Source organism: Euleptes europaea, chromosome 3 (assembly GCF_029931775.1).
Source record: "Euleptes europaea isolate rEulEur1 chromosome 3, rEulEur1.hap1, whole genome shotgun sequence".
NCBI lineage: Eukaryota > Metazoa > Chordata > Lepidosauria > Squamata > Sphaerodactylidae > Euleptes > Euleptes europaea.
In genome coordinates this window covers 32,571,206-32,705,983 of record NC_079314.1, presented here as the reverse complement: position 1 = coordinate 32,705,983, position 134,778 = coordinate 32,571,206, and the positions used below count along the sequence as shown (strand labels likewise).

The following is a 134,778-nucleotide window of genomic DNA, read 5'->3' as shown; positions in this document are numbered from 1 at the left end:
AACTGATCTCCAGCCGATAGAAATCAGTTCACCTGGAGAAAATGTCCTCTTTGGCAATTGGACTCTATGGCATTGAAGTCCCTCTCCAAACCCAGCCCTCCTCAGGCTCCGCCCCCAACATCTCCAGGTATTTCCCAATCAGGAGCTGGCAACCCTAGAGATCTCACAGTACAACCTTCAAATGAAGGTGATGCAGTATCAGATAAGGGTGAAAGATCCAGAGCAGATCATTGTGGGTATTGGAGATTTGGCTTACATAATTAAAGCACGGAATATTTATTTATTTTTGCTTTACAAAATGTATACCCCTTTCTGCTCTCATAAGGGCCACCGAGGCGGATATTGTTTCATTGTACCATCAAAATTTGACATCTTCGTTCTCTTTCTTCCAAGCCCCATATTTTGAGCCAACATGTGAATCTTAATGGTACTTTGGTCCAGTGCCTACTTGCCGGGCTGGGGATTACTGCAAGCTAGCAAATACCCTCTTATCTTACTCACCTGTGGTGAGCAAACAATACTCCAGGCAACTGTGCCAGGGACTTCTGGTAAATTTGAGATAGTTGTATCTTTTAATTTTGTTTCCTTCCAGGACTTCCACATGTCACAGATGCCTAATATAGGCAGGCTGGCAACTTGCGTATTTGCAAAGACTCATTTGGCCCCTGTTCAAAATGCAGTCCCTGCAGAGGTCAGTTGTTAACACCGCTCAAATCTCCGTTTCCCATGCTTCATCGCCCTTGAGAGTGAGAGGAGAGAGAGAGAGAGGGAACGGGAAGGATCTGGGTGATGAACCGCCGACACTTTCCGAAGAAGGTACCAGGAATCCTTGCAGTTTCCTCTCGGCTTCTGCACTGCCTCAAATCAAAGGCCAGAGTTGTTTAGGAGTGACGGAAGGAGCAGATGGTGTGGACAGATGGGAGGAAGAGGCATCCGTTGCTCTAAATTACACAAATAAACATTGATAGAGTGATTAAAATTACAGCCCCATTTTCAGTTCTGGGTGAAACCAGAAACATTTGAGGGGAAGTTTACCGCTGGGGCTGGTGAGCTCTCAGGACGTCTGCAAAAGGATCCCTGGAGAAATTTTTACAAAAAATTACCCAGCACAGACTTTGTTCTCCTGAACTCAATCCTTCTATGCATTTTAGCCGTACACACAAGTGTGGAAGTGGGCTGGGGAAATTGAATCTGTGATAACCATACTGCTGTCGTACACCTACGTGGTGCTTGAGAGTGTTCAAAGTGTTGCCCATTAATTGTCTCCGCAATCTTTTGCACAACTTTATCACCTCTACATTGCAGGTGGGTGTGTCCATATGACAGCCTAACATCCCCCTTGTGAGTTCATAGCAGAGACCACATTTCAACATAGGACTACTCAGTTCCCAGTGAATATACCATCCGCCTCCTTAGCAACTTTGAGCACTGAAGATTTAGACTGTTTTGACGTATTGGGTTGCCAGTTCCGGGTTGGGAAATTCCTGGGGATTTGGATGTGAAGCCCGGGAAGGGCAGGATTTGGGGAACAGAGTGATCCTCAGTGCAGGATAATGCCCTCCACCCTCCAAATCACCCTATTTTCTCTAGGGAAGTGATCACCACACTCTAGAGATCAGTTTTATTTTCAGGAGATCTCCTGGCCCTACCTGGATGTTGGCAACCCTAATCGAAAGCAGGCACTATTTTTAGAAGCACCGATAAAAGGGCACAAAGCAGGGTTGCCAACGTTCAGGTGGCAGCTGGAGATCTGGTAGAGACAGAGATTAGTTCATCTGGAGAAAATGGCCGATTTGGAAGGTGGACTCAAAGGCATTATACCCTGTTGAACAAGAAGAGTTGGTTTTTATATGCTGATTTTCTCTGCCTTTAAGGAGCATCAAACCGGCTTACAATCGCCTTCCCTTCCTCTCTCCACGACAGGCACCTTGTAAGGTAGGTAAAGCTGAGAGAGTTTGGAGAGAACTATGACTGGCCCAAGGTCACCCAGCTGGCTTCATGCAGAGGAGTGGGGAAACCAACCCGGTTCTTCAGATTAGAGTCCACTGCACTTCACCACGACACCACACTGGCTCTCTCTTGAGGCTCCTCCCCTCCCCAAACCCTGTCCTCCCCAGGCTCCACCCCCAAAATCTCCAGGTATTTCTCCACCCATAGCTGGCAACCCTAGCGCAAGGTCTGAGAGAGACAAAGAGACCAGGATCCCCACACAGTACACCAGAAGGAGCTGGGCTAGGGTTGCTAGGTCCCTCTTTGCTCCCGGCAGGAGGTTTTTGGGGGCGGAGCCTGAGGAGGGTGGAGTTTGGGGAGGGGAGGGGCTTCAATGCCATAGAGTCCAATTACCAAAGCGGCCATTTTCTCTAGGTGAACTGCTCCCTATCGGCTGTCGATCAGTTGTAATAGCAGGAGATCTCCACCTAGTACCTGGTAGTTACTACGAAGAAACAGTACTTGTGGTCTAATGAATACTAAATTATACCAATTCTATAAGTTCTAATCAGAATTATTTATCAGATTGATTTTAGTTACAGGGATACAAGATCCAATAACAGGATACAAAATACACAGTTAGCAATGAAATTACCAATTGCAGCATTTGCAATATTTAAAAAGGTAAAGGTCCCCTGTGCAAGCACCGGGTCATTCCCAACCCATGGGGTGACGTCACATCCCGATGTTTACAAGCCAGACTTTGTTTACGGGGTGGTTTGTCAGTGCCTTCCCCAGTCATCTTCCCTTTACCCCCAGCAAGCTGGGGACTCATTTTACCAACCTCGGAAGGATGGAAGGCTGAGTCAACCTTGAGCCGGCTACCTGAAACCGACTTCTGTTGGGATTGAACTCAGGTCGTGAGCAGAGCTTTTGACTACAGTACTGCAGCTTACCACTCTGCACCACGGGGCTCCTTCAATATTTACAAAGTAATTAAACAATTGTATTAAAGTTCCAAATATGCATATTGTAGCTCATTGCATATAAGTTGCCACTGGATTCCAAAAAAGAAGGGTTTCCGGTATTTTTCTACCCATTTCGCCTATTCAGGCTTCATCAATCCAAGAAATCCTTGGGTGGCTGCAGGACAAGGTGTTTATCCAGAAATTGAATGTGCACTTCACAGATTTAAATGGAAGTCATAGTAAGTCATCTCAGTACCTGGTAGTTGGCAACCCTAAGCTGGGCATATCACTGTCCAGCATATTTTTTTATCTTGCCCTTCCTACAAGGAGCTCATGGAGGCATCCACAGTTTCGCCTTCCTCAATTGTATCCTCACAACAATTTTGTGAAGGAGTCTAAGCTAAGAGGAAGTATTTTCGTAGCTGAGACAAGATCTGGGTGTGTGTTTGTGCAGTTTCAAAGGATGCTGGGGCACAGCTATGTAGGGCAACTGTTTGGGTTGGCAAAATATCTTGGGCCAGCTGTCCTGAACATAAGAAACAAGAAAAGGCAGTATTAGTCCCAAGGTAAAACTAGCATATGGATCCCAGAACACAACAGCTCCTGGTCGCAAATCAGGTTGCTTCTCTCAAGCATGGAAAGTGCTGTCAAGTTGCAGCCAACTTATGGTGACCCTCCAGAGTTTTCATGGCAAGAGACGAACAGAGAAGGTTTGCCACTGCCTGTTTCTGCGTAGCAACCCTGTACTTCCTTGGTGGTTCCCATCCAAGTACTAACCAGGACCAACTAAGATTGCCAACCTCCATGTACTAGCTGGAGATCTCCTGCTATTAAAACTGATGTCCAGCCAATAGAGATCAGTTCACCTGGAGAAAATGGCCGCTTTGGCCATTGGACTCTATGGCATTAAAGTCTGTCCCCTCCCCAAACCCTGCCCTCTTTTGGCTCCACCCCCAAAAACCTCCCGCCAGTTGCGAAGAGGGACCTGGCAACCCTAGGATCAACCCTGCTTAGGTTCTGAGACAAGATTGGGCAAGCCTGGGACATTCAGGTGCAGACCAAGAATATATATCGCACGCATGCTGTAGTGGTTAAGAGTGGTGGTTTGGAGCGATGGAGTCTGATCAGGAGAACCGGGTTTGATTCCCCACTCCTCCACATGAGCGGCAGAGGCTAATCTGGTGAACCAGGTTGGTTTCCCCACTCCTATACATGAAGCCAGCTGGGTGACCTTGGGCAAGTTACAGCTCTGTTAGGGCTCTCTCAGCCCCACCTACCTCACAGGGTGTCGGTTGTGGGGAGAGGAAGGGAAGGTGATTGTAAACTGGTATGAGTCTCCCTTAAGTGGTAGAGAAAGTCAGCATATAAAAACCAATTCTTCTTCTTCTGTTAAAAGAACATCCCCTTAAATTCTGAAACCAACCACTTGTATTCCATATGGCCTATCAGAAGGACACAATGAGAACAAAGTGTATCAGTGTACCTATGTGAGAGAGGCAAACTACAAATGAAGGAAATAAGTAAGTACTGCTCACATTCAACGACCCTGCCCATTGCCCAGGAGTTACCATATAATAGTCATGATAGGTATAGCTTGGTCATCATCTCAAAAGTGATGAACACCTGGTTGTCCCATCCTTCTGCCATAAAATAAAATATAATTCAGCTTTAATTTTGTTGGCCTTGGTTGTAAACATCTACTCTGTATGGACATCTACTCTGTATGGTCAGTTTGTTTTATCGGGCATACCTGCCTCAAATAAAATTTAAAATTTTATTTATTTATTTATAATTCAGCTGTTCTCACAGCAGTTCTAAGAGCAGTGGTTATCTTAGTGTTTTTAGAAAAATGTTCCCGAACCCATAAAGATATATCTAAAAGTTAATTTTCACATGTGTGTTTCGAAAGAACTGAGCCTTTGGGGGGAAAGATTAGAACGACTCTTGCCTTAGGATATTTGGGAAGCTAGAAAAATACAGTTTGTCACTGATCTTAGACCTTGTAGCAACCTTGATGAAATGCCTTCATTGTCGGCCGCAGAATTCCCTGTGTTGTCTGAGCTGGGCAGAGAAAGCTTAATTCCCTTTCTTCTCAAGCAGGTGAATCCCCACCCCCAGATAATTATTTTCATAGCTATTTTAATCCTCTGCAGCATGAGTGACAGCAAAATGATTGACGCAGAGCGATTTGAAAGCATTCCCATTTCCGATTTCAAAAACCTTTCCCTAAAACCATGCTAATCCCTCAGGCTGGCCTGGATTCTAGGAGGCAGAGGGAGCTTTCAGCCCGGACACATGGTCAGCCCGCAAAGCCCTCCAGAGAGAGGGAGCAAGACGCGCCAGACGTGATTATTTTACTAGAACAATTAGTAGAGCAGATGCCCTAGGGGTGGGATGGGTGGGGGAGGACCAAGTCCCAGGCCCCATGGGAATATGGGGTGGCCCTAGAGATTGCACACTCAAAAAGGGGATGACCGGGGAACAGCAAACCCTCTACGAAGGGCAGTGAAAAAGTGAAACCTGAACCTATAGGTACTCATTTAGAAGCAAATTCCACTGAGTTCAATGGGGTTTACTCTCAAACAGATGTACGGCAGCCATAGAAAAGGTCCAGACGATACCTTTGAGACACGGGGGGGGGGAGCACAATGGAGCAAAGCCCCCCCCCCTTTGCTTGACTGTGAGCTTCCTGGGGAGTGCTTATTGACCACTGGTAGGCAATGGTGTAGTGGTTAAGAGCGGTGGTTTGGGATAGTGGACTCTAATCTGGAGAACTGGGTTTGATTCCCCACTCCTCCACATGAGTGGTGGATGCTAATCTGGTGAACCATGTTGGTTTCCCCACTCCTACACACGAAGCCAGCTGGGTGACCTTGAGCTAGTCACAGTTCTCTCGGAGCTCTCTCAGCCACACCTACCTCACCAGGTTGTGGGGAGGGGAGGGGAAGGTGATTGTAAGCCGGTTTGATTCTCCCTTAAGTGGTAGAGAAAGTTGGCATATAAAAACCAACTCTTCTTCTTCATCGAGCAAGGTTGCTTTGGGGTTGTTCTTATTTTTTTAGTTTGTGTGTGAGGACTTCCTTGTGACAGTGGCATCTTCCTGATGAAGGAAAACTGGAACAGTTTGGGGTTTCAGGAAGACAGAGACTGAGGAAGAGCATGCTGTGATGGCTTTTAAAATTATGGAGACAGTGAAATTTAGAAAGGAATCCTTCCCTCTCAGAACATGAACCTACTTGGGTATATCTGCCCAGTTAAATTAATTTAGCAGCAAGTTCAGGACAGAAAAAAGCGAGGTAAAGCTTCATGCTATGGGGCAGTTTAGCTGATGGAACTCCTTGCTATAAGATTTTGCAATGGCCACTAATATCAACCTGTTAGTTGAGAAACAGTATTTGATTAATTCAAGGAAAATAGCTCTGTTCTCCTTTGCTGTTGGTAAACCGAAGTCAAAACCTGCTTACTTTTTTACCTGCCCTGACTCCTTTACCTACAGTTGCCAACCTCCAGGTACTAGCTGGAGATCTCCTGCTATTACAACTGATCTCCAGCCAACAGAGACCAGTCCACCTGGAGAAAATGGCCACTTTGGCAATTGGACTCTATGGCATTGAAGTCCCTCCCCAAACCCTGCCCTCCTCAGGCTCCGCCCCAAAAACCTCCTGCTGGTGGTGAAGTTGGCAACCCTACCTTTAACAGACATTCAGACAAACATAAGATTGAGGTAATCGTTGTCTCTTCATTCAGAGGATCACCATAAGTCGGAAAAGACAATGGTACATACATAACACACACAGTGATGATCTCTAGTAGCCTGAATAGCTCAGACTAGCCCAAGTGGATCAGAACTTTGAAGCCACACATGGTTGGCCATTGTTGGAATTTGGATGGGAGACCACCAAGGAAGTCCAGGGTCGCCACGCAGGCAAGCAAAGGCAAACCACCTCTGCTCATCTTTTGCCTTGAAAACCCCAAGAGGAGTCATCATAAGTGAGCTGTGACTTGACAGCACTTAATTATTATTATTATTAATGTTTATCTTTATGCCATGAGACATGTCTCCAGGTGTTAAAGGCAGGAGGCTAGGCTAGTTCCCCCCTCCCCCAATCAGTTAGCAACCTTAGGGATGAAGTTTGCTCCACTGACTGAGGCCTAAATTGTCAGCACTGTGGGGAGGGGCTGCTTCCCTCTCTTTAGGGAGATCAAGAAAGCCTCACAAACACCAGGCAGCCAGAAGACGCTTGTCTCTCTGGTGCCTAGATTTTGTCTGCTTGGCTGTTTTCTTCCCAGCTGCCTCTCAAGGGAATCATTTCCCTCTGGTTTCTCATGCTCCGAAATTACTAGGGATGGACAAGAACCCTCTCGGGACCCCTTTGGCAGATGCAACGCTTTCTCCCTTTGGAGGGGAGTCTGCAGGTATTCCCTCAAGTTGCCATGGCAGCCACAGAAGAATCTCTCCCGACCTTGGCAGGGCGAATTTTCAAGAGAGTTGGCCTCAGGCATCATTTGCCGTTGGAAAATCCCTCTGGCAAACTCTGTAACATGTAAATCGACTGCAAGCCCTGCAGATGAATCAGCTAAAGCCTTAACTGATTAATGGGGGTGCGGTGGGTTTTAGCAGGTGGCAGAGGGAAATTGAGTTCAATTTTTAAAGTGGTTTGGGTTAGGGAGTGATAATGCAAAAGAGAAAGTAAAGTATAAATATGAAAGTTGACCCTTTGTCTCCCCCCCCCCGCCAACAAGAAGTGATAACTTTTGTTGATTAAATTGTAGGAAACAGAAGCAAATGTGAGATCACCAAAACCGCTTTGCTGATACGCAGATTTATTTAAATGGAATAAAGGAATGAAAAAGTAACATACAGAACTGGCACATTTGCAGTGGGGTGTACCAGGCAATGGGGAAACGTGGTCATTGAGGGCCACAGGAGAGAGCCCCCTAAGCAGGGGGTTCCACTGCTTAGGAACCAGGGCCAGGCCAGGCTGACCTTCTCTTGCCTGGTGTGCAGAACTCAGGAGTGGAAGCTCTTTGCAGCTTGAACACATGAAGCTTCCTTATACTAAATCTGACCCTAGGTCCATCAAAGTCAGTATGGTCTCTGAGTAGACTGGCGGCAGCTCCCTCCAGGGTCTCAGGCAAAGGTCTTCCACATTCCCTACTGATTGGTCCTTTTATTTGGAGATGCCAGGGACTGAACGAGGCAGAGCCAGATCTTGGGGGATTCTGGCGGGGGCACTTGCCCCTGGCGCAAGGAGAGGGAGGGTGCCAGCACAGCTGCCCACCCACAGCCCGGCTGGTACACACGCCACCTGCCCACCACTCGAACCAACTGCTGCTCTCCCTGTTTTTTTTCTGTGGGCGCGCGCAAAGCGTTACTCTTCGCCCCTCGGGCTACCAGTGCCTGGCTCCAGCACGCACGCGGTACACCCTAGGACTGGGGAGAATGCTAGAGCATCCCCATCACAATGCTTCCAAGGTAAACCGGGGAGTGACGTCATCATGCCGCATGCGCAGATCGCCTCACCCTTTCATGGGCCTGCTTCCGCCCACTGACCAGCTGAGGGGCGGCAGGCAGCCTGGTTAATTGGCGGGCAATCGCCTGCCATGTCCGGGCACTTGGGAACCCTAGCTGAGGGAGTTCGGAGAGAACTGTGACTGGCCCAAGGGTCACCCAGCTGGCTTCATGTGGAGGAGCGGGGAACTGAAACCAATTCTCCAGATTAGAGTCCCACTGCCCTTAGCCACCACACCACACCGGCTCTCAAACTGGGAGTAGCTCTGCTGAATGTTTGGCTGTTGTTGCTGTTAATAACGAAAAGGAATGTGTCCGTGATTTAATTTAGTACCGCTAGTATTGGCTTAGGATAAGTCCCCCAACCCCTCTATTGTACCAAATCCCTCAATAAAACTCTACATTCCTTTTAAATTAGGTCTCTGTCATCCTTTTCCTACTGAAAACTTACTACTTACAGCCACCTCTTTGGGTAGAAGATCCCGGTTTTCTGTGCCCTGCACAAACACGCAAACTAATTCCCCCTGTTAATCTGAATGCACGTTCACCTGTTTGTGTGTGTGTGTGTGTGTGTGTGTATGGGGTGGTGGTGGTAACAGAGATTTCCAGACAACAGAGATCAGTTCCCCTGGAGAAAATGGCTGTCTTGAAGGGGGAAGTTCGTTGCATCACATCCCCGTCAAAGTCCCTCCCCACCCCAAACACTGCCTTCCCCAGGCTTCACCCCCAAAGCTCCAGGAATTTCCCAACCCGGAGTTGGCAGTTCTAGTGCCAGGGCCTTAGGGACTTGCTTAGTAGATAAGCCCCCCACCCCAGACCATCTCATTCCAATGCATTATGCTGTGCATGCCTCCCCCCCGCACTTAGGGTTACCAACTGCCAGGTAGTAGCAGGAGATCTCCTGCTAATTCAACTGATCTCCAACTGATAGAGATCCGATCACTTGGAGAAAAATGGCCCCTTTGGCAATTTGACTCTATGGCATTGAAGTCCCTCCCCTCCCTAAACCCCGCCCTCTTCAGGCTCCGCCCCCCAAAATCTCCCGCCGGTTGCGAAGAGGGACCTGGCAACCCTATCCCCACTAAACACAAAAACACAGTCAAGGTAAAGGAGACTTGGCTGCTGCAGGTCCAAAACAACCGGGGGGTGGGGGGAGAGTTGGGGGGGCAAGGGGGAAAGTGAGGGATTAATTGCCAAAGCCCAGATAATGAGGATCTCTGCTGCTCAAAAGCCCATTCGTATAATTTAAACCTCTAACCAGGTTTCCTGGAATACAAAGCCCTTTGTGATGTCCCTGCGCGCTCGCTAAATCTAGACTTAGGCAGGTAGGGGAGGGGGGGGCGGCAGAGGGTGAATTCATTTCATAATGAAGGGTGCGTTCTCACACATGCACATGCTCCTCTATCTCTGAACGCCTTAGGGAGGTCAAGGTCAGAGCGGAGGCGGGAGGGGAGTCAGTTTCCTGAGATGCAATGCCGTTGTTCTGCCTCATCCGTAGAACTGTGACGGTGACTGTCCTGTTTGTTTCTATATTCGTCTCTCCTAAAAGTCACTTTTAGGGACGTGGAATGATATGGTAGATCCCAATCTCAAAAGCTAAGCAGGGAGGCTGACCACCAAGGAAGGCTCTGCACAGGAAGGGTGAGGGCAAACCACCTTGGCATCTCGCTTGCCTTGAAAGTAGGGTTGCCAACCTCCAGGAGGTGGCTGGAGATCTCCCATAATACAACTGATCTCCCAGTGACAGAGATCAGTTCCTCTGGAGAAAATGGCTGCTTTGGAAGGCGGGCTCTATGGCATTAAACCCCACTGAAGTCCCTCCCCTCCCCAAACCCCACACTCCCCAGTCTCCACCCCCAAAATCTCCAGGTATTCTCCAAGCCGGAGCTGGCCACCCTACTTGGAAGCCCCTTACTCGGGTCGCCGTACATTGGTTGCGACTTAACAGCACATAAAAGCCACTTTTATTGTTCTGATTCTCCTCTGTATCCTGCCCTACCTCGAAGGAGAAGTGCATACATGGGATACCAGGGATAGGTTATCACATGAATACATGAAGCTTATACTGAATCAGACCCTTGGTGCATCAAAGTCAATATTGTCTACTCAGACCGGCAGCGGCTCTCCAGGGTCTCAGGCGGAGGTCTTTCACATCACCTACTTGCCTAGTCCCTTTAACTGGAGATGCCGGGGATTGAACCTGGGACCTTCTGCATGCCAAGCAGGTGTTCTACCACGGAGCCACAGCCCCTCTCAATATCGATCATATTTTTGCCCTGGCTCTTGTGTGTGTGTGTGTGTGTGTGGGGGGGCTCCTGATGCTCTTCCATGTTAGGGCCCAATTCAATCCCTCTACTCTTTGCCTGTTTGGCCTCAGAGATGCTGCTGGAACAGGTTACCCCCCCCCCAGACCATTCACTGGGCCCCCTAAAAGGACTGTCCCTCCCAAATGAAGGAGTCAAATGGCTAGCTGAAATGCCCAAGCAGCTAAAATGAACACTGGGCCCTGCCTGCAGGCCCACAACCTCAATGGCTGCAGCAAGCCCCCTTCGTCTTCTGCGTCTGCTTTGAAGTGAATCTCAGGTCAACCACCAGGTACCATTAAGCAAGCCCCTGCCCCACCCACCCCTCTGCATATGGAGATAAAGGGGACTGCCCTACTTTACAGGAGAGTTGTAAAGATAGGTGTATGCACAGCTAGGATTGCCAACCTCCAGGTACTAGCTGGAGATCTCCTGCTATTACAACTGATCTCCAGCCGAAAAAGATCAGTTCCCCTGGAAAAAACGGCTGCTTTGGCAATTGGACTCTATGGCACTGAAGTCCCTCCCCTCCCCAAACCCCATCCTCCTCAGGCTCCACCCCAAAAACCTCACGCCGGTGGCGAAGAGGGACCTGGAAACCCTATGCACAGCACATAGGAGAAAAGAGTCAATTCAATCAATCAATCAATCAATTCTTTGTGAGACAGGCTATCGGAAATAAGTCATGAGATCCAACACCCTCAGACTGCAAAATCTGCATTGGGCGCAACGTGAAAATGGGAACCTTCAACATTATATTGAGCAGAAGGTAAAAATGCACGTAGAACATACATTTCAAGCATCTGCAAAGTTCCTCACATGTGCCTGAGCATTCAGACTTCCTCTTCCTCCCTGCGCTGCTTAGCTTGCGGTCACTGTTAAGTCCGCGTGGGAAGGGTTCACGAGATCAGAGACGGAGTTCAACAACACAGCTTTATTTGATTTCAGCACAGAACTTACACAATGAACGTGCCCTGCTTATATGCCCCCCTGGCCGCCTGCGGCCACTCCCCCCCGATCCGTGATTGGGGGGAATACCCTCTCGGTGACCAATGGGACATGCTGGCTTAGGGCCAATAGGATCAGTTTGCTTAGCCAATAGGGCGAGCAGGGTTTAGGATCCTTCGTGTGGAACTCAAGCTCCTAAATCTCCCCTTGCTTACTACCCTACTAAATACATACACAACACCCCTCCCCCCTAAGTCCGAGCGATCCTAGCGGTGCACTAGGAGCACACAAAGTCTTGGAGGTAGCTCCAAGGGCCGTTGGACAGTCCGTTGGCGCCGGATCAATCTCACTCTCAGTTGCTGGGTCGTCGGTGTTATCCGTCGCAGGCAGTGGCAACAGTGGCTCCGGGCGCTCCGGCTGTTCCGGCTCTCTGGTGACGGGGATTGGTAGTGGCGCTGGAACCGTAGCTGCTTCTGGCAAGTCGGTGGGGTGGCGGCGTGACTGATCGATGTGGCGCCGCAGAACGCGCCCCTCCGGGGTGGCTACCTGATAGGATACCGGGCCGGTGGTGTCCTGGACCGTGGCTGGGATCCAGGCGGGGCCCGCTCCGTAGTTCCGGGTGAACACAGGGTCGTCCTGCTCAATGACCCTCGGTGTGGTGGTTGAGTCCTTGTGGCCCGGGTACTCAGGCGCCAGGTCAGGGTGCAGCCGGTCGAGCAGCGTTTTCGGCCGCCGACCAATGAAGAGTTCCGCAGGGCCCTTGCCGGTCGCGGAGTTGGGTGTGGTGTGCTGAGCTAAGAGGAAGTCCACCAGCTTCCTGTCCCAGTCATGGCAGTCGATGCGCCGTAATGCATCCTTTGTCGTTCGGACCATCCGTTTCACCTGCCCGATGGTGGTGGGGTGGAACGGGGCCGAGGTTGCGTGGCGGATCAAGTTCTTGGCCATGAAGTCTTTGAATTCGGAGGACGTAAATTGGGCCCCGTTGTCGGAGATGGTGTCGGGCAAGCCGTGGGTTGCAAAGACCTTGCGCAGCTCACGGATGACCACACTCGAGGTCATGGAACCCACGTCGACCACCTCCAGCCACTTGGAGTAGGAGTCCACGATAATCAAGAATGTCTTACCCTGAAACGGCCCCGCAAATTCTATGTGGATGTGGGACCAGGGTGTGTGGGTAGACTCCCAGTACTGGGTCGGGGCCCGTGGCACCTCCGGGCATGACTCCTGGCAGGGTTGGCAATGGCTCACCCACTCCTCGACAGCAGCGTCGATGCCCGGCCTCCACACATAGCTTCTTGCCAGGGCCTTCATGCGCACGACCCCTGGGTGGCTAATGTGTAGAGCCTCCAGAACTTTCGTGCGTAGTTTGGCCAGAATCACGACGCGGCTCCCCCACAGCAGGCACCCCTTGTTCAGGGATAGTTCAGTCTGGCGGGAGGCGAATGGTTTGAATTCCCCGTCTGGCCGGGTAGCCGGCCACCCCTTCCCCACCCAGTTAAGGACCTGGGCGAGGGTGAGATCCTTCACAGTGTGAGAGGCGATTTCCGATGCATGGATGGGAAGCTCGGGCAGCGACTCTAGGAGCATCACCTCGCAGGCTTCATGATGTTGTTGAAGGACGAGGCGCACAGCTTCACCAGGGCCAGAAGGGTCTTGGCCAACTGGAACGTTCGGGGACCGCAAGCACTGAGGAAGGCGTTGCACTTCTTCTTGGCGTCCGTCACGGAGTTGACAGACAGGAAGAAAGTAATGTGGTCGGCATAACTCTCCCACTCGCAGAGGCGGGAGATGTCGAAGGCTTCTACGGAGCCGATGGTGGCCATCGTGCGGCGTGTGTCGTCTCTCCCGAGAATCCAGCGAATCAGCAATCAGGCCGGCCGCCTGGACACAGTGAGGTCGCGTAGCGAGGCGGAAGCTGCGGGTCAGCCGGCGTGTGATTCAGCGTTGCGGACCGGGCTGCCTACCGGTCACTGTGAACGGCGGAACAAGAGTGAGTCAGCAGGTCAGTCGGGCCATTCCCCAGTCTTCGTCGCCACTGTTAAGTCAGCGTGGGAAGGATTCATGAGATCAGAGACGGAGTTCACCAACACAGCTTTATTTGATTTCAGCACAGAACTAACTTACACACTGAACGTGCCCTGCTTATATGCCCCCCTGGCCTCCTGCGGCCACTCCCCCCCCGATCCGTGATGGGGGGGGAATACCCTCTCGGTGACCAATGGGACATGCTGGCTTAGGGCCAATAGGATCCGTTTGCTTAGCCAATAGGGCGAGCAGGGTTTAGGATCCTTCGTGCGGAACTCAAGCTCCTAAATCTCCCCTTGCTTACTACCCCACTAAATACATACACAACAGTCACAAAATTTTTTTGCAGGGTTCTCGAAGCAGAGGGAAAGGCTCATTAAGCCAGCTGAGACCAGAGGAACATATGTGTGCCACTCAGGGTGTTTTGCAGCCCTCTCCTGCTATGAAAAACAGGAAAACGCCATCCGAAATGGATTTGCATCTGATCTTCTTTGGTGACCCTGCAGGAAGGCTGTTTTTTAGAAGAAGAAGTAGAGAAGAAGAGTTGGTTTTTATATGCCGACTTTCTTTACCACTTAAGGAAGAATCAAACCGGCTTATAGTCACCTTCCCTTCCCCTCCCCACAACAGACACCCTGTGAGGTAGGTGGGGCTGAGAGAGTGTGACTAGCCCAAGATCACCCAGCTGGCTTCATGGGTAGGAGTGAGGAAACAAGTCCAGTTCACCAGATTAGTGTCCGCTGCTCACGTGGAGGAGTGGGGAATCAAACCCGGTTCTCCAGATCAGAGCCCACCGCTCCAAACCGCTACACCATGCTGGCTCTCTAGTTGCCATACAGCCTTGTCCTGAGGGATGATTTTGGTCACGGGTGTAAAACCCCCTTTAATATCTGTGCGTTTGCTGTCAATACGAAAAAGTGTTAAGGTGCTTTATTCCCTCGGTGCTCTTTTTGCCAGGCCAGAAAGCTGAAGCCCCTGGCAGGCAGACAGGCAAACACCAGCCTCCAAAGATTCACATGCATCAACTTTTTGAATGGGAATGCTAACCTGAGCAGGGCTCTTTTATTGCTTTCTGAAGTGTGTGCCTCATGCTCCATTCCAGTAGGCAGGCAAGGAAGCCCAGCCCAGACAATTTGAACGGAATCTCAAAGCAAAGTAGAAGGTCACCTGGCAAACCGGCGTCTCACCGAAACCAGAGAGGAAAGGACAATTAACTCTGGCAGAGAAAGGAAGCTTCTGTCTTGCGCCTGGAGCACCGGCTGGCAGGGGGGAGCTCACAGGTTCTGCTTTATTCATGCACGGCGTGAAGCTGCCACGGCGCTTCTTGCGCTGGCATCAGTCACTACGGATAGGTCACGATCAAGATTTCCTCCAGAGAGGAACGATCACGTTTCGGCACAGCAACGAGCCTCGCTGTGACATCCGAGCGCCAGCAAAACGCGGAGAGCCGGGAACAGAGGCCACCGGCAAGTTCCTAGCAGAAGGCAGGCGTGGGATGCCAACTTGGATGGAAGCAGCCGTCTCCCTGCCAGGTTTCGTTCTGGAGAGGAATTGTCTTGGGAGCAGATTTGGAGGCCTTCTTGTAGACGCAGACAAACAAGAGCAGGAGGGGGACGAACTCGGAAAAGGCTTCTGACTCTGCCTGAAGGCCGCTGGCTTCCGTCTGGCCTTTGTTGCCAGGGCAGACTGGTCATTAAGGCCACTGAGGGAAATCCTGGCGGGCTGATGGCATGGGGGGGAGCTGCCTCCCCCCACCAGGACAACCCTGGCCCCTCACTCCATGCAGGGCAGCACCTGTAATCGCTGGCAGCTCGCCTGCTCCGCATGGGGTCAAGGCAGCCAGCTCGCTTGTCAGGGCAGTGAAAGAGAGATCTTCAGCTCCTTTGTCCACCATGTTGGGGGGCAGGCAATGGGGAGGGGCCCTTTCCTGGGCCGGTTTTACTTCCCAGTCCCTGCATGCTGCTGCTGTCCAAAGTAGGATTGCCAGCCTGAAGGTGGAGCCTGGAGATCTCCCATGGAGGAGAGGTATGTCAGCTAAATGGAACTTCCATGCTCAGGAGCAATGTATCTTTGAGGTGCTGGGAATCAAGGCCAGTTCAAGCTATTTGACAGCTCCAAGAGCCCTCCCATCAGTCTGTCCAGGTACAACTTCCTCCACAATTCACCTTGGAACCCTGGTGGAAACCGCAGGGGAGGAAGCCACAGGACTGTTGAATCAGAGAGAGCAGGAAAGAACAGCTGTCCCCTCAGCAATATCAGCACAGTACTGTGGGTAAGGCTCACAGCTTAGGGGTGCTTTAGGTCCAGCTTTAACCATGGGTGCCCACCTTGATTTTTAAGGGGATTTGTTCGTAATGTTTACTGTGGCAGGTTCTGCAGACACCTCGGTCTACCTTGGGGGACATGGGATTAATCGAGGTGGCCCAGGTCTCAAACTGATAGATCTCCCTGAGGAGATCACCCCTCCGGTTTTATTCGGTGCTCCACCTAGGGTTGCCAGTCTTCTGGCAGGGCCTGGACTCCTGTAATTATAACATATCTCAGGGTAGACTCCACGGCATCACATCACTTGAACACATGAAGCTGCCTTATCCTGAATCAGACCCTTGGTCCATCAAAGTCAGTATTGTCTACTCAGACTGGCAGCGGCTCCCCAGGGTCTCAGGCAGAGGTCTTTCACATCACCTACTTGCCTGGTCCCTTTAACTGGAGATGCTGGCCGGGGATTGAACCTGGGACCTTCTGCATGCCAACCAGATGCTCTACCACTGAGCCACAGCCCCTTCCATCACTGCGGAACTCCCTTCCCAGACTTTGCCCTCCCCAGGCTCCACCCCCAAATCTCCAAGAATTTCCCAACCTGGAGTTGGCACTTTAATTTCACCACCCACAGACACACCATGTATTCTTTTCCACTGTTGGCCACAGGATAAGAGCTATAGACCCACTTGTTTAATAACCTGTAACCAAGACACTAGTTGTCTCTTAATTTGAATAAGCATCTCCAAGGGACAGGAACAGAAGAGGGGGTCTGGACTGCAGGTTGCCAGACAAGCAGACTTTCAACTCTCACCCTGCCGGCGGCAGCAGAAAGGACGATTCATCCTCCTACTCCCAACCGCCAGACATGCTGTGAAAACCTTGAAAAATCTCACTTTGGATGAAAACAGTCCAGAGCCCGACAGGCCTCTATCTGTCTTCTGGTTACGTCTTGGAAAGTGTGAGCCAAGTCAGGCTTTTGTGTGGGTGCCGATCAATCGCCGTAACACCAGTTTCAGAAAATGAAAAATGTAACTTGACTTGCATAAGCTGTCACTGCTTGCAAAAAAGAGGACGCCAGGGAGGGAGTGGGGAAAATCCTGCTAGCTAGCTGGCAAGCAGTTGCTGAATACTGTGTCTCTGAGTTTGCTCTCCTCTGCTCGCTGGTCCTGACAGCTGTTTAAGCAGAGGGTCGTGGTCTAGAGAGAGCCAGCATGGTGTAGTGGTTAAGAGCAGCGGACTCTTATCTGAAAACCGGGTTGGATTCCCCACTCCTACACATGAAACCTGCTGGGCAACATTGGGCCAATCACAGTTCTCTCAGCCCACAGGAGACAGGATATGGCCAACCACCTCTGAACGTCTCTTGCCTTGAAAACCCTACAGGGTCTCCATAAGTCAGCTGTGACTTGAGGGCACTTCCCACCACCACGTGGTCTAGAGCTGGGCGATCAGCTGGCAGAGGAGGACCAACTGCTTGATGGGCCAGCGTGGTGTAGTGGTTAAGAGCGGTGGTTTGGAGCAGTGGACTCTGATCTGGAGAACAGGGTTTGATTCCCCACTCCTCCACATGAGCGGCGGAGGCTAATCTGGTGAACCGGATTTGTTTCTCCACTCCTACACATAAGGCCAGCTGGGTGACCTTGGGCTAGTCACACTCTCTCAGCCCCACCTACCTCACAGGGTGTCTGTTGTGGGGAGGGGAAGGGAAGGCAACTATAAGCCGGTTTGATTCTTTCTTAAGTGGTAGAGAAAGTCGGCATATAAAAAACAACTCTTCTTCTTCTTGATACTCCTCCTTCACTTTTCCTATTAGTTTCTCTTGTACCTTCTGCCCTGTAGTCTAAGTAGGGTTGCCACTAGGTTGGAAAATTCCTGGAGATTTGGGGGGTGGAGCCTGAGGAGGGACCTCAGTGGTGATGTGATGCCATAGAGTCCTTGCTGCAACGCAGCTATTTTCTCCAGGGAAACGGATCTGTCACCTGGAGTTTAGCTGCAATTCAGGGAGATCGCCAGGCCCCACCAGGAGGTTGGCAACACTAACTCTAGAGTGATTTAGCTCCCCCTTGGGGAGGAAAGTGGGATATAACTTAAGGACATAAATAGTTGAGGGGGGAAATCCTGACCCAGAACATGGGAACAAAGGAAAATAAAATGAATGATCCATGTATCCCCTCACTGTAGGTCTGACACTCCTGTAGACAGAATCATCTTTAAGACATTTAGGACAGGTATTTTTCTTTGCTATTTTTCCTTGACTTCACTCTCCACTCCCAAAAAACCTCCCTAGTTTTCCTCCTCCCTCTACCAAGGGAGCCTTGAAACTCCTCCCACCCTACCTAATGGACCATTAGCAGCTAGCTCTGAGAAGGTCTCCTGCAGTGTTATTTATTTTCCTGCAGGAAAACATCTTTGTTCTTCTGGCTGCTTCCAACAACACATGAACTGGTCCGCTTCCTTCTGTGAAGGTGTGTGTGTGTAAAGTGCCCTCAAGTGGCAGCCGGCTCATGGCAACCCGGTAGGGTTTTCAGGGCAAGAGACTAACAGAGGTGGTTTGCCATTGCCTTCTTCTGCATAGCGACCCTGGTATTCCTTAGTGGTCTCTCCCAACCAAGTACTAGCCAGGGCCAGCCCTGATCAGCTTCTGAGATCTGATGAGATCAGGCTAGCCTGGGCCATCTGGGTCAGGGCTCTGAAAAGGAAGGATTAGCTTAACCTCTGAGCATGCAGCGTTTATCTTGCAGTATTGTAATTCTAGCATGGTGCAGTGGCTTGGAGCGGTGGACTCTGATCTGGAGAACCGGGTTTGATTCCCCACTCTTCCACATGAGCGGCGGAGGCTAATCTGGTGAACTGGATTTATTTCCCCACTCCTCCACATGAAGCCAGCTGGGTGACCTTGGGCTAGTCACAACTCTCTTCAAGCTCTCTCAGCCCCACCTACCTCACAGGGTGTCTGTTGTGGGGAGGGGAAGGGAATTGTAAGCCCGTTTGAGTCTCCCTTAAGTAGTAAAGTCAGCATATAAAAACCAACTCCTCCTCTTCTTCCTCCTCCTCTTCTTCTTGAACACATGTAATTTTTAAAAATAACCCTTGAACACATAAAGCTGCCTTATACCGAATCAGACACTCGGTCCATCAAAGTCAGTATTGTCTACTCAGACCGGCAGCGGCTCTCCAAGGTCTCAGGCAGAGGCCTTTCACATCACCTACTCGCCTAGTCCCTTTAACTGGAGATGCCGGGGGTTAAACCTGGGACCTTCTGCATGCCAAGCAGACGCTCTGCCACTGAGCCACAGCCCCTCCTCCTCTTCTTCCTCCTCCTCCTCTTCTTCTTCCTCCTCTTCCTCTTCTTCCTCCTCCTCCTCTTCTTCCTACCCCCCATATTCCTGGGGTGAAAATAGTAAGCAGAGTAGCAGGCAGAGCCATTCCCAAAACACTAGTAACAAATGCATAGTCTGTGAACCGCAAGATTCGAGTCCAGTAGCACCTTAATGACTAATAAGATTTCCCGGGTTTAAGGTTTCCAGAGTCAAAGCTCCTTTTGACCCTCGAATGCTTATACTCACAAAAGCTTGCATGCTAGAAATCTTGTGGGTCTTTGCCGTGCTACTGGACTTGAATCTTGCTGTTCTACTGGCGACCAACATGGCTACCCATAGGGTTGCCAGCTCCAGGTTGGGAAATACCTGGAGATTTTGGAATTGGACCTGGAGGAGGGCGGGGTTTGGGGAGGGACCTCAGCTGGAAATAATGCCATAGAGTCCACCTTACAAATCGCCCATTTCCAGGCAAACTGATCTCTGTTGCCTATGGCTTCTCTGGGCAGTCCCCTGCCCTGTGGCATCCTTCCTGGTGGCACCTCAAGTTTCTGGCAGGAGGCAAGGTGCCCAGAGTGAGACAGGAACCAAAGGATTCCTCCTCAGTGCGCCCATCCTTTCTTGCCAGTTGAGAAGGAGCAACAGAAGGTTCCCTTGGAGTTAGAGTTGCCAGGTCCTTCTTCGCCACTGACGGGAGGTTTTTGGGGTGGAGCCTGAGGAGGGAGAGATTTGGGGAGAGGAGGGACTTCAATGCCATAGAGTCCAATTGCCAAAGCGGTCATTGTCTCCAGGGGAACCTGATCTCTGTCAGCTGGAGATCAGTTTTAATAGCAGGAGATCTCCAGCTAGTACCTGGAGGTTGGCAACCCTACTTGGAGTGGGAATTTGGGGAGGTGCCATTTGATATGCATGGCAAAGAAAAGCTGTGCATGCCCATATAATTGTTCTGGTTCTTTGGTCACCTTGTCCCCCACCCCAAACTTAAAGAATACCTGGAGGGTGGGGTGGGGGATCAGGAACTCCAGTCTTGGCTGGCTGGCTCCACTTTTGCTAAGGAAAGAGCAGCTGCTCTGTGTGAAATGGAAAGGCCCCTTCAGGTTTCTTGATGATAAATGATGGGCAGGGAGAGGATTGCCATGGCAACAGCCTCTGATCGGGAAGGATGTGCAGCCATCAATGGGCCGCCAACTCGTTTCGTGGTTCTGCTGCCTGCCGGACAGAAATTCAGCTGGCGACCCCCAACCCCCCTTAATCTCCACAGGCAAAAACTTCACTTGCATTTCAGGCCGCTGTTCATGGCAAGATCCTCAAAGAAAGGAGGACTCTACCTGGACCCCAGATGACGGTGCTCCGCGCGAAGGGTTAAACAGCAGCCACACCCTCCTTTGACGCGATGTTGGGGCTCCCTCTTCTGGCCACACAGGGAATAACCAAAAGGGTGGGTTTAAACACGCGCGGTCAAACCAGACGTGACGCCGGGTGTCCCTCACCGTACAGATTCAAATCTGTTCTCTTCTCCAAACTGAATTGCCTTTGGCAACCCCCCCCATGCACTATGGATAGCGTTGCCAACCTCCAGGGAGCACCTGGAGACCTCCCACTATTGCTATTGATCTCCGGACAACCAAGATTAGTTTCCCTGGGGGAAAAAAGGCTGCTTTGGAGGGTGGAGTCTATGGCATTATACCCCTTGGAGGTCCATTCTCTCCCCCAAACCGCTCCCTCCGCAAGCTCCACCTCCCAAATCTCCAGGCGTTTCCCAAGCCAGAGCTGGAAACCCTAAAATATGGATGATAACAGTAACCTGCCTCAAAGGTGAACTGTAAGGATAACAACTAGATAATGTCCTAGCTGATTGCCCAGTGGCTGGCTGCTGGTGGAAGGAGGGAGGGAGGCCGAAATGGGGTGGTGGTGGCTGGTTCAGGCAGACCATAGGGTAGGGAACGCTACCTCTTCCACTCCCTCCTGCGAGAGATTACACATGAAGCTGCCTTATACTGAATCGGACCTTTGGTCCATCAGAGTCAGTATTGTCTACCCAGACCGGCAGTGGCTCTCCAGGGTTCTCAGGTAGGGGTTTTTCACATCACCTCTTTGCCTAGTCCCTTTAACTGATGCTGCCGGGGATTGAACCTGGGACCTTCTGCATGCCAAGCAGATGCTCTCCCACTGAGCCACAGCCCCTCACCTGACTTACTCTGACAGCTTGCCAGTGCTTTGTATTTAAAAAGTAAAATGCCACGCCTTATGAAATTGGGGCACTTCAACCACTGAGAGCTTTTTAACCGATAGTTTACTAAAAACCTTCCAGCTTGATTTGTATTGGGATGACTGTGAACACAATATTTCATTTATACCTCTTCTTTCTCCCCAGTGGGGACCTAAATCAGCTTGCCTCAGCCTCTGCTCCTTGATTTCATCCCCATGACAACCCTGTGAGGTAGGTCAGGCTGAAAACATGCGGCTGGCCCAAGGTCACCCAACAGGCTTCTGTGGCAGAGCAGGGATTCCAGTCTGGGTCTCCTAGATCCTTGCCTGCCCTTCTATAGGGTTGCCAACAGACCTGGAGAAAAATTGTCTGGTCCCTTTAACAAAGCCTTTGTGAGTGGAAATGGGCAACTGGAACTTTTCCTAGCATGGAGGTGACATCACCAGTAAACAACATTTCTTTATTAAAGGCATGGGGTATTCCCCCCACTCCAAGCAACTATTTTTTCTTAGTTGAAAAGTCTAGACCCCTCCCCCAAAAGTGAGGCTGGGAAAGGAACAGGTGTGTTGTATGGCACTTCAGAGAGCTTGAAGCATAAAAGCAAAATACAGTTGTTTGTTTTTGAAACAATTTTAAAAAACCCTAAACTTTGCCGCTTTTTGAGTTCTTAAATTTCCTAACACGAGTGCACTCGATACTCTTAAAGAAAGGGTTCCATCTAAGTTTGAAAGGATAATTCCTCTCCTAACAATGGCAGATTAAAAACAAAACCTGGGTGTATAACCATCCAAAAAAATTAGTATAACCAGGTACGGTTTTACAATCTGTAAATAATCAAAGTAAACAAACAAACATGTACAATGGAAACATCTAATTCCTTTTCTAGGTCTACTTTCAATGCAAACTTACCTCATTCCATGCATATTTACTGAGAAGTAAGTCTCACTGAAAGATAACTATGCACAGGATTACAGTCATATGGATGAAGCGCTGCATAGCTGATTAAAAGCAAACACAGGAATTGCTTATAGGTGGGCAAGGCCGGAAGTCCTACACCTTTCCTTCCCAAGTGGTTCTCCTGGAGCAGGAGTCCCCAACCTTTCTGAGCCTGGTGGCCCCTTTGGAATTTGGACACAATGCAGTGGGTGCAGCTGCAAAATGGCTGCTGCTGAAGGCGGGGCCAGCCCCAAAATGGCTCCCACCGCGTACCCTCAGTCACACAGTGAAAATCCTTGTGCTGTGATGGCAGCTGCTGCTGCTGCCAAGGCAATATTTTAAAAAGACTGCACAGCCAATCAAATCTCCATTGGCCAATCAGAAGTCTTGCTGGACAAAAGCGCCATCTGTCCCCTCCCACTTTCTAAAAACACTTGGCAGGCACCAGGAGGACCCCTGTCCTAGACACACACACAGGTGTTTCTTAGTGCAGCCTCTGGAGAAATGTTCATCAACTGTTTAACTAGCAACAAGGCTAACTTGTAGGTAAAAAAAAAAAAAGCCAACTGGTTGGAACAAATCACCTGTGGGTCCTGCCAGTATTTATTCACCTCCTGCAAGATTATACAAATGTTGAGGATTCTGTTCTTCTGATCTTCCTGCAATCCGCGGGCGTTGCCCCAAGGCTGCTGTTTCACTAAGTGCCAGCAGGTGGCAGCAAATCCCTTTCGCTTATGCTTTCGAGGGCACGGTGCCAGGGCTTTACCCGCCAGCCTCAGGGTCACCTCGTGGGCAGGTAAGCTACCTGGCAGGTGGCTGCCATAATTAGGCTGCACTAGGTGTTGCCTGCACGGTTGCCACTACGATCCATCCCTCATAGGTGTACGTCGTTTTTCTTTCTTCTACACCTGGCAGGCAGATCAGATGGGGGGGCGGGATTTCACTCTTAAAATCGCGGTGTGTTTTAAGGACATTTCTTGCCACGCTTCGTAATAAACGGTAGCGATTGTTTCCTGATGAAGGTCAAACCGTTTCCATTTCGAAATCAAAATCTAGCTGTAGGGCGGCATTCTGGCTGAGTCATTTGAGAGGGAACTCTGAAGCGTGGAGTGCCGGGTTTGCCTCGGTCTCGCCACTTGGCGTTAGACAAGCTGGCCTTTCTCAGCTTTCTTTCTGTAATATGGGAACAACAGGGCTGATCTACCTTACAGGGTCGTTGTAATAATTGCAACAGAATAACGTAGGTGAAGCTCTTTGAATGCTTGAAGGGTCTATTCAAACGAGCACTATTAAAGCGAAGTCCTTTTTTTTCTTTTTAAAGAAGCCGCAGAAGGTGGAGGACTCTGCTATTGGCTCTGGTACTCAAGGCAAAAGAGATGTAGAGAGCAGGTCTAGTCAGAAGTAAGTCCCATGTTAGTTATTTGGACTTATTTCCAGGAAAGTGTTCTCAGGATTGCAGCCGTAGGGTCTGCTTCACTTCAGCAAAAAACAGCATAAGCCCCAAAGGTGCAATGTATGTATATATCAAAAAGTATCACAACCACAAAGTATATGGAATGCAATAGCGATATGACGTTGACTATACGATGAACCTATAAGAATATTCTGTTGGAGAACTGAAAAAGCTTAGCTCATTCTGAGCAATGCAAAACTTTAAAAGAGGCAGGTGGGCCGTCTTCTCTTCTCTTCTTTGATGTTTTCTCCTTTGGAAAAGAATAAAATACACTCTTCACGCCATATGGACTACTATTCTTCCACTTACCTTTCTTCTGTGATGTATCCATTGTTCATACCCCCCACAAGAGATTAAGAAATACCTTGTCGGTCTTAATATTTCTATATGTGATGTATTTTTGTGTATTGCTTGGTCTGTGAATATGTGTTATTGACATATACTTTGCGGTTGTGATACTTTTTGATATATACATGCATTGCACCTTTTGGGCTTATGTTGTTTATTTGTAGTTTTCTGCTTCACTTCAGGCATTTTAAGCTCCCGCAGCTGCAGAGGGGTCCTACCTCTCGGATGACCTGAGCACCAGCTTACTTGGCGCGCGAATGAGTGACCGTCCGTTGTTGCTTCTGAACTGGGTTATGAGTTGCCAGGCGGTGGTGCTTGAGAAGGGAGGACTCCCCCAGGAATGGCTTTGCTCTTCTTAGCCGTGTGCGTGTGATGGGCTATCAAGGCTTGTGGTAGCCCTATGGATCGATGACCTCCCAAATGTCCTACCAATTAAACAACCTCGTTCCGGTCTTGCCAGCTGAAGGCCGCGGCTTCTTTTATTGAGTCATCAACCCATCTCATGTTGGGTCTTTCCGTTTTCCAGCTGCCTTCGACTTTTCCTAGCGTCATTGTCTTTCCCAGTGAGTCATGTCTTCTCATGGTGGGACCAAAGTGCAACAGCCTCTGTAGTCATGTTAAGCTTCTAGGGAGAATTTGGGCTTGATTCTTAGCCAGTGGCGGACTGGGGCTAAAAATATTGGTTGCCAGGAGACAAAGGGGGCCCACCCACAATTATAAGGCTAGCATTTAATTTTCATTAATTTTTATTTTTAACATATTGTCTAATGTTTAAGGAGCCCTGTGGCGCAGAGTGGTAAGCTGCAGAAGTGCAATCCAAGCTCTGCTCACGACCTGAGTTCGATCCCAACGGAAGTCGGTTTCTGGTCACCGGCTCAAGGTTGACTCAGCCTTCCATCCTTCTGAGGTCAGTAAAATGACTACCCAGCTTGCTGGGGGTAAAGAGAAGATGACTGGGGAAGGCACTCACAAACCACCCCGTAAACAAAGTCTGCCTAGTAAACGTTGGGATGTGACGTCACCACATGGGTCAGGAATGACCCGGTGCTTGCACAGGGGACCTTTACCTTTTACCTAATGTTTAAGGGGACCCACATCATCAGGGGCCCACAGGGCCCACTTGCCATCGGGCAAGCTAACACAATGGCCAGCCCTCCACTGTTCTTAGCTTTGCCACAAGAAAAGTAGCCGTGGCTGGTGCAATTCCCTTTTCGACACAATCGTTAAAGTTGCCTTCCAGGGCTGAGCCAAGCAACTCTCGTCGTTCGATCCATGCCCACAGCTCCTCTGGATGTTGATTTTTTTTCCTCCTGCTCTCTGCCTGCCTTAATATCCTGTAGCCAATACAAGGAAGGTTCCCTTGTGCATGTTTGCCAGAGGCAGCAGCTGGCTCAGTTAATGGCTTCTTAGAGCCAGTTCTGCCCATTTGCTATTAACTGGCCTCTACCCCTAGTAAGCAACAGTCCCAAGGACTTCAGCATCTCTCTCTCTCTCCCTCCCCCCTCCCTCCCCCCCATCACCTATAGGGAAAAGGATCTGCCTCACTCACTGATAGGAAGAAAGTAGATTCCTTTGAAATGTGGTGTTGGAGGAGAGGGTTACAGATTCCGTGGACTGCCAAAAAGACAAATCAATGGTTTATAGATGAAATCAAGCCTGAACTGTCCCTAGAAGCTAAAATGACTAAACTGAGGCTGTCGTATTTTGGTCACGTTATGAGAAGACAAGAGTCACTGGAAAAGACAATCATGCTAGGAAAAGTTGAGGGCAGCAGGAAAAAAGGAAGACCCAACAAGAGATGGATTGACTCAATAAAGGAAGCCACGGCCCTCAGTTTGCAAGATCTGAGCAAGGCTGTCAAAGATAGGACATTTTGGAGGACTTTGATTCAGAGGGTCGCCATGAGTCAGAAGCAACTTGATGGCACTTAACACACACACACACACACACACACACACACACACACACTGTCAGGGTGGGCATTCGAGCACCCCGAGCACCGAGCCAGCCCTTTTTTGCACAAGCCTACCTCTTCATTTGCATAGCCATCTCCAGGTGTCTGTTTCCCAGTCATGTTAGAATGAGATACAGAGGCATTTTTGGAGACCAAGGTCTTTTATGTATGGCTGTTTCCCTCGCCGTCACCCCTCCGATGACTTTTGTCATTTCCCCCATCACAACAACCCTGTGAGGTAGATGTGGTTGAGAGGGAGACTGACCCAGTGTAGCCCAGGGGGCCACATGGGTGAGCAGGGGTTGGAAGCCAGGTCTCCCCAGCCTTAGTTGGACACTCTCATCCCTCCACTCCACTCTTTCAGCTTCCCACTGCTGCTGGTTTTTGCCTAGAAGCGAATGAAGGCCGTCTTCTCTCATTCCCATCCCATGCAAAGCAGCCTCCCAGACAAGCCTCTGTTGCTAGACTGGGGCTGGAGGGAGCCCAGCAAAGGGAAAAGCAGCTGCAACCCTGGATCGAGTTACCAACTGAGCCCCACCCCGGTGGCCCTTTCTTTGAAGTAGAGCTGATGTCACTTTCCATTCCGAAGGGAGATGTGGGAGGGAGGGAGGGAGGGAGGGCGGGGGTCCCTTCTTCAGGGGTTGAGCCTCCAGGAAATGCTGAGAGCACAAGGGGAAGGAGAGGGAGAAGGCTGGCTGGCCTTGAAGACTACTGAGAAGTCGGTGAGTCTCCAGAAGGAACCAGGGCTTTCTGATGCAGTGCTGATGCTGTTGACGTAGGGTTGCCAGGTCCCTCTTCATCACCGATGGGAGGTTTTTGGGGCAGAGCCTAAGAAGGGCAGGGTTTGGGGAGGGACTTCAATGCCGTAGAGTCCAATTGCCAAAGTGGCCATTTTCTCCAAGTGAGCTTATCTCTATCAGCTGGAGATCAGTTGTAATAGCGGGTCTCCAGCTAGTACCTGGAGGTTGGCAACCCTATGTTGATGCCAGGCCTGATTCTCCGCATTGGCACATGCGGAGCCTGATCTCAAACAGCAAGGGGTGCTTTGATACTATTGGCATGAGCTGTTTGGGGGGGTTGCTTGAGGCGGTGCTCATGCCGGACCCACAAAGACGAAGACCGAGAGCCCTTTGTAATAAACTCTTTGTTTCTACGTGTACAGGGTGAGCGGGAGGGAAGGCGGCATGGTCTAGCCTGATCTTGTCAGACCTCTGAAGCTAAGCAGGGTCAGTCCTTGGATGATGAGACCACCAAGGAAGGCTCTGCAGAGGAAGGCAATGGCACACCACCTCTGCTTTTCACTTGCCTTGAAAGCCCCTTGCTGGGGTCACCATAAATCAGGTTGCAACTTGCTGGCACTTCCATAGGTATACAGGGTGAAGCAGGAGAGCAGGAGCAGCCAAATAGCCTGCAATAGGCAATAGCATCAGCCTTTGAGTGGTAAGCTGCAGCACTGCAGTCAAAAGCTCTGCTTACAATCTGAGTTCGATCCCGACAGAAGTCGGTTTCAGGTAGCTGGCTCAAGGTTGACTCAGCCTTCCATCCCTCCAAAGTCGGTGAAATGAGTACCCAGCTTGCTGGGGGTAAAGGGAAGATGACTGGGGAAGGCACTGGCAAACCACCCCGTAAACAAATTCTGCCTTGGAAACGTTGGGATGTGACGTTACCCCATGGGTCAGGAATGACAGGGACTCCCTTTACCTCTTTCAGTATCCAGAGCTCCCCCTCCCATGCCTGAATCTCCTTCTTTCTTTGGCTCCTGGATCCCCCTCCCTGCTGGCTTCAGGCACCTTCCACAGCTAGTCTTATGACCCATCAGTGACCCTTGACTCGCAGGCTGTGTTATCTGATGGTCAGGAAGAGCTGGGCTCTCCCTCCCTCTCAGTGTCACTGGGTCCAAGACAACATTATCTAGTCCAGCCATTTTTAAGGGCAGGTTGGTCAGCCGCTGGCCAGCTAGCTCCTTTTTCTAGTAAGAGAGCCAGCGTGGTGTAGTGGTTAAGAGCAGTGGTTTGGAGTGGTGGCGTCTGATCTGGAGAACCGGGTTTGATTCCCCACCCCTACACCTGAAGCCAGCTGGGTGACCTTGGGCTAGTCACAGCTCTCTCAGCCTCACCTACCTCCCAGGGTGTCTGTTGTGGTGAGGGGAAGGAAAGGTGATTGTAAGTTGGTTTGATTCTGCCTTAAGTGGTAGAGAAAGTCGGCATATAAAAACCAACTCTTCCTCTTCTTCTAGTGCCGATTGGCAGCTTTTCACAGGGGCTGTATTTTCAAGAGTGGAACTGGCTGCATGTCACTTCTGCTGTTTGCCTGCTTACCCCCTATCTGGCCCCACGTCTCCCCTTAACCAGTCTTGTTTCTCTGATCACTGAGCAGGAATTGCCAGTTGCCGGCTCCCTTTTGTTTCCTCCATGGAAGCATTCTTGGAGTAAGGAGGGGAGGTTTTTTAACTGACAGGCGGCGTCTGCCTTGGCAGCTGGGGATGGGAGACAGAAGGGGGATATGAGGGAGGGAGAGCTGTGAGTCTTCTGGCTTTTGTCCAAAGAGCCTTCCCCGCTGGGAGGCTGCCCATGAATGAGTTGGAACATGAATTTTCATCAGGGCTTTCAGTCTGCATCTAGACTTCCGTCAACGTGGGGAAAGGGGGCCACGTATTTCTTCTCTGTGAAGAAGATTATGTGCCTTCAAGTCACAACCGACTCATGGTGACCCCATTCGCGGGGCTTTCCAGGCAAGGGATGAGCAGAGGCGGTTTGCCAGTTGCCTTCCTCTGCAAGCCCGGCCTTCCTTGCTGGTCACCCATCCAAGTACTAACTGAGGCCAACCCTGCTTAGCTTCAAAGTTCTGGCAAGCCCAAGTTCATTTGGGCTATTTGGGCTGCTTCTCTGTGATTGGACCAAATTCCAGAGTCGTCCTTTTCCTTAGGCATGAAGTGGGCTGCAAAGACGGGTTTCAAAACAGTTTAAAAACTCAGGCTTTCTAGCCTCTTCTTCAAGGGTGCAAAGACCATGTCCAAGGGGCTCATTGTGCAGTTTTCTGTGGGATGTAAAACTGCTACCTGTTGGGGGGCTCTAGCCACTGGACTTAGGGTTGCCAACCTCCAGGTACTAGCTGGAGATCTCCTGCTATTACAACTGATCTCCAGCCGATAGAGATCAGTTCCTCTGGAGAAAACGGCCGCTTTGGCAATTGGACTCTATGGGATTGAAGTCCCTTCCCTCCCCAAACCCCGCCCTCCTCAGGCTCTGCCCCAAAAACCTCCGGCCGGTGGCAAAGAGGGACCGGGCAACCCTAGGCCTGGGTCAAGCATTGTAGTGACCCAGATGTCCCAGGCTAGCCTAATCTCATCAGATCTTGGACGTTAACCAGGGTCGGCCCTGTTTAGTGCTTGGGTGGGGGACCACCAAGGGAGTCCGGGGTTGTTATGCTGTTAGGCAACAGCAAACCACCTCTGTTTGTCTCATGCCTTGAAAATCCTATGGGGTCACCGTAGTTTGATGGCTCTTTCCACCACCACTTTTCAGGATGGCCACTTCACAAGGGACCCAACTTCAGTACAGTCTAATCCCAAATAAAAACATGTGTTATCCTCCTGCCATTCTCCAAAAGGTAGCCAGGATCCCCTCCCAGCTCGGAGCAGGTCTTCCTGCATGCTGCTACAAGTCTTTCTTGCTTTGGGTTTCCAGGGCTTTCCTCCCATGGAGGCACCCTCTAGCAGAAACATATCTCCCAGCCCTGATCTCTAGCGTGCTTGGTTCCCTTTGCTCCATCACTATGTCCTCCTGCTTTGGACTTGGAACTGCTGTGATGTGGGGCCACCTAAATTATTCTGGATCTTGCATGGAGACCACCAAAAAAGGCCTCCTGCAGCGGACGCCGTGACCTCTGCTCCCTTAACAGATGAATCACTGGATCTTCATTTGTGGGCAGGCAAACCCTCTCCATGCTGGCCAAACCATATGCCCAGCAGCTGTTACCTCTTGGTTTGTTTTCGAGACCTTGCCTTCCCACCATTTAGGCCATTCAGGCAGCTGTGAAATACAGCTCATTCTCCTTACGGTGGTGCTTCCACACATAGAGCTTCCCTGCTAGAACAAGCAAACAGGCTCCCTTACCATATGCCAAGAGCTGCCCCCACAAAGGCTTCCTCTGGAATGACCCAGATCCAGTCCAAACACCATATGAAAATCTTCTAGCAGCCTGAAGATATTGGATCTGGAATTCTTGGCCCCTAGTCTCCCCCCTGCAGCAGCCCAGGCCTTACTCCTAGGCAAACCCAGGCAGTTGCCTAGGGCACCATGTATTTAAAAAGGTAAAGGCAGTCCCCAGTGCCAGCACCGGGTCATTCCTGACCCATGGGGTGACGTCACATTACGACGTTTTCTAGGCAGACTTTGTTTTATGGGGTGGTTTGCCAGTGCCTTCCCCAGTCATCTTCCCTTTAACCCCAGCAAGCTGGGTACTCAATTGACCAACCTCGGAAGGATGGAAGGCTGAGTCAACCTTGAGCCGACTACCTGAAACTGACTTCTGTTGGGATCGGATTTTTAGGGGTGCCAAAATGGCAAGGGGGGGGCTCCTCTATTGGCTTGAAGGGAAGCTTGCTGGTAACTGGCTTCTAGACTGTCTGGTCTTCTATAGCTGCCCTAATGGTTCATGGAGGCCTTGTAAAGAGATTAACTATGTTATTTTCCTCTTGTTCATTTTGAATGCTCAATAAGTAAAATGTTCATTCTTGACTTCTCTCTATTGAATTGCGGTATGTATGTGCCAAAGTCATAGTTTGCCTAGGGCACAAAAAACCTTGGGCCATTCCTATGGGGCCAATATGCCAGTAGGGCAGTAGTTGCCGTGGGTCAAGTCATAATTTCTCCCTAGAAGCACCCTGCTAAGGCCAATCCAAGGCTGGAGCAGAGGACACTTTCTGAGCCTTTTGAAAGCCACAAGATTCAAAGCAGCCTTCAGGCACCTGACATTCCAGCCCAGTCGTGACACCATCCTGGGTAGTTCTTTGTTTTGCTTTCGTTTGAGGCACGTAACTTGGCTTGCTTGCTTGAGCAACCTGCCCGTCATTTGTCTTGCTGGCTCGTTATCTATGTGGCGCATTGTGTCAGCTCTGTCCCCTCTCTGCATATTCTGGAGCCTTCTTTCTTCTTCAGTGCTAGCAAAACACAAAAGTGCTAAAAATGTGGCACTGCTCTGCTTCCATACAAAAGCTCTGCTTGACAATCACTAAGGCTCTAATGACGCATCTTGCAATTAATATTGGATTTATAATTCCTCCGGAAGAAAAGCGGTGGGCAGGCCACAAGAGGATTCCCATCAGAGGCCTTGACAATGTGTCTCACTTGGCAGCCTAAATTGGCTTTAAAGCTTAATTCTCTGCTCTACCTGGGGGTGGGGGGAGTTGATTTGTTTTTGGGTCTGCTCTGGGATGGTGTTCTGACCGTATGCTCAAGATGAGTTACCCCTTTAAAAGGGGATTGTCCCTCTCTCTACTTACAGTTGAAAGTTTGCGTCAATTTAATCAGTGGATTAACCAGCCACAACTTTAGTTCACTAATCTATGGAGTCAATTTATTGGTGGAGTTATGATTGAAAGGAAAATCTTGTTGAGGTTTTTTATAAGACTTTTTTTTTTGTTCCGCTGTATCATAAGGAATAAAAAAGCCAATGTTAATATTTTATTTATTTCAAAATTATGGGTTGCTTTTGTTTCTTCTACAGTAAACTTCCTATAGTAAACTTGCTTTAGCAGATCGAAATGCCACCTTCATTGAGGATGGGTGATGTGCAAATATACTGAATGCAACTTATTAATGGTATAAAAAGCTGAGCATCGATCAGCTGAAAAATTATTTCTTGGGTTGACAGCTTCATCTTTGATATATATTTATAGGTCATTTTGGGGCACTAATCTGTATTCAGTGTTTGTGAATGAAGAAGCAGAGGGAGGTAATTAGTATAGTCTGAATGTGGACTAGAAGGGGTGGACTTTTGGGTAGGGAGTGTTAGAGGAGGGTAGCTTCACTACTATGAAGTCATAAGAATGAGAAACAGGGAGGAGGGAGGAGGTTGTGGACATTCCGATAAGACATCTTAAGATGCTTCCACTGGGCAGCAGATCTCCCCCCTGTGGCTCTTGCTTCTGCTGCAAACTCAGGGGCCATTGGAGCGGTGATGGAGCATCCCCTTGGCAGTTTCCCCTCCACTTTGGGAGCCAGCGTGGTGTAGTGGTTAAGAGCCACTTAAGGCAGAATCAAATCGGCTTACAATCACCTTCCCTTCCACTCCCCACAACAGACACCCTGGGAGGTAGGTGGGGCTGAGAGAGAGAGAGTGACTTGCCTGAGGTCACCCAGCTGGCTTCGTGTGTAGGAGTGGGGAAACAAATCCAGTTCACCAGATTAGCCTCCGCCGCCCATGTGGAGGAGTGGGGAATCAAACGCGGTTCTCCAGATCAGACTCCACCGCTCCAAACCGCCGTTCTTACTACACCACGTTGAATTTAGATTTGAGTCCAGTAGCACCTTAGAGACCAACAAGATTTTTTTGGGGGGATAAGCTTTCGAGAATCAAAATCCCCTTCATCAGGTCAATTAAGACCAATCTTCTTGGCCTCTATGGTGCTGCTAGACTTGGATCTAGCTTTTCTACTGTAGAGCAACATGGCTACACACTGAAACTATCAAGATGAATTTACTTACCCAGTAGACCCAGGCATTTTGAATGGGTCTTATGAGCGTCTCCGGCATCCTGAAAAATCTACAAAATTTGGGCTGAACCAAGAGGTGTTACTTTAGTTTGGGCGACTGGCAAGATTGTGATGGGGCCTGGTGGTAGAAAGTGCCATCAGGTTGCAAACAACTTATGGTGACCCGTATGGTTTTCAAGGCAAGAGACAAATGGTTTTTTTTTCCATTGTCTGTCTCTGCATAGCAACCCTGGACTTCCTTGGTGGTCTCCCATACACGTACTAATCAGGGCCGACTCTTACCTTCAGAGATCTGACAAGATCGGGCTAGCCTGGGCCATCCAGGTCAGGATGGAGTAGGGGCCTCAGGAAGGACAACATTTGTGCAAGATGAGGCATTGGCTGTGGTCTGGTTTGGCTGCCCTCTGCAACAAATTCCTTTGCAATACAGCCTCAACCTGGCTGGTGCCTGCAGCAGGCCAACAGGAGCAAGCTAAGCCATATGGTCCCAGCTGAGTGCTTCTGCCTCTGGATTCTTGTAGGTAGTGTTAGTAGTCAGTGGACTCCTTGGTACATATCCTTTTGCATTGTCCTTGCGTGCACCAACTTAGGCTAAAATGGATTATGCCATGTTTTAACAAATGGTCCCCATTTTCCCAAGCAACTTTGGAGCAAAAGGTTCAGTTCCTCTTAGAGGACTCTGACCCTCAGGCCATTTATGCAGGGTCAATTTTGATGCTCGCTCAAAGCTCTTTTTCTAAATGCGACCTTTAAAATGCTTATTCGCAGTCCCAATGCAAAAGGAGAAATTCCACACACACACCCCACTCGCCTGCTCCTTTCTTTCCTTCCATTAGCAGCCTCCACGGCTGTTAATTTTGCATGCTTCCTTGAGGGGATTCTTCGCGACGGGGGCAAAGCAAACACAAAAGGCCACGTTAAAGGGGCTCTTAGAAGCATGAAGCAGGTATGTGCCAGCTTCGCAGTCACTTCCTGAATGACGGTTCTGCGTGAAAAACTCAAAAAAAGCTGCTGCTAATTACCAAGCATAAATGGCCTCAGTGTACTTATTTTGTTGCTTGTTTTTTGGAGGCTGCAGAGAAGAGTCAAAGGTAGGTGTTCTTAGAGAAGGGTCTTATTTAAGTTTTATTGTTCAAGACCCTCAGTCTAAGAACAGGGGGAAACAGAGAAAGTAGTCTCTCATCTATGTTACTTTCTCCCATTTTATTTATTTAAAATATTTATACCCTGCTTGGTGGAGGAACGTGCTGTCAAGTTGCAGTTGACTTATGATAACTCTGCTTGGGTTTTCAAGGCAATGGATTAACAGGGAAGGTTTGCTCTTGCCTGCCTCTGTGTAGCGACCCTGGACTTCCTTGGTGGCTTCCCATCCAAGTAATAACCAGGGCTGATCCTGCTTAGCTTTTGAGATCTGGTGAGACTGGGCTAGCCTGAGCCATCCAGGTCAGGACTTAGTGAGGCTTAAAGATAAAGGTAGTCAGTCCCCTGTGCAAGCACCAGGTAATTAGTGTCCCATCATGGGGTAAAGTCATATCATAACATTTGCTAAGCAGAACATGTTTATAGAGTGGTTTGCCATTGCCTTTCCCAGTCTACACTTTACCCCTAGCAAGCTGGGTATTCATTTGACCGACCTCGGAAGGATGGCTGTGTCAGTCTTGAGCTGGGTACCTGAAACTGACTTCTGTTGGGATCGAACTCAGGTTGTGAACAGAGCTTTTGACTGCATTACTGCAGCTTATCGCTCTGAGCCATGGGGCCCCTTTGGTAAGGCTTACAACACCATAAAAACACATCAGTAGAAATGATATTACAGCAGCTCCTATATAATAAAAAGAGAGCAAAGACAACCTAGAAACAGTGTCTCAAAATTAACATAACCAGGAGCCAGAAATACAGGCAGTAATAAAATCAAAATCAAACCACCACCACCCCGCACACAAACAAATGCACGGAAATGTCTTCAAAATGACTTTTTTAAACAAGTTTTTTTCTTTCCACCTGAAGCTTAACAATCTTGGCACTAGATGAATCACTGTGGGCGGTGAATTTTGTAGTTGAGGTGCCACAACAGAAGAGACACTGTCTCTGGTTGCCACCCACCTTTCCATGGAAAGCATGGCTGTTTTTGAAGGTCTTAAGTTTCAGGCCATTATGGGAGGGAGCATAGCAGAGTAGTAGCACATCTGCTTGGTGGAACATCTGCTTGGCATGCAGAAGATCCCAGGTTCAATCCCTGACATCTCCAGTTAAAGGGACTAGGCAAGTAGGTGATGTGAAAGACCCTCTCTGCCTGAGTCCCTGGAGAGCCGCTGCCGGTCTGAGTAGACAATACTGACTTTAATGGACAAAGGGTCTGATTCAGTATAAAGCAGCTTCATAGGTTCATAGGTTCATGTGAGAGCAGGTCAGACACACCTGTCCCAGGCTATTTACAGCTTTAAAGGCAGCAAGAGCCAGCACTTAGAAACAAATTGATAGCTCTTTAAAAAAAACTGGCAAGAGATACTCTGCATTATAGCTGACACCAGCTAGCAATCTTGGTGCAGCATTTGAAAGAAGAAGAAGAGTTGGTTTTTATATGCTGACTCTCTCTACCACTTAAGGAGGACTCAAACTGGCTTACAATCACCTTCTCTTCCCCTCCCCACAACAGACACCCTGGGAGGTAGGTGAGGCTAAGACAGCTGTGACTAGCCCAAGGTCACCTAGCTGGCTTCATGTGGAGGAGTGGGGAATCAAACCCGGTTCTCCAGATCAGAGTCCACTGCTCCAAACCACCGCTCTTAACCACTACACCACTATGACTGGAATGTCTAAATATTCTTCAGAGGCAGCCCCAGATTGTGTGTGTCTGTCTATTCTGGATGTGAGCAAAGCATGGATAGTCAAGGGCCAAATCCTGCCCCTCTCAAGGAAAGGCCATAGTTGACCCACCACTTGAAGTTAGCTAAAGGTGCAACATGCCACAGAGGAAGTCTAAGCCTCTCTTTGGAGATGCGGGTTCGACTGCATCACAAGGCTAGGAGCCACAACTCCCCCCCCCCCCGCTAAACAAACTGACTCCTCAATTGCAGGTTGGCTACATTGTCAACCAAGAGCACACAGATGAATGCAGATGAAGCTGCCTTACATGGAATCAGACCCTTGGTCCGTCAAGGACAGTGTTGCCCTATTCAGACTAGCAACAGCTCTTTGGAGCCTCAGGCAGAGGTCTTTCACATCACCGACTGACAGATCCTTTCGACTGGAGGTGCCGGGGATTGAACCTGGGACCTTCTGCATTCAAAGCAGAGACTCTTCCACTGAGCCACAGCCCCTCCCCAAAACAGCTCACTTATGTCTACATTTATGCAGAGGGCACAGGAGCAAGGCAATGAAACAAGATGGCAACCCTCATGGGAAGCCACAACCGAAGCCAGTGAGGTCAAAGGCAGAGTACGCACAGGAACACATGAAGCTGCCTTATACTTACTGAGACTCAGTGTCGCCTTAGGTGAAGCTCCAGTTTATTGGGCCTCATCCCCCAAAATGTCTGCATGTGTGCAGAGATGTTCAAGAGAAAGGGGGACATGTAAATATTTTAAATAATTTTTAAAAAATCCTTGTTGAGGACATTCCACTCATCTTACCTGACTTGGTCACAAAGGAGAAATATAAGATGCTTCTCTTCAAGTCCCTATACAGCCCTCCATAGCAATTTCAATGCTAAATGGCACGGGGTGGGGGGATAGAAGCCTGCAGGACTCTATAGTGGAATGCCAAGGAACAGCATGACTGGTTCCCAGCAGTTTCCTGGTGCCAGACAGCCTGCACTTGGGTGCAGTGCCCCTTGACACCCATCTTGGGCAGCTGGTCCAGAAAGGGACCATGGCTGATGTTGGCAGGGGTTCCAGGAGAACTACCAGTGCCACACTCCCCTGGTTGTCTCTCGCTTCCTGTCTCCCAGTGAAGGTCACCAGATCAGGGTGAGGAAGATGGTCCCAAGACTAGGCTATCAGGCTGGATTGAAATGGGTCCCTCACCCAAGACAGCTTTCAGTTTCCTGGCCACCACCCTTCTGAGCACCTTGGCCTTGTTAGGCCCCCATCAGCTTGTGCTTTTAGAGGACTGGGGGGGGGTCATATTTGTAGGGAGTCTTTCGCCTCTTCTTCCTTTGTGGCTGGCTGAAGAGGGCAAACGAAACGGGATGCTTTAGATTTTCTCCACAAATTCCTTCACATAGTTGGAGTGGCCAGCCCACCTCCTTGGGGGGAAAACAGGTAAGGCCAAGTTTGGAGCATCGCAGGCAAGGAATGCCTAAGGAAACCTGCCCGGCCTGTGGTCCACTTTTTGCTTGCCTGTTATTACGTAACCCAACCCAACCTCCCCTTGTGTTTTGCTAAACCTGGTAGCGGTTCCCCCTCCCCTCGCCTGGCACAGTTACCCCCTTGGCTTTGTTACGTTCTTCCCAAAGGGTGGCAGGTGACTTTCTTCCAGCTGGGGAGGGAGGGAGGGAGGGGCTGGAGTCTCCGCTGCCCCCCCCCCCAGCCTGGGCCTCTTCAGCCAATCAAGGCGCAGACAGGGGAAGGGAGCATCTCCCAGGGAGGGCGGCTGAGCGCAAGGATCGCGGGTCTGGCGTGTGCGTACGGAGGCGCCAGGCAAGGCGGCCGGCTGGCCGGATCGGAGCCCGAGCGGCCCCTTCTCCCTCCTCGCAAGAGCATCGTGTTCACATCAAGGTTCATGGCCGAGGGGAGGAAGGGCTGAAGACCCCCCCCCCGTCGGATCTCCGTGCGAGGGGGAGGGCGGCGGGAGAGGGGCCGGGAGGGGGGGCATAATGTGGACAGCCGAGAAAGGCTCTCGTTGAAGGGAGGGGGGAGGAGGCGGTTCGGGGGGCTCCTCTCCCCCCCTCGCTGCCCCCCCCCAGCCCCTTCCCGCGCTTCCTTTCCATGAATGGAGCTGCCCGCCTGATGGTGGAGACGGTCCTCGAGCGGCACGTTTGCATTTTGCAGGGACCCCGCCGCTCCTCCGGCCGCCGCCGCCAGCAGCAGCAGCTCTGCCTCTCGCCGCCTTCGCCTCCCCGGAGCCCAGCCGCCTCCCTTCGCCGCCGCCGAGGAGAAACTTTCTCCGGGCTCGGGCGGGGGGACCGAGCCGGCCTGCCGGGGCCGCCGGAGGCGCCGCAGGAGGCGGCAGAAGCGGCGCCCCTTCCTCCGGCCGGAGAAGCCGCGGAGCCGGCGGGGAGCTCTCCGTGGTGCTGAAATGCGCTCGCCCAGGCCGGCCCTGCGGGGAGGGCCGCCCGGCTCCTTCCCGGCCCTCTGATCTGCCGCCGCCGGCTCGCCTCTCCCCTCCTTCCTCCATGCTGGATCGGGACCGCCGGGGCTGAAAGAAGCCATTCCCATGTGGATGCAGGATGGACCGTCGCTGGAGGATGGATCAACTGCTTCTTTACATCAATGCAGCCCTCCTGGTGTATTTCAACTGTGCCAGCTTGAGCCTGGTGGATGCAGGTAAAGGGGGGAGAACTGGTGTGTGTGTGTGTGGGGGGGTAAGTGGGAATGAGTGCTGGCGGTAGTCGCTGTTTCCCCCCTGGCTCCCTCTGCCTGTTGGTGCTGCTGGGAATGGGTCTCAGTCATTTCTCCATGAAGAAATTCTCCTGAACTTCCCAGACCTGTTGTATTCTCTGGCAGCATTTGAATACCCCTACCCCCCACCACCAAGTAAATAGCTTTCCTCAGTGGCCTGTCCTGTGCTCATGAGGCTTGAGGAGGTTCTACAAGGGAAGGGGGAAATGTGCATTTTAATCTGTCAAACTCCCTGCTGCATGACTCGGAAAGGACAAAATGGTACCTTAGGAACATTTTTAAAAGGGATTGGACAAATTTGTACAGGATAGTTTTTATTAATCCATGACTGCTAGCCACACTTAGTTTCAAGGGAAGCTTTAGGAGTAGTATCCCACCTGCTAGAATAACTCTGCCTTTGTTTTCCTCTTATTCAACTGGGTTTGAGGACAGAAGTCAATAAATGGCCCGCTGACCCTTCCTTCTACACTTTAAGCGATTCGTTGATGTAATCAAATGCCAGGGAAGACATCTGGTTTGTTACTTGCAGAGGTGAAGTGTTGGACTAAATAGGCCAAAGTCTTAGCCAGCAGGACTCTTCTTGTGAAGACACCAGTTCTGTTTGGGGTTCCTGGAACTTGGAGGAGTCCTAAGAATTCCACGTGAGATCTAGTTCAATTAAAAATTGCTCTCCCGTGAAGTATTTTATATAGGTCAGTGTTCAGAATAGCACGCTCAACAGGGCAACTTAAAGGATTGGCAGCTGGAAACCCCAGTGCTAACTCTGGCCCCAAATATCAGCAGTGGTCTCCCCTATCGTTGGTCCAGAGGAAAAGAAGGTTTATGGCTAGACTTGCTGTGGGAACAGGACTTACTGGCATGCAACAGCCGAGTAATGAGCCCTGGCCCACCAACCTCCATCCCCTCCTCCAAGTGACCATCCCATAATGCTAACTACTGTCTAGAATGGGAAGTAAACCATTAAACTAACACCATATGGCAAATCTTACAAACATCCCAGGTCTGGCATATCACTCCATTGCAGCCTTACCCAGGAATCCTTGGTGGATCTAGCTAATTCTGTTATGGCAATTTAGAAGGACTAGAGGGAGGCAGTCACAGCAGACAGATTAATTTTAACAGATTTATATCAGATTGACTGGATGTAGTGAAATAATTGGGTTTTGGTCTCCTGACTATGTCAGCCTGTGGGTGCAGGTGACATTTGATAGCTGTAGACCATAAAGTCCAGCTCTGGTATTTCTCAGGAAAAGGAAAGATGCATAAAATGTTCAAAGGTGAGGTGTGATTCGCAGTATGCAACCTGGGACACCTCTTGAAAGAAGAGTACCTTAGGCCTTAGTCAGACACATTAGTGAGTAAACCCTTTGAGTAATAGAGACTCAATCATCAGACTGTATGAAGGTCTAAAGAAATGCTCAGGGATGGTCAGCTGGTGGCCCTGAGCAATTTTATCTGGCCCTGATCAAGCTACAGCAAAACTTTGCCCCAAGTTTCATTCATAAGAAATCATGCCAATTTCTCTCTCTCTCTCCCTCTCCCTCTCCCTCTCCCTCTCCCTCTCTCCCTCTCTCCCTCTCTCTCATTTTGTATGTCTGGTATCTATATTATTATAAAGCCAGACCAGTTTGTGCAGCAAAATATAACTCCAGCACTTGGGACTCTTGTCAAAAGAATTCAGTGGGTTCTACAGATAGAGAAATTGGCAATTCTTGCTGTAGCACATGAATTCTTCAGCAGGGAGTTCTGACAGAACTCAACAGCAAGCCCCCTTTTCTCCCAGATAAAGGGTCCTTCTCATTACCTGTCTCAATATTTCAAGAAAAGGGGTGCAGGCCGGTCCATGTACTTTATGACATTTTAGCATCTTGATCTTTCCTGAGATGTTTTGGTGGCTGCGCATCTTGTAGGTTTCAATGGATGAGAACAGGGGACCCAGGCTACCTGGGGCTTTTCTGGGCTTTGGTGAGGCATTTGTCAGCCTGTTGGTTATAGTCATCCATACCACAAACAGAAGTTTCAGGCCTGCTTGTGAATTCAAATCACAGGCTGGCACATTTCTAGAAAGGATTTCTGCAAGAGGCCCTCTGAACATTCTCCTGGTTCTTTTCTGGTTTTCAGAAGCTGTATTAATGAAGTCAGTTTCAAACCAGTTCAGATTTATAAGAAGTGCCTTAAGCCAAATGTATTCAAATGCCACAAGAAATCTAGACTTTGACAGAAGGAGTTTTGTTTCCTGAAAAATCTTGAGCATTCACCTTTGAACATTTTCTAGCTGTTATGGCTACAGTGGAAACAATCAGGGTATGTTTTGCCAGGAGAGGATTAGCCATTTAATTTACAGGGAAAGTTCTGGGTGGGCTGCTGGCAGGCAGGAACAAACAGAATCAATCCCCAGCACGTCTGCTTGTGGGGCAGGGACCTCTCAGCTCAGACTTGGCCAGTGGTACCAATGATGGCAGGCAGCAGTCCAAGAGAAGGTAATGGGTGAGTTGGCACCCATAGTTGGCACTGTGGGCCAGGTCTGAGCTGAGTGGCCTGTGCCCCGCTGTCTTGTAGCACTGCAGGGGCGACTCAGCCGGGCCATTTTGACTTCCCACTCCGCCCCTGCATTTGGCAATCGCAGTGGTGAAGCAAACTCATACAGTTTCGCAACAATGAATATTCAAGCTAGTCACACATACAACACCAGCTTTCTTTTAAGTGCAGAGTTTAGGTTTCTTTGGCATGGCTGGAAAGAGAGGAAGGTGGTTGTACCCTACCGTGGATTATTTGACCTGAATATAGTTTCACAGACATATTGCAAAAGACAAAGGGCGAAAACGCATGGTCCCTTTAGCCTCCTTTATTCCCTGTTTCAGTCAGGATTCATCCAGGATCGAACGCATGCGTTTTGCCGAACGTGCGTTCGATCCTGGCTGAATCCTGGTTGAAACAGGGAATAAAGGAGGCTAAAGCAATCATGCGTTTTTGCCCCATGTGCCTTTGTGCAGCCGGAACTTATTTGGCGCTGGATGACATGATAGGAGATGTAGTTTCCTTCCTGGAGTAGTGTTTCATGTGTGTTGTGTATGTATGTTTTATTTATATTGAGAACCAGCATAGTGTAGTGGTTGGAGTGTCAGATTAGGATCTGGGAGGTGCAAACCCCCACTCTGCTATGGAAGCTTGCTGGCTAGCCTTGGGTCAGTCTCTCTCTGTGTGTGTGCCAAACCTACAGGGTTGTTGTGAGGATAAAAGGGAGAAGGCTGTAAGCAGCTTTGGGTCCCTATGGGGAGAAAGTCAGGCTATAAATGAAGTAAATAATAATTTCCCTCTGTGTGGTGACCAGAATTTAATTCCTAAATGAGCAGATTTCAGGACTTGCTACTGTTTCGCTATATATTCTCTCACAGATGCCCGTCCTTCTGATTCCAGATCTGTAGGGTATGGTCAAGGGAAGACACTCTGTGCATGTTCAGTGGCACTTTGTTCTGTGCTGCTGCTTTGCAGGCCGTAGACCCAAGAAAGTTCAGGAGCCAAGCAACGGCTGGCTCCTGGCTCCAGTTTCAGCCCTGCTTGTGACACGTGCCATCCCACTGACCAGCAATTTCATTCAGACTGCCACCATGAGCTTTGCCTACTCCCACAAAAGCATTTCTCTTTCTCACTTCCTAAAAGGAAGAGTAGCTTTTAAGATACTAGGTTAAGAGCTGGCTCTGACACGTAAAACAAAACTAGGTTGCTAGGATGTCTTGCGCTGCCGGACACTGCCCCTCAGCTGAACGGGGTGACACGCTCTGTCTAGGCACGGCAGATTTTTTCTATTTAGGGTCCATCTGCTTCTTGCAGCATGTGCTAGGACAGATGTCTCTCTCACACACACAAACGTTAAAGGTGACTTTGGGTTTGACATGGTTACCCTTGACAGAGCTTGATGCGAAGGAACGTGGGACTCCGGAAGTGCTGGTGTCTGGGAGACACCATTGAAGATTTATGAAAGTGTCCTTAAAAGGTGGGTGGGAGGGAGAGAATATTACACACCCGCCAAAGGCCTTTGCAATTCTAATCACTGTCCATTTCTCCTCTGCCATATCTCACTTTATCCTTAGCTCACCTCAGATGTGATGCTAAACAAGTAAACGGAATGAAACAAAGGACAGATTTAGCTGGGGCCCCTCGCAGGTTCACACATCTGCATGTTCCTTAACCATGTATGCATTGTGAATTTGGATGTTGTCTGGAACTGACCCAAACCATTTTGGGGGGTTCCTGGGGAAATTTTATATGGCACCCTCCCCCCCCACATACACACGCTATAAAGCACTGGGCACAATCCCTTGGAATGTTCTCTTGCTTCACGGTAGGACTACCTCTGGGAAAAGTAAGCCTTTAGACTGGGAGAGAGAGCCATGTAGCTAGGGCTTTCCAGTGATGATGATGTGGGGGGGGGAGTCTCTTGCAGTCCTCTTTGGTCTAAGGTCTTGTCATTCCTCCTTCCCTTTAAGCACTCCAGAGCCAGCGTGGTGTCGTGGTTAAGAGTGGTGGTTTGGAGCGGTGGACTCTGAGCTGGAGAACAGGGTTTGATTCCCCACTTCTCCACATGAGTGGCGGAGGCTAATCTGGTGAACTGGGATTGTTTCCCCACTCCTACACATGAAGCCAGCTGGGTGACCTTGGGCTAGTCACAAAAGACCTCTCAGCCCCACCTACCTCTCAGGGTGTCTGTTATGGGGAGGGGAAGAGAAGGTGGTTGTAAGTCAGTTTGATTCTTCCTTAAGTGGTAGAGAAAGTCATCATATAAAAACCAACTCTTCTCCTTCTCCCCATTCATTCCCAGGCCTGACCTAGATGGCCCATGCTGACCTGAGCTCATCAGATATTGGATGCTAAGGAGGGTTAGTGCTTATGGTGGGAGACCCTGCCCCATCCAAGGAAGCCCAGGGTCACTACGCAGAGTCAGGCAATGGCAAACCACCTCTGTTGGTCTCTTGCCTTCAAAACCTTACGGGGTCACTGTAAGTCAGCTGCCACTTGATGGCCCTTTCCATTACCACCACCATTCATTCCCATGTCCCTTCCTCAAAGAAACAGATAGGAAGTAAATATTGCATATTAAAGATGTCTCTGGGAATATACAGCATGCAGTTTCCTCACATGCAGGCTCAGAATTAAGTGGCACTTTTCTGTTATGACATGAGATGTAAAAACAATGTAGAAATATAAAAAATCAAAATGTAAGAAAAATTAGAATGAAACAGCTGAATCAACAGCTGCCGCTGAAATAATAATTCAAAACAGCAGCCAACACCAAAGCTGAAGGAGCAGTAAAAGGGGAAAAAACCCTTTATCAATAGTTTGTCACCATTAACACAACCCCAAGAGAGATTAAAATGACAACAAAATTAGATCAAACAATAAGACCATTAAAAGTCACCTGAACAGAAGAGCTCTTGGAAGGCTAGATATGGAAGGCAAAAGCAAGTTTTCTGAGGAAGGAATTCCGTGTGTGTGTGTGTGTGTGTGTTTGTAGGGGGAGAGACATTGTTGAGATGCCCCGGATAAAAGTAGCTACTGTTACTTCCCGTCTGAGCGTGTGCAGAGTGTCTGGGTTGAGGTAGGCCGAGAGACACGCTGGGGCCTCAGGCAGAGATTCCCTCTGTCCTTCCATGTTACTCACACCATGTTACTCACACATCACATGACTTTCCTGGCTCCACCTGCCTCCAAGGCTGGCCAGGGCCCCTGGGATCTGGTCTCCCTAACCCATCCCTCTTGGCAGCCCTGCCTGGGAGGAAAGGTCAGGCTCCAAAGTTGGCAGGGAGTGTGGCTTTCAGGCTGGCTTTCTTTCTGTTTTTATGAACGATCCGAGGACCGTCATTTCTAACGACAATGTTGTGTTTAGATCATGATGGGTAGCCATGTTAGTCTGTCAATAGCAGCAGAGAAGAGCAAGAGTCCAGTAGCACCTTAAAGACAAACAACATTTCTGGCAGGGTATGAGCTTTCGTGAGCCACAGCTCACTTTCTCGCTTCTTCAGAAAGCTCATACCCTGCCAGAAAATTTGTTAGTCTTTAAGGTGCTACTGGACTCTTGCTCTTTTCTAATGTTGTGTTTGTGTGACGATACACTAGGCTGCCATTCCTTGGTAATGAAGCATGTTCGCTCAGAGGCAAGTCCCACTGAGTTCAATTGGGAGTTATTACCAAGTAACGGTGCACAAGATTGTCACTTTATAGACTGTTATGAGCGGTTATTCCATAGTTGCCTCCCATCCATCACTAGGAGCCAAGAGGGGAGATCGCTGAACCTCTCTGACCCTTTTAACTAAGTGGACGAAGCCACAGCAAAGGAGGGCTGCTTATAGAAATGCTGGATGTTGCAGATTTCCAGCTGAGAGCAAGTGCTGCAGCCAACATTGTGAACATGCGAGGCTGGGCTCTCCTTGGTCCAACTGCTTAGGATTCAGCCATGGTGTCATATGAGAAACTTGGCTGGGGAGTATCTGCCTCCCCGGGCTCAAAACACTACCGTCATCTGCAGTCTCCTGCCCCTTCCCCATTCTGTCCCTCCAAAATCCGTTGTCAAAAGCTATTTCAGAGTCGTTGAAAGCCTGCCTCCTAGCAACAGAATAAGATGCAGATCTGTATCACATGTCCATCTCAGAATCTGGGCTCTCACAGGATACGACGCGACAGGACCGGACTCACATTGCTTTCCCTGTGGCATGTCTGCATGACTTGTGACTCCCCCCTCCCCCAGACGCAGCCCATCAGCCATCTGTTGTGGTTAGTCCCACGCTTGACAACGCCGCTGTCTTGCAGGCCCAAGCAGAAAGCAACATTGAAGCACATATCGGGACCCTAATGGCCCAACGCATGTGGCTAGTGGACTATGTTCGGGGCCGTGTCTCACAAGTTGTGCAGCCCTGCTTCCAATGCCAAACGGCTGGGCTGTGTGTACTGGAAACCGGTGCTGAGTGCGGCTTTGTGTGCAGAAAGCACCCCTTGAGGTATATCGGCAAAGGAGTTCCTAGCTCTTATGGTTGCAAAGACTGGCCTAAAAATGGTGGCATCGACATGTGTCGAAATCTAGGAGGCAGAAGAAGAGGAGGCAGGGGAAGAGCTTCACCACTTTACATCTCTGCCCCTGCCCATCAGTGTGGGTTCCAGGCTTTGGGAGGCCCTGGGCAGACAATGCCCACCTTCTGCCTACCTCCCCATGACTCCCTTACCATCTACCTGTGAGTGTTCCCACCTGACTGTGAATCCTGCCCTTTCTCATGAGCCCTCCCACCACCTGTGCTCACAGCCACCTGCACCGTAGTCATGCCCTTTCCCTGACAGCACTGGCTGATGCTTGCAGCAGCTGCTGTGGCCGTCGGAAGTGCTGCCACTGCGCACCACCTGCATGCAACCCCTCCATCAATTCTGGGAAGCTGAGCAGCAGCTCCGGGAAACGCAGGGAAAATGCGTGGAAACGTGCAGGGAGAGTAAGGCAATCTCTGACAGTCAGAAAATGCATACATAATCAAAGCAAAGCCCTGAAGTAGTTGGCGGGGCAACCGTGAGGAAACAGCCATGCATAAATGGCCTAAGTGTCCACATTAGGGTTGCCAGGTCCCTCTTTGCCAATGGCGGGAGGTTTTTGGGGTGGAGCCTGAGGAGGGCGGGGTTTAGGGAGGGGAGGGACTTCAATGCCATACAGTCTAATTGCCAAAGCAGCCATTTTCTCCAGGGGAACTGATCTCTATCAGCTGGAGATCACTTGTAATAGCAGGAGATCTCCAGCTACTACCTGGAGGTTGGCAGCCCTAGTCCACACAGACAATGAGATGCGATTCACAAATGCTACAGAGTGCATTTCCTGTGATGGCAACAATCCAAGATTGACACACAGCAGCCTTAACCTGGACACACACACACACACAAATACAGATACATACACACAGTGAGACTTGGGTGTACGTCTTTTGACAAATGTCACAGGGTTAATTAGAGCCTTGTTGTTGGTCTGGCTTGTTAACTAAAGCCGAAAGAAAAACCCGGGGATTATTGGGAGTGGGCAGTCAGCCCCGGGGAGTAAGAAAGCGAATCTGGCGCTTTGCGGCAATTACATTAGCAAAGTTTCCTCTCCCCACACCCCCATTGCCACGTTTCCCACTAATTTGTACTGCTGTCTGCTCATGGCAATTGCCAAGGAAATCTTTAAGTCATTTTTAAAGCTTGCTAATATGATTTAGCGCAGTAATAACACCAGGCCTCAGGCCCGTGCGGTCGTTTCTGGCCTGGTCCCTTGTGCCGCTGCAGAACGGCTGCCCATTATTCAGAGGTTAATGGAAGAGGGAAGTGAACTGTGCAGAATTTGTTTTTAAAAATCAAGTCAAAAGGCTGCAGAGTTCTAGAGCGCTCAGTGGGACCTTGGGGCACATAAAGAAGGAACCAGGAAATCAGCCTAGGCAGATGTATCTTTGCAGTACAAGACTGGTGCTTTTGTAAAGGGCAGTCTTCGAGGTTTAAAGATTGGGTTATCTTCACAGAGAGTTTGCATTTTGCAGAGAGGCAAGGAATCGGGATTCTAGAAAGCTGGCCTTTAGCATGAAGAGAGACTGCTAGTTCCATGAGAGCCAGCGTGGTGTAGTGGTTAAGAGTGCTGGTTTGGAGCGGTGGACTCTGATCCGGAGAACCGGGTTTGATTCCCCACTCCTCCACATCAGCAGCGGAGGCTTATCTGCAGAGCCGGATTTGTTTCCCCACTCCTACACACAAAGCCAGCTGGGTGACCTTGGGCTAGTCACAGCTCTCTCAGCCTCCCCCACCTCACAGGGTGTCTGTTATGGGGAGGGGAAGGGAAGGTGACTGTAAGCCGGTTTGAGTCTCCCTTAAGTGGCAGAGAAAGTCGGCATAGAAAAACCAACTCTTCTTCTTCTTCAAACTCCCAATGCTTCTGTGCCCAGAGGTAGGTTTGCTAGGTCTCTCTTCACCACCTGCAGGAGGTTTTTAGGGCGGAGCCAGAGGAGGGCAGGGTTTGGGGAAGGGAGGGACTTCAATGCCATAGAGTCCAATTGCCAAAGCGGCCATTTTCTCCAGGTGAACTGATCTCTATCGGCTGGAGATCAGTGAAATAGCAGGAGATCCCCAGCTATTATATATATGTTCCCCCCCCCCCATTTCAAAAAATGTAGCTCCAGTCCTGGGTGGGGCCTGGAGGTCTCCTGGAATTACTACTCATCTCCAGACTGAAGAGATCAGTTCCCCTGGAGAAAAAGGCTGCTGTGGTGGGTGGACTCCATGGCATTCTACCCCACTCCCATCTCCAAACCGCACCCTCCCCAGACTCTGCTCCCAAATCTCCAGGAATTTCCCAATCTGGAGCTGGCAACCCTGGACTGGCAACCAGCGACAGGGCTTTTTCAGTAGTGGCGCCTTGCCTATGGAATGCCCTTCCCCTTGATGCTCTCCTAGCACCTACATTGCTGTCTTTCAGGTGCCAAGCCAAAGCATTTCTATTTAGAAAGGCTTTGAATTGAGGAGTTGATCCTTTACCGCCATGTGCATAGTGTGTTTTACTTTGCCAACTGGTATTCATTGAAAGCTGCTTAATTACCTATGTTCTTATGCTCTGTTTGGTTGTTCTGTGCTGGGTTTTAATGAATAATTTTTTACGTTTTATATTTTTACCATGTTTTATTTTGTAAACCACTTCAGGCAGGTTCCCTGGAGAGGCGACGTAAAAACTCTCTACATAAATAAATAAATAGTGGCTGAGGGTGTGAGTCATGAAGCCGTCACTTTGAGTCCCGCCTCAGCCAAGAGCTAAGTGTCCATCAGAAGATGGCCATTGTCTGCTCTCTTTCCAGTAATTTCCTCTTGCCTGTGGAAAGGATGTATATATAGTCCTTGACGGATATTTAATTGATGCCTGAGGAAGACAATAGTGCTGTCCTAAGCAAAGATAAGACCCTTGATGCCAAAGAGCTTGGAAGGGGATAACTCTCCTTAGGATGTCACCAAAGACGAGCTTTGCAAGAGTTTCTGTGCAAGACCAAACCAGAGATCCATTGCCCTTTTGCATGAATAAGCATAGTATACAAGAGGTCAACTGCCAGCCATTAAGGCGGGAGCTTGCAGCAGTGGATTATTTATTTCATTTATTTACACACCACGTTTCTCCCCCATGGGGACCCAAAGCGGCTTACATCATTCACCTCTCTTCCATCAAAACAACTCAGTGAGGGAGGTTAGGCTGAGTGTGTGTGTGTGTGTGTGTTAAGTGCCATCAAGTCGCTTCTGACTCATGGTGACCCTATGAATCAACGTCCCCCAAAACGTCCTATCTTTGACAGCCTTGCTCATGTCTTGCAAACTGAGGGCCGTGGCTTCTTTTATAGAGTCAATCCATCTCTTGTTGGGTCTTCCTTTTTTCCTGCTGCCTTCCGCTTTTCCTAGCATGATTGTCTTTTCCAGTGACTCTTGTCTTCTCATAATGTGACCAAAATACGACAGCCTCAGTTTAGTCATTTTAGCTTCTAGGGACAGTTCAGGCTTGATTTGATCTATAAACCACTGATTTGTCTTTTTTGGCAGTCCACGGTATCTGTAACACTCTCCTCCAACACCACATTTCAAAGGAATCTACTTTCTTCCTGAGTGAGGCAGGCCCTTTTCCCTATAGGTGATGTGGGGGGGGGGGGGGCGGGGAGAGAGGGAGAGAGAGAGAGAAAGATAAATGCTGAAGTCCTTGAGACTGTTGCTTACTAGGGGTAGAGGCCAGTTAATAGCAAATGGGCAGAACTGGCTCTAAGAAGCCATTAACTGAGCCAGCTGCTGCCTCTAGCAAACATGCACAAGGGAACCTTCCTTGTATTGGCTACAGGATATTAAGGCAGGCAGAGAGCAGGAGAAAAAAAATCAACATCCAGAGAAGCTGTGGGCATGGATCGAACGACGAGAGTTGCTTGGCTCAGCCCTGGAAGGCAACTTTAACGATTTGTGGAAAAGGGAATTGAGTCAATCCATCTCTTGTTGGGTCTTCCTTTTTTCCTGCAGCCTTCCACTTTTCCTAGCATGATTGTCTTTTCCAGTGACTCTTGTCTTCTCATAATGTGACCAAAGTACGATAGCCTCAGTTTAGTCATTTTAGCTTCTAGGGTCAGTGCAGGCCTGATTTGATCTATAACCCACTGATTTGTTTTTTTGGCAGTCCACGGTATCCGAAACACTCTCCTCCAACACCACATTTCAAAGGAATCTACTTTCTTCCTATCAGCTTTCTTCATAGTCCAGCTTTCACACCCATACATAATAATAGGGAATACAATGGCATAATCTTGGTTGCCAGTGACACATCCTTACACTTAAAAATCTTTTCTAGCTCCTTCATGGCTGCCCTTCCCAGTAGCCTCCTTCTGATTTCTTGGCTGCAGTCTCCCCTTTTATTGATGATGGAGCCAAGGAATAGAAAGTCTTGAAGAATTTCAATTTCCTCATTGTCAACCTTAAAGTTGAGTAATTCTCTACAGCTGAACATCAAGAAGGCAAAAGTAATGACTATAGGTCATTACTTTTGCCTTCTTGATGTTCAGCTGTAGTCCTGCTTTGGCACTTTGTCTTTTAACTTTCAGCAGTAGTTATTTCAAATTTTTCAAGAGTGTGTGACTTCCATGGCAGAGCGGGGATTCAAACCTGGGTCTCCCAGATCCCAGTCCAATGCTCTAACCACTATACCACACTGGCTGTCAATTAATAGAGGCTCTCTGGGCAAGGAATTCGGATGATTTTTTAAAAAGAGGAAGAGATGGGGGTTGTCTTCCAGTGGCTGTGTAACGGACTTCCTCTCATCCTTTCCCCTCTGAGCTCTGTGGGTGACTTCTTTATTAATTCCTAGGCCAGAGAGGACACAGTCCAGTCACCGTACCCGTTGTCTAAGCACACTTAACTGCTTTTACCAAATGCGTTGTTAGAAGCTGCTTTTCTGAGGAACTGACGGTCTGAATCCTTTAAATGAAACGAAACAGGCAATCTGAGGCAAAGCTAGTGAATGTGGCTGGAATAACATCTCCCGCAAAAGGAAGGCTATCAAAGCCCAGTGTACAGAACCCAAGTTTTACCCTGCTGAGAAAACATGCAGGGAGACTTACCCTGTTATATGTTCTGTTACAAACTGTCGAGGAAGTGAATTATGCTATTTTACTCTCTTGCCTTTTATGCAGGGCTGATTCTGCTCCTCGCTCAATGCTGATTTTTAAAAATCCGACCTTTAAAATGACTATTCATGGTTCTGATGCAAGAGGAGAAAGTCAAACAAATTCCACGCCCCCACTCACCTGCTCCTTCAACTGCATAGCCATTAGCAATGGTCATTTGCTTAGCTAAGCAAGGCTGTGGTTTTGCATGCTTCCTTCAATGAATGCTTCGATGCAAGGGCGGAGAAAATACAAATGGTTGTGTTAAAGGGGCTCTTAAGAAATGCAAAGCAGGTATGCGCAGGCTTCTGCAGTGAAGTCTGGAAGTCTGGAATGAGGTTCAGCGTGAAGAAATAAAAAATAAATATGCGGGGCACTTTAGCCTGGAATGCGCTGCATAAACATCCTCTGTCAGCTATCCAAAACAAGAAAGCCCATGGCAGGGTCTCTAATTCCTGCTTTCCAGTCATGTGCTGCCCTTGTCTGTGCTTCCATCTCTGTGGCTGACACAAAATACCCCCTCCCCTGTGTTTTAAGTGCCCAAGGTTTGTGTTCCGTCACCTGTTGCGCTTGTGAGATTGCACAAGGTATTCCTGAGAGGAACTTTTTAAAGTTTACCTGCTTGAGGTATACTTGCCAGTGTGGCATCTTGTTCATCCAGTCTTCTCTGTGGTTCTTTACAAAATAGCATAAGCAGAAGAAGTTTCAGGAGGGTAGCTGCGTTGGTCTGCTGTAGAAGATGCAAGATCTGAGTCCAGTAGCACCTTAAAGACCAACGAGATTTCCAGAGTAGAAGCTTTCTGCACTGGAGAGAGTGGACAGGGAGACGCTTTTCTCCCTCTCCCATAATACTAGAACGCGGGGTCATCTGCTGAAGCTGGAGGGCGAGAGATTCAAAACAGATAAAAGGAAGTATTTCTTCACACAACGCATAGTTAAATTGGGGAACTCCCTGCCCCAGGATGTGGTGATTGCTGCTAATTTGGAAGGCTTTAAGAGGGTAGTGGACATGTTCATGGAGGAGAGGGGTATTCATGGCCACTAGTTAAAACGGATGCTAGTCATGATGCATGCCTATTCTCTCCAGGATCAAAGTAGCACGCCTATTAAGTGGGTGCTGTGGAACACAGGCAGGATGGTGCTGCTGCATTGTCTTGTTTGTGGGCTTCCTAGAGGCACCTGGTTGGCCACTGTGTGAACAGACTGCAGGACTTGATGGACCTTGGTCTGATCCAGCAGGGCCTTTCTTATGTTCTTTCGAGAGCCAAAGCTGATATCGGACAAAGGGAGCTTTGCCCCCAGCAGGGGGTTGGGTGGAGTTGCTCCAGGTAGGGAAACTCCTGGATATTTGAGGATGGAACCTGGAGAAGACAGGGACCTCAGTGGGGGTCCACCATCCAAAGCATCCATTTTCTGCCGGGAAACTGAGCTCCATTGTCTGGGGATGAGCTGTAATTCCAGGGGATCCCCAGGTCCCACCTCGAGGCTGGCACCCCTAGTTCTGACTTCTGCAGTTCTTGAACCCCTGGATTCTTTGGGGGCCCCATCACCCATTAAAACAGCCTTAGAGCAAGCCGAGCCTCATGGCCCGTGTGGACCCACTCAGCTTTATCCCTGGCTGTGGCAACAATGAGAATGGGAGTAGACTTGGCCAACTCAAGGTCTCTGAAGCCCAGGTGTGAGCTGAGTGGACTGTAGGCTCGGGCTCGCCAGAACACTAGGCAAACCTAGGGGATCGCCTAGGGTGCCAGATTTTGAGGGCTGCCAAAAAAAGGGGGGGGGTGAGAAGAGCCTCTTCTGCTGGCTTGAAGGGAAGCTTGGAATTCTAGAATCTCCATATCTGTTGACTCTGGTCTTCCGTAGCTGCCATGATGGAATATGGAAGGCTTTTGAAGAACTGAACTGTTTTTATTTTTACCTGGCTTGTTTTGAATGCCCAGGAAGTGAAATGTTCCTGCTAGACATTTCACTATTCTCTCTGTCGAACTGGGGGTCCCAAAGCCCTAGATTGCCTAGAGTGCCAAAACAACTGGCGCTGCCCCTGGATGAGGAGAGGATCCACTTGAGAGAATGGGTGGAGCAGAGCAAGAATGGCAGGGTTGGAGGAAGCGAAGGTCACAGACAAGGCCGTCTCAAGGGGTGGGGGTAGAAAGTAGCGACAGGCCAAAACTGTGGAAATCTTTGACTGTAAGAGCTTGTAAGAGCCTGACGTTTGGCCTGAACTGGGAGAGGGCCTGGAGTGGTGTGGTGTTCATGGTACACCCCCAAAACAAGCAACCTGGCCCTTGGTCTGGGTGCCTGACTCCTCTTCCAGGCTGGACTTGCATCTTTGCCAGTAAACCTATAGCACAAAAAGCTGCTGCCTGTTTCCCATGCTCTCTTCTCACAAGGCAACTGATCCTGTAAAGCAGGGCTCCCCATACTTTTTGAGCTTGCGGGCACCTTTGGTAGGGTTGCCAACTTCCAGGTGGAGGCTGGACATCTCCTGCTATTACAGCTAATCTCCAGGCGACAGAGGTCAGTTTCCCTGGAGAAAATGGCTGCTTCGTTAATTGGATTCTGTGGCATTGGAGTCCTTCCCCTCTCCAAACCCTGCCCTCCTCAGGCTCCGGCCCCAAAATCTCCAGGTATTGGAATTCTGACACTGTGTGATGGGCGCAGCCACAAAATGGCTGCTGCTGAAGTTGGAGCCAGCCCCAAAACTGGCTGCCATGGCTTACCCTCAGTCACACAGTGAAGATCCTTGTGCTGTGATAGCAGCTGTCGCCAAAGCAACATTCTTAAAAGACTGCACAGCCACTCAAATCTCATAAGAACATAAGAAAGGCCATGCTGGATCAGACCAAGGCCCATCATGTCCAGCAGTCTGTTCACACAGTGGCCAACCAGGTGCCTCTAAGAAGCCCACAGACAAGATGACTGCAGCAGCATTGTCCTGCCTGTGTTCCACAGCACCTAATATACTAGGCATGCTCCTCTGATCCTGGAGAGAAGAGGTATGCATCATGACTAGTATCCATTTTGACTAGTAGCCATGGATAGCCCTCTCCTCCATGAACACGTCCACTGCCCTCCCCTCTTAAAGTCTTCCAAGTTGGCAGCCATCACCACATCCTGGTTCCACAATCTCCAATGGTAAATTAGAAGTCTTTCTGGACAAAAGCTCTACCAGACTGCTCCCACTTTCTAAAAACACTTAGCGGGCACCAGAAAAGGTGCCCACGGGCCCCACGTTGTGAGGACCCCTGCTGTAAAGAATGTCCCCAGAGTTCTGACATCCAGGAAGTGACCAGCCACCAACACTCTGTTTTGCACCAGCCTTTCTTAGGAACTATCTCCTATGTGGGGCAGGCACGGAGCTTGATCCCCGAACCCATTGCTGAGGTTTTTGCTCTTCCGTTCCAACTCCACCCACCCAATGTCTTATGGAAGCCTTCCGTTCAAGTTCCTCCGGTCTCCTTAACAGCTTGGCTTCTTTCGGAGCAATTTCCTCTGTCCTTTCAAGAGCTAAAAGCTGACCTGTAGGGAGGTCTTTGTTCTCTGAAATGGCAGGAGGACAAGAGGGGTTGGGCATAGAGCCCCATATAGGGTCGCCCCCCCCCATCCCTGCATGACTCAAGCCCCGATAGCAGAGGAGGGTCCAAAATGCCGCCCACTTGCTCCTTTGTGCCTTAGTAGTCAGAGCACTTTGGGGAAGCATTTCAGCCTCCATAAAGTTGGTACGCAATTATGCACGGCAGGGGGAGACCCGCTGTGCCAGAGCAAAGAAAAGTCTCTGAGTGTGTGAGAAAGCCTTTCATATCCACACCTCCGCTTCTGAGAGAGAAAAAAGGACCCCACAGGCCATGAAAAGGAAGAAAGAATAAAAGAGAGGGGTGGGGGGGCATGGAGGGGAGGCTTTGAGTTCCCGCTTCTGAGAAAGGATCATTTTCCAAAGTTAGCAGAGGGGACCGCAAGTCATGTACTCCTAGTCCGGCCTCTTCACTGGGCAGAAAAGGTGATTGTGCAGGGAAGGGCCATGGCTCAGTGGTAGATCATCTGCTTGGCTTGCAGAAGGTCCCAGGTTCAATCCCCAGCATCTCCAGTTAAAGGAACTAGGCAAGTAAAAAAGGTAAAAGTCCCCTGTGCAAGCACCGTGTCATCCCTGACCCATGGGGTGATGTCACATCCCGACGTTTTCTAGGCAGATTCTCCTTCTCCTTCTCCTTCTCCTTCTCCTTCTCCTTCTCCTTCTCCTTCTCCTTCTCCTTCTCCTTCTCCTTCTCCTTCTCCTTCTCCTTCTCCTTCTCCTCCTCCTCCTCCTCCTCCTCCTCCTCACAGATCTTGTTTCTGGCAGCTTGTGAGCAGCCTTGCCCCCTCCTGATGGAGAGCTGGTCACCAGTTTCTTTAATAGCTCTTGGGTAAGGAGACTTTGCCCTCTTTATACCACCCTGTTCTCATTGTGCCCTGACTTGGATGGCCCAGGCTAGTCTGATCTCTTCAGAGTTCGGAAACCAAGCAGGGTCAACCCTGGTTAGCTCTTGGATGGGAGACTACCATGGAAGTCCACGGTTGCTATGCAGAAACAGGCAAAGGCAAACCACCTCTGAATGCCTCCTACCTTGAAAACCCTACACCAGAAATCAGCTGCGACTTGATGGCAAAAAACAAAAACAAAAAACAGTAAGTTTTAGTAGATGGATTGTCACCAGGGGCTAAAAGCCAGAAAATTCCTGTCTCAAATCTCACTTGACTCAGAAATGTGAGAGATGACTTTAGGCAAAGTGCCATTTTATTAGTCTTGCACAAAGTTCCTTGGTTGTTCTGTCCCCACCCACCCCAGGATTTAGAAAAACAAATAGGAATTCCTAAATTTCTAGTGTTATTATAACAATCCATTGCCATAATCTACTAGCCCAGCTTTTGCCAGGGAGGGTGGGGTAGAAATTTGGCAAAACAAACAAACAAACAAATAAATACATAAACAGTTCCCAACTTTTTTTAAAGTAAGTCTCTAGCTCTTTTCATTGTGGAGTTATAAGGGGAAAGGTGCAGGTACATGTGGGAAAATGGTGGCTTGGGGAGCCGAGCCAAGGAATGGGCAGGAAAAACTGCTGTGTGGGTGCTCTGTGCTGCTGTGAATGCCTCTGCATTTGCAACGGCAAGGAGGGCTACAAGGAGAATCTCTCCATATGGGAGCCAAGCCAAGAGTGGCAGTCAGGGTGTGATCATGCTGTCCTGCTTTGCATGTGTCTTGTAAGGATTCATGAGATGAGTATGAGACTTTTGCTCAATATTATCTAAATATCGACCCACAATAGCAAAGCCAGCTTTGGAGAATCTGTAAGGGAACTTCCTACAGTCCCTCAAAGACAGACATGGTATCAAATTTAAGCCTATGACCTTTTATGCATGACTGTTTCACTCACAGTCACCCCTCCAATGACTTCAGGCCTTTGTGTTGATTGTGCATGCCATTTCCGACCGTCAGAGGTCGCCTAGCTCTCCCCCTGCGTTTCCCCGCATTTTGCCCGTGTTTTCAAAGACCTGTTTTATCTTGAATGTGAAAACACGGGCAAAACGCGGGAAAACACAGGGAGAGAGCGAGGCGACCTCTGATGGTCAGAAACGGCATGCATAATCAAAACAAAGACCCAAAGTTTTGGAGAGGTGACCGCAAGGAAAACAGCCATGCAAAAAAGGCCTAAGTATACATTGATCAGCAGATAAATCACAAGAATTCAACAAGGGGGGTGGGGGTGGGAGAGCCCAAAGAAAATCCCAGCTACAGATTCTGAAAGCTCCACAGCTGCTTGCTATGAGACCTCAGGTTTCAGTTCTGCACACTTGGAGAGCACATAAAAGAAGCCTGTAAATAATTTTTAAGGCGGCAATCCCAGGAGTAAGCCCCACTGAATAAAATGGTACTTATTTCCAAGTAGACTTGCTTACGATTGCTTCTGTAGTAGTGTGTGTGTAAGAGAGCACGTTATTGAATAGGACAGTATGTGAGAAGGCAAGACAGAATGGGCATAGAACGTTTGTCTATCACTTCAAAAAAGGATGTGGGCAGAATGGAGCGGGTGCAGAGGAGAGCGACGAGGAGGATCAGGGGCCTGGAGGCCAAGCCTTATGAGGAAAGGCTGAGAGAGTTGGGAATGTTTAGTCTGGAGAAGAGGAGGTTGAGAGGAGACATGATTGCTCTCAGTATTTGAAGGGTTGTCACTTATAGGAGGGCAGGGAGGTGTTCCTGTTGGCAGCAGAGGATAGGACTCGCAGTACAGGGTTTAAATTGTGGGTGGAAAGGTTATTAGGAAAACATTTTTACAGTAAGAGTTGTTCAACAGTGGAATCAGCTCCCTAGGGAGGTGGTGAGCTCCCCCTCACTGGTAGTCTTTAAGCAGAGGCTGGACAAGCACTTGTCAGGGATGCTCTAGGCTGATCCTGCATTAAGCAGGGGTTGGACTAGATGGCCTGTATGGCCCCTTCCAACTCTATGATTCTATAATTAAGCGTGTCACTGAAATTTGAAGGGAAAAAAACCCTCAGTTTATTAAGGGAATTTCGGATATATTTTGGTCTTTTACGAAAAGCACGGCCGCCTCGTGAAGCATCTTCCAGCGTTGACTGTGCAACCTGCAGAACAAGGGAACAACGTGACCTACAAAACCCTGCCTGTCTGGCTTCAGTACAGGCACCACAGGACTCGAGCAGTTTGAAGAGCTGCCCACGAAGCTCTGGATTACTGAGGCTTCCCATTACTGGGAAGGTTTCTGCACCTTTCGCCCTTTGGCACAGCAAGCAGTGACGGGAAGCCATCTCCGGAGCTGGGTCTTCGGCTCGCGCACCAGAGGCTGACATCCACGGTCCGGATCCAGCCACAGACCCTCCTTTTGTGCCATGCTTAATTGCCTTCCTCTGCAGCTCGCACAGAAGGCACAGCTGCCAAACCAGTGAGGCCCATCTCGCTGGCTGTTCGGAGGATACTTCAGATGCCTAATTGGCGGGCAGTTTCTGTTCCGAAAGAGACGCTCGAGGCAGTGCAGGAGGGAGACTGGGGTGAAAATGGACTTTGGTTCCCGCTCGAGCAGATGTTCTGAAACAGAAGCTGGCCTCCCGGTGGGTCGCTGTGGATTAAGGCAGCTGTGCCACGTCCCAGTCTCCTTCCTATAGAGCTGTTCTGTGGCCGAGGCCAAGGTGCGCAGCTCTGCCGCTGAACGGTGCAGAGTGGTGGTGGTGAATTCAGGAATCTCCTCTTCCCATCCTGGAGGACTGGAAAGAAAAGGATACCCTTTCAGGTTTTCACATCCCCCTTAATGTGGATAATGAATTGGCTGGATCCAGGAAGGGTGCTAGTTTGGGAAGAGGAAATCTATGTTGTTTTTTTAAACTGGACATTTAATAGTGTCATGGAGGAAGCAAGTGCAAGGCAATGGCTAACAGTAAATGGGGTTCATGTTATTAACTATTGACTAGGAAGCTAAGCAGGATTAGCTATCGTTAGTACTTGGATGGGAGACCACCAAGGAAGTCTAGGGTTACAATGCAGAGAAAGGCAATGAAAAACCACCTCTGCTCCTCTCTTGGCTTGAAAACCCTATAGGGTCATCATAAGTAGGGTTGCCAGGTCTCTCTTTGCCACCGGTGGGAGGTTTTTGGGGGCAGAGCCTGAGGAGGGAGGGGTTTGGGGAGGGGAGGGACTTCAATGCCATAGAGTCCAACTGCCAAAGTGGCCATTTTCTCCAGGTGAACTGATCTCTATCGGCTGGAGATCCATTGTAGTAGTAGTAGATCTCCAGCTAGTACCTGGAGGTTGGCAACTGTAGCCGTAACTCAGCTGTAACTTGATGGCACTTTCCACCACAGTGACTAGGAATACCAGTAGTTCCAGGGAGAGTATCCAGAAGTGTAGCCATATTAGTCTGTTGCAGAAAAGCAGCTAAAGCCTAGTGGATTTATTGAGGATTTACAGCCCACTTCCTCGGATGCAACCGTGAACAACAGTCACACACACACAATGCTTTTATTAAGGCTGACTGCAAAACCACAAAGGAGCGCTTAAGCTTTCCTGTTCGTCAGAAGTCTTTTCTGGGTATTAAAGACACCTTTCCCTTTCCATGGTGGCATGGTGGAAAGACCAAGTCTGCAGTTTATTGCAAATGTGTGAATGAGTTCATTTAAAACTGTTGTGCCCCACACTTTCAAACACAAGCTCCTGTGGGAAGAACGAAGGAGGCCTTTTGCAGAAGCAATTAGGTGAGACCGGGGCTGCCGTCAAAAGAGATCAGGATGTAGCAAGGCCGATGGGGGAAAAGAACAGACACCGTCCTTCTGGAACTACAAAACCCAGCAGTAATTCAGATCTGTCTCTAGGGCTTACTGGAACTCACAGGACCTTTCCTTCAAAGGGAGAATGTTGGGGCCCTTATATTGGCAAAGCTGGAAATTTCCTTTATAAGGTGCAGCAGCTGTTTCTTATAGGGTTGCCAACCTCCAGGTTCTAGCTGGAGATCTCCTGCTATTACAACTGACCTCCAGCCAATAGAGATCAGTTCACCTGGAGAAAATGGCTGCTTTGGCCATTGAACTCTATGTCATTGAAGTCCCTCCCCTCCCCAAACCCCACCCTCCTCAGGCTCTGCCCCCAAAACCTCCCGCCGATGGTGAAAAGGGTACTGGCAACACTAGTTTCTTACAAGGGAGTTTTTACATCACATAGGGCTCCAATTAGAGAGAGAAACAGGGCTGTCTTATAGAGTTGCCAACCTCCAGGTACTTAAAAAGAGCGTGTGCTGTTATTGAGATGAGAAAAAAGAGGGGTTTTGATATAACAAGCACACAAGCCACAAGTAATAAGAACAAGCAATGTCTGAGTCAATTTGAATTATATTGTATAAGCAACCTATAACATCACAAACCATGCATCAAAAAACATATTACAGCATATGCTTGATTAACAACATACAATTGTTTCCACAGCATATGAGATATGCAAAAGTATTAAGCCAGAAATAATCAACAAACAGTGGCAAGTCCCAAGAGAAAAAAAGCGCTGTGCAAGGCATGCGCAATGAAGACTTTGAAGGTGAGTCAACGTTGTATTGGCATCTCAAGGTAGTGTGTCCCTAGTGGAAGAGCGCTGTGCGAGGCATGCACACTAGAACTTAGAGGCTAACGCCACTGAAAAGCTTGTAAACAAAGCAAAATACATTCTGCTGGATGGAAATAAGGTGGAAAACAAATTGTAAATACCGTCCTTGAAAAGCACCCGAAGGGTAAAGACTTGTAGAAGGCAGTAGTTTGCTCAAATCAGGATCGGTAATCTGAGACGGTTTCCAGCCGTAAACATGGCAGCTGTAGACACAGTATGTGGCTGTAGACACAGTATGTGACAAGTACCAGTAAAGAACTTGTTTCGTTTAGTTCCTTCTTCAGAACATTAAATTACATACATAGTCCATCTGAAACAAATAATATAAAATATATACCAAAAGTAATGTATCTAAAGAATAATAATTCAAAAAAGCCCTTTTAAAACCACAAGTTAATGAATGAAATCTTACCAGACCGCAACATTTGCAGTTCACGGACAGAGACTCATATGTCAACTGTGAAAGCTTCCTTGTTAGCGTTCTAAATTAAAGGAAGACTGCTTCCTAGATCAGGTGGTAGTAATTAAAGGTAAGATGCTAAATTAAAGATGTATATGGAGGATATTACTGAGAGAACAATTGAATATAGAGCAATGAATTAAGGCTTGTAAGATCTAAAGAAGAATTCAGACCATAAGGATGTTCCGTTTTAAAAAGATGTATAAAGCGAGCCTCTTGCTGCCTGAGCACTCTATCTGTGTCTGTAATAGAAAAATTGATCTTGCGTAGTTGCCAAATGGCAAAAAAATTGAAGATCTGTGTCTTTATGATTATGGTTAATAAAATGTTGGACCATGGGAACATCTAGAACCTTGTTAAGTATTCTAGAACGGTGTTCACCGATCCTATATTTCAAGGACCTAAGAGTTTTGCCAACATATAAAAATTAGAAGAACATCTGACAATTGGTTCTTGTAGGTTATCCGGGCTGTGTAACCGTGGTCTTGGAATTTTCTTTCCTGACGTTTCGCCAGCAACTGTGGCAGGCATCTTCAGAGTAGTAACACTGAGGACAGTCTTCCTTCAGTGTTACTGCTGTCCTTCAGTGTTACTGCTCTGAAGATGCCTGCCACAGTTGCTGGCGAAACGTCAGGAAAGAAAATTCCAAGACCACGGTTACACAGCCCGGATAACCTACAAGAACCAATGAACTCTGACCGTGAAAGCTTTCGACAACATCTGACAATGTTAATAAGTCTTTTGGAATCACAATTTGTGAAGGAACGCAAGGTGTGCGTCCGCACTGGTTTCTGTTTCACCTTGTGTTCCTTCACAAATTGTGATTCTAAAAGACTTATTAACATTGTCAGATGTTCTTCTAATTTTTATATGCAAATGTTGCGGTCTGGTAAGATTTCATTCATTAACTTGTGGTTTTAAAAGGGCTTTTTTTGAATTATTATTCTTTAGATATATTACTTTTGGTATATATTTTATATTATTTGTTTCAGATGGACTATGTATGTAATTTAATGTTCTGAAGAAGGAACTAAACGAAACAAGTTCTTTACCGGTACTTGTCACATACTGTGTCTACAGCCACATACTGTGTCTACAGCTGCCGTGTTTACAGCTGGAAACCGTCTCAGATTACCGATCCTGATTTGAGCAAACTACTGCCTTCTACAAGTCTTTACCCTTCGGGTGCTTTTCAAGGACGGTATTTACAATTTGTTTTCCACCTTATTTCCACCCAGCAGAATGTATTTTGCTTTGTTTACAAGCTTTTCAGTGGTGTTAGCCTCTACGTTCTAGTGTGCATGCCTTGCACAGCGCTCTTCCACTAGGGCAGTGGTTCCCAACCTTTTTTTGACCAGGGACCACTAGGACTTTTTTGTTCGGTGCAGGGACCCCAAGGTTCAAAATAAAAATTACGGGAATTTGAAAATAAACTTTAATCATAACTGTTAAACATTAAACTTAGAATTATATTTGAATATATATATTTTATAATAGAGAACTTTTAATTGAAAATATTAATTTATTATGGGTTTATAACTTTGTTTTGCAGACCTTAATTTAGTTCTCGCGGACCCCTGGGGGTCCATGGACCCCTGGTTGGGAACCAGTGCACTAGGGACACGCTATCTTGAGATGCCAATACAACGTTGACTCACCTTCAAAGTCTTCATTGCGCATGCCTTGCACAGCGCTTTTTTTCTCTTAGGACTTGCCACTGTTTGTTGATTGTTTCTGGCTTAATACTTTTGCATATCTCATATGCTGTGGAAACATTTGTATGTTGTTAATCAAGCATATGCTGTAATATGTTTTTTGATGCATGGTTTGTGATGTTATAGGTTGCTTATACAATATAATTCAAATTGACTCAGACATTGCTAGTTCTTATTACTTGTGGCTTGTGAGCTTGTTATATCAAAACCCCTCTTTTTCTAACCTCCAGGTACTAGCTGGAGATCTCCTGTTATTACAACTGATCTTCAGCCGACAGAGAACATCAGTTCACCTAGAGAAAATGGCCGCTTTGGCAATTGGGCTGTATGGCATTGAAGTCCTTCCCCTCCCCAAACCTCCTCAGGTTCTGCCCCAAAAACCTCCTGCTGGTTGTGAAAAGGGACCTGGCAACCCTGCCGTCTTAACTCATGGGCACGCTGGGCAGTTGCCTGGAGACCCCACGAGCATAGGGGCCCCATGCTAATCTATGTTGTATGTTGTGACTTGCCTATTTAGCATGTGTTTTACTAAAGATAATGAATAATATTAATGTTAATTAAGGTTTGGATTAAGAATAAATACTGAAGTATAATGTAAGAAAGGACTTGCTCATTATGGAAGCACCAATAAATATATCTTTAATTTTATCGACCATTTACATTTTTATTCCTGTGAATGGTTGTGTAGGTACGGGCCCCAGTGCGCTGCTTTGCCCGGGGGCCTGTAATGCTGTTAAGATGGCCCTGGAGAGAAAGCAGCATGGTATAACCCAATCTTGTCAGCTATCAGAAGCTACGCAGGGTCGGGAGACTGCCGAGGTGGACTCTGCAGAGGAAGGCAATGGCAAACCACCTCTGCTTTAGAGCTGCCAACCTCCAGGTACTAGCTGGAGATCTCCTGCTATTACAACTGATCTCCAGCCAAAAGAGATCAGTTCACCTGGAGAAAATGGCCGCTTTGGCAATTGGACTCTATGGCATTGAAGTCCTTCCCCTACCCAAACCCCAGGCTCCACCCCAAAAATCTCCAGCCAGTGGCGAAGAGGGACCTGGCAACCCTACTGTGCTTCCCATTTGCTTTGAAAGCCCCTTACTGGGGTTGCCATAAGTTGGTTGACGGCACTTACTTACACACGTATGTTGGGCCCCAAATACAATTCAGTTTTCAACTGCATTTTCTGTGCCTTTCTAATGACATCTGGGAATGAGAGCGGCGCAGGCAGCGAGTAGGAGAGCAGGTCAGCCCTTACCTACTTCTGTTTCTGCCACGGCATTTCCTGAGTACCCTGGCTGGAATGGGGGGGGGGATTCACCCACTGCAGCTAGGGTTGCCAGGTCCTTCTTCGCTACCAGTTGGAGGTTTTTGGGGCGGAGCCTGAGGATGTCTGGGTTTGGGGAGGGGAGGGACTTCAATGCCATAGAGTCCCATTGCCAAAGCTGCCATTTTCTCCATGTGAACTGATCTCTATTGGCTGGAGGTCAGTTGTAATAGCAGGAGATCTCCAGCTAGTACCTGGAGGTTGGTAACACTATAGATCAGACCAGGGGTCCATTGAGTCCAGCATTATGTTTAACACAGCAGCCAACCAGTTCCCCTGGAGAGTCAACAACAGGGCATAGAGGCCAAGGCCTTCCCCTGATGTTTCCTGCTGTCACAGGGATTCAGAAGTTGACTGCCTGTGAACATGGAGGTTCCCTTTAGTCACCATCGCAGTGCACCAAGGAGGCAACAGGCACTGTGTTTGCAAAGCCTTACATTTGGGGCTGGGCATTGAGTTGGCACTCTGCCATAAGGGCCAGCCCTGAGCACTCAAAGCATGTTGCAAATGTCATCTCAATAATCCTTTCAACAACCTCTAAAGTGTTGTCTCCTTATCGCAGGTGGGCCATCAGAGACAGAACTCAGAATAAATGGATTAATTAATTGTGTGCTGTCAAGTCACAACTGATTTATGGCAACCTCTCATGGGGTTGTCAAGGCAAGACAGGAGCAGAGGTGGTTTGTTGTTGCCTTCCTCTGCAAGATCAGGTCCTTGGTGGTCTCCCATCCAAATATTAACTATGGCCAACCCTGTTTATCCCAGCTCTGAAGAGCTTCAACTACTTAGAAGAATTGGTTTTTATATCCCTACTTTTCTCTGTCGAAAGGAGTCTCAAAGCGGCTTACAGTCACCTTCCCTTCCCCTCCCCACAACAGACACCTTGTGAGGTAGGTGGGACTGAGAGCTGAGAGAATTGTGACTGGCCCAAGGTCACCCAGCAGGCTGCATGTGGAGGAGTGGGGGATCTAATCTGGTTCTCCAGATTACAGTCTGCCACTTATATGGAGGAGCGACTAATCAAACCTGGTTCTTCAGATTAGAGTCTACCACTCTTAACCACTACACCATCTGGCGCTCAGGCTGCTAACTCAGAATAAGACAGTCTATTTTATTTGTTTGTTTATACCCTGCTTTTGGCCCCGGTGGGGACTCAAAGCAGCTTACACCATTGCTCTCCCCTCCTCTTACTCCTGACAACAACAGTGCTGTGAGGTAGGTTAGGCTGAGAGTGTGTGAATGGCCCAAGGTCACCCAGCAAGCTTCCATGGCAGAGAGAGGATTTGAACCTGGGTCACCCAGATCCTAGTAGACACTATAATCTCTACACCAGACAGGCAGCTATTGAAGCTGTGGCTTAGTTGAGATTTGCACTGGGGATTTTGGATTCTGGCGCTCAGCCACTAGTGTTCTGGTCCAGGTTTACATTTAGAGACCTTAAAAACTATTTTACCAAGCAGAACATCGGGAATGTCCTGTTTGATGCTATTTGGGCTTGTCCATTCCAGCGTCCTGTTTCCAGCAATGGCCAACCAGATGACTCTGGAAGCACTACTGGTAGAGCAGAAACAGCTAGTATTACAGGTAGACTGCCTGACCATGGAGGTTCCATTCAGCTCCCACGGCTAATGTGAACATACGAAGCTGCTTCTAACCAAGTTAGTCCACTAGTCCATCTGGTTCCGTTCTGAATCCTTTGTGAATTTGTCTGATCCTTTTTGAAAGCTGTCTAATAAGGTATCCGCCATCGCCACAATCTGGTGGTCATGAGCACCCCCAGTAAATTAGGTCTAGCACAAAGGAGCCTGAATTGGTTGTTCAGTTGGTTGTCACTGCAAACATGGCACGTGGAGGGCAACTTAAAGCATGACATTGCAGCACACAATCAATCAATCAGTCAATCAAACCTTTATTGGCATACACAATACCTGCAGAGAACATAATCATACAATTTTACTCAACAGAACTCGCCTGTTCCTGTTTACAGTGTCTTTCGCGGATCCACATTGCAAAAACTTGGCTACATGGTCAATTGTGGCCACAATCTGAGCAGACATAAGAAAGGCTACCTTGCGCTCAACTGGGTGCCACTCCCTACCAGCAAACAACGGGTTGATGAACTTAAGGCAGATTCTCTGATAAAGGGGGCGGTGCAAAAGAACACGTGCAACCGATTCTGTATGATTCATTCCACAGGGGCATTGCAGCAAATATGGGGGCCAAAGGACTGACAACTAGGTTTAGTGTTTGGGGCTTAGATTCGAGTTCTGTACCATCACCTTCAGCTTGTGGCTGTTGGTCAGCCACTTTCCACTAAAAATTGAGTATCCCTTATCCGGACTGCTTGGGACCAGAAGTGGTCCGTATTTCGGATTTTTCTGTATTTTGGAATATCTGGTCCCCAGCCTGAGGCAGAGAGAGTGAAGCAGCTTCTAGCAGGCGTGCCAGTGAAAGTCTCCTCCCCGGAAGGAAAGCTGGTTTCCCTTTATTTTCCCTCCCGACCCTTTCCCATCCTCCTTCTAGTCACCTCTGTAACCTGTTCTGGGCGGCTCGAATCTGCCTGCATGCCAGCTCAAACAGTCCAGTTTTCGGGTCAGTCCGAATAAAGGATACTCAACCTGTACCAAGGCCAATAGTAGCCAGCCAAATGCCTCTGGAAAACCTAGAAGCAGGTCACCGGTTCATCACCGTTCCTCTGTTGTACTGCCTCTGAGCATGGAGGTTCCATTGAGTTATCATGCTTTGAAGGATGGGCTTCATTGGTCTTTGCTGGGGTGGGACAGGCTAGAAGGGCTTTGGGAAGGTCCAGTTGAGGAGCAGTACTGTGGGAATGGTAGGATGGTTGGGAACGATGGTTTGGATCCCGCAGATCTGTTTCACTAGCTGGAAGCACTTTCCTGCAGTGGAAGGGGTCTCCACTGGAATACAGCACCACGGCTAGTGGAATCGGTCCATACGATCCAGCACTATGGGATCGCCACTCTTTGGAGCCACCAACCACCACTGTTCAGAAGGACACTGACTCTGGACAGGAAGGACTAAGTCAGTTGTTGGGGCTAAGAGCCATTGATAGACTTTATCCTCCATGAATTTGTCTAACCCTTTTTTCCCTCAAGCCATTTACCTTAGAGGCCATCTAGCAGCAATGCCTCCCAGAAGGGAATTGCACGTTGTTTGGAGAAGTACTTGCTGCTTCCTTCTCTCATGGGTAATGTGCTTCTCCACCCTGGTAAGGAAACAGCTCTTCCGTGCACCCTCTTTTTGTCTCCCTGCAGACAGCCCTTCTGCTCCAGTCAACGTCACAGTCAAGCTTCTGAAGGCCAACTCAGCCGTGGTGACCTGGGATGTTCTGGAAGAGGAAGTGGTCATTGGATTTGCTATCTCCCAGCAGGTCAGCTTGCTTCCATGGCTCTATGTATCTTTGCTTCTTGCAGGCCTCTCTTAGGGCGGAATCAGAAGTTCCCATATTATTATGAGGACAAAGTTTGATGGGCAGGTGAAAGGTCCAGTTCTTCCCTAAGTACCCTGGCACCCTCCCCCCTGTCTAACCTGGAGAACTGAGTTTGATTCCCCACTCCTTCACACGAGCTCTGGTGAACCAGGTTGGTTTCCCCACTCCTACACATGAAGCCTGCTGGGTGACCTTGGGCTAGTCACAGCTCTCTTAGAGCCCTCTCAGCCCCACCTACCTCACAGGGTGTCTGTTGTGGGGAGGGGAAGGAAAGGTAATTGTAAGCCGGTTGGAGACTCCTTAAAGGTAGAAAACATTGGGTATAAAAACCGACTCCTCCTCCTCCTCCTCCTCCTCCTCCTGTTCCTCCTCCTCCTTCTTGGACCCCTCCCCTATTTACTAGGAAGCTAAAGAAAGTAAAATGGGAAGGGAGACTATTTCGGCGTTGTTGGTAGGGTTCATTCTGAATTAGGGTTGCCAGCCTCCGGGTGGCAGCTGGAGATCTCCCACTATTACAACTGATCTCTAGGCAACAGTGATCAGTTCAGCTGGAGAAAATGGCTGCTTGGGAAGGTGACCTCTATGACATTATACCCCATTGGAGTCTGTCCTCTCCCCAAACCCCTCCCTCCTCAGGCTCCACCCCTAAAATCTCCAGTAGTTTCCCAATCTGGAGTGGGCAACCCTATTCTGAATCCAGCATAGCATGCCACCAAGCCAGCTTGCAGGCCTACGGAGGGGAAGGGGCCATGATGGCCCCAAAGAAGGCCTTTTTGCCTCCACCCCCTTTGAATCAGTTGAATCCTCTCCTGCTCAGCTTTTTAAAGGTGGTTTCTGGTATTTCAACCCTTCAGCCTCATCCCATTGTTGCATACGTCCATTTGTTCAACACTGACACTGCAAGATTCTTTGCTGATAAAATCTCTCCGATCCAGACCAACCTAGACACCATTTTCTATACAAGTTGTTCGTCAGAAGTGCCTCTGTAGTCTGGAGGTTTTGATTGATCCACCCCTTGACAGATGTGGACAGGATTTTTGAGTTTATGAGGAATGACACCTGTAAATTAGACCCTTGCCTATTGGGGCTTGTTAAATAATGCTGGGCCAATTTAGCTCCTCCTCTCCTTGGAAATGTGAATTCCTCATTGTCTGAAGGGAATTTTTCTGAGCCCTGAATGAAGCAGTTGTGAGACCTTTATTTTAAAAATATCATGCTAATTCACAGGCCTGTTTTCACTCCTCCATTTCTGGGCAAGGTGATCATGTGGGTGGGGGCACAGCAACTTCGGGTCATTTCTGGATGATTCATCCACCCTTGACCCATTTCCGTTTGGCTTCTAGCCCAGTTTTGGGGCTGAGACAGCTTTGATGGCTCTGTTGGATAATCTCGGACTACAAATATACGGGGTAATTCCCCTTTGATAATTCTGCTAGAATTAGTGGCATTTGATACTGTAGCCCATTAATTATTATTAAAGCATTTGGAAAATGACGTCTGTGTATGTGGGGAAGGAGGTGTTTACAAAGGCTGTCCTTTTTGTCAGATTGAATCCTCTCCATTGGAGAGGATGAATCATCTGTTTGAGACACAAATGCCTATTATGTTAGGTGCCGTGGAACACAGGCCGGACAATGCTGCTGCAGTTGTCTTGTTTGTGGACTTCCTGGAGGCACCTGGTTGGCCACTGTGTGAACAGACTGCTGGACTTGATGGACCTTGGTCTGATCCAGCATGGCCTTTCTTATGTTCTTAAAGACAGACTTCCTTGGTGCCCTGTCCTTTCACCAATGCTTTTTATTATCCGTATGAAGCCACTGCCTAAGATTATCCATGGGTTTTGGAATGGGGGGGACATCAATAGGTCATCTCAGCCTTGAGCCAGGTAGGGTTGCCAGCTCTAGGTCTGGGAAATTCCTTGAGATTTGGACCCTGGGGAGTAGAGTTGCTGACCTCCAGGTGGCACCTGGTGATTTCCTGCTGTTAGAATTGATCTCCAGACAACCAAGATCAGTTCCCCTGGTGAAAATGGCTGCTTTGGAGGGTGGATTCTATGGCATTGCACCCTTCTGCGGTCCCTCCCCTCCCCAAACCAGCCCCCCCCCAAAAAAATCTCCAGGTATTTCTCAACTCAGGGTTGGCAACCCTACTGGGGAGGAACCTCAGTGAGGTACAATGCTATAGAGTTTACAGTCCAAAGCAGCCCATTTTCTCCAGAGGAACTGATCTCTGTAGTCTGGAGAACATTTGCCATTCCAGGAGATCTTCAGGCCCCATATGGAGGACAACAACCCTAAGCCAGAGTCTGTATGCTTTGGGATCAGAGGAGACACATGGAAACCAAAGCCTGACCAAATGCAAGGGGTGTTGGTTGGGAAAGTTGATGCTCTGGATGGGGTCGACTTGCCACCACTGCACAGAGTTTGGCTAGCATTAGCCATGTAAGAGAAAGGTTGCACCTGCTCCCTCGGTTAGCAGGTTGGGCCCCTGGTCCCCCAACCCAATGCCTGCATGGAGCTCAAGTCTGAGTTGGGAGGGAGATTTGAGGGCAGCCTGCAGGTCAGGCATGTGCACTCTTTCACAAGGCCTCTCACAAGGACAACACTTCTTGCAAGCAGTCAGGAGTCTCTCCAGCCACCTCTGCAACATGCCCAGCCCCTTCTTCCCCCAGAGCCACTCCCGGACTGCTGGTATGGTGGCTATGGCAATTCAAAGGGAGCTGATTCCGCCCTTTCTGGAGTCCTGTTCCCCTACCTTGTGGCTGCCTCCAGTCAGGACTAGGGACAAACCAATCAGGTGAAGAGTCGGGGGGGGGGGGAGTTTTGGACACAGTCCTTTTTGATGGATAAACAGAATGTATCTGTAGCTTGAAGGCTTCATATTCATTTTATCCATAGATTGTCTTCCTTGCTTGACCCAGCAACACTGATCTATGCATTTATAGCTTCTGGACTAGACTACTGTAGCTACTGGACTAGACTACTGTTTGTGGGGCTGCCCTTGAAGATGACCCTTGAAGCTTCAATTGGCACAGCACAGAATGAGGGCTGCCCATTTGTCGAACAGGACTAGCCTCTGCCCTCAATATTAAAGCAGCTGTGTTGGTTCCCAGTTGGCTTCCAAGCCTAGTTCAAGGGGCTGGTGCTGCCCTTCACAGCCATTCTTGGCCTGGGACCCGCACGGTTGAAGGATTGCCCCTCCCTGTGTGAACCATGTGCCAACTCTGATTAGCTGGTCAGATTTTGTTGCTAGTGCCTTGGTTACAGCTGGCTCACTTCATGGCTACCCATTAGAGAGCTTCGTCTGTTGCTGCCTCCACTCTGCGGCATGGGCTCCCAGAGATCTTCCTTTGCATCCTTCAGGAAGGGCAGGCAGATCTGTACTAGATGAGCTGATCTCTGGAGAGGTGGCACAAAAAATTCCAAATAAATAAAGAACTACTGTCCTTGAGGGCTTTTGACTAGGTTTGCTGCTGAGTTGAACTCAGAGGATTGTAATTTTTGCAGGCTGATTCTTTGATGCTTACATTCGGCTGTGTGTTGATTTTCTGGGCAAAGCTGGTTTCAGCATATATCGTAAGATAGCCTGAGCCACTGGAAGAGCAGGCCCTGAGCGCTGGTGTGCTTTGCCTTGTCTCCCTGCAGAAGAAGGACGTGCGCATGTTGCGCTTCATCCAGGAGGTGAACACCACCACCCATTCGTGTTCCCTGTGGGACCTGGAGGAGGATACCGAATACATTGTGCACGTGCAGTCCATCAGTATCCAAGGCCAGAGTCCGGCCAGCGAACCTGTCCACTTCAAGACCCCCCGGGAAGCGGAGAAACTGGCTTCCAAAAACAAAGGTCAGTGTGGAGGAATGGCGGCCCTGGACCTCCAACAAGATGGCAGGAGGTCTGCAGAGCTGGCTCCAGAGGGTGGCAAAGGGTGGCCAATGTTGCAGCTGGCATAGGGCTAGGGCTACCCAACTCTGGGTTGGGAAATTCCTGGAGATTTGGGGGTGGAGCCTGGAGAGGGTGAAATTTGAGGAGGGGAGGGACCTCAGCAGGATATAATACCTTAGAGGCCACCCACCAAACCAACCATTTTCTCCAGCGGAAATTAACTCTGTTGTCTGGAAATCAGTTGTAATTCTGGGAGATTCCCAGGTTCTACCTGGAGGTTGGCAACCCTACTCAGGTCCTATTGCCCAGCATTCTCCCTTTGGGATAGCGCATTCAAGAGGGCCAGGAACAGTTCGAGAACAGCCACATTTTGCACATTCCAGGTTAAGGGGACACGACTTTCTTGAAGCCCCCTCTCCAAAAACCCTAGAGCAGGGGTCCCCAACATGGTAGCTGTGGGCACCATGGCATTCACCGACATCTTTCTGCACCCACCATGCTGCATCAGAATTCCAGATGTGCCCGCTGGCTCAAAAAGGTTGGGGACCCCTGCCCTAGAGGAAGCCCAGGGCTTGGGGTGGCTGGGAATCCACATACTGGGGAATTGGCCTATCTGGGACTGGAATCCTATATCAGGGCTGCCTAATACCTGTCTCCCTCATCACCGGCACCTCCCCCCCCTCAGCCTATCAACCATGAGTAGTCAACCTCAGAGTACCTGCCCTAGGAGGCAACATCAGCCTCCATCACTGAGCCCTGTTTGCTGGCCCTCCAGGGCAACTGTTGGCCACTCTGTGAAACAGGATGCTGGACTCCATGGGCCACTGGTCTGATCCAGCAGGGCTCTTCCAATGTTCCAGTGGTCACCTATCAGGCCACAGCAAGCCATTGCCTAGCTCTGCTTTAGGGGACATCTCACCTTCACTGGATCCAACAGCAGTTTTGTGTGGGTCAGGCTTGGAGCTAGCAATAGGTGTTGTTGGGGTGGGGGGTGCAGGAGTGATGCCTGCCATTCCTCTTGGGGCCAAATTACATGTTTTGTTTGTTTTTTTAAATAGTGTGTTCTGGATTCTTCAGAGCAAACTCTGGTTTCATGCAGCCACACAGCAGATGCGGGGAACGGCTTTTACAAAACAAAGGAGGGCCAGTTTGGTCTTGGAATGCCAATGCGGGTGGGGGGAGTAAGGGCTCCTGCCTTCCCTCCAGTCCATTTTCACCTGCTAAAACAGCGCTTGGAGGGAGTTTCCCCCTGCTCCTCATGCATAGACTGTTCCACATGGAGCAGCATAAAAAGGGAAATAACTCCTCTGCAGCACTGTTTCAGCGTGGGAAAATGGATTGGGGGGGAGAGGAACACCTCTGCAGAGGTGTTCTGAGCTCAAATAGATTCTCCTTTATTTTTGAAAAGCCATTCCCTGCAGCTACATTGTGGCTGCAGGGAATGCAGACTCAACTCTTTGTAATTTGGTCCTCCACCTACCTGACTTCCTAGCAAGAATTCTAGCTACTTGGGAGTGGCATCCAGAATGGCTGGAAGTTGCTATGGCTACATGTCCGTTTCCCCAGTGGTGCAAACCATCATGTCTCCCAGGAGCTGATTCAGGCATTGGGGGGGGGGGCGGTGAAGCCTGAATTCCTTTCCCTTGTGCACCACAATCTCAATCCAGCTTGGTCCCCCATGCACTTGGGAAGCACGGAGCTCCCAGAACATGTCTGGGGCCCAACTCAGTGATGTCCCTGAGAAAAAAATGCCACATGTAGACTAGGGATGCACATCAGAGGCCGGCTCACAAGTCTAGAAGCCTGGCCCATTTCTGCAACCTCTGGATCCTCAGGCAAACTGAATTTCTCCAAGAAGTTCTCCTCTGCAAAAGATAATCACTGAAGCCTCTGCTCACCCCCCCCCCCAAATGCCCTGCAGGCTGAAAATGTCTCTAAATCCCATTGTCTTCTCTCTCTCTCTTCTTCCTCCCTGTGCAGATGAGGTGACCATGAAGGAGATGGGGGAGAAAAATCAGCAGCTGCGAGCAGGGGAGATTCTCATCATTGTGGTGGTCTTGTTCATGTGGGCAGGTCGGTGGGAGTCCCTGCATGCATGCAGCTTGTCTTGGGTTGTAAACAGGGCTTGTTGCTTTCACAGTGATCAAGAGGGATTCCTTCCCACCCGTGAACCCAATTCTGTACACATGCCTGTTGTGTCCTTAATCCTAGGCCTCAGGATAAGGAGGAAGCATAGCCCGTTAACGCATGGGTATTTTTGGAGGAAAAACTGTCCCTCCTGTTGTGCGCTTTTAGATCACGCATTCAAAAAACTGAACGCATGGCGTGCTGCAGGGGAGAGAGAGAGGTGTGGGGTCAGGCCCTCTGCCTGTGCGGGTGGCAGCAGGTGGAGGCGGCAGCATGGCTCCGCTCTCCTCCACTACGCTGTCCCACTGGTGGAGGTGAGGGGAAGCCAGCGGGGAGGCAGGTGGAAACGGTGGCATGACTCTGCACTCCTTCACCATGCCGTCCCACCAGTGGAGGTGAGGGGAAGCTGGTGGCAGGTTGGCAGGAGGAGGTGGCAGCGACTGGCAGAAGGAGCCGTCATCGTTCTGCTGCCCCACTGGTGGAGGGGAGAAAAAGCAGGCAGCGGGAGGAGGTGTGGGAGAGAGAAAAGAAAGAGGCCCCCGGGGTCTGGGGGGCGGAAGGGGGTCACTGCTGCTGCCGCCGGCGGAATCATGCAGTCTCCTGGCGGGGAGTCGACCTGGGCGCTAAAACGAACCAGCAAATTCTGTCGGATGCCGCAAACCTTCCTCGTATATCTCAACAACACAAGACTTGGCAGACCAGGAAAAGTTGCGAGATGAGGTGGGTTCATCACACGTGTGGGAGACTAATGTGCGTGATGACTTTAGAGATTCGCAACTTTTGCAGGAGAATAGCTGGACAAAACGGCTGTGCGTTTTCAGTCATAGTTTTAAAGAGGAGCACAGCTGAATAAGTCAGGTTTTCCCTCTGTGGAGCTGCACTAACAACTTCCTTTTTCTCTGTTCTTCCTTGGACTCAGGCAGTCTAAAACACTGGCCCAGATTAAAGGAACAGACTTGCCACTAACACCACAATGTCTAACCTGGGTTCAGACATAGATGCCATTTCCCCTTCCTCTTGAGGGCCAAGAAGCTGGAATAAAGTGTGTGGAAGTGAATTAGCGATCTGATGGGATCCTTGGGTGTTTCGTCTTGCCAAATTCTGGTCAATAAGAGTATGCTTATTGGGTTAGAGGAGCGGCCTTCACAGACTCTGGAGGTCTCTACCCAAAATGTTGCTCTGAAATCAGGGCAAGGTGTCTTCCACACAAAAAGCTAAAGAGCTGGTTGCAGAATCTATCTTTCAGAGAGCCTCTAACCCTTGTGGCAGCAAAGGAAAGCTTGAAGTCTGTGAATAAATCCTGAGAAACCAGCAAATTCTAAATAAGATTCCCAGTAAGCTTTCAGAGCCACAAAGAGAACTCCTTGCTTCTTCTCAGATTGAACAAAACCAGAATAAATTATACAAAATAGTAAAAAAAACAAAAATCATCAGAATAAATTCTGTTCAGTGTGCATAGTATATTCATGTCACAGAACCTAGCTTTTCTTGATGCACAATTTTGATATTATTTTTTTAAGCATGGTGTACCCCCCACCCTTAGCTTAGTCATTTTTGCTTCTATGGACAGTTCTGGCTTGATTTGATCTAGAACCCACTGATTTGGTTTTTTGGCGGCCCATGTAGGGTTGCCAACTTCCAGGTGGTAGCTGGAGATCTCCCGCTATCACAACTGGTCTCCAACCCATAGAGCTCAGTCCTCCTGGAGAAAATGGCCACTTTGGCAATTGGACTCTATGGCATTGAAGTCCCTCCCCTCCCCAAACCCCGCCCTCCTTAGGCTCCACCCCCAAAACCTCCGCCGGTGGCGAAGACGGACCTGGCAACCCTAGGTCCATGGTATCTGTAACATTCACAGCGACTTGAAGGCACTTAACACGCACACACGACCCTGTTGTTTTTTACCTTGCATTTTTATTTTGGTTTGTGTTCTTGGCCCCTGGGACTGAAACAGCAGCCCACCACACAGCCTGTCTAATCCCGAGTGCCCCAGATCTCTTTCCTACTGATTGGCATTGACAGATGCCCTTAATTCACCTGCCAGCTGAGAATTCAGTCAGTCTTTGGCCAATATTCTATGGACCCCAGACTCACGAATCAAGAGTAAATTGTCTCCTGGCCTGCCTTGCAAACTGTCTCCAGTTCAGTATTTACAGGAGCTCATTTCTAAATAATGGCACTATTAAAAGAACAAATGGGCTAAAGTTACAGCTCTGTTAGAGCTCTCTCAGCCCCAACTACCTCACAGGGTGTCTGTTGTGGGGAGGGGGAGGGAAGGTGACTGTAAGCCAGTTTGAGTTTCCCTTAAGTGGTAGAGAAAGTCTGCATATAAAAACCAACTCTTTTTCTTCCTCCTCCTTCTTCTTTCTTCCTCTTCCTCCTCCTTGCTCTTAAAACGTTGTCCCTTCTGGGGCACTTTGAGCATTCATCAGATTGTGTGAGAGAGTTTTTTTTTTAAGTTTCTTTACTCTTGGTTAATTTACCATAAAGTGGAATGTCCACTGAATATTTATTTATTCAATTATCACCCGCCTTTCTTGTTCTCAGGATGGATTACAAAATTTGAGTAATATTACTTAGGGGAGGGGCTGTAGCTCAGTGGCAGAGCATCTGCTTGGCATGCAAGAAGGCCCCAGGTTCAGTCCCCAGCATCTCCAGTTAAAGGGACTAGGCAAGGAGGTGACGTGAAAGACCCCTGCCTGAGACCCTGGAGAGCTGCTGCTGGTCTGATTCGACAATACTGACGTTGATGGACCAGGGGTCTGCTTCAGTATAAGGCAGCTTCATGTGTTCATATGTTCAATACAAGGGAATAAAGTCCAGTTTTTAAACAGTGGAATAAAATTGGATTATACAATTAGAGAGCAATGAAATAAAGACAGTATAATCTATCCACGGAACAATGCAGTATGAAGACATCAAAAGGCTTATCCTGATTGTGAATGGCCTAGGCTGATACTTTGGTGACCGTTAGGGTTGCCAGCTCCGGGGCTGAGAAATACCTGGAGATTTAAAGTAGGAGCCTGAGGAGGGTGGGGTTTGGGGAGGGGATGGACTTCCATGGGGTATAATGCCACAGAGTCCACCTTCCAAAGCGGCCATTTTCTCCAGGGGAACTGATCTCTGTCTCCTGGAGATCAGCTGTAATCCCAGGAGATCTCCAGCCATCACCTGGAGGTTAGCAACCCAAAAGGACACCTCTGTACCAATACCTAAGGTTAGTAACTAAGCACAGACTATGGCTATATATAACTCTATAATAAGTGTATTTGAATGATCCCCAAAGGCTACAAGGCCAATGTTACATGAAAATTACACTGATACTACAAAAAGTATGAAAAGTACAGTCACATTCATTCCAAAAATACAATCTTCTTTGAAGGATGGTGCACAGTGACGATGCCTAGGGAATCATCACTGTGCACCATCCTTCAGAGAAGATTGTATTTTTGGAATGAATGTGACTGTACTTTTCGTACTTTTTGTAGTACCAGTGTAATTTTCATGTAACATTGGCCTTGTAGCCTTTGGGGACCATTCAAATACACTTATCATAGAGTTATATATAGCCATCACCTGGAGGTTGGCAACCCTATGATCCTGAACCACCAGGGGAAGGAGGGGGAAGCCACTTTCCTGTTAGAAGGAGTGATAAACTGGGGGTGGGGTCTGCAAGGAATCATGGGAGGCAGGGCTGTTTGGAAATCACCACCCTCAAATTCCTGCCTTTCAAGGTTTTTTTTCCCCATTTACATTATTTAAAGTCCACCTTTTTCACTAGCCCTCAGGGCGAATTCACAATGCAGTCAATTGGACGAGACATCTGATAAGCCATGCAATATGACTAGGATTACATAAATTGCATGAGCTTTGAGCAGTTTGAGAAGGCTGCTCGCCAATTCCCTCCTCCCGCCTTTCCTTTTTCCTGATTCTCAACTGTCCGCAACATTCCCTGCCTCAGTCCTGCAGCGTTCTCATCAGGGTCCATTCCTCCCGTTTTTGTTTTTGCCTAATTTACTAAAATGCATTGTCGAAGGCTTTCACGGTCAGAGTTCATTGGTTCCTGTAGGTTATCCGGGCTGTGTGACCGTGGTCTTGGTATTTCCTTTCCTGACGTTTCGCCCGCAGCTGTGGCAGGCATCTTCAGAGGAGGAACACTGAAGGACAGGGTCTCTCAGTGTCAAGTGTGTAGGAAGAGTAATATATAGCCAGAAAGGGGTTGGGTTTGAGCTGAATCATTGCCCTGCAAAAAGTATCATAGGTAATGTGCTAATCATTGTCCTGTAAGTACTTTTTGCAGGGCAATGATTCAGCTCAAACCCAACCCCTTTCTGACTATATATTACTCTTCCTACATACTTGACACTGAGAGACACTGTCCTTCAGTGTGACTCCTCTGAAGATGCCTGCCTCAGCTGCGGGCAAAACGTCAGGAAAGAAAATACCAAGACCACGGTCACACAGCCCGGATAACTTACTAAAATGTGTTTTCTGCTCATCGGAGGAGTCCCCTGAGCGCGCACGCGGAGTTTGCATCTCCAAGATTGAACCTGGAACTTCCCAGCACAAGCTTCACGCTCCGAGCAACCCTGTTATTCACATACTCCGGCCTTATTTTTCCGTTTAACCAGGTTCCGGGCTGAAGCCTTGGCAAGAGCTCCCATCCTGGCTTGCCTGGCTGAGTCCTGCCCAGCATGAGGTCATGAAAATGGAGTTTGTGCTTGCCTGCTTTCTGTGTTCAGCGTCCCCAGCTCCATTCGGCAGCTGCTTGGGCAACATGAAACATTTATGAAAGCAGAAAAGCTCTCCCCTTGAGGGTTGTGATCGCTTTAGCTGGGCCGGGGCGGGGGGGGGAGGAAGAGAAGGGAAGGGCCACTTCAGGTGAGCCAAGCACGGAAGCAAAGCAATGAAACAAACGGTATAATCCGTGTCCTGCTCTGGGGTAACTGTCCCCCCCTTTCGCCCCTTCCGTCCTCCCGCCAAAGGATTTTCTGGTTCACCTCACAGATAGCGCACGGATCTGTGAGTGAAACCCATCTGAATGCTGTGGCTAAGATGGCCCCCTCTTCTGAGAATGAAAATGTGAGTCTACTGAACAGCCTCGTGGCGGTGGAATAGATTGTTTTTACATTAAAAACATTTTTTTAAAATGTTGGTGTGCTTTAAAATGGCGCACTGACTGTTTAAACATCATTATTCTCCTAGGAATAATGTAATGCCCTCCCTTTTTCATGTGTACAGCCCACGCACATGGGAAAGGGCTTCTTGATGGCTTTCCTAAGCACATCTCATCATACACTGTCTCTCCAATCCGAAACTCGCAAACTTATTGTGGTATATTTTTGAGGGCATCAGATGAAGGATTAGGACAGATGCGCTCTCTCTCTCTCTCTCTCTCTCTCTCTCTCTCTCTCTCTCTCTCTCTCTCTCTCTCTCTGCATCCTCATTTATTTTAACGTTTCCCTTGCTGTGAGATCTCCAATTTCCTATCCACTGAACTTACTATTCCAATTCCTCCTTGGGTGCCAGAACAGTGAATCCACAGTTAAATATTCCAGATGGACTAAAGGAAGGGATGTCTGGGGGATTTATTTGCACCAAGGGTACAGAGGTTTGGCAACAGAAGTGCCCACCATTTTCTTGCGGAAGGGGCCACTGGGAATGTCATCCTGGCTGCCCTTCCTGAGTGTAGCTGTCACGTTGCATTTGCGAGCAGCAGGGAGAAAGGTTGCTTATTCACGCACACCGATGCACGGAGGCTACTGTGGAAGATGCTGCTGTCTCTTTCATTTGTCACCAGTGCCCAGGCTTTATTCCACACAGACCCAAGCTAGGGAAAGGAATTTTCCATTGTTCTGCTCTTTGTGTTTTCCCCCTTAGCAGGCACCTGCAAGCAGACAGGAGTCTGCCTTTGGTTGTTTATGCATGGGAGTTTTACCTGAGGTTCATTGCTCGCTGGACCCACACTTTCCTGTTGGGAATCTATGCACCAGCAGTCTCCAAGCTCAAATCAAGTCCCCACCCCTTTAAATGCTGCTTTGTAATTTGCTTACCTTGTACAGCTTACTGTGAGAGAAAATCCCCCCCCCCAAAAAAACCCGAATACTGCATAAAAAAGCATTTAAGAACAAAAAGCAAAAAACAGAGCAATCTGAAAAGGGGTGGGGGAGAAATCCAAGCCTCGGTTTTAAAAAGGCTATCTTCTGCTCAGAAAGAGCTCCGAGAAAGGTTGCTTCGATAGTTGAGAAACCAGTTGTTGCCTGTTTCTCTGTCTGATCCTTAAAAAGCCATTCATGGGACAATGACTTCTATTAATAGTGTTATGAAAAAATGTTCTTTTTACTGCCTTTTTAATCTGATGATAAATTAACTTTGGTGGAGTTTAGAGAAAGTGCATGATGCTCCCTCATTCAATTCCATTCATTTAATTCCATTCATTCAATTCCATCCATCCATTCATTCATTCATTCGTTTGTTCAAAAATTCATTATAATTCATTCATTCATTCATGGGGAGGCAGAGGATCTGCTGCTTCATTGCCCCTTGTTTCCCTCCACAGCTTGATGCTAATTAGGGAGTCATTGAGAAAAGGCTCCTAAGACCCTGTCTGCAGCGAACCTAACTTGGAGCTGCCATGAGAACAAATGCTCCAAGGAATATGAGCTTTTCCCCTTTTGGAAAGCCAACCTTTGCCATTTAACCTGTGACACTTTTTCTTCCCATTAGGGGTGATTGCCCTGTTTTGCAGGCAGTATGACATCATCAAAGACAACGAGCCAAATAATAACAAGGAGAAAGCCAAAAACACGTCCGAAAACAGCACACCTGAGCACCAGAGTGGGGGGCTCCTGCGCAGCAAGGTGAGAAAGAAGCAACTGATCACCATCACACACACACCCCAAAAAAAAGACAAGTTCTGGTTTTAAGCGCAGCTGCAAATTTGTGCCCTGCATGACAACCCCAAATAAGGAAGTACTGGGAAAATACACAGGCCCTGATAGGGTTGCCAGGTCCCTCTTCGCCATCGGCAGGAGGTTTTTTGGGCAGAGCCTGAGGAGGGTGGGGTTTGGGGAGGGGAGGGACTTCAATGCCATAGAGTCCAATTGCCAAAGCAGCCATTTTCTCTATCAGCTGAACTGATCTCTATCGGCTGGATGTCAGTTGTAATAGCAGGAGATCTCCAGCTAGTACTTGGAGGTTGGCAGCCCTAGGCCCTGAGTCAGACATTGGGCAGTGGTGGTAATTGGTGGGGTCCAGGCCACACCTGGAGGTAGTCAACCCTATGAGAGGCCCTCAGGGCAGTGGTCCACCAGGATTTCCCCCAGTAATTAAAAGGCAGATCTGCCCAGCACCATGCCCCTGATCCAGATTACTCCCCACATACAACCGCTAGATCCAATCACAGACCCACAAGGGCTTGCCTAGCTGCCTCTTTGTCTCAGACTGAGGCTGGAGGTGCCCCAGTACAGACGCCAGGCTTCCCAGCAGGACTGCAAAATTGAACAAGTGAGCCATTGGGAACTTTTGTTGTTGAGGCTGAGGGCTCGGGGGTGGGGTCTTGGTTCTTTTCTGAAGCTGTGCATTGTCATCATTTGCAATGGGGGGGGGAGCTAACCATGGTGGCCTTTTCTTTGAACAACAAGGAACAGGAGAAATTGTAATTTTTTAATCTATATACATTTTCCCGTCAATATGGCCGAAAGGAACCCATTGCAATTTTTAGCCGACAAATGGGTTAGATTAATTGACTAAAAACCTCGTCGAGCAATTAAGCTGCTGTTCCTGATTTGCAAGTCTTCTTAAAAAAAGGGGGTGTTGTTTTCAACTGCAAAACTAGAGCCGGCTAGCACCATCTTAGAAGAAGCATCACCTGTTCCAAGATGGTACCTGCAGCGTCAAACACTCGCGTAGTCTAGAAACTGCGAAAATGCTTTTTTCTTCTGAACACTTGTTATCCATATGCTAAGGTATGCAGATATAATATGAGGGGAGACAGGTGTTTCTGGCAGCTGTTGTCTCTGCTTTCTGGGAAGCTTCTCTCTGGTCTCTTATAGAGGGATGGAGGGATCTAGGGCAGAGCTTCCGCAGATCCCCCCCCCTGCCTCTCCCACCTTTTATCAGTGGCTCCCAGATGAAAGACGCTGCTTGCTAGGGGCCACGGCATCTCTAGTCTCTGGACCGTGGCTGTCTTCTTGCTGTCCCCTTCTGATTGATTGTGCCAGCGGCATACATTTTAGCCTCCCACAAGCCCATGGGGGCCCTGCCCCGCTCTCAGCTGCTCTGCTGAGATGGGGCTCCCTTCCCCCACCTTTAATCAGTCAACTGAAACTCAATTAACAAGGCTGTTTTGATAGGGTTTCATTAAGATGCAAATTCATCTTAAATTAATTAACTGGTGGAAAGGCCAGTGGTTGACAAAAAAAAAAAATCTCCAAGAGGTTGGCCACCCGGGTCTGACTAGCAGGCCTGATGAATCCTTCCCTTTGGGGGCCTCTACTTCTGAGGGTGGCATTTCTTTACTCAGCTATTCCAAAAGTAAACCTGGGCTGGCTCCCTCCTGCTTTTTCATGGTTGACACAAGGCCTGTCAATTCCTCTTTATACTTCGGAGCAAAACGGATGTCAAATTTGGTCCGATTGCTTCCGCGTCAAATGACTGATGGTTGTTCACTTCCAGCCCAAACTCCAGAGTCAACATTCCCCCCCACTGTCTTATGTCTCTTGCCTCCTCTCCCTTTTAGTTTCCAAAAAACAAGCCCTCAGTGAACATCATTGAAGCATGACAGACTGATGGACGGACTCTGTTTCTCTTCCTCCCTCCAAGATTTGGTGACTGGGGAAGTTATATTGTCGTATTGTTGGAAAGAGACCTGCCCAGCTGCCGGCTGCGGGTAGCATCCACTCCATCTCGGTTCCACCAGAAAAAGCCAACAAGCCCAACATAACGCGGAGAAACTCTGCAAGGACCAATGAGGCATACACTGTAAAGGGAGAAAGGAACATTTCCATGGAAGATGCCCAAGTGGCAATTTGGAGAAGTTCCCCCAGGGTGGGCTGCCCACCAACCAATGTTCACCTGTTGGCATGGCTAGTAGGGGTGTAGTCCTTCACCGTGACCTTCTCTGTCTTGCTCTCCCGCCACATTTGTCTCTTGGGAAATGTTCCGTCTCATTGCCGATGTGCTTGCCACGTGCCACCACTCCACGTATAGCGGGAGGGGCCGCCATGGACCTACGGCGAGGAAACTGCTTGCTTCCACCTTCGTGACGACATGGGAGAAATGCCCTTCTTTTGACCACAGAAGAACACTGGGGACTTGAGCTGCAAATTCCACTCAAAAGTCGTGCCGGTTGTGTTTTTAACATAAACAATGATTTGCAGGCATTCGGTTTTATTTCTTTCAAAAACAAAAACAAAAAAGAAGCACATGATATTCCGCACCTGGGTTCTCAGGACTTCACTACCTGCTTCTCATGGGTTATTCTAAGCAGTTGCGAGTTTCCTATTTTCCTCCCCTGTTTAGTGTATTGTATGTTTCCCCCCCTTACTGGATAATCAACAGAGTATGCAAAAAAAAAAACCCAGCTCTGTGGAACAGCAAGGTCTCACAGGTCCCAGTCACAAGAATTAAACCATCCGGTCTTTTACTCTTGGGATATTGGAGCCACGTTTGCAAGACAAGTCTGTATTAGTTTTGTACCTCTTTATTGGTCATGGTTTCTCCCCAAGAATCCTGGGAATTGTAGTTTGGTAACGTGAGCCAAGCATCTGCAACCGTAGCCTTGGTAGGTCAAAAGCGAAAATTCAGATAGAAACCTGGGAATCTGTTTGTTTCCCAGATTTCTCTAGAAGCTGAGAAGCTGAGGATGTAGAGTTAACAATTGCAGAAAAATTCTTTACTCCTTCTTTAAAGGCTGTGCAGGGTGCCCCATCTCATGGTAGCAAATGTCATGAATGAATTTTCTGTTGTGTGAAGTCAGCCAGTTTAATCGCGTTACCATCAGCTCTGGAGATGGGATGAGAAATTCTCTTTTGTAGATCCCTGGCCTCTCCTTGCAGAACTGCAGTTCCCAGATTCCATGGAAAGAAAGAAGAGCTTGTCATCTGTAGTGTGGATACGGTGGGATTTCTTCCCTGCATTTCTTAATGAGATCTGATATAGTCTGTCGATCAGCTACAGTTTGATTCCAGGAAGCATAGCTGGTAATCTATGTGCACAAAAATGTGATTTTGATAACTTGTGCTGTGTGGGGTCTCTGTGTCTCCATGGGACATCCTGGCAGCATTGGGGGCTGTATGGAATGCAGCTCTGTCCTGCAATCATGTGACTAAGCCTCATGGGGAGGCCAAATTCCCAGGCGCGAGCCCAACGAAGGCTGAGATTCTCAAGCAAATTCTCATGCAAATTTGCTTGCAAAATTTTAAGTAAATTAAATTTTGAATCCGTTTCCATTTATGGAAGCTGTTGGATTTAGGTGTGTGTGTTTGTGTGCACGCATGCACACAATAGTGAATTGTGTCAATATCATTGCCTTAAAAGTGTTAATCCACAAGATTTATTCTTTTTAGAGTATCCATCGAAACTGCACTTTAAAAGGCAGAAATATATTTAGTTCAGCGGCTTGTACTTTTCTCTCTTGGAACAGGATTTTAATCTCACAACAATCCTGCGGGGTAGGTCAGGCCGGGAAGCTGCAGCTTACTCAAGGCCACCCAGCTATCTTCATGGCTGGGTGAAGATTTGAACTTGCATTCCCCATATTTGAGCCCAACAGGCGGGCTGCTGTGCTGCGGTTGCTCACGGATTTGCACACTGAAAATGCATCACATTTCAGATGGAAGTGCTGTTTTACAACTCTGCCCCCAAACAGGTGGATTCGGGGTGTGTGTGTCTGTACTACATCTGCTCCTCACTTAAAGAAGTATCAACAGAGGTATAGTGTCCAGATCACGCGAAGTGATGGTATCTCTTTGCTCTGCTCTGATTAGACCTCACCTAGAGTACTGTGTTCAGTTTTGGGCACCGCAATTTAAGAAAGATATAGACAAGCTGGAACGTGTCCAGAGGAGGGCAACAAAGATGGTGAGGGGTCTGGAGACCAAGTCCCATGAGGAAAGGTTGAAGGAGCTGGGTATGTTTAGCCTGAAGAGGAGAAGACTGAGAGGGGATATGATAACGATCTTCAAGTACTTGAAGGGCTGTCATATAGAGGAGGCTGCCGAGTTTTTTTCTGTTGCCCCAGAAGGTCGGATCAGAACCAACGGGTTGAAATTAAATCAAAAGAGTTTCCGTCTAGACATTAGGAAGAATTTTCTAACAGAGCGGTTCCTCAGTAGAACAAGCTTCCTCGGGAGCTGGTAAGCTCTCCTTTCCTGGAGGTTTTTAAGAAGAGGTTAGATGGCCATCTGTCAGCAATGCTGATTCTATGACTTTAAGCAGATGATGAGAGGGAGGGCATCGAATAGGGGTCACTGGGGTGTGTGGGTGGGGAGGTAGTTGTGAATTTCCTCCATTGTGCAGGAGGTTGGACTAGATGACCCTGGTGGTCCCGTCCAACTCTATGATTCTATGATTTTAAAAGAACTCTAGAGCATGTCCAGGTGCTTGGAGTCACCATTCCTTTCGTACTGCCATAGTTACTCCAACCACCAAATTGCTGTTTTTGACCTTCTCATTTTCCTTCCATCAAAATGACAGAAGAAGGGAGGCAATCTCATCCAGTTTATAAGCATTTAATGGCTGAAAGCTAGCCGCTCTATAGTTGGCCAGGCTTTGGCAGAAACGCATGGCAGAGGCACATGCCCCACCAGGGGAAAAAGTGGATTTTTTTGTGCTTTGTTATCACTAGATTGTATGAACATTATTTTATTAGCTAAAATTATGTTATTTTAAAATTATTTTATTAGCTATTTTATTATTATTAGCTAAAGAAAATAATTTTCGTACAAGCTACCACAATCAGTGCCAGAGCATCTGCTTGGCATGCAGAGGGTCCCAGGTTCAATCCCCGGCATCTCCAGTTAAAGGGACCAGGCAAGTAGGTGAGGTGAAAGACCCCTGCCTGAGACCCCGGAGAGCCGCTGCCGGTCTGAGCAGACAAGACTGACTTGGATGGACCAAGTATAAGGCAGCTTCAGTATAAGGCAGCTTCATGTGTGTTCATGTGTATTTCATATAGCTCCCTGAATCTCTAGTGGTGAGGATTGCGAATTGCAGCATCTGATGCCAAGATGGATTGATCCAAGCAGGGTTCATTGAGCAAAATTTCCCTGGGCATGGCTGGAAGCAAGATGCTGAAACATCAGGGTTCAGGGCTAATTTGGCGACCTCCAATGTTTTTCGGGCCATATTTGTTGCCAGAGGGAGCCTTGGAAACAGCAAGTGTAGCACCATGGAGAAGAGAGTGAGTGGTGAGCCAGACAAAGGGGTGCTGTTTTTGTCTCGGGCCCTCTGCTTGTGCCATTAACACACGCAAAGAGAGAGAGCGAGATGAGCAGCCAAATTTTCTCCTGGCATGGAGACCAAAAAAATGGGAGGGGGAAACTTCATGCCTAGATTTCTGCATGTCAGTACCAGGGAGAGAAAGAAAGGGGCAGATCTGTAATGAGATAACTTTCCCGTATCCTATTAAGAGACCTGTAACAATTAGCTTGTAGAAAAATTATTTTCTTTAGCTAAGGGGGCACAGAGACTTCAAAAGCATCTCCAGCGTGGTGTGGTGGTTAAGAGCGGTGGTCTCTGATCTGGAGAACCATTTTTGATTCTCCACTCCTCCACATGAAGCCTGCTGGGTGACCTTGGGCTAGTCACAGCTTTCTTAGAGCTCTGTCAGGGGAAGGGACGGTGATTGTAAGCCGGTTTGAGTCTCCCTTAAGTGGTAGAGAAAGCTGGCATATAAAAACCAACTCTTCTTCTCCTTCTCCCCTTGAAGTCTCTGTGGCCACTTGTGTGTGTGTGTGTTAAGTGCCATCAAGTCGCTTCCGACTCATGGCGACCCTATGAATGAAAGTCCTCCAAAATGTCCTATCTTTGACAGCCTTGCTCAGATCTTGCAAATTGAAGGCTGTGGCTTCCTTTATTGAGTCAATCCATCTCTTGTTGGGTCTTCCTCTTTTCCTGCTGCCCTCAACTTTTCCTAGCATGACTGTCTTTTCCAGTGACTCTTGTCGTCTCATGACGTGACCAAAATATGATAGCCTCAGTTTAGTCATTTTAGCTTCTAGGGTCAGTTCAGGCTTGATTTGATCTATAACCCACTGATTTGTTTTTGTTTTTTTTGGCAGTCCACGGAATCCATAACACTCTCCTCCAACACCACATTTAAAAGGAATCTATTTTCTTCCTATCAGCTTTCTTCACTGTCCAGCTTTCACACCCATACATAGTAATAGGGAATACGATGGCATGAATTAATCCAGTCTTGGTGGCCAGTGACACATCCTTACACTTCAAAATATTTTCTAGCTCCTTCATGGCTGCGCTTCCCAGTCTCAATCTCCTTCTGATTTCTTGGTCACTTAGCTAAAGAAAATAATTTTCATACAGGCTAATTTGTACAGTAGGAAATGGGATAGTAATCTTGTTACAGCCCCCCCCCCCATCTCAAACTCAGTGGGTGGCCTTCTGCAAGCCATTCACTCCTAGCCCATTCCTCCATCTAGGGGGTATTGATTGGGAAAGTAGTATTCGCCTACCAAACAGAACTGTTGTCAGGCCAGTAGAAGTCACAGGTGTGAAGTGCTTTGAAATTTGCAAAGCACTGCATAGATGCGCAGTATTATTCTTAGATGTGATTTTGCCATGACGAAATCGCAAGGTTCTCTGTTACGAATAGTCATACAACAGAATCTCCCCACACCCCTTTCCTCACCCTTGGCTTCTTTTAGTTCAGAAGCGACCGGGCAGCAGACAGAATTGGTTCCCGGTTCTGCGATGGTGTTGACCTGCTCGTTCGAAGGAGTGTTGCGGCACAGAGGACCAAAACAGCACTTTGCGTGTTTAGTGTGCATGAAATCCCATTCCGGCCAGGGCCCTGGCTCCAGTTGCAGATGAGATGCCTGCGCGCGATAATGCGGTGTTGCTCTAATTCACACGGCACACCTGGCTGCACCAGAAGCAAGCAAGACATTTCCTAACCTCGCTCCCCCTTTGATTCTCGCTAGAAAGGTGGCTGGAAGCAAATTGGCAGGAAGGTTCTTTTTCTGTGATAACTTAGAGCAATAAACCGTGTTTTTAAATGTACAATGAAGCTCCTTTGCGTGTAATGAGAGCTGAACTGCAAAGGTTGGTTGCTTTTGGACTGGCCCGCCAGGGCTTTTTTGGCAAGGGAAGGGGCTACCTTATCCAGATTTCTAAGGTTGACAATAGAATCAAAACTTCTTTTATGTTGAAACTGGATTATTCTAGACGCATCCTGAGTCCACCATTAGATGCCTGACATTCCAAATTTATACTGATTGGGAGACTACCACACATACTGATATATTACCTGGTTTAAGATTCTTGGGACTATATTTGTTTCAGATACAGTGCAGAGGATTGTTATCTTTGAGTACGCCCCATTAAAAAAAAAACTTCCCTGAATTTAGAAAATTTGCGTATCAAGCATAACCTAGATCTCTCTCATACATGCTTATTTTCCACAGAGAGGGATTTTTGACACAGGTAAAAAAAAAAAGGTAAAGGTCCCCTGTGCAAGCACCAGGTCATACCTGACCCATGGGGTGATGTCACATCCCGACGTTTACTAGGCAGACTCTGTTTATGGGGTGGTTTGCCATTGCCTTCCCCAGTCATCTTCCCTTTACCCCCAGCAAGCTGGGTACTCATTTTACCGACCTCGGAAGGATGGAAGCCTAAGTCAACCTTTAAGCCGGCTACCTGAAAGAGACTTCTGTCGGGATCGAACTCAGGTCGTGAGCAGAGCTTGGACTGCAGTACTGCTGCTTACCACTCTGTGCCACGGGTCATGTGCTAAAATGCCTAGTCTGAAATTCTACAGCCATAATAACTCTACATCCTGTTATTTATTGGCTTGCACAGATCACCTTTCTGGATCTCTGCAAAGTTTCCATAATATCTGTTTTTCAACGCTTGGCTGCAGGGGAATGCCCATCTTAGGAAAAATATATTGATGCAGTTTCAGGGTTACACTCACATTAACACTTGATCCTCGTTTTATTGATGGGACTGCCCCGGAAGAAGACCTCTTCATTGTAGGGTTCACGTGGGAACTGCATGCTCAACCTTGCTGAGATATGGCTGCCTGATCGAGAAAATGGTTCTCAACTACCATAGAGACACTTTCACTCGAGGGTTCTGCCTTCCACAGCTAGCACCAGAGGCCCGAGCGGATCAGGCAAATACCACAGCCCTGAGGCTGTGAAGCACCCACCGAACCATCCGCACCCACATGCTCACTTTGTCCTGAGCTTCAAAGAAGGTTGGAAACAGTTGCTCCTTCCAGGGAGTTCAGCACAAAATGAGAACCATCGCCATCTATGTCTCTGTGTGCTGCAAAAGCGTTGGAGGAAAGAGGAGTGTGTCCTTATTTCGCACTGGGCACCTGAGAAGGTTGAAGCGGCTAGAAAGCCCCACATTACCACTGAGCTCCTTGGCACTCAAAATGAATGTAAAATGTGCAAGCACCGGGTCATTCCTGACCCATGGGGTAACGTCACATCCCAACGTTTACTAGGTAGACTCTGTTTACGGGGTGGTTTGCCAGTGCCTTCCCCAGTCGTCTACACTTTACCCCTAGCCAAGCTTGGGTACTCCTTTTACCGACCTCAGAAGGATGGAAGGCTGAGTCAACCTTGAGCCGGCTACCTGAAACCGACTTCCGTCGGGATCGAACTCAGGTTGTGAGCAGAGCTTTTGACTGCAGTACTGCAGCTTACTACTCTGCGCCACGGGGCTCTAAAGACCAATAAATGCAGTGGGGGGGGCAGGGAGAGAAAGGAATTGGGGAATGGTGGGGCATTGTGGATGTGCCCACAAGGGCTGCTGCACTCTTTACTAGTTAAGGGTACTGTGTGGGACGCCATGCCAGCCCTTTATACTTCAGTTCTCCAGGGCCGAGCTGCTTAGGTAGGCCTGGTGGTCCACAGCATTCCCTTAGGCCACAGCAGCACCCATTGCATCCAGGGAAGACTGATGGCCTTAGGAAGGCAACTGGAACCTGGCAAGCTTTCAAGGTGACAAAACCCAGCACAGGGTTGGGCTTTGAGTTCACGAAGCTGCCTTATAGCAAATCAGACTATGGGTCCATCAAAGTCAGTGTTGTCTACTCAGACCAGCAGCGGCTCTCCAGGGTTTCAGGCAGAGGCCTTTCACATCACCGACTCCCTCATCCTTTCAACCGGAGAGGCCAGAGGTTGAACCTGGGACCTTCTGCATGTCGAGCAGATGCTCTGCCAGCCACCGAGCCACGGCCCCTCTCCCTTTGTGTGCCAATAAAAACCAGTGAGAGCTAGTCATCCAAGAGTTGCACCAGGATCCGGGAAACTAGGATACAGATCTGCAGTCGGCCATGAAGCTCACTGGCTGAGCTTGGGCCAGACTCACCCGACCCTACCAGCCAGGAGAAAATAGGGAGGGAGAGAACATACAGAGCACCTGAGCTCCTTGCGAGCAAGATGGGATACAAATGGGATCAATGATTTTTAAAAATTGCATTGGAGAATACAGAGAATTTCTGTGATAATGTGGGCAGGTATTTCATGGCCTGTTGAGAGGCAGCCCTAGCAATTTCCTGGAAAGCGTACCCGCTCTTTGCATGTTAAGTATTTAGATCAGCTTTCCATGAGTAGTGCAGGGAAGGAAAAGGGGAATATGGGTTGTATTCCTTGTAATTGCAGGCTTTTACAAATGTGGTAATAAATGTTATTAGAGGGGGAGGGAAGAATACCAAGCCATGCCTTCACCAGGAGGATTTGCAAGCTATAAAAAAAACCAGCCACACTGTCTCTCTGTGTAGAGATCTTTAAATGATCATGAATGTAATAAAATCTGTTATAAACAGAGGCTTTAAAGAGGGTCAGGGGCTGTGGCTCAATGGTGGAACATCTGCTTGGCATGCAGAAGTTTCCCAGGTTCAGTCCCCGGCATCTCCAGTTAAAGGGACTAGGCAAGTAGGTGATGTGAAAGACCTCTGCCTGAGACCCTGGAGAGCCGGTGTAGGTCTTAGACAATACTGACTTCGATGGACCAAGGGTCTCGTTCAGTATAAGGCAGCTTCATGTGTTCATGTGAGGGTGGAGGGATTTTGGAAAGGACAGCGAAAATATTTTGGAAAGGGCAGCTTCATGTGTTCATGAGGGTGGAGGGATTTTGGAAAGGACAGCGAAAATATAAGTAGCTGAAATACAAATTGCTGATCATTTATATTTAGAAAGGCAAGCATTAAGCACTGGGGTGGTCCACATAAAACGGTTTTCATAAGGTTGTGGAACAAGGAACCGAATTCACTTCCCATACTGCAAAGATGTGTGCGCATGTGGAAAATGGTAACCACTTCCAACATTCCCAAAATTTCAGAAGTTTAGGGTGGGCTTCCAGTTAGAAGACGTTCCATGTTTTGTTTTTTAAAAGGTTTCAGCATTGAGTGATTTTCCATTTCAGCTTAAAGTTTAGCACCAAATTCATACATTTGGCCACTGGCAAATCTACTATGAAACTAAAGAAATTAAGATTCAGGGCTCCAAATCCCAGAGGGGCCCTGAAGCAACTTTTTTTTTAATGAGTGAAGTTTTTCTTTAAGTGTTTGTTATTAAAATAAGGCTATTTTAGTGATAGGATGATAAGCCAATGGGTTGAAGTACTTGATATTTACCTCAGAATATGCTCTAATGCCCATTTCATATGGCCTGCCCTATTGTTGCTGGTTGCGAAGGGGCCCCCATAACAGTTCAAGCTTCAGGGTCCCAAAAATGTATGTCCACCACTGCATTTGACAGCCTCGACATACACATTTATCAGCTGGCGGTACAGAAGGGATTTCACACCCTATCACAGCAGCAAGTTCTACAAGCAGGAATTCCTGTTGTGAAGTCAGCATCCTGGCTGTTTTTAAGGCTAGCATTGTTGGGTTATTGGCAGCCAGTAATGAATGAGGATACCACACCTATCTTCTTTAGGCAAACCGACCATTTCTGAGAGCTGCAAACACCTGGGATATGAACGTCTGATCCGCTCACTCGCTGAACAGCTTTGCAGCTGTGCAGTGGCTGCAGAGCTGGAGTTTTGTTTCCTTACATTTTGATGGCTTTTGCATCTGTACAGTAGGCAAGATGGTTCTACCCAGGATCATGAGTGGTTGGGATGGGGAAATGAATGACTGGTGGGGGACTACATCTCTCACTCCGAGAGATGCACATATGCACTAAATATGCGATATGCGTGTGCTTAGAGAGCCAGTGTGGTGTAGTGGTTAGGAGCAGCTGACTCTAACCTGGTGAACCCACTTGGTTTCCCCACTCCTCCACATGAAGCCAGCTGGGTGACCAAGGGCTCGTCACAGTTCTCTCAGAACTCGCTCAGCTCCACCTACCTCACAAGGTGTCTGCTGTGGGGAGGGGAAGGGAAGGCAATTGTAAGCTGGTTTTGTTCTCCTTAAAAGGTAGAGAAAGTCGGCATATAAAAACCAACTCTTCTTCTTCATGCAAAATGTACACCAAAAAACATTGTTAGCAAAAACAGGTAGATTTGCTCACTGTTCATGTGATTGTCTGCCAAGCAATAAGCAGGGACAACAGGTCTGAGTGTGTGTGTGGGGGACAATGGGACTCTAACTGGGCTGAGAACATGCACATGTGAAACACGGTCAATCGCACTTTCTGAATGTGGGGAAATTAACCCAAGCAAAAAAGGTCTGAACTGTTTGCCAACAAGGGAAACTGTCCAACAACAACAAAAGTCAGCTCCCTGTTCATGACCATTAAACAGACTGAGTTGAACTAGCAAGTGCTGGAGCATCCCTAGTGATTAATGCCCTGCTCCCTGCCAAGGGTCCTGGATAGCCCAGTCTAGCCCGCTCTTGTCACATCTTAGAAGCTAAGCAGGGTCGGAACCAGTTAATTCATGGATGGGAGACCGCCAAGGAAGCTCAGGATTGCTGCAGAGTCAAGCAATGGCAAACCACATCTGTTCATCTCTTGCCTTTAAAACCCTGCAGGGTCACCAAAAGTCAGCTGCGACTTGACGGCAACGGCACTGCCAAGGAAAGCAGCCCCCTTATTCCTAGATGTGTAGGGCTCTCGGTGGTAGTTACGGTAACAGGAACTCCAGGCATGCCCAGAAACTCTTATTACTTTACATGTTCCATGGCATTCAAAAAGGCACTCAAACGGAGATCTGTAAAGGTACATATGCATTACATAAGCAAAATGCATGTGCTCTGAGAGCCAGTGTGGCATAGTGGTTAAAGAGTCAGCATGGTGTAGTGATTAAGAACGGTGGTTTGGAGTGGTGGATTCTGATCTGGAGAACCGGGTTTGATTCCCCACTCCTCCACATGAGCAGCGGACGCTAATCTGGTGAACTGGATTTGTTTCCCCACTCCTACCCATGAAGCCAGCTGGGTGACCTTGGGCTAGTCACCGAGCTCTCTCAGCCCAACTTTACAGGGTGTCTTTTGTGAGGAGGGGAAGGGAAGGTGATTGTAAACCGGTTTGAGTCTCCCTTAAGTGGTAGAGAAAGTCGGCATATAAAAACCAACTCCTCTTCTTCTTCAAGTGTCAGACTAAGATCTGGGAAGCCCAGGTTCGAATCCCCACTCTGCCATGGAAGCTTGCTGGGTGGCCTTGGGCCAGTCACACACTCTCAGCCTCGACCACGGCAAGTATTTGGATGGGAGACCTCCAAGGAATACCAGGGGCGTGACATGGAGGCAGCCAATGGCAAACCACCCCTGAAAGTCTCTTGCTTTGAAAACCCTACTGGGTCGCCATAAGTCAGCTGTGACTTGACAGCAAAACACATACACATATGCTCAGAGGCACTTATCCCTTGAGAAACCCCTGACACACCCTGCCTAATTAAGGCCTGGATGCAAACTGATTGTTCAGTGATTCCACACACAAAACAATGCCTATCCCCGGAGCATGAAAGAACTCACTGAAATGTCGATACAGTTTAGTGGATGAGGCAATAGAGTCTTAGGCCAAATTCATAAGTGCCACATTTTACAACCCCTCTCCTGTTGCAAGTGTGAAAAGCAGTACCCGGCAAGACAGCTAGGTGGTTTAAAAAGTATTCTACATTTTTTTAAAAAAAGGCTGTTCTAAATAGATTTGCATTAAGCTTCTGAATCTATTTGACAGCCCTGCAGGAAGGTTGATTTATACTCTCATTTTAGCCTTCCAGTACCTTGCAACAGGGGAGTGATGGTGTGTGTGGGGGTCTAATACGGCTAATTGCTCGCAAACAATTTGGCTCATGCAGTTGCATAAGAAACTCCCCCCTGCAATATGTGGTTTTTAATGGACAATTTAAAGAAGAAAATTAAATCGCACCGAACGGCAAGAACCCGTACCAGCAGACTCCACAATCTCCTCCCCAGTGAGGCATTGTGTGTGAAGAGGTGACAGAAGAGGGCCGTGCAGAGAACAAAACCACAATTTGGCAAGACTCCCTCCCTTCATGCCTTGTGATTACCATTTGTTTCCCTGCTGCTACATCCTGTACTTTGACGTCCCCATATGACAACCCCCCACCCCCATGCACACATAAGAACATAAAAAACATAAGAAAAGCCATGCTGGATTGGACCAAGGTCCATCAAGTCCAGCAGTCTGTTCACACAGTGGCTAGCCAGGCGCCTCCAGAAAACAAGTCTGCAGCAGCATTATCCTACCTGTGTTCTAAAGCACCTTATATAATAGGCCTGCTCCTCAGATCCTGGAGAGAATAGGTAAGCAGCATGACTAGCATCCATTTTTACTAGTAGCTATGAATAGCCCTCTCCTCCATGAACATGTCCACTCCCCTCTTAAAGCCTTCCAAGATGGCAGCCATCACCACTTCCTGCGGCAGGGAGTTCCACAATGTAACTATGTGTTAAATTGTGGAACACACACTAGTTAACCAGGAACATTGTCCCCTGGATGTTCTCTTGCACAAGATTAGTTGACACGGATGAACTACGGCACTGTTCTCGTGCAACTCCCGCATCTTGAAATGGGGCTTGCGCAGGAGACCTTCTTAGTGGCTGGTGAATCTACAGGGCTCCATTCCCCAACTCTGCTGCCATTAGCAACAGCCAAAATCTGCCTCTTCATCTTGCCTCTGATTCCACGTATCCGCTTCCCTTCTTTCAGAAGCAGCTTTCTTTTATAGTAGCTCAGCAACACCAGAGCTGAACAAACCTTGACATCATACTGCCCTTGTACAAATCTATGATGAGACCACACGTGGAATACTGTGTACAGTTCTGGTCACCACACCTAAAAAAGGATATTACAGAGCTTGAGAAGGTGCAGAAAAGAGCAACCAAAATGATTAGGGGACTAGAGCAAGCAACTGTCCTATGGGGAGCGGTTAAGACGCTTAGGGCTATTTAGCTTGGAAAGAAGGTGGCTGAGGGGTGACATGATAGAGGTCTATAAAATTATGCATGATTTGGAGAGAGTGGACAGGGAGGTTTTTCTCCCTCTCCCATAATACTAGAATGCAAGGTCATCTGTTGAAGCTGGAGGGTGACAGATTCAAAACAGATAAAAGGAAGTATTTTTTCACACAACGCATAGTTAAATTGTGGAACTCCCTGCCCCAGGATGTGGTGATGGCTGCCAACTTGGAAGGCTTTAAGAGGGGAGTAGACATATTCATGGAGGAAAGGGGTATTCATGGCTATTAGTTAGAATGGATACTAGCCATGCTGCATACCTATTCTTTCTAGTATCAGAGGAGCATGCCTATTATTTTTGGTGCGGTGGAACACAGGCAGGATTGTGCTGCCGCAGTCGTCTTGTTTGTGGGCTTCTTAGAGGCACCTGGTTGGCCACCATGTGAACAGACTGCTGGACTTGACGGACCTTGGTCTGATCCAGCAGGGCCTTTCTTATGTTCTTGACTAGAGAAGTGTTATGCTATTTCTGGCTAAAGACTTAGCGAGGGAACACTCGCAGGGAGATTCCGGCTCCTAATAGCTGTATTCTTCCTGCATCTTCAAGGCCTCTGTGCTCCACCGTACAGCCCACAGCTGCAGCCAGAGATCAAAAACAGCAGGTACGCTGCAGAGAAACCGGTGAGTACCGCTTCCTAACAGTGAAGCATAGGGTTGCCAACCTCCAGGTAATAGGTCTCCTGCTATTACAACTGATCTTCAGCCGATAGAGATCAGTTCCCCTGGAGAAAATGGCCACTTTGGCCATTGGACTCTATGGCACTGAAGTCCCTCCCCTCCCCAAACCCTCCCCTCCTCAGGCTCCGCCCCCAAAACCTCCCACCGATGGTGAAGAGGGACCTGGCAACCCTAGTGAAGCACCTCATGGCGAAAGACACGGGCAGTAAGATAAGTAAGGTCAATGGCCTGGATGGGCTTTGCTGCATGGACAGGGCTTGAACTGAGCCTGACAGGGTCAGGCTGTTCTCTCTCTTAGAGCCAGAAGGGGAGGGGGGGACAGCTTCCAGTTTCCTCTTCTGCTCCACGAAGGCTGGCCCCAAGTCAGTTTTCAAAACTCAGGCCCAACACATTTGAAGCAATCAGTCAGCAGGAGTTAGGGGCAGGGTTCGGGTTGCCAACCTCCAGGTACCAGCTGGAGATCTCCTGCTATTACAACTGATCTCCAGCCGATAGAGGTCAGTTCCCCTGGAGAAAACGGCCGTGACATTAAAGTCCCTCCCCTCCCGCTCTCCTCAGGCTCCACCTCAGAAACCTCCCGCCAGTGGCGAAGAGGGAACTGGCAACTTTAGGTGGGGTGGGGGAGTACACACACTGTAGGAGAGGGAATGTTTCCTACCTAGCCCCTGGATTCTTCTAGTTTCTCCTGCACAAGCTTCTAGAGCAGAGGTGTTGAACTCATTTGTTAGGAGGGCCAGATACAACATAAATGTCACTTGGTCAGGCCATGCCATGCCTTGCCAGCCCAGTTTGGGAGCGGCGGCGGCTGCCTCGGCTGGGGAGCCCGCAGCAGCATTGCCAGCCCAGATTGGGATGGGTGGGGTGGCTGCCTCGGCTAAGTTGCAGGCCACACAAGAGCTCTCAAGAGGCCAGATCCTGCCCCTGGCCCAAATGTTTGACACCCGTTCTAGAGGATTTAGAGCCTTTCATTCCCCATGCCTCCCCCCACCTTCAAAATACGATAGCACAGCAGGAACAGCTGTAGGAGCCAGAGTTGCCAGCTTCCAGGTGGGATCTAGCAAGCTCCTGGAATTACACAACTGATCTCCAAATCAGTTCTCCTAGAGAAAATGGCTGGACCATTATACCCTCCTGAGGTCCCTCCTGTCTCCAAACCCCTCAAATCTCCAAGGATTTCCCAACCTTGAGTTGGCAACCATACAGCCGAAGCATCAGACAGCTGAAGGGAGGGAAACATTCCCTTCAGCCTTGACCCAAGGGCAAAGACATAAACTCTCTTCACAGTCTGCAAGTGGCTGTAATGGGAGAGCCAGCGTGGTGTAATGGTTAAGAGCTGTGGTTTGGAGCGGTTGGCTCTAATCTGGAGAACTGGGTTGGTTTCCCCACTCCTCATGAAGCCTGCTGGGTGCCCTTGGGCTAGTCACAGCTCTCTTAGAACTCTCTCAGCCTCACCTACCTTACAAGGTGTCTGTTGTAGGAAAGGGAAGGTGATTGTAAGCCGGGTTGATTCTATTATGTTGGCTGTCCCCCATCTGGGTTAGCAGCTAAACACCAACCTCAGATGGAAGTTATGAGGTTAGCAAAGCCATTACCACCTCCTCCAATATCTGTACATCTTCCACTCTTTGGGGCCACGGCTCATTCATGAAGCATCTGCTTTGTACGCAGGAGGTCCCAGGTTCAACCCCTGGCATCTTCAGTTAAAACGATTGGGTAGTAGGCGAGGCTTCTACTTGAGACTCTGTTGCTAGTCAGGGTAGGCAATAAGGATATTGATAGACCAAGGGCTGAATTGCGTGTTCAGCTTCATGAGTTGGATCTGGACTAAACTTTCCGCTAACGGAAGGCCCATGTCAGCAGAAGAAAACTTTCCTGCCTCCTTTCCTCTCACTGCAGTCCAATGAACTCCTCAAAATGCTGTTCCTGGGGGAAGGGACAAGTGACCCTTAACAATGGCACGAGGGGCATTTGACATCTTTCAAGACAGCCTGAAAACTGTGGCCGACAGAAAAGTGGGGGGAAGGGGAGAAGAGGGAGAACAAAACAGGAGTGACTTTGCATTTGTGTGGCAGGTTATACAGCTTCTGCCTGTTGAAGTACCATTTACAGCTCTCCTGCCGAACTGTTGCTGAAAGATCTACCCTCCCTTATAAGTCTGGCAAACAATCAACTAGAAGCTGCTGCTGCTGCTCAATAAACTCTGTCACTCAAATCCACGTTTCTTGTGGAGCACATCCATTTCTTCTGTGGCTCCTTCCAAATCTATCGCACAGGTTGAGCCCGTGTTCTCGTGATTAATAGAAGAGATACTGCTCTACAGAATTGCACACACTCGTAAGTCCATCGCTCAGCTTCTCATAATGTGAGGATGCGTAGGTGAAGATATGAGCTGCCTCTATTGCAAACCGCTGAGCCTCAGGTCTTTAGCGTATCACCAAGCATGGCTGCTCCACACAGACAGGACCTTGCTTAACGCTGTGGCTATTGGGCATGCGGGCTAATAAAAAGTGGAGCAGAAACGCAAACAACCAGGGTATACAGGCCAGGGGGAGAAAAAGGAGAAAGACCACGGGCTCTAAGACATTTAAAAGATACACATATTTATAAAATGTCAAAGTGCATTACATCAGAGAGAGTGGTGAAAACAGCAGAATTCCAAAAAACAAACAAACAAAAAACATGGCATTCAAAACTGGCCTTCGCTTACAAAATCAATAAAATATAATTAAAAAAAATCAGTAGACAAGGATTGTCAGCAGTTTGATAGCTTTTAAAGTGCAGATCCGCAGATCAGCCCACCGCTTAGCTGTCAGCAGGAAGGCGGCCTCTAACGGCTAGGGATAGGGCTGCGTTCGAACTTGTCGGGGATGCCTGCGAAACGACGGTAATGGCGCTGGTTCCTGTCCCTCCACTTTTCAAGGCTGCACTTCTTGACTTTTCTGTTTCTTCGCTGGGCGTAGTTCCTGGATCGGGAGGCGGGAGAGAAGCAGGAGAGGAGGGGAGGGAAGCTCCATTGCTGATCGCAAAGCATGGGCGGGGGTACAAAGATGCAAGCCGGGGCAAAACCCCAGGTGCGACTTGCCTAACCTCCTATCCTGCCTACTCTTTTCAAGTCTCTAATCCATCTTCATCCAGCGTCGTGCCTCCAATGGCAGGGGAAGCCCACAAGGAGGGCATCAGGATGGCCCTCCTCTATTTACCTGAGGGACTTGGGAATGTTTAGTCTGGAGAAGAGGAGGTTGGGGGGGACGACATGATTGCTCTCTTTAAGTGTTTGAAGGGCTGTCACTTAGAGGAGGGCAGGGAGTGGTTCCTCTTGCCATCAGGGGATAGGACGCGCGATAATGGGTTTAAATTGCAGGTGGAAAGGTACCGGCTGGATATTAGGATTTTTTTTTTTTTACAGTAAGTTGTTCAACAGTGGAATCAGCTACCGGGCAGGGGGTGAGCTCCCCCTCACTGGCAGTCTTGAAGCAGACGCTGGACAAGCACTTGTCTAGGCTAATCCTGCATTAAGCAGGGGGTTGGACTAGATGGCCTGTATGGCCTCTTCCAACTCTATGATTCTACCCCCCGTGTCTCGTATTTAAAGGCAGCCTGCCTCCGCAGAAGGCAGTGCCAGTTAGTTATCATGGCTAACAGGTGCTGACAGATGGACCCCATTTTCTGCGAATGGGGTTAATCTTGCTTTAAAGCCATGTCAGCGATTGGCCGTACAAGATTCACACAGCAGACATTAGAAATGAACTACACTAACCAAGATTACTTCTATTAGAATCCTGGATAGCACCAGGAAGCCAAAGCTTGGTTATCTTGCCTTTTGCTTGTGTGTGTTTCTGCACGGGGCAGGTTTCCTCTATGAGGGTCCCAGAGGTATTTGCATGGCACTTCAACTATCCCCAGTCATCAAGGGAAGAGCTTCCGGGCTCTGTCCACTGCTTGCTTTAAATCTCCTTCAGGTCGACTGGTGACTGCCCCCATCCCTGCTCAATGGGCACATCAAAGGACACTGTCAGTTGATGAAAGGGCTTTGCCTCAAGGCAGGACTGAGAAGGCCAAACACCACAACATGTCACTCGGGGAGGGGGGAGAAGAATTGATTCCAATGGCCAGCCTCCCCCTTCATCAGGCCCCCTTTGCCAAAAACCTGCACCTGAAGACTCTTTCTAGCTCAAGGAGGAAGCGCTACTGGAAAACCTGGACACTTTTGCTTCTGAAGTAGTAAAGCCCCCTTCCAAGCAGGCTTGAAGCAGTTTCATAGAATCATGAGCAGTTTCATAGAATCATAACAGCAGTTTCATAGAATCATAAGAGTTGGAAGGGATCACCAGGCTCATACAGTCCAACCCCCTGCACAATGCAGGAAATTCACAACTACCTACCCCCACACCCCCAGTGACCCCTATTCCATGCCCAGAAGATGGCCAAGATGCCCTCCCTCTCATGAACTGCCTAAGGTCATAGAATCAGCATTGCCGAAAGATGGCCAGCTAGCCTCTGCTTAAAAACCTCCAGGGAAGGAGAGCTCACCACCTCCCAAGGAAGCCTCTTCCACTGAGGAACCACTCTGTCAGAAAATTCTTCCTAATGTCTAGACGGAAACTCTTTTGATTTAATTTCAACCCATTGATTCTGGTCCGACCTTCTGGGGCAACAGAAAACAACTCGGCACCCTCCTCTATATGACAGCCCTTCAAGTACTTGAAGATGGTTATCATATCCCCTCTCAGTCTTCTCCTTTTCAGGCTAAACATACCCAGCTCCTTTAACCCTTCCTCATAGGACTTGGTCTCCAGACCCCGCACCATCCTCGATATGACAGCCCTTCAAGAACTTGAAGATGGTTATCATATCCCCTCTCAGTCTTCTCCTCTCCAGGCTAAACATACCCAGCTCCTTCAACCTTTCCTCACAGGACTTGGTCTCCAGACCCCTCACCATCTTTGTTGCCCTCCTCTGGACATGTTCTAGCTTGTCTACATCCTTCTTAAATTGTGGTGCCCCCTATTCAGCCTAACCTAAACAGGAGGGTGGCGAGGTGAAGAGCTTCCCCGTCATGCTGCACAGGCTCTCATTTTGGCTGCGCTGCAACCCAGGCTTTGTGGTCCTGTCAGAGATCGGCAGTCCTTGAGGATATCATGCTGGCAGGCTCATGGAGCCCTTCTATATGGTCTGCAGCACAGTCAAACCAAGATCCTGGGCCTGGGCAAAGTCACATGGGACGTTCTTTCCTTCACCAGCCTCAGGTCTGCCGTTGCCTCCTCAATTGCGTGCACCCGAGAAAGCAAAAAAAAAAAAAAAAAAAAATCTCGGGCAGGGTGATGCAAGCACTCCCATTTCCTTTGCTGTGAGGCTTCCCATCCTGGCGCATGGGACAGGGGGTGCAACATACCTCACAGTCAAGTCTGTTGGGTGCCTGTAGTTGCAGTCCCGGGAGAGGCATTCAGAAGCGACCTCCCTCATCAGCTCCTGCAATTCGTTAACAGCGCCTGCAATTGGACAGAGAAAGCAGTTGACCAAGAGATGCCAGGACCCAGCGTCTGTCCCTCAAGGAACAAAAACGCTTCGGTCTCTTCTACGCTCACTCTCCCCTGGCCGGCCCACCCCCCCTCCCCCCGCTACCAGATTGTGGTAAACGTTTGGCACCAGCCACACTCTGAAACCCAGGAAGTTAAATGAGCCATGGTCCTGTTGGGCTCGCCTGGTCAAACAAGGCCACGTGTCAGTAAGAAATTACTTCTAACTGACAAAAGCTACAGCCAGAATCCCTTTAAACCTGGGAATTCCATTTCCTTTTTAGCTGTTTCTGGAATTGAGCCTCAAGGCTGGAAAGAGTCACAGCAACTGAAGCAAATAAAAAAGAAGCCTTTGTTTAAATACGAGCTGCTTGAAGGAGAGGGGAGGCCTAGCTTCTCAAGGACACATGTAGGCGGCGTGGCCAAGTACAAAAGCAGGTGTAGGAGAAAAGAGGGGATGGAGAGGAAGGCCAGCAGATAAGCCTGAGCTGAGCAAATGCAGCCAGAAGGGGTGTGAGCGGGGGCGGCCTTTTCCCAAGGCTCTGAAGGTCCCAAGTAAAAAATGCCTATGCTGCCAAACAGGCACTGGAGACGTTTTTTAATGGTCTTCAGCAGGCTTAAGTGACTGCGAGGGACCGGCAGACTTGAAATATGCCCCCAGCTGTGCCTCCCAACACATCTTGTCTGCAATGATAGCTTCCATTACCACAAAGCAAATGTCAGTGCCAATTTGCAGACCCGGCCAATGAGATTCCGCTCTGTATCAAGCTTGCACGGCCATTTAATGGGGAGCCGTTCAAAATCCTCTGGATTACCGTGTGGGGCTCAGAGCAGCGATGTTGCCTGAACAGCAGGCTGCAGGGGCAGTTCTTTGAAACGCCCAATTATGCCACTAGTGACTGGCAAAAGCTGATTTCAGGAACAGAGACTTTGGAAGAGAGTGACAAGGGCAGAAAGACATTCGCCCAGCCAAACCCTTCCTTCTCCTTTGGAGCAAAGATGCTCTTTGACACTTGGATGCCTAAAGACTGTACAAAGGTGATGGGTTATCCACCACGTCCTGTTCAGAAAGATGCTAGTAATTCAGCTGCGCAAATACAGTGTGTTCTGTAAATTGCCGTCAAATTGCAGTCGACTCATAAAAACCCCATAGAGTTTTCAAGGCAAGATATGAACAAAGGTGGTTTGCCGTTGCCTGTCTCTGTGTAGCAACCCTAGACTTCCTTGGTGGTCCGTATTCCAAGGGCTAACCAGGGCTGTGTGCTGTAGAGGCGCAACCAACTCATGACCGTGGAATTCCACTTCCTGGGGTTTTCAAGGCAAGAGATGAACACTTCCGACTCACGGCGACCCTATGTATCAACGTCATCCAAAATGTCCTATCGTTAACAGCCTTGCTCAGGTCTTGAAAACTGAGGGTCGTGGCTACCTTTATAGAGGCAATCCATCTCATATTGAGTAGAAAAGAGCAAGAGTCCAGTAGCACCTTAAAGACTAACAAAATTTCTGGCAGGGTATGAGCTTTCATGAGCCACAGCTCACTTCTTCAGATACAGCTAGAATGTGATTCCATCTATCCTTAAGTAGAGACGAGTGAATTAGATACACGATGGCAATGTAAATGTAAACAGCAAGTAAATGACATTCACAAGCATGATTGGATTAGGTGTGATATGCACAGGGGTAGTAGGCGTGGAGAAATCAGCATTGGTAATGAGACAGGAATCCCAGATCTCTATTAAGTCCCAGAGAATGCATAGTCCTGAGCTTCATTATTAGTTGTAATTCAGCATTGCCACCATTGCAACTTCTGGCTCCAGAGAGCCAGCTAAGAACTGAAAGAGAAGCAGGCAAATTTCAACAGATATCCAAGAATTTTATTTCTGTAAGCCAAGAAATAGACATGCATACCCCACTGCATATAGGTACTGATGTATTTTCTGCACTATACTCAGTGCCACCTATCAGCCAAAAGCAGGGAAGACTTTGGCATCTGTCACGAAGCCACAAACACACCAGAAGGTGGGATCTCACACACACACAGGCAAAACACAGCCATTGCACACAAGATGAGGGGCTCCTCCAAGCTTGGCCATCTTTTTAGCACTGCAAATCACACAGCAGTCCCCTGGCTTTTTGTGTACACCACACCTGTGCCCTAGGGTTGCCTTAGGCAAGGTTAGCCATATGGAAGGCTCAGGAATATTTATTCCTGGCCACTGTAACGACTTTGCTATTAGAAACAGGCTTGTTAAACAGCATACGGCACAAGATGGAAACTGGTGGGCTGCCATAGCATAAATGCTATTAGGGTCAGACTGCAGCCCCCCAGCACCACCTTCTGGAGTCAGTCAGCAACACAGGAACAGAAGAATGGCTGTAGCATAATGCCCCCCTCCCAATCCCTGCTTTAGCCAGAAAGACATCAAATGCTCCAGAGAGGTCCAAGGGGACGCTCTCTCTCTCTCACTCCTGGCAGAAATCCTCTGTCCCGGCACCTAAAACAGTCTATTCCGAAACCAGTTCTGAAGTCAGACTGAAATGAGAGCCAGCGTGACTCAGTGGTTAAGAGCGGTGGAAGCCTCCACACAAAGTCTGCTGGGCTAGTCACCGTTCTCTCAGAACTCTCTCAGCCCCACGTACCTCACAAGGTGCCTGTTGTGGGGAGGGGAAGGTGATTGCAAGCTGCTTTGAGACTCCTTAATGGCAGAGAAAACCAGGGTATAAAAATGCTTCTTCTGAGTGACTCATCCAGGAACATTCGGAGCTGCCCTGCTGCCACCCACCATCCTTGCTCAAAATGCTGCTATTAGTTGGCCTGTAGTTGGTCTAAGCAGGGGTAACGCCACAACCCCTGGCAAGGTGGCTGGACCACCAACACTTCCAGAGCAAGCCCTCTGAACACATGAAGCTGCCTTATTCTGAATCAGACCCTCAAAGTAAGCATTATCTACTCAGACTGGCATCAACTCTCCAGGGTCTTGGGTCAGAGGTCTTTCCCACTGCCTACTCCCTGATCCTTTCAACTGGAGACGCTGGGGATTGAATCTGGAACCTTCTGCATGCCAATGACCCATGGCACCTCCCCGTTTACAATGCCTTGGGCTCTACAGGGCGAACACTCTGGCTCAGTGGTTTCCAAACTTTTCGGGCCACAGCCCCCTTGGTTTCACAAACTCAACCCCAGCGCCCCCTTAACCTATCCAACAACACAGTTGAAGGGGGGCACCTCTAGCACTCCCCTGCTGCCCCCTTGCCTCTTAGTGCCCCCCCAGGTAATCCCACCGCCCCCAGGGGGTGGTACTGCCCACTTTGGGAACTACCGCTCTGGCTAGATGTTACAAGCCAGGAACAAACATAGAGGAGGCAGGCTGTACATCTCCAGGCAGTATCATTTTTGTTCTAATAATACTAACACTTCCAAAGTGCTCGGCTGATCACACAACGCCAATTACCTTACCTGAGGCTCTGCCCTTCATGGCCACTAACACCCGGGGGGTTCCCCTTTGCTTCCCACATCTCTCTCTGCCTCTCCAAGCGCTCCCATCCTCGGCCGCCCCGCTTCTAGTCTACTGTGAGAGAAACCGGTGGCTGAGGCTGGGCGCTGGCAGAGCTCGGAACAGTCTAACATCTCGTTCAGGGGACAAGCGTTTTGGGAGTCAAACGGCACGACTGTTACTCGCCAGGCAAAGGAAAGAACACTCTATCAACAAGAGAGAGAAATGTAACACCAGGGCGAGCCAACAAGACGCCTGGGAAGATAAAGGATTCGAGAAGTCCGTCACAACAACACCGAAGCGGCTTATCTAAAAATTCCACTGCCTGCTTTTGTGAAGCCTACAAAGCCTTTTCCCCCACCCCCTTCTAAAATGTTCTTCTGGGGACTTCAGCCATGGTGCACCAAGAGGTGCTTCATGCAAGCTCCATCAACACCAGACGGGAACTGTGAAAGGGCACGAAAAGCTGTCTTACACAGCCCAAAACGCTGGGGTCATCAAGCTCCACATTATCTTCTCTGGATGCAGCAGCTCTCCAAGGTCTCAGGCAGAAGCCGTTCCCAGCTGTTATTGCCTTAGATCCTTTCTAAAACAGAGATGCAAAGGATTTAGGGACCCCTTTGGAGGCAAAGTTGTCCTCTATCGCACACCTGTCCCCATCTAGGCCCCAGGGTAAGCCACTGGACAGCTACGTGGCGTAGTGTTTAAGAGCGGAGGACTCTAATCTGGAGAAACGGGTTTGATTCCCCACTCATTCACATGCAGCCTGCTGGGTGACCTTGGGCCAGTCACAGTTCTCTCAGAACTCTCTCAGCCCCACCTGCCTCACAAGATGCCTGTTGTGGGGGGGGGGAAGGGAAGGTGACTGTAAGCCTTTCGGTAGAGAAAAGCGGGGTATAAAAACCAACCCTTCTTCTTCTTCTTCTTCTTCTACGGTACCCAGGTCTTCCCTCCTTTTCCTTTCTTCACATCTGACCAAATTCTACATTTTTGGAAATAACACACATTTGTGCTAAAAGCAAGCAGCTTGTATATCCCAGAGAAAACAGTAAGGAAAGGCCAAGGCTCTGAGCAGGCACCCCGCATATTTGAAAGGCAAAGTGGAAAAACAGAACCCTAATTAGACTTTCAGGAGGGAAGGCAGCATGGTACAGCCCGATCTTGTCAGATCTCGGAAGCTAAGCAGGGTCAGCCCTGGTTAGTATTTGGATGAGAGACCACCAAGGAATACCAGGTTGCTGTGCAGAGGAAGGCACTGGCAAACCACCTCTGTGTGTCTCTTGCCATGAAAACCCCAACAAGGGGTCGCCATAAGTCGGCTGCGACTTGATGGCACTTTACACACACACACACACACAATTAGACTTTCAGTTCTGCCGACGTTACGTAGCCTCAACTCAAATGCTGGAAACAGCCCAGCGCCTGTCAGTATGGCACACGTGGAGTCAAAGACTGCATGCGACGACATGACAGTTTCTCCTTAAAGTGCCTCTTCATAAGATGGGGCAGGCGACCTGTGGGATGCCTGCCCACAGCGCCTTCACAGGATCACTTCCCTTGGCACCCACAGAAAGGTTTCCACCCAAGCAACCGAGGCACCGGCAGCACTACTGGGTCCAGAGGGGTGACAGGAGCCAACAGGCACAGCTTTTGCTCTTCACCATTTGCTCCCACACCAGCACGCCCACAAGTTGAGTCCAAGGCGAACCCCTGAGATGCTGGCAGAGCAGCTGGAGGCTGGCTTGCTTCAAGAATAACCCTCATCCCCTCCCCCACCCGTTATTTTGCCAACACATCAACATCTTCACAGGCAGAGGGAGAATTTTTTTCAGCACTTGGGCCAAAAACGTTTGCCTACCCCTGGCCGAAAATGTAGAATCTAGAAAACAAACTATCCTTAGGAGGAGTGGCCTTCTTCTTCTTCTTTGAAGAAGAGTCGGTTTTTATACGCCAACCTTCTCTGCCTTTTAAGGAGTCTCAAACTGGCTTACAATTTCCTTCCCTTCCTCTCCCCACAACAGACACACAACAGAGGTAGGTGGGGCTGCAACTTCTGAGAGAACTGTAACTAACCCAAGCTGCTCCCCCAGCAGGCTTTGTGTGGAGGAGTGGGGAATCAAACCTGGTTCTCCAGATTAGAGTCCACCGCTCTTAACCACTACACCACACTGGCTCTCTTTGATTTCTGGAAAGAATTAGAAAGGACCAAAAGGCCAGCTAGAACAAACCTTGTTCAAGGAAGAATGGTGTCCCACCAATCTACCCCCTTTCCCCACAACTAACTCCCATAATGCATAGTGTGTGTTCCCCAATCAAAGAGCTGCCATATTCTAGGCAGGATCTATAAGCAAACAGGTAGGCAGTGTATTCAAGTAAGAAAGCAAACAAGCAACCATGTTTGACAGCACCGCTGAGGTGGCTAGAGTGCAGAATCTGGGAGACCTGGGTTCAAATCCCTCCTCAACCACGAAAGCCTTTCAAGTGGCGTTGGGGAGGCACCATTTCTCGATGTCCCAGGGGTGATGCGAGAGTAAGTTTATGTCCTGGAAAACCGCCCCGAGCCCTTTAAAGGAAAGGTGAGCTCCAAATGTGACAAATAAAGGGAAGCCAGCCTCACAGTCACTAGCCAATCAGTCCTCAAGAAAGATATGCAGTCAGATTGAGAACAAAACCTTACCCTGAAAGAAAACATCAGCCCAAACGCCAAGCAATTTGACCTGACATCTAATCTGGTTGGGAAAAGGGGGCAGGGAGAGAATCTTACCTGGGGGGAAAGGGCTCTCTGATGACAACAGGCACCAGCAGAGGCAGAAGGAAAGCCACAAGAAGACTCTATCTCAGTCTACCTACCTTTCTGAATGCAGGGATGGCTTTGCTGGCCCATCCTTTGGCTTTTAGCCTCTGGCTTACCTATGATGCTAGCATGGTGAGCGTGGGCAACTACATCTGCGACGTATTTCTCCTTGCTCCACTGGAGGCGGTCTTCTGGGATGGATATTCGCCGTCTAGCGGGGGAAAAGATGACAAGTCATCCTTACCTAGCAGGTGGGGTGCGGAAAGCAAGTGACTGAAAGCACAGACCCTCCCCAAAAAGAAAAACTGCTGCCCTTACCGTTGTTTGTGGTGCTCTGCAATTCATTCCCTTTTCGGGATCCCTGCACTTCCAAGTTTTAGATCAAAAGCCTCCCACATTTTTAAACACCAAAGCCAAGCCATGCAGCTTGTGAAGCCTGAGGAAAATCTGTTGAACAACGCTCTGAAATGTTGGCAGGGAGGAGGCCATTTTACCACCACCCCCTTTTTAAAATCTAAAGGTTACGGGTTCCAGATTTTCCCCCTTCACCAGAGCTGCACAAACTTTTTCTCACTCAGTGGATGAGGTAGCGAGAACTTATAAACAGAAGTCGCTTATATGTTATGCAATGTTAAATGGCCAGGATCATCCGAATCACTTTTGAGTCCTGGTTGACAGCTCGCTTGGGCCACCTGATGGAGATGTGGCACCCAAAGTCTATCAATTTCTAGGAAGAAGAGTTGGTTTTTATATGCCGACTTTCTCTACCACTTAAGGGAGACTCAAACCGGCTTACAGTCACCTTCCCTTCCCCTCCCCACAACAGACACCCTGTAAGGTAGGTGGGGCTGAGAAAGCTCTTACAAGTTGCTCAAGGTTACCCAGCTGGCTTCATGTGTAGGAGTGGGGAAACAAATCCAGTTCACCAGATTAGCCTCTGCCGCTCATGTGGAGGAGTGGGGAATCAAACCCGGTTCTCCAGATCAGAGTCCACCGCTCCAACTACTGCTCTTAACCACTACACCACGCTGGCTCTCTTGAATAGCTGAATGGGTCAATCAAACTTCTAAGCTTCAGAACATTCCACATAATGGGACTTTTTACTAGATCTGTTGGTGTTCACACAGTAAGAAGTCCCCAGGCTTTACTGGTGACAGTAGTGGGGGAATCATCCTTTCAGTTTCCTTATGGACAAAATCCCCCAAAGCTGCATAAAGCACATGTAATCAGGCTCAACCCCTGCCCCTTCCAGGAGGTCAGGAAATACACTAGCATCTTCAATATTTCCAAGAGAATTTCTGCCAGGTGCTGCAGAGAGGTGTAAAAGCACCTCTGGGAGGCAGGAAAAAAAATGACATGAGCAGTCCTACGCACATTCCAGCGGGGAGAGCAGCAGATGGAGCTATGCCCCCCCACAACTCTAGGCAAATAGCTCTTTTTTTGGTGGGATGTCAAATTAGCCTAGTGACATATGAGCTAAGGTAGACCGGGCCCACACTCAAGTGCAAGAGAATGTGTTTGGGCCACATGAAGGAGTGGTACCTGCGGGCTTGAGGGACCACCTGGAAGAAAGGGACCTAAGGCCTCCAGGCGAGGGAATTTCACCCAAGCCCTTACCCAGGTGGGGGAAGGGGAGCTAGCACCCAAGCAACGGAGGAGCATGATTAATCTGTTACATGAACATGCAGTTATATTCAACTGAAACAGAGACGGAAAAGGATCAAATGATTCAGAAAGGGCTGCAATCCTCCCCATGAAAGTTACAAAGACAGTGCAGAAGGAAACACAGGAATTGTTCAGGGTAGGAGTGCGCCATTACACGACGCATGTCAGAACCTTCTAGTTCTACTATGTGACTGTGTGGGGTTTTCCAGGCAAGAGACATTCAGAGATAGTTTGCCACTGCCTGCCTCTGCGTAGGCTGAGGGAGTTCTGAGAGAACGGTGACTGGCCTAAGGTCACCCAGCCGGCTTCATGTGGAGGAGTGGGGGAATTGAACCCGGTTCTCCAGGTTAGAATCCGCCGCTCTTAACCACTGCACCAAATTGGCTTTCCTAGGTCTAATACTCAAACCTAATGGGGCTCCGAGAATTTGTATGGACTTCTGAGTAGGCAACAGCATTTCAAATTTTGGTATCTACCCCATGCCAAGGATTGACCAGATGATGGATCAGATCTGTGAACTGCAGTATGTGTGTTACCTTCTGACATGATGAAAGAGTTATTGGCAGATATTCACCGACAGAGGAATCTAAAGAAAAGACAGCCTTTACAACAACCTGGGAACTATGCTGTAATCCAAAGGGCATTGTATAAAGGACCCTCATAGCTTTTCAGCACTTGGTGGATGAAATGTTGCCTTCTTTGTAGGGAGATTTGTGTTTGCCTATGTGGAAGATATAAGGCTATGGAAGAACATGGGAAGACTGGCTGGTGGATGAGCATTGGGTGCTGGAAGGGATTACCAAGGCTGGGTCCCACTTAAACACAAAGTGTCAAATTGCCCATCAGCTGCTTCCCTACCTCAGTATTTTAGAAGGAATGGGGCAAATTCAACCAAATGTTAGTAAAATGACAGGTGGTGGAAGCTCTGACAAAACGGTGTTCTCCTTACATACTATGCACCCCTCCAGTAGCTGGACACAACCCCAGCGTCCAATCAGCTCCCTTCCTTAAGTAGGAAAAATTTACAACCATGTATCTTGTGGATTTCCACACTTCCCCATGAACATCCAGTGCCATTCCCCCCCTACTGACACTGACAGTCTTTCTGCTATTTTTTAAAATCTGTGGTAAGTATACTGCTATATAGCTTGGGCACTCCTCAGGCTATGACCTATGGCTGTGTCCTCTGAAGCCCCACAAAAGGGTGGGACAGACAGAATTTAGAACAATCTAAACAGAGTCCAATCAAACACCCTGGCTGGGCTCTTTCTGAGTCATGCAGAAGGGCCCTCCTGCCAACTCAGACATGGAACACCCAATTCAGTGCTCAGTTGTGCGCTGGCTACCATCTAGCAGAAGGCACAGAGACGCAAGACGCTGCAAAACCGGCTGTGTCAGATTTTGGAGCTGTTTAAAAAAAGAGAGAGAGACTCAAAAGAGACCAAAACATCAAGGAAAGCTCCTAAGTCTTTCCGATTCGCCTGTGCAACTGCTAGCAGCATGCCATGAGCAGAGAGCGAAAAAAGGCGGAATGTGGCCCACCAGGCCACAAATTATTTAAGAAAGCAAGCCAAGCTCCATGTAAAAGGGGAAGAAATTCTGACCTCCTGGAATCATCAGGGTAGGGGTCTTCAGGTTCTTCCGGGCTGGGGTCTTCTGCATGATCCTCATTTTGGACAGTGGTGAAGTGTTCCGGCGGAACTTCTGTGGCAGAGTTTGATGCTCCCTCACAGGGTGGGTTGCTGGCACTCTCTCCCCCTACCTCGCTTTGCTCTACGAAAGCCTGTCCCTCAGAGGGCCTGTCAGTCACCACACTAGCAAATTCACGCTTGGCCATTAAAGGGCTCACAACCGGTGCCTCCTCTCCTACTGTCTGAGCAGCTCCCTTATCCACTACCCCAGATCCACTGTCCCCTTCCCTTATACTAAAAGAACCTGCCTCAATTGACATGGCAGCTTGAAGACCAAGCCTGTCTGGACTCAAATTGAGGCCCATTTGATTTTGAGAATCTACGCTTGCATTGATTCCTCTCTCTGGATTCACAGGAGCACTGCTGTTAGCGAGAACACCGCTAGGGTGGACTGAAAGGCCGGTCGGAGGGAGAGGCTCTAGACTCGCACCTGGGGCCCTAGAAACACTCTGCAGCTGAGTGACCACAAAGGACACTGCAGCAAAAGCACCGCCCACTTCCTTTCCACTGAACCCTGATGATACATCACTTGTGTCGGTCTCCGGGTCTTCTGCCAAAAGCCTATCCTCATCTTCAAGGGTCCCTGAGAAGGGGGAGTCGGGAAACTCCCCATCAGAACATTCCAGTAAGGTGACATCCAGTTCGCTGTCGTCACTCTCTCCGTCGGGGACCATGGAATAAACCTGAGAACCTGCTATTCCGTTGCTTGGAGATGAAGGAACTGCAGAAGCTAGAGATGTCTTTTGAGACGGGAAGGGGGAGCCGCACCGCTGTTTCTTAACGTCTGACTGCAGGGCTCGCTCTCCCTCTTGAAAGTCTTCCAAGGGCCTCTTGCTCCTGGAAACTAAATCATTTAAAACAGTGACTTTAAGTTCATGATAGAGTCCGGAACGGCAGCAGTGGAAGTACCTGCTCGACATGTTTCTTTCCTCACTTCTGCACTTTTTTTTAATGACCCTTCTGTCTCCAGACTAGGAGGAGTTAAGAGATCCTACACTTAGCTTTTGTTGCTGCCAAAGGGGATTTCAGTGGCCTGCAAAAAGAAAGCAGAAGAAGCTAGCTGAAGAAGTCTCAACATGCTGAGCTCTCTCCCTACTCCTTTTAATCACCCATGCATCTAAGAAACCCATCTCACCACCTGGTCCTTTCCCCTCCAAAGTCTGCACTTACCTGGAAGTCAAACCAATTAGTCTCATTTCTAAATAGCACAGTGAGGAAGGGCAGACCAGTCAGAAAAAAATGCCGACAAGCATCCCCCAAACCCAAGAATTTGTAACATCCCAGCTCCACCCAGCCATCCATTCAAGTCTGGAGAAAATTCTACACAGAAAGTAGACGAGATCATGACTGGAAATGTCTTTTTTCCTCTCTGCCCCAGGCTTTCACTCTCAATCCTTCCATTCTGCAGCAGGAGTAACTGTAATTTACCAGCTACTTAGAAGAGCCTCAATAAAAACTGCTAAGGCACCGTGTAAAATTTAGGTAGCCGTCTTAAACACACTTTCTAGGAAATAAGCCTCACCAAGCGAACCGAGTGTGTCGTAAAAATGACAAACAACAACAGAAAGCAGCCAGAGAGATGTTTACGGAACCCATTTCCCTGCACCTCCAAACAGAGAATGAGAAACAGGCTATTTTTCTTAATGCTGCTATTTGTCAACAGACCGCCAAAGCACACAGAAACACACTTGAAATATTCTTTTGTGCTTATGACAAGCTACCCTCAGACTTAAAAAGGTTTCTGCAGAGGAAGGATGTTTGTGTGTGTGTGTGTGGGGGGGGGAATCTCCAGGCCTCTGCAAATGGTTCAGACTGGCTGGACTCAAATACGAAACCCAGAGAATATCTGAAAGCAAGATATATAGTTTATTATGAAAACAATAATGTCAATAAAAATATCATCTGCGCAGAAGGGAAAGAAAACATGGCGCTGACCTCTGGGGGGAGTCACCAGATCCTCTCTCGCACATTAGAGGGCATCTTAGCAATTATATGGACGCATGCAAACATTTCTTCTCAGAAATTGTACCAAAATATCAAAAGCTAATAATAGAAACATCCATACTGTCCAAGTTGTTCGATTCCTGCTGGCCAAGGGCAGAAAAGTCAAGTTGACCTTTCTTGGCTGAACCAACAGCTCTTAAGAGAAAGAACTTATTTCTTCCAACTGTTCCCAGCTGCTGTTTTTGTCAGCACAAAGTTTAACTGCGTTGTATAAGTTCAAGAGCTATACTGATGCTTTGAACTAAACTTTGGTTCATGCACAGAATTCTGGGTAAGGAAGGCCTCAGTGCCACAATTCCTCTTCGTGTTTATCTCACCTACTTACACAGAAGCAAGTAATAGAACCAAGCTTACATGACATACCACCAGACACGGCAGAATCTGAGAACTCCAATTAGATTTTTTTAAAAACCCTAAACGTTAGCCATTTCTTCCAGTACCTTCAACAAATGTGGGGAATCTGGTATACACCTGATACCCAGATAACCTTTCATTGGTGGGTGCTACTTCCTGGTTCTGTAGGCCTACTAAATTGAAGAAACATCTTTTAGCCACACTTTAAGATTTCTACTGGTCTGGCAACGCAACAGTTTTGAAGACGCTGGCCACACTGGGATGGTACTGGCTATATGCAGAAGAAAACCAGGCCGTAGGAATGATCAGTTCTTCTATCAAGATTTTTTTAAAAAAAAAACCAAACAAAAACCGCAAAAGCAGTCCAACGTGTCAGAAAAATGCTAGGAACCAAAAAAGATAAGGTAAAATACTGGATTAAGGCTAATGCCATCTGCACTAGTACCTAGTTCGTTCAGTGTGCTGTCATCAAGTACAGGAAAACACTGGCTTAGAAATGAGTAAATTACTATCAAATTCTACAATATAGTACTCCTTCCTCTACCCGGTATATTAATATCACTAATCTGCGCTACTCAAAGGCAGATTTTGGAAAATTCCTGTCTTACAGGGTCTGCCCTTGTGACAATAATTGTATAGAAACAATTGCTCACATTTTATTTTATTGCAGTTTCTACACAGAATCTCGTAATGAACTACTAAGCCCCCTGTTGGTAAATAAGACTTAATGTCTCAGATTCTTTTAATGTTCTCTATTCATTGAACAATCGTTCGCACAGTTTTTAAAGTTTGTTTTAAAAGCCCGCCAAACAGCTAATTAGATGGCAGTATCAACGAACTGTATTCCTCAATGGCCTTTTAACCATATTATAAAGGGCACCTTGTAACATTTCCATTCCTTTTGTAACCTTCTGAATTGTGTTTGTATGCCAATAAAGGAATGCTGCTGCTGCTGAGAACATCACTAATGTTAGATAAACCTTGGAGAGGCATCTCCTTTCCCACTTGTTTTGGGGGTGGGGAGATTACAAGGAAGTAACCTTGAATTTACTGTCTAATCCATGTTTTTTTTTTAAATCAGAAATATACTGTACCAAATGTAATAGGATTACTTTTGAACAACTGTGCTGAGAGCCTCACTTTGCTGGGACTGCACATACCTTACTGGGGGAGGTTCATTCTACCACTGTTTCCAGTAGGCTGTCTGTCTATTCTTTTCACTTGGCTGTCTGCCTGTTTCCCCCCTCCACCCACCTCATTAACTTTACAGAGTGGAACTTGGCTCCTTCAGTACAACTCTTTGTTGGGGGGGGATGCATGCGCACCCATAATCAGCTGCAGATTTATATTTGCATGCAGCTGAGACAATGATCACACAGGAAACAAGTCGGATGAGTGGTTTCGGAAGTGCCTAGAATGAAAGTGAAGCAATCTCAGGGTTTTGCTCCCTCTTTTCTATTTTAAATTGAGTTTAAAGCCCTTCTGGCCACAGCAAGCAAAAGCAGCAGGGTTTGAAAAGGGGTACATGCTTAATGTGCCTTCTTTGGTGGGCATAACTGCAAAGTTCTTGCTTGAAATGCTGGAGGACTCTAGGTTTCCCAGGGACACCTTCATACTCTGTGTGGGGTTATACCCTGGATGGAATGGGCTTCTATTCCTCCTACCCAGCAGATGTTTAAGGGAGCATTAAGATATCCCTGACTGCTCAAATCTTGCTGTGTGCAGCCACCACACTCACATACACCAAACAGCAAGGACTGTGACTGGGTGGGAGAGTGGGGAGAGGAATTCTCTGGGGCTGTTTGATTCCACTTTGATTCTATCAGGGTGGATAAAAGTCAATGATTTTTAAAAAAAATCAGATTTAAACATCAGATTTTTTTTATTCAAATCCAATTTTTTAAAATAAAATGTTTTTTGAGGAAAAATCTATCTATAGTTTTCTATTTAAGATATGTTAGAGGCCAAAGGTTATTCATCATGAAATAAGGATTAGTTTTTAATTACGTAGCATGAGGCTACATACTGATGCTATGTTTACAATTTTTGGTAAATGAATTCCATTAATCCGTTCACAATGTCATGTTCTTCCAGAAGTTTCTGTAAGATTATTTTGGGCAATTTTTCTGTCTAGAAGATATTATCACAGATGCTTGGTTTTGTAGTTCTCAAAACTGTGAATTTGTGTCTGCAGAGAAACAGGCCTTTTCTTCACAGCAAAACATGTTATAAACTAAACATAGAGTTGAGAAAAAGACCATTGCTCCTTTGCAAATCTATGTACACAGAATCAGCTTCTTACCTCTTAAATGCTAAGAAGTTCAATGAATAGAAGATTGATTGGAGTGGAATAAAGCTAGGTGTGAGGGGGGAGGGGCAAGCGGTAAAATTGAAAGTGAGACCTTTTCAGCAGAATTCTCCACAAATCTTGGGATCTTTGCATGTATAGCCTGAGGTATCATATTATTCTCTCCCTGGAGGAGAAAACCTATAATGGCAGCGGGCTGTAAAAGAGACCCAGTTTGGGAATATTTTTATTGTTCCTCTACCTGTGGGTATGGCAGGCATGTGTGCAAAATGCAAACACCACAACAAAGAAATGCAAGGCCTGGTGGCCTGAATTAAACAACATCGTGAGAAGTGCTGCTTATGTAGAAAACCATGATTTAAATCTAGGCTGTTACCGCACTAGGTATTCCCAGCGATGTATCAAGAGTTTGAAACTGTTATAAAAAATACTGTTCGCACTTTGTTTGGCCCCTTTAGCTGTGAAGAAGTCTTCCAACAATTTTTTAGCCGTGGCATCCAAAAACTCTTTTAAAGCGATGTTTTTTATAACATTTTCAAACTCTTAATAAATCGCTGGGAATACCTAGTGCGGTAACAGCAGTCTTACTGACTAGTGATTTAAATTGTGAAAATCTAGTCTTACTGACTAGTGATTTAATCGATTTGATTTAAACCAAATCCACCCTGCTTTGAATGCAGGCTTTAGTGACAGGGGAACTCTTATCTGCCCAAGTGTGTGTGTGGGGGTACATCTCTCAGCTCCTCCCCAAGCTTCCTCCTTCCTTCAGCTGTTGGTGCCAAGCCACCACACTCCCCTCACAGATAGAGATGTGAAGCCCAGGGAGCCCCCCCCCATTTTTCCCCCTCGAGGACTTTTTATAATTTTTTCCAATGGAAAAATTGGGAGATTTGGGGGGGGGCTGACACTGAAATAAAAGCCCTATAAATATTTACTCCTTTAAAACAAGTGAAATGCTTCTTAAGGCAAGGTTTTTCACACTCAAAATGTATAGCGCTGAAAAAAGCCAAAGGGGGGAGAAGTTTCTGTAGACTCATATAACATTTTCAAGAAATGTTTTCCCTAACAATTTTGGGAACAATTAATATGTTACAAAAGGTTTAATAATCATACATTCTTAAACAGCTAAGCATCATCAATGTTACAAAGTTTAATTTAATATCAGAACACAAAGTTAGTGCTACTTATTAAGACTATACGAGGATCCAAAATAAAGCACTTTCTTTTGTTAACTACAAAACTTTTCTACCTTAGAACATTAATTTTTTTCCTACCTCAGTTGGCAAAAATTAAAGATACATGTGCTGGGACAGTACTGGGTGCAGCAATTTGCAACTGTTTATCAAATATTGGGCATACTTCTAATGTGCCAAATAATACAATTTCCCATGCTAAAGTTATAAATGATGCATTCTATGTTATTGTACTGATTTAACAAGTATTGGTGTAATAGGAAAATAAGCATCACAGACCTCCCCCAAACTTCTATTTTAAAAAAACCCAGGAAAAAAAGAGTTTTCTTCATAGCTTCAACATTTTTAGAGATGTCACATCTCCAGTTCTTAGGGCTCCTGTGGGGAAGGAGAATGGCTATTATCTGGCAGACCCAGGCTCGCATCACCGCCCTGCCATGTACACTTCCATTTAGACAGTGTGGTGCAGAGGTTAGCACTCAAGACTAGAATCTGGGAGACCCAGGTTCAAATTCCTGCTCTGCCCTGGAAGGTCACTGGGTGACACACACTCAGCCTAGCCTACTTCACAGGGCTGCGGTGAGAATAAAATGGGAGGGGAATAAAATGGAAGGACAAATTAATGGAGTATGCTCTTATGGCCAAAATGACTGATATGAGGACTACAACTGACGAAGTGACACACGAACAATTCAATGATAAATGGAAATTATTGTATAGATATGTTGAGGCTGAGGAGCCCCGTGGTGCAGATGGTAAGCTGCAGTAATGCAGTCCAAAGCTCAGCTCATGACCTGAGTTCGATCCCAACAGAAATTGGTTTCAGGTAGCTGGCTTAAAGGTTGACTTAGGCTTCCATCCTTCCGAGGTCAGTAAAATGAGTACCCAGCTTGCTGGGGGTAAAGCGTAGATGACTGGAGAAGGCAATGGCAAACCACCCCATAAATATAGTCTGCCTAGTAAACGTCGGGATGTGACGCCACCCCATGGGTCAGGAATGACCCGGTGCTTGCACAGGGGACCTTTACCTTAATGTTGAGGCTGAAGGCTAACTAGAACAATACTAAAAATTAAACATTATATAACCATAAGTTAGTTCTTCAGTGTAGAGTAGAAAACTGTTTGGCTAGTTATAAAACATGCTGATGTTTATTTTTGGAATGCATTTACATTTTTGCCCAGAATATAGTAAAAAAGAAAAGAGCTATAGAGTAGGCCGCTCGGTTAATCCTTTAAGACGCTGTATGTTATGTGTTATCTTTTTTTTATCCAAAAAAAAAAAAAAAGATCACACGGATACCCCTTATTTTCTACCCATCCCTTTTTCCCTTCTGCATCCATATTATAATTTTTTTTAAAAAAAGAATAAAATGGGAGGGGGGGGAGAACGATGCATGATGCTTTGGACCCCTCATTGGGAAGGCAGGCGGGGTCTCAATAAACGAAATAAAAACACAAAGAAGGGCCAGTGGGGGCGGCGTCCTCGGCTAAGAGACGTGCACCGCGGAGCAGCCCCAGAAACACGCTTTCACACAGCCTGAACGATGCGCTTCAACGATATTTTGCAAGTGGACTTTGCCGTTTCACACAGTAAAATCCAGCTGCAAAGTGCACTGAAAGAGGGACCAGGCCACATTCAAGGCTATGCTATTAGCAAGCAAAGCAGTAATAGCTCTGGGTTGGAAGGATAAAAGTAAACGGACTATAGAAATCTGGCACAACTATCGGTTTTGAATTTATACAGTCGGATATCGTCGAGATGATGCGCCAGAAGACTTCATGGGAAGGCAAGAGCAGGGAAATCGCGAGAAGATGGAAGACCTACTTAGAGTGGATATCAGTGGAAGGAAGAAAAGACATATTCGGTGGAGGATTCAGACTTTGTGCCCGTGGCTGGGGACAAGAGACTAATAATTATGAGGAGGAGGAGAGGGGTTAGGGAGGGGGATGGGAGGGAACGAGAAAAGAACACGTTATACAAACAATGTATGTAGAAAAAGAAATATAGGTTTGAAACGTGTATAAAAAGAAATAATAAAAAAGACATGCCAAAAAAAAAAGTGCATTATTCAGCATGCGTGGAAGCACCCAACTGACACGCCCCCCCCCCTCTTTATAGAGACCGAAATACTCCCCCCGTCCACGAGAAAAGCCGCCACCGCCGAACAAACGGTTTCCGAACAAACGGTTTCCGGACTTTGGGCCCGTGACCCGGCCGCCCCTCCCCCCGCCATCATCGCCCCCTCTTCACTTACCCGCCGCAGCCATCTTGGCTCCCCAATTGCGGCCCAGCTGGGGGAGGAGCCTGAGGGCGGCCGGCCCCGCCCCCTCCGCATCGAGCTTCTCGGCGCTCCGCTCCGTAGGCGTCGCTGCTAGGCTGGGCAGCAGAGCGCCGAGAGCGAGGCGGCTGATGCAACCCGGCAAAAAAAAGCGTGTCGACCAGGAGGTGGGTGAGCGCTGCGGTCCCCTCGGGTGGGGGGAGGCTTCGCATCTAGGCAGTTGGGGGGGGGGGGCGGCTTCTTTCCTCACCGAGGCCTGTGGAGTGCTGCGTCGTCTCTGGGCGAAAGGGAAGGCCTTGCTTGGGGGGCGCCTAGCAGCCTTCCCCTGCTTCCGCAGAAGGAGCCTTGAAGGAGCCTTGCAGGTCCATAATATTCGTGGGGGTGGTGCCTGGTCGAGTCCCGAGGGGCGAGAAGCGTCCAGTTTGGGAGGGGCATCTGCTTGGCATGCAGAAGGGTCCCAGGTTCAATCCCCGGCATCTCCAGTTAAAGGGACTAGGCAAGGAAGTGATGTGAAAGACCTCTGCCTGAGACCCTGGACAGCTACAGCCTGTCTGAGTAGACAGTACTAACTGTGATAGACCAAGGGTCTGATTCAGTATAAGCAGCTTCATGTGTTCAATTCCAGCAATCTGCACTCCTTTACTATCCCTCTAGAGGGTTGATTTGTGCTGCTTAAGCCCCCAGCCGAAATCCTCCTCTGCCCCCCCCACCAATAAGCATGACCTCAAGTATCCTAGGAAAGCTAATCCCATTATTGACTCCATATTGTGTTCTCCCACCCCCACCCCTCCGTGGTCCTGCTGCTTCATGAGGAAAGGGGGACGAAATCCGAGCTCCTTCTATGAGGCTGGCTGACAAAAACGTGTTTGGTTACTTGTATTTTCAGCCCCCAGACTCTTGTTGGTTGGTGAGCAGCTGCTGGCACAATGGGGGACGAGCTGACAGCGCAGGAGAAGTATCATCTGATCACCCGGAATTTGCAGGTACTTCTTGGAGCATTGGAGTCATCTGTAGAACCGGGTTTGATTCCACATGAGCGGTGGAGGCTAATTGGTGAACTGGATTTGTTTCCCCAATCCTACACACGAAGCCAGCTGGGTGACCTTGGGCAAGTCATTCTCTCAGCTTCACCTACCTCCCAGGGTGTCTGTTGTGGGGAAGGGAAGGGAAGGTGATAGTAAGCCAGTTTGATTCTCCCTTAAGTGGCAGAGAAAGTCGGCATATAAAAACCAACTCTTCTTCTTCTGCCGGAAGGGCTGAGTGGAAGGCTAACGTGGCTCACCATTTCTGTAGGCAACTCAGTGGTGCAGAAGCAGTCTGAGTAAGAGTCGATTTCGCACATTACGAAGTCCACATGTCTCCCATGTGGACTTTCAACAGAAATGTTCTGGGAGTTCCCTGCTGAGAATTTAATTCCCAGTGGCTTGCAGGGAAAGAGGCGCTTCAGCTTCTCCTTCCACGCCATTTCCTGACCTGAAAAGGCCCTGGGTATCTGACCTGTTAAGTTTCACAGGCAGGGCAATTAGCAACTCCCCCAGGCAGTTTGAGGTTGGGGAAAAGATGCTGAGGAGGGTTTTTCCCATGTGTCTCAATTGGATTCCAAATTGGGCCCTCTGGCCGCAGATATGATCCCAAGTCCTTATGCTGGCTACATATCTGTACTCTGTAATATGTGACTTGTCCCTGCTGTAACCGTTTGTGTACTGTGTGTGTGTGTTAAGTGCCGTCAAGTCGCTTCCGACTCATGGCAACCCTATGAATGAAAGTCCTCCAAAATGTCCTATCTTTGACAGCCTTGCTCAGATCTTGCAAATTGAAGGCTGTGGCTTCCTTTATTGAGTCAATCCATCTCTTGTTGGGTCTTCCTCTTTTCCTGCTGCCCTCAACTTTTCCTAGCATGGCTGTCTTTTCCAGTGACTCTTGTCGTCTCATAACGTGACCAAAATACGAAAGCCTCAGTTTAGTCATTTTAGCTTCTAGGGTCAGTTCAGGCTTGATTTGATCTATAACCCACTGATTTGTTTTTTTGGCAGTCCACGGAATCCGCAACACTCTCCTCCAACACCACATTTCAAAGGAATCTATTTTCTTCCTATCAGCTTTCTTCACTGTCCAGCTTTCACACCCATACATAGTAATAGGGGATACAATGGCATGAATTAATCTAGTCTTGGTGGCCAGTGACACATCCTTACACTTCAAAATCTTTTCTAGCTCCTTCATGGCTGCCCTTCCCAGTCTCAATCTCCTTCTGATTTCTTGGCTGCAGTCTCACTTTTGGTTGATGGTGGAGCCAAGGAATAGAAAGTCTTGAACAATTTCAATTTCCTAATTGTCAACCTTAAAGTTGAGTAATTCTCCTGTAGTCATTCCTTTTGTTTTCTTGATGTTCAGCTGTAGTCCTGCTTTGGCACTTTCTCTTTTAACTTTCAGCAGTAGTCGTTTCAAATCTTCACTATTTTCTGCCAGTAATGTAGTGTCATCAGCATATCTCAAATTATTAATGTTCCTCCCTCCAATTTTCACTCCACCTTCATCTAAATCGAATCCAGCTTTCCTAATTATATGTTCTGGTTATAGATTGAAGAGATAGGGAGATAAAATACATTCTTGTGTACTGCTGCTCCCTAAAACAAACTGTAGGCCACCCCTGATCATATACCCCTACCACCGAGATGCTGTTCCCTACGTCAGATGTCCTCGCATTGTGTATGGCCTGAAGCTTCCTTTACAGGTATAAAGCAATGGTTTCACCATGCCATTTATTAGGCCAATTGACATTCCAGACAATAGCTGTGGTAGTCTGCTTCCACATCAACAAAACAAAAAGGAACCTTAAAGACTAACAGACATCATAACAGAAGTTTTTAATATGAGTTTACACGGCCCCATATAGGGTCACGACCCACAGATTAAGAAGCTTTGCTCGAGAAAATGTTAGGATGATGATTTTCCATTAGAAGTGAGATTATTCCTTGTGGTTGGGAGCTGAATCACTGCTTGACCTTGTTTGGCTGCTTTGCCCTTGAGTGCCAGTCGGTGATACTATTTCACAATGATAATATTTATTGTATTAGCAGTCTGCTTGTCCTGTAGTTCCCAGCCCCTTTGTCAGCTCATTTTTTAGGATTTTCAGTTGGTTCTTAATATTTGGAGGAAGGGTTAGGAGATAGGAGAAGTGATATGGGCAGGTTTGGAAAGGTACACTAAGCTGAATAAGTTTTTTTGGGGGGGGATTAGAATGAATTGTGTGCATTCCACATACCCTCTGTGTATGCTTTTTGTGTGTGCTTTTTGTTTTGTATACAAGGAAGACAATATGATTAAAGCCACATGGACCCTAACAGAAGTGAGCTTTTGAATCACTAAGGGTCTCTCCTTGAGGCTGGTTATTACTGAGGAAAAGGTCAGTGGCCTTAAGCTTTTTCAGTACCAAAATAGAGGGACCCCTCTTGTTTTTTATTCATTTTGAATAGGCGATCAGAGGCAGGGCACGCCTCCTTGAATTATCACCAGGCAGGCCCCTCTGCGGTGGCTCTGCATTGAGAGTGATTTAAAAATATCTAGACCTTCACAGTAGTGCAGAATTATCTGCTTCCAGACAAGGCTGGATGGAGCTGTAAATTGTGCTGCCTCGGCTGTAGATCCTTGGCCTGGCATGAAACTTGAATGGCTCACAACTTGAGAATGACTGAATTCGTGCCTTGCCCAGGGCTTTCTTCAAATACTCCTGTACCCTGGACACCCACCTCATCACCCTTGGAGATGCTGAGTTTGTCCCTCTATGCAGGAAGTTCTTGGAGAGGATAAGCTGAAGGCCATCTTGAAGGAGCGTGAGCTGAAGATCTATTGGGGGACGGCCACGACGGGGAAGCCTCACATTGCTTACTTTGTGCCCATGTCCAAGGTTGCTGACTTTCTCAAAGCTGGATGTGAGGTAAGGATGGGATCGGCCAGAGGTTTGGCTCCTTGGCTGTTGTCAAGTAGCACAGTGCCGGAGAGGAGGTCTTGCGGCAATTCGGAATCTTGGGCCCAATGCTTCTTTGCACTCTGTGACACAGTGTGTCCTTGCAGCATGCACACACATTCACCAGAATTCCTGTCGGTTGAGGTGGGGCCAACCAGGAATGGGGGCAGGTGATGCCTGCTGTCCCATTATCTTGTTCCACAGAAGTAAAAAAGAAAGGGGTTGCAATTGTGGACACGGTAGTGTTGGGGATGGACCTGCCTATATAAAGATCTGGGAGAGTCATCAGTGTCTCAGGCAGCAGGGAGCAGTCTTTTCCCACTCTGTATATCTGACGCCACAGCTGGACAAATACAGATGAAGCAACGATTGTTCTAGCTCCCTAAGCAGGTGGAGTGCAGAATTTTGCCGATGAGGCCAGGCGAGATTTTGGTCACGGTCTTAGGCACGCTTTGCTTGGAAATACAAAGTTGCTAGGGACTGACGGCAAATAAACGTGGTTCCAGATGGGGGTGCGGTCTATTTTGCCTTCTTTATTCCCCTCCTGCCACTGAGTGTTTAATCACCTGCCATTACTGACATAGAGGTGTATAAACACTGGGTTTAAACACCCTTTGACTTCTCAAAAGGCACTTGGAGGAAGGATCAGATTCTAAATGTATTATTCTTTTTCAGGACCTGCACACAAAGTAAGTCTGTGATGCTCTCCCCTCCCCAGTATAAAACAAAGTCAACATGGAACAAGTTTAATTATTAAACATGAAATTCCAGGTTAGCCATAGAGCCCACCTCACCCCCAGCCCCTTCTCTTCCAGCTCACCAGATTCCTCCTTCCTCCTATCCTCATGACCCGCCTGCAAAAGTATCTTTGGTTCCCAGGCCACAGTTCGTAAACCGCAGTTCAAGAGTGCTCTTCTCTATCCTAGGTGACAATCCTGTTTGCCGATCTCCATGCCTACCTGGACAACATGAAGGCCCCCTGGGAGCTGCTGGAGCTGCGGACCCAGTATTACGAGAATGTGATCAAGGCGATGCTGGAAAGCATCGGGGTGCCTCTCGAGAAGCTCCGATTCGTCCGCGGGACCGACTATCAGCTCAGCAAGTCAGTCAGCTTGCAAGGAGGGGTGGTGGGTGGGAGACTACGAGGAAGGGTGCTTTTTTTAGCACAGGGCAATGCCAAAAAGAAAAAAGTTCTGTCCCTTTAACAAGGCTTTTTGTTTGCCATCAAGTTGTAGCCAACTTAACGGCGATCCCAGAGGGTTTTCAAGGCAAGGGACTTTCAGAGGAGGTTTGCCCACTGCCTGCCTCTGTGTAGCAATCCTGGTCTTCCTTGGAGGTCTCCCATCCAAGTACTAACCCTGATTAGCTTCTGAGGTCTGACAGGATCAGGCTAGCCTGGACTACCCAGGTCAGGGCAACAGGCTTGACAGGGTTTTATTTACCAGGCAGTGTTACTTGCCTCCATATCATGAAAAGCTTCACTTGCTCATTTTCACACATTAAGCTTCTGCTGAAGAGAGGGGATGCCTTGTCTCTAGGCCTGTTGGCAACCCTAGGCAATGCTCATCCAAGAGCTGTGCAGTCAGCATTTAAACTTACATCATGCTCCAGTTCATTGTCTTGAGCATGAACCAAGGTCTGGCACTACATCAACACAACTCATGTGCTCTTAGCTCTCCCCTTGTATGCTCTAATTCCACCTCTTTCTGTCTCTGTCTGTCTTTTTCTCTCTCTGTATCTCTTTCTTTCTTTTTCTTTTTCTCTCTGTCTCTGTCTTTCTCTCTGTCTCTTTTTCTTTCTCTCTCTCTGTCTCTGTCTTTCTTTGTCTCTTTGTTTTTCTTTCTTTCTCTCTGTCTCTCTTTCTTTCTTTTTCTCTCTCTGTCTCTCTTTCTTTGCAACAAACCATAATCTCCCAGTTTGGCTATAAAGGCAGACTACTTTGCTGTGGAATAGGAAGGCAGGGACAGAACTGGGATATGCGGGGATGCGAGAGAAGAGGAAAGCCTCATTCTCAGACACTCTGGTCAAACCATGGCTTAGCCCACTGTCCTGGCCAGTGGTTTTCCCAAAGGCACCTGAGTAATCTGTGTGACTGTGCTTGGATTTGGCTGTGGGTTTCCCATGTCTCAGTGCAATGCTCTACCTAATAAGCAAAGTTCGTCTTTTAGTTTAATACAGAATCTTGCAAGGTCTAATAAGGCTTCAGTCATTTGGGGCATCTTGATGGTATGGGTGGAGAATAAACCAGCAGACCCTCACAGGCTTTTGCTGCACTCATTCCATTGTCCCCATAATGTAATGTAGTTCAATGTCAGCTTCCAGCCTTGGCCAGGCATCCTTCTGATTGGATGCTGCTGTGCACAGCCAGAATAGGAAATGACCCAGGAACAACAAGCTGTTCGCCGTAGGAAACCTGTCCATACGGACTGCATGGCCCAGGATGGTCCTGAAAGCATCCCAGCCTGCCATATGGGTAGGAGATTTAGCACGGGCTCTGGGCATCGGCTGCAGCGGTCTGGAATGGCGCACCCGTTCCTTCGGGTGAGATCAGTGGTTGTGCCCTGGGTGAACACAGAAGAACCACTCTTTGAAGGCAGAGGGATATCCTCAGTCGCTTAGGGAAGGTGGTGGCATACCTGTAAATGCTTTCCTCTCTGAAGAGCCATTGGCTGGCTTTTGTGGAAGGAGAGGGCACTTCTGCGTCACAGTAACTCCCGGTTTTTCCTCCCCAGGGAGTATACACTGGATGTTTACCGCCTGTCCTCAGTTGTCACCCAGCACGATGCTAAGAAAGCGGGCGCGGAAGTGGTGAAGCAAGTGGAGCATCCGCTGCTGAGCGGCCTCCTCTATCCAGGACTGCAGGTAGCTGATGGCGGGGGGCAGAGGGAGGGCATCTTCACCCAGTGCCCATGCCTTGGCAAGGATGACCTAGAAACCACAAGGCTGCCTGTGTATTGAGCCAGTTCATGGAATTCTTCCCCTGGGGAGGAGGAAGAAGAAATGTATGTGGGAAGAGGGGGAGGACAATTTGCAGATCAGGCCTACATGCAAACGGCTCCATGCATAGAGCATTTGCAGGGATTAGTCCTCTGTGTCCTTGGGGTGGCAGAGGGAGAACTGGCATTTACTTCATTCAGCCTTGAGCCCTTTGTAAGCCCTTGGTCCGTAGAATCCCCAAAAGCAACAACCCAGGCAGGTGGTCCTAAGGCAAGTTGACTTTATTGGAAATCATGCAGGTAAACAGAGCTTGCATAAAACTAAGCCAGGAATGGCTGGCTGGTTCAATTCAGTAACATATATTGGCATAGCAGATAGTGTAGGTTGACATGGCAACCCCTTCTCCCACGGGAGAAGAGCCTGAAGGAATGTCCGAGATAAAATGTCCATTAGATCAACAATCCTTGGCTGAGACGAGCAAAGCAAAGCAGCTGTGAGAAGCTGCAAGAAATTCAAAACAACCCAGAGAGTCGAGAAGTGTCGAGAACAGGCCCGCTCCTGACACCCTTGGGATAAAGGCCGCAGCAAGTCTAACTAGGAAATGGATCGTGCTGGAACTAGAGGGTGTTTGATGAAATAAGCATGCAATGAGCTTGCAATAAATGAATCGAGTATTTGTTTTCCTTGTAGTTAACCTCTGGAACTTTCTGCCACAAGATGAGAGGGGAATAGTCAAGTGTATTTGTAGATCAGCATTTCTCTGTATGAAATCAGTTGGTGTAGAAAGCCTCTGAGAACCAGCATGGTTAGTGGTTAAGAGTGGTGGACTAATCAGGAGAAGCTGGTTTGATTCCCCACTCCTCCACATGAGCGGCAGCTGGGTGACTTTGGGCTAGTCACAACTCTCCGAGCTCTCAAGCCTCACCTACCTCACGGGGTGTCTGTTGTGGGGAGGGGAAGGGAAGGTGATTGTAAGCCACTTTGAGTCTCCCTTAAGTGGTCGAGAAACCAACTCTTCTTCATAAGTTAGTTGTCACTTGACGGCACACATACACAGAAGCCCTCTATTTGTGTGTCCCCACAGGCGCTGGATGAAGAGTACTTGAAAGTTGATGCACAATTTGGAGGAGTGGACCAGAGGAAGATTTTCACCTTTGCGGAAAAGGTTGGCGCTGAGGCTCGGCTTGTCTGCTCAGCTGTTTGCCTGACATGTCCTTCCTTGTCCACGGATCACGGTTCAGTGCCTTTTAGCCATCTCTTCTGGCCCAGGGGTGGTTCAAGCCATTCTGGTGCCTGAGGCAGAAAAATCCAAAAGGCGGCCAACCCTTCCTCTCTTCTTTACTACCCCACCCCTAATTCAGGTGGGGTAGGTCTGATGGGAAGACCATCTGTACAAGCCCCATTGAAATGAATGGGAGCTGTGCAAGATCAGGATGAGGGAGCCCCATGTGTAGGGGGTGGCTTTTGAAAGTGGGAGGAGGGAAGTGGTACTCTGCCAGGAGTTGCTTCTCCTCAGCATGGTGTATTGGTTAAGAGCTGTGGTTTGGAGCAGTAGGCTCTGATCTGGAGAACCGGGTTTGATTCCCCACTCCACATGAGCGGAGGCTCATCTGGTGAACTGGATTTGTTTCCCCACTCCTACACATGAAGCCACCTTGGGCTAGTCACAGCTCTCTTAGAGCTCTCTCAGCCCCACCTACCTCCCAGGGTGTCTGTTGTGGAGAGCGGAAGGGGATTGTAAGCCAGTTTGATTCTCCCTTAAGCAGTGGAGAAAGTCGGCATATAAAAAACAACTCTTCTTCTTCTTCCTCTCAGAGAGGGTCCCTTCCCTCCAGTTGAGCTCCTGTGCCAGGATCTAGCAGCCCCTGACGTTGCTTGTGTTGTGCCTCTCTCTCCAGTGCCTCCCGTCCCTGGGCTATGCCAAACGCATCCATCTAATGAACCCCATGGTGCCTGGGCTGACTGGCAGCAAGATGAGCTCTTCTGAGGAGGTTGGTTCCTGAACTTGGCTGTTGGCTGCGGCAGCTGAATCCTGCAGGGAGATCTTAAAAGCAGGGCGGGTGGGTAGGTTGAATTGTCCAGGGCTGGGAAACCGGAGCAGGATCTACATAGAAATGCTGCCTCGTAGTGCTCACTGGCTGTTTTGAGAATTGCGCAGTGCTTGGGATTGCAGAGGGAGGAGAGGGGCAGGAGGGAGGAGAAGAGGGGAATGTCCTGTCTGAACTCTCTCTCTCGCACACACACACACACACACACACACACACACACAAACAGGGCTAGTTGGCTGCCATCCTGTCTTGCCACTTGCCCGAAACCTGCAGCCACTGTCCCTGCCCTGTCAAGCCAGGGTGGGGTAACCCTGGGTTGGTTTTTCTCAGCTGAGCAGCCGTGCTCTATAGTGCCTATGGAAGGTGGAGGTTGTTTGGTGGTTGCCAGGAGGGTTTTTGGTAGCCTGCCCAGGCCATCGGCACTTGCCCCATCAGTAGCGCTGACTTTCAAGAGACGCATTCTTAGTAGATTGGGGCAAAATTAAGTCTAATTAAATTACAAGAGGGTAGATCTTGGTTGAACATTAGGAGACATTTTCTAATAGTAGGAGCAGTTTGACAGTGGAGCCCATTTACTGGTATGTGTCTGTGAGTGAGTGGCTGTGCTTCACTAGAGGGTTTTCAAACAGAGGTTGTCAGCCACCTGTTGGGAGTGCTCCAGCTTTGGAGAGCCCACGTGATGTAGTGGTTAAGAGCGGTTTATCTGGAGAACCGGGTTTGATTCTCTACTCTTCCACATGAGCGGCGGATGCTGGTGGAACCGGGTTGGTTTCCCCACTCCTCCACATAAGGCCAGCTGGATGACCTTGGGCTAGTCACAGCTCTCTCAGGCCCACCTACCCCACAGGGTATCTGTTGTGGGGAGGGGGAGGGAAGGTGATTGTAAGCCAGTTTGATTCTGCCTTAAGTCGGTGTATAAAAACCAACTCTTCTTCTTTTCTGCACTGAGGAGGGCAAGGAATGGGGGGTGGTCTAGATGGCCTAGAAGACCTCCCTCCCACTCTGATTTCATATCGCTGTCGACTGATTTGAATCCATTAAAATTAGCATGTCTACATACATTTACATATGAATAAAACAATTACTTCACTTTTAGATGATGCCTGGCGTGCGGTACAGTCAGCAACCATGTAGAAGAGGCATTCCCTTCTGCATGGGAGTGGATTGGTAATGCCTCTTCTAAGTTGGCACCTGCTATCCACGGTTCTTGTAAATATTTTTACTACAAAATTTTTTTTTTACCCTTGCACCATGGCCGATGAGAGGAATCCTCGCATTGATCAGTCAAACAGTTTGTCAGCTGAAGATTGCAAACCCTTGTTCTGAGTTTTTCCAGTCCTGCAATTCCTCCGCCTCTTAAAAACCAATGGATCCTCCCACCCCAAGAACAGCTCTGCAACTCGTGGGCAGTTCCCTGAGAATCCCACCCCCTGTTTCTTCTCTTTTCTAGGAGTCCAAGATTGATCTCCTGGACCGTAAGGATGACGTGAAGAAGAAGCTGAAGAAAGCTTTTTGCGAGCCGGGGAACGTGGAAAACAACGGCGTCTTGTCCTTCATCAAACACGTGCTCTTTCCGCTCAAATCAGGTGACCACCTCCGAGCAGCACAAGCAGGGGCGGGAGAAGGCTCTTGATTTGTGTCCCTTGATAGGCTTAGAGCGATTGCTGGTCGCCTGATTGTCTGGGAGGCCCGCCTCACAATGATTACAGAGACAAGAGTTTCTTTTTCATCTTCCCACATTCCCTCCCCCCCCCCCCAGCCATTTGCATTTGAACTCCTTCCACTAGCCACAGAGAAGAACAAGGAGGGGTGTGAAGATGGTCCCAGGAAGTGCTCATCCTGGCTGCCTGTCGTTCAGATGGTGCTGTGTACAGGTTTTACAGTGCACTCCTAAGGAGAGTTACTCCAGTCTAGGCCAACTTAAATGAATGGGCTTAGACTGGAGTAACTTTCCTTAGGAATGTGCTGTTAAAGTGGTTTTTCAACAGCCCTGAGAAATAGAAGTCAGCTTTTTTTTTTTTTTTTAAAGCAAACGTTTTGGGGTCGTTGGATACTGTATGTGTTTTTATGAGGATTTCTCCTTTTTATTTTTGCCACCCACAGAGTTTGTGATCCTGAGAGATGAGAAATGGGGAGGGAACAAAACCTACACAAGCTATGGAGAGCTGGAGAAGGACTTTGCTGAGGAGGTGATGCCCTGGGCTGAGGGCCGAGGGGAAGGCAGCTGCTGTGGTGTCGGCTTGCATATGGAGAGGGGGCCTGTCTTCACCCTGAACTATCCTGTCAGGAGGGCTTTGAAATATGGTCTGGGTGGGTGGGGGAGACCGGTTTCTACTCTGTGTGTTTCATGGTGGGGTCACTACAAGATTGTAAAGGCAAACTGAGATTCAAGAGAGGGGTGGGGAACAGCAAGGAGAAGAGATGAGATCCTGAGGTTGGGATTTTGGCTCCTCCTTTGCATCCAACAAACATCATTACTTTAGTCCTAAATTATGCATACCAGAGGCATTTCCCTGTAACCTCTGTGTGTGTGGTTTACAGGATACATCCTTTCCGCCCACTTATTCTTGAACACATGAAGCTGCCTTATACTGAATCAGATCCTTGGTCCATCAAAGTCAGTCTTGTCTGCTCAGACTGGCAGCAGCTCTCCAGGGTCTCAAGCATCATCTTTTACATCACCTACTTGCCCTGGTCCTTTTAACTGGAGATGCCGGGGATTGAACCTGGGACCTTTTGCATGGCAAGCAGACACTCTACCACTGAGCCACGGCTCCTCCTGGATGTCAGTGTCTGTGATGTCAGGCAGACAGAGGAGATGGGTCCCAGTGCTGAGGAGTTTACAATCTAAAATTGACCCAAAGGAAGACGGGGGTGGGGTGAAGGCTGTGATGAACACATGAAGCTGCCTTATACTGAATCAGACCCCCGGTCCATCAAAGTCAGTATTGTCTACTCAGATGGGCAGTGGCTCTCCAGGGTCTCAGGCAGAGGTCTTTCACATCACCTACTGCCTGGTCCATTTAACTGGAGATGCTGGGGATTGAACCTGGGACCTTCCGCATGCCAAGCAGATGCTCTACCACTGAGCCACAGCCCCTCCTAAACAGGAGAAGACTATGCCTTGACTGGGCTTCTTCTAACAAAGTCCATCTTAGCAGCCCCTTGGAAGATGGCTGTTGTCCTAGGGAAAGCTAATTGAATAGCAGCCCTGGTATGTTCTTGTGCCCCTTCCTTGTTTGTTCCTTTGAATTGTCTTGTACAGAAAACTGCAACGGGGACTCATAGTTGAAAGGCAGTCTAGAAATCAAGTCGACAAATGTCAGTTGGATTGCTGGGACTTAATAGCTGGGGATAGAGGTCTGTAAAATTATGCATGGTATGGAGAGAGTGGACAGGGAGAAACTTTTCTCCCTCTCTCAAATTACCAGAACACGGAGTCATGTGCTGAAGCTGGAGGGTGACAGATTCAAAACTGATAAAAGGAAGTATTTCTTCACGCAACTAATAGCTAAATTGTGGAATTCCCTTCCCCAGGATGTGGTGATGGCTGCCAACTTGGAAGGTTTTAAGAGGGGACATGTTCATGGAGGAGAGGGCTATTCATGGCTACTAGTCAAAATGGATACTAGTCATGATGCATACCTATTCTCTCCAGGAGGATCAAAGGAGCATGCCTATTAGGTGCTGTGGAACACAGGCAGGATGGTGCTGCTGCAGTCGTCTTGTTTGTGGGCTTCCTAGAGGCACCTGGTTGGCCATTGTGTGAACAGACTGCTGGACTTGATGGACCTTGGTCTGATCCAGCAGGGCCTTTTATAGGTTCTTATGACTGGCAAAAGGCCATTGGCAATCCAGAAGTGTGTGTGTGTGTGTTGAGGAGGGGAATATGTTACAGGGGGGGAGAGACTAACTGGATCTCTGATTCCCTTCCCTGCAACAGGTTGTCCACCCTGGAGACTTGAAGAACTCGGTTGAAGTGGCTCTGAACAAGCTCCTGGAGCCCATCCGGGAGAAATTCAGCAGCCCTCAAATGAAGAAACTGGCCAGCTCTGCGTACCCTGATCCCACAAAAGCTAGTAAGGGCAAAAAGGCACTTGCAGGTTCCTCTATTGCTACAGCCTTCTCTCCCCACCCCCACCCCAGTCCATCAACGAAACCACACATTGAAACAGACAGCCCCTAAAGTCGGGATTTGAAGGGGGTGGCTTTAACCACTGACTCGGGGTGGCTTGCTCCTAGGTTCCTCCTGGGTAGACTTTGCTGAGAACACCTCTCCACTCCAAGGGGCCACCTGGGTTTTGGAGGTTTCCCAATTAGTAACCAGGGGTTTGAGTCACTTTCTCCTAGGAAGATGATCAGATCCTGCTTGTCATAGTTTTCGGTCCGGTTCTGAAATCCAGTTCTGGGTGCCAGGCAGACACGTTTCTCAAGTATTTGGGTCCCCATCTCCATGCCTTCCCGCATTTTAGTGGAAGGCATTCCTCCCCTCCTCGTGCTTTCCTGGGCCCGTGTCCCAACTCCTCCCTCATTCCACTTCTGTTTCCTGTCCCTGCCCAGTCCTTCCTGTTCTTGCATATCTCACATCCTGCATTTCCCAGGTGGTCTCCCGTCCAGGTCGCATAAAAAACCTCGAGCTTTCAGAACTCTGTTCAAGGCTTTTTCTCTCTTTGACTGTACAATCTCCCTAAAGGCCACTCCCCTTCTCTTCCCTGTGCAGAGTCTGTGGTCAAGGGCCCTGTGAAGAATTCTGATCCTGAGGAGGTGGTCCCTTCCCGGGTGGACCTCCGTGTGGGCAAAGTGCTCTGCGTGGAGAAGGTACGTGTCCGGGCACCACTGCTCTTTTCTCTCCTGCCTCGGAACAATTGCCGGGCTCTGCCTTTGAGCCAGTTAGAGAGCCAGTGTGGTGTAGTGGTTAAGAGCGGTGGTTTGGAGTGATGGACTCTGATCTGGAGAACCAGTTTTGATTCCCCACTCCTTCACATGAGCGGCGGAGGCTAATCTGGTGAACTGGGTTGGTTTCCCCACTCCCTCCACATGAAGCCAGCTGGGTGACCTTGGGCAAGTCACTCTCTCTCAGCCTCACCTACCTCCCAGGGTGTCTGTTGTGGGGAGGGGAAGGGAAGGTGATTGTAAGCCAGTTTGATTCTTCCTTAAGTGGTAGAGAAAGTCAGCATATAAAAACCCACTCTTCTTAAGAAGAAGGTTTGCCATATTCAGGCATGCTCTCCCCCCCCCCACCATGCCTGGGCCTTGACCTGCTGTTTTCCTGTCCTCAGCATCCTGACGCAGATGCCCTGTACGTGGAGAAGATTGATGTGGGGGAGCCTGAACCCCGGACGGTGGTCAGCGGCCTGGTAGAATTCGTGCCCAAAGAGGAGCTCCAGGATAGGCTGGTGGTGGTGGCGTGTAACTTCAAGCCCCAGAAGATGAGAGGGGTGGAATCCCAGGCCATGCTGCTCTGCGCATGCAGGTGCGCCCGGGAAATGGCGGTTGGGAGGAGGGTGGATAATAGCAGAACTTCCAAAGGACTGGGGCAGGGCAGCAGAGAGCATCTCTTGACAGCCCCCAAACTGCCCTCTTGGCTGGTTCCTTTGCCCTACCGATTAGGCAAGATTGGGTGGTATGAGAAGGGAGAGGTTGTGGTGAAATCACCGCGTCTTTGACTCTTTCTCTGTGTGTGTGTGTGTGTGTTAAGTGCTGTCAAGTCGCTGACCGACTCATAGCGACCCTATGAATCAGTGTCCTCCAAAACGTCCTACTGTTAACAGCCTTGCTCAGGTCTTGCAAACTGAAGGCCGTGGCTAACTTTGGGCTTTCCTCTGTTCCTGCTGCCTTCAACTTTTCCTAGCATTATTGCCCTTTCCAGTGACTCTTGTCTCCTCATAAGATGACCAAAGTACGATAGCCTCAGTTGTTTAGCTCCTAGGGACAGTTCAGGCTTGGCTTGATCCAGAACCCACTTAATGGTTTTTTGGCAGTCCACAGTATCCGTAACATTCTCTTCCCAGCACATTTCAAAGGAATCTTTCTTCCTGTCAGCTTTCTTCATTGCCAATTAATGTTTTTTGTACACTGCTTTTTTCCCTCTCTGCAGTGGTGGGGAGCCTTCCCAAATAGAGCCCCTGGACCCGCCTGCAGGCTCCTGCCCGGGAGAGCGCGTGTTCGTGGAGGGCTATGAGAGCGGCCAGCCGGACGATGAGCTGAAGCCCAAGAAGAAGGTCTTTGAGAAGCTGCAGGTAAGGAGGTCCTTGGTGTTGGATGCCTGCGCATCCAACCTATGGCTGACGCCACCTTGCCGTGGTGTCTGCAGGCCCCACTTTTCCTTGGTGAGTGCCATTGACCGAGGATCCTTTGGTAATCCCGTGTGGCTCTTGTGTGGCATTCGCTGCAGGGCAGAGGAGGGGATCTTTAGGGTGCAGACAGGGGGAGGGCTCGTAGTCCGTTTCCAGATCTAGCCCAATAAAATGGCCTGTATTGGGGAATTTAATGTGCTTAATTTGAAGAGGGAAAAAGAAAACAGATTGCAAGGCATTGCTTCTCTTGGAGCGGGTGCGAAATCTGGAGCACCAAATGGAGACAGATGTGCACAGGATCTTCCTTGCAGTCTTAACATTCTTTCCTCCAAAATTAGGCCATGAGGTGATTCCAGTGGCGCAGTTATAAAGCCAGGGCTCTCCTTGCCCGCCAGTGCCCGGTGTGCAGATAGGACAAGGAGAAATGGTTCTCGACCGTTAGGTTTGACCCCGACTGTTCTTTCCTCTCTCCTCCCGCAACCCCAGGCCGACTTCCAGATTTCTAAGGACAGCACGGCTCAGTGGAAGGGGAAGAATTTCATGACCAAACTGGGGAACGTCTCATGCAAAACCCTGACGTGCGGCAGCATCCGCTAAGACTCTCCGCCTGACCCCTTTTGCATTCCCCTGCCTCTCGCTTGTCCATCGATCTCCTCATCCATTGAACGATCCAGTGACTTCCATCCATCTTCCACAGCTCTTCCCTGGTCTCTCCAGCCAGGGGGGATCCCTGCCGAGCTGCCTCAGATCCCTGGGATTTACAGCTTTGATGTGGGCTCACGTGGAACCCTCTTAAAAATGTATATTTATGTCCACAAAGAAAGGAAGCTGTCGCTGATTTTCTGGACTGCAGGAGCCGAGGGAAATCTTCCCCCTTAAAAGAATTTTAGGGATTGGGGGTGGGAAGAAAGTAGGGAGACTTGTGCGCCCTCAAGTGAATGAGCAAGTGGTGGAAGGAGAAGGGCTGTGTGGTCATGTGTTCATTTGTGCTCCATCCAGGCTGTGGAACGGCCATTCCCTTCCTCTTTTAAATTGCTGCTTCTGTCCAGCTTGGATACAGGCTGGCAGACTATGGGAACCTCTGTCAAGCAATGGTTTAGACTTCTGCCTGATAAATGCCAAATTCTAAGTAATTTATTATTACCTTCCAATAAAATGCCACACCGCAACTTCTTGTATTTCAGTGGGGCCCAGCTTGGCTTTACAGGACTCGTAGCCTTCTGGGATGGCTTAACTAG

At 48.5% G+C, this 134,778-nt stretch overlaps 3 protein-coding genes and 1 non-coding gene across 5 annotated transcripts; 2 read left to right on the top strand and 2 right to left on the bottom strand.

Annotated features, from left to right (window-relative positions):
• Positions 1-36,127: 36,127 nt before the first annotated feature.
• On the bottom strand, positions 36,128-36,199 carry TRNAS-UGA (transfer RNA serine (anticodon UGA)). Its single transcript has one exon. It is a non-coding gene; the product is annotated as a tRNA-Ser (tRNA).
• Positions 36,200-38,202: 2,003 nt separating this feature from the next.
• On the top strand, positions 38,203-81,889 carry FNDC5 (fibronectin type III domain containing 5). Of its 2 annotated transcripts, XM_056847135.1 has the most exons (6): positions 38,203-38,365; positions 66,504-66,619; positions 70,324-70,522; positions 72,542-72,634; positions 79,415-79,548; positions 81,429-81,889. In XM_056847135.1, exons 1-6 carry the CDS (start codon positions 38,269-38,271, stop codon positions 81,468-81,470), a joined length of 681 nt encoding a protein of 226 aa, XP_056703113.1. In that variant the 5' UTR covers positions 38,203-38,268; the 3' UTR covers positions 81,471-81,889. The 2 variants fall into 2 exon arrangements, with proteins under 2 accessions (XP_056703113.1, XP_056703114.1); XM_056847136.1 differs by lacking the exon at positions 72,542-72,634.
• A 15,929-nt stretch (positions 81,890-97,818) lies between these two features.
• S100PBP (S100P binding protein) lies at positions 97,819-111,095 on the bottom strand. Its single transcript, XM_056846438.1, has 4 exons — positions 110,068-111,095; positions 106,915-107,009; positions 100,384-100,480; positions 97,819-97,954 (listed from the first exon to the last, which is right to left on the bottom strand). The coding sequence occupies exons 1-4, from the start codon at positions 111,072-111,074 to the stop codon at positions 97,819-97,821; spliced, it is 1,335 nt and encodes a 444-aa protein (XP_056702416.1). The 5' UTR covers positions 111,075-111,095.
• An 8,082-nt stretch (positions 111,096-119,177) lies between these two features.
• YARS1 (tyrosyl-tRNA synthetase 1) lies at positions 119,178-134,140 on the top strand. The gene is made up of 13 exons (XM_056846272.1): positions 119,178-119,275; positions 122,083-122,229; positions 123,186-123,361; positions 124,992-125,121; positions 126,281-126,361; positions 127,095-127,187; positions 128,695-128,830; positions 129,348-129,433; positions 131,188-131,323; positions 131,965-132,062; positions 132,524-132,717; positions 133,342-133,483; positions 134,027-134,140. Exons 1-13 carry the CDS (start codon positions 119,219-119,221, stop codon positions 134,135-134,137), a joined length of 1,587 nt encoding a protein of 528 aa, XP_056702250.1. The 5' UTR covers positions 119,178-119,218; the 3' UTR covers positions 134,138-134,140.
• Positions 134,141-134,778: the final 638 nt, after the last annotated feature.

Excerpts from the sequence above, each read along its gene's own strand:
- YARS1 (XM_056846272.1), top strand. The coding sequence starts at position 119,219 with ATGGGGGACGAGCTGACAGCGCAGGAGAAGTATCATCTGATCACCCGG. Across the intron at positions 122,230-123,185 it reads TTCTCAAAGCTGGATGTGAG|GTGACAATCCTGTTTGCCGA; the intron begins GTAAGGATGGGA and ends TCTCTATCCTAG. Across the intron at positions 127,188-128,694 it reads AGATGAGCTCTTCTGAGGAG|GAGTCCAAGATTGATCTCCT; the intron begins GTTGGTTCCTGA and ends TCTCTTTTCTAG.
- S100PBP (XM_056846438.1), bottom strand. The coding sequence starts at position 111,074 with ATGTCGAGCAGGTACTTCCACTGCTGCCGTTCCGGACTCTATCATGAA. Across the intron at positions 107,010-110,067 it reads TACCCTGATGATTCCAGGAG|ACGGCGAATATCCATCCCAG; the intron begins GTCAGAATTTCT and ends TTCCCCCGCTAG. Across the intron at positions 97,955-100,383 it reads CCAACAGACTTGACTGTGAG|GAACTACGCCCAGCGAAGAA; the intron begins GTATGTTGCACC and ends CTCCCGATCCAG.
- FNDC5 (XM_056847135.1), top strand. The coding sequence starts at position 38,269 with ATGGACCGTCGCTGGAGGATGGATCAACTGCTTCTTTACATCAATGCA. Across the intron at positions 38,366-66,503 it reads CTTGAGCCTGGTGGATGCAG|ACAGCCCTTCTGCTCCAGTC; the intron begins GTAAAGGGGGGA and ends GTCTCCCTGCAG. Across the intron at positions 66,620-70,323 it reads GATTTGCTATCTCCCAGCAG|AAGAAGGACGTGCGCATGTT; the intron begins GTCAGCTTGCTT and ends GTCTCCCTGCAG.